The sequence below is a fragment of the Sphaeramia orbicularis genome, chromosome 8 (genome assembly GCF_902148855.1).
Source record: "Sphaeramia orbicularis chromosome 8, fSphaOr1.1, whole genome shotgun sequence".
In the NCBI taxonomy this organism is placed as follows: Eukaryota; Metazoa; Chordata; class Actinopteri; order Kurtiformes; family Apogonidae; genus Sphaeramia; species Sphaeramia orbicularis.
The window spans coordinates 32,112,898-32,257,076 of record NC_043964.1 but is presented as its reverse complement, the minus strand read 5'-3'; the positions used below and the strand labels follow the sequence as shown (position 1 = coordinate 32,257,076).

Below are 144,179 nucleotides of genomic sequence, written 5' to 3'. Positions count from 1 at the left end.
TCTTGTAATGTGGCATTCTTGTAGCCCCTTGCCTGAAACCGTGCAAACATCTCCCCTGATTTACTTACAAAATCTGCATCTTGGTCGCACCCTCTGAAACTGGCCATAAGGGATGTTTTCTTTAAGCCATTTGGGATGAAAGCTATTGGCATGTAGAACAGTGTTTCTGTCAGTGGGTTTTCTGAAAATGGATGTGTGTAACATCACTAAATTGTCTTCATAAATAGTGAGGTCCAGAAAATGAATGCTATCTTTACTGTAGTCCAATGACAACTAAATGTTTGGGTTAATGTTATTAAGGAAGCCATGGAAAGCTTTAAGTTCTGCCTCTGACCCTGACCAAAACAAGCGTACATCATCAATGTAACATCCCCACCAGACAATGTGCTTTAAAAAGCTGTTCTTTTCCTGATTAAACAAAATCTTCTTCCCATTTACCTAGGCAGAGTCCTGCATAAGATGGGGAATAGCAAGCACCCATTGCACATCCTTTTGTCTGTCTGAAAACCTTATCCATAAAAATGAATATATTATTGTTCAAAGTCCATTCTGTAAGAGTTAAAAGAAAATCATTAGGTGGCATTTCAGACTCAGGGGTTTTTCAACTAAACCTTTGTGACCGCCAATAAAAAACAAACAGATCTTGACAAGTGTAGTCTGATCGAGTTCAAAGGAGTGGCTTGAAGTTCTGTATATCAAGAAAAATAATTAGGGCTGAAAGGACTAACTGACAATAACATAAATAATCAAAATTAATATGTCTATCGACAGGTCTCTAGTGACGTTATCACTTTTGTATAAAGGAAAGTTATGTAACTCTTGAGTATTTAGTTGTGTGTTTAAACTTTGTCAGACTCTGTAAGTACTATAAGAATGAACATGCAGTACTTTGAGTTGGCGCCAGAGGGCAGCATAATGCGTTTCGTATTTCACATGAAGTTTGTCTTTTTCGGCTTGCTGTAGTTGCCGGGTACTTGAGGTCAGGCATGCTCCTAGAACATCCACTGAGAAATCTTGTGCAAACGCCGAAAAGATTGTAATTTAATATGAAATACAGAAATAGCTCTGCTAATGACTTTTTAGATCTGAGCTGTGAAGTCGTATGCACAGAGGAGCGGCGTAAAAAAGCAAAAAGGACAACGAAACCTGGCCGTCCGTTTTGTCCTACAAAGGCGCCCAGAGTTTGACAGCGGCAGGATTCCAGTGCGCAGGCCTGACGTTAGGTAAAGTGTTGGAGGAGGACGGCATTCAGAGGACTACATGAAACAATAAAGGCTCTCCTCCCGGTGGAAACACGCACACTTAAACATGAGAAAAGACGTGAGGATACTACTTGTGGGGGAACGTAAGTAGCAGTTGTATTTAACCCCAGTCCGATATAATGCTTTAACAGCTAGCATGCTAGTGCTAGCAGTGGATCTAATCATGTAACACCAGCGTTATTGTTTCCATGAGGAAGATGGTTTGTTTCGTAGGTAATTCTGCAAGTTATTAAATCTACACACCGATCGCCCGTATGTTAAGTAAAACACTGATGGGGGTGGTTTTCTTTACTTTGTCACTGGTTTCTTCTTTATTTGGCTTTAAATAATGTTTTTAGGTTTGATTTCTATGATGTTGGTGCTATGCATCATGTCTTTACCCAGATCCAAACTGCCAGTTCCTATGATAAATATAGTAAATATAGCATATAAATGTAAAATATGAATATAATGAGTATAACACATCAGTATTGAAGGACACCTTTAGTTGCAGAGCTGCAGACTTACTTAATATTTTGTAACTGTTTAACAGACTGTTTTACTTGTCTTTATTGACTGACATGTAAAACTAACTGATAACCACTTTTACCTTGTGTTGCCTTATAAAATAGAACTATTTGGCTGCTCACACACACCTGACACTTATTTAGATTTGGTTGCATACACCAGTGTTAAGCAAACAATGCATCATAGGTACTAAACAGGACTGTGGAATAAGGGGGAACTTAATGTCACAGTGTCTTTGCTTCTTTACTGTATTCACCTGGTTTGTTTGTTCTTTTCAAAGCTCATGTGTTGTCAAGGAGGGCTATTTATATTGCAGTTGTGGCCTACATTACCACATTAGGCGTCTTGGCTGTTATAGAGAGGTGCAGCCAAATGCTACGTGCCTACTTCAGTGTTGTGGAGTTCATTAGTGTACAGCTTGTAGGGTTACACTGCAACCCTACGGATACAGTGAAAGACAAGAAGTGCTTAGGAAGTGTAGTAGCAGCGCTGGATGGAGGAGTGGAGTTGCTGGTTTTAGTATTGGTTTCAGGCCTTTTCATGTTTTTCTTGTATGACTAATGCCGATTGGAATTTCTTACTGGTACGCACTACACCAGGTGAGCCACTGAGGCACCTGAAATCTGTTGTTTTCCTCATAAGTCATGTGAAAATACGATTTTGCAATAACGGCGAAAACTTTTGACAACTTTATCATTAGTTAGTGCCCGTTTGAGAACCATAGTGCTCAACTGCAACTTGTCACCCTCTTCAAGTGTGTTATCTTTGTCCTGTGGCTCAACACATAACGCCACCCTCTCAAAGTGAATTTCAGAGGTCACATTATCTGTGAAAGGCATCCCCTACTCAAGATAATAATAACAAATATTTCTCTTGCACCCATGCAGCCAAGGTGGGGAAGACGTCACTGATTATGTCTCTGGTCAGTGAGGAGTTCCCAGATGAGGTTTGTATCACACTTTGCGCTCACATATTCACATATTGAGGTAGGAGAGTGAATACTGTAGATTTAGCTCCTTGCTTTTGTTAAATATTTCTTATCACTAGGCAGCAGTTAAGCATTAATCTCTTGCCCACTGCTTGCTTTTCTTAATATCTGCGATCATTCAGGTTCCCCTACGTGCTGAGGAGATCACCATTCCGGCTGATGTCACTCCAGAGAGGGTGCCCACACACATTGTGGACTACTCGGGTAACCCCCACAGTGTTATTTTCACCCGATTAGTACAGTTCTTATTAAGATTTAAAACACCGCTCTAATGCATCTTATTTTCCTCCTGTAGAAGCAGAACAGTCTGACGAACAGCTGTATCAAGAGATATCCAAGGTCATGTTGATTCTTTGTTTCGTCTATGCGGTCATTCCTGTCCATTATATTTCTTATACTCACAGCAATCTAATATTTTTTCTCTTCAAAGGCAAATGTAATATGCATAGTTTATTCTGTCAACAACAAGAAGTCAATTGAAAAGGTGAGCCTGGTCCCTTTCTGCTTAATCAGTGAAAATGAGTATCAGTTTGTAGTGATTGTTTTTCTGGCTCCGGTGTTTGATGTTGTGCATTTGCCCCCAAGGTGACAAGCCACTGGATTCCCCTCATAAATGACAGAACGGATAAGGATAGCAGGTGTGTTTATGTGTGTGTTGGTCCCGATCCAAAGTCCCACCCCTTTTGGCTACACTCCTCTGTTCTGCATGCTCCTGTGTCAGGTCCAGTGTTGTACAGTGTCCTGTTGCTTTCAGGGATTGAGGAGTAGCTTCGAAATGATCCTCCATATGCAACATTTTCAGATGCAGAATCTAAACAGTGTAGTTGAATAGTTTCCAGAGCGTTTTAGAGCAATGGCAACTTGTGTGGGGAGAGAAGTTGATAAAGGCCTGGCCAAGCAAGTAATGGAGTGAGAAAGGGTTGTGTAGCACTACTAATCATTCCATGTATGTTTTTAAAAATAAATTTAGCAGCAACCATAATAGCTCAAATTGTAGGTCTAAGCAAGTACTTTAACATGCCATTAAAGAATAATAACCAAATATTTAATAAAAACTTGAATTTATCATTGACAAAGTAACGGAGTGAGGAAAAATATACAGCAGTTATTCAAGGTTTGGAAAAAAAATGCCAAAAAGTCCTGTTCCTCAAGGAAAGTGCAAATATTTAGCATACCACACTTTTCTTAATATTTGAGAGTACATTACATTCAAAAATTAAATTGATGTCATTTTTATTTTACTTTTAGAAGGCATTACTTCATGGTAACAGAGTGAGGTGTTTGTTCAGTGTGATGCACCGTAATAATAATCAAAGGTTTTATTAAGATACTGAAAATTATCAGTCTTGGGCCACATATGTTTCATTACTATATTTAATACACATCTTTCTGCAGTTTTTTAGAATAAATTACATTCAAAATCATATTGTATTGATTATTATGCAATATAAGTTTAGACACAGGCATATATTTTGAACATATTTATACACATTGCTATTTACATCTGAATTTATGTTGTATTCATTTACAATCTTTACGTCTTAATTTACACTGTATTCTCATATATTTTCTTATATATTCAGTGTAATTCAGGTACAAATTAAATAAACACAGTTTTAGAAACTAGAGATATGTCTTTCATGCTGAGTAATCCAAAATATTGTTTTACAGAAAAAAGAAATTGACCCTGATGTTCACTTTCACTTGGCCAGGCCCAAATGTTTTATACCGTTGCTAATAAACATGTTAATGTTAAAATCTGGGAATGTTACTTTGAGGTTTTATACAAAAGTACAAGCTTTTTGAAGAAAACTTTACAGTGTTAACAGAACTTTACGTAAATAAAAAGTTTTTTTACACAAGTTGGCAGTACAGTAATTTAGATTTTCTGTGTACAAACTGACAGTCCAGCAAAAAATGTTGGTGTGGTCTTTTCTAAGGACTGGGCTACAATGAAATAGTTGATGTTTAAACAGGCTCTCAGTCTTAGTCAATAGAGGAATCTGTTATGTCTTGTAAAGTTGGTCAGATTTGGTACCATATAATGGTAGTAAGCAGCAGTCTTGGATGTAAGATATATGTGCTACAGTATGATCATGCTGTAACTTTCCAACACGTGGCGTCACAAGATTTTCAATCCAGCTCCTTGTAGCTCAGGTCTAAGGGTCAACTAACAAAGCTGAAGGCAGTCCAAAACTTGGGGTGCTTTAGTTTACATGTATCTACAATGTATTGAATAAGTTTAAGTGCTTGATATATTTAGTAAGGCTTTAATTTTACTTGACATATTCCCTAACAGCAAGTTTCATCAACATCTGTGTGTTATTACAGTGTCATCATGTAGTAATATTGTGACATTGCTGCTTGCAGGGTACCATTAATCCTTGTAGGGAACAAGTCTGACTTGGTAGAACACAGCAGTATGGAGACCATCCTGCCAATCATGAACCAATACCAGGATATTGAGACATGTGTGGAGGTAAGAGATTAATGCAAAGGTATGTGCACTTTTACAAGCACCTTCCAATTCCAGTTTGCGTTTAAACATATCTAGAAATAAACTGGTCCCTTTAGACTTCACACTCTCTCACATGTCAGAGTAAACTTGTTAAACTTCTGTGAGACCTGTTAATTGGTTTGCTTGATTAATCTAATTCGATCATCCACAGAATTTGGCTCTGAAAGTGGCTAAAATTTGCTGTCAGTTCTGAATAATCAACTATTCTAATCATCTAACACATCAATTAACCAGGTGGCTTACAACATTGCTGGACACGTAACACACACATTGCAAGACTTTCAGCTCGCCTTCTGTGTATCTATATCATAATACTGGAACGTCTGAATGTGTGTGTGTGTATGTGTGTATCTCCACGATTCTGACAAATTGACACATTTTACCTGGCCAAACATGCTACCTGTAGTTGAGGAATAGTTCCATCTCCACATTAAATATCTCGGCAAGTTGATAGGACAATATTTTTGGAGATATTAGCATTTTTGGAACTTCTTTATTGTGGACATGGCCTCAGTTTAATGTTTTGTGATTGTTATTAATCAGTCTTTCAAAATCCATTATCACCAGACATGTACTTCAGAGCTTTGAAACCACAGATGAAATATTTCCTCTGTAATGTTCATAGCAGGGGCTGCCACAGTGAGGCAGACCTGTGCTGGGCAGACAGGCCTCTCTCAGGCTGCGGTCCAACTCCTGACTTCACTTACACAGTCATTAATAGAGTTATGTTACTGAACCCAGCACCCTGAGGCCCGAGCCTGCAGTGACAGACTGTGAGTGTGTTGACAGACACAGTCGTCATGGAGGAAGCTGGCCTCTGTGGGCATTACTGCTTAATTTGAATATGCCTCTGTCGCATGAGACGCCTCACATGCCCTCCGTAGCTGGATTAATTACAGGGCTAAAAGAGGGGGATGTGGAGGACGTGAGGGAAGGCACATGCAGTGGGAAAGTAGGCACAGTTTTGGGGGCAGTAGCACAGCCGGGGGGCAAAGTAGATGAAAGACATGTGAACCAGATTCATGAGCCAGCTGTGCTCAACCAGGCCCAGAGTTTGATGTATGTCCTGTGTCTCTGTAGGTTTTACAGAACTTTTCCAGGTTCATATTAACTTAATTTTAGTCGAGTCATTGAAATTTTAGTTGATGATTATGGGATTAACAATTTTATTGTCTTCTCTGTTCTTTTATTCCCCTAATATAATATAGGCCCTACAATAGTTTATTATACACATACACTTATTAGAAAAAAGAAGTGTCATTTACTGGTACTGAACACTGTTGCCAAGTCCACACTAATGCAGATATTTTTGCAAAATGGATATTTTTCTCAACATTTGGGCCTCTCATTCCAACACAAATGGTGTTTTAGGTTGCAAAAGCAGAATTAAAATAAAAATCTGGTTTGTGTGTATCTAGGTGGACAGGGAAAATGATGATGTCACGTCGCCTTTTGCTCATGTCTGTTATGCTTGTAATTATTATGAACACACACCTGAAGCATCAGATCCTGGTGTATAAATCGGTTTATGAGCTGCAGCAGATCGAGGTCAGCACAGATCCTATGGGAGACAGACCAGGCTGGTGTAATTCACATAATATGAAGAATACACTTCAGAAACCTGAATAAACACTTAAGGGAACTTGAGTTTATAACTTATATTGTTGTTGCTCTCACCTTTATGACAGATTAAAGCCTCTGCATCTGCTACATCCAGTATTATCCATGATATTTATGGTTTAAGTTCCACAGAAACAATGCTTTGACCAAGTGTTCGCACCAGTTTGAAGTTGTTTTTGCTTTAGTGGCGTGGAAAGAATTACATGAAAAATGAAATATTCGTACAGATAAAAATCCATGTCAGTGTGGACAGAGCCTGGACAAAATACGTAAAATTGCATTTTCTCTGGTGTTTTGGCTCGTAAAGGAAATTGTATATAATGAAGATTTGATTTAAAGTAAAAGTCCAAAGCCTGTTTGTGATTTGATGACAGATATCAATAGAAGTTAACTACCTCGAGATTAAAGAAAGAGAATGCAACATGATGAGAAAAATATGGATGTAGTCATGAAATGAAAAGATTTCTCTTAGTTTCATCACATTGTTTTCATCAGAGTTGAAAGGAGACAATGTTCACGGTTATGCAAAATGATGTAAGTGTCACAATAATGTAATGCGATAGCCGTGTTCATTATATATGATATTTTGATATAAAGTTGCTCTCAGTCTCATCCACGTGTCCCCTGTTTTCTCAGTGCTCTGCCAAAAACCTGAAGAACATCTCTGAGCTGTTTTATTATGCCCAGAAGGCCGTGCTTCACCCGACAGGGCCCCTGTACTGCCCAGAGGAAAAGGAGGTGAGGCCACTTTAAAAGGTCTTATCCTAACGCAGGCAACCATGATGAAGAGTGATCTCAACCTCTCTGTGTTTTAACGACCATTTATTCTGTTTTACAGCTGAAGCCTTCCTGCATTAAGTCTTTAACCAGAATCTTTAAAGTGTCTGATCTGGACAATGATGGCGTCTTAAACGACAATGAACTCAACTTCTTCCAGGTGATGAACCAGTTTAAACGTTTTTTTTTATTATTTTAAGGTTTCTTCAGCATTTTTCTTATTAAAAGTGTTGAATACTGGTTATTGAGGGCAGATTAGATGTGAAGCAAACATGAAAATTAAGACCTTTTTCTTTGCCAATTATTTATTAAACATCTTTCCTCCAAACAAATTACAGAGAACATGTTTCAATACTCCACTGGCGCCACAGGCCTTAGAGGATGTAAAGAATGTTGTCAAGAGGAACATGTCAGATGGCGTCAAGGACAATGGACTCACACTTAAAGGTCAGACACATGATACTTTTAACACCCTGGTTCTTTATGTATTTAGCAACCCCTTTCTTCTTTTATTCTTGGTGTTATATTTGAGTTTAGTGTCACTGGCTGTTGACCTCACCTGTCTCTTCATCGCAGGCTTCCTGTTCCTCCACACCCTGTTCATACAGCGGGGTCGGCATGAGACCACCTGGACTGTCCTGAGGAGGTTTGGCTATGATGATGACCTGGAGCTCACACAGGAATACCTGTTTCCTCTGTGAGTCGAATTAAACAACATAAGAGCATGTTTTGAGACTATGGTTCAAAGTTTTAAAGTAATGTTTGTGTCCATCCTAATCCAGGCTGAAGATCCCTCCAGACTGCACCACAGAGCTTAACCACAACGCTTACCTCTTCCTTCAGAGTGTCTTTGACAAACATGACAAAGTGAGTGGTCAGATGTTCAGTGATTCTGTTGAGCATATTATTATTATTATTATTATGTTTTTATTGTCATATTTTTGCTTAAAGGAGTGATATTTTGCTTTTGTAAAAATGAAATTATGCATTTTAAAACATTTCTCTGTGGTCTACATAAACTGTAAATGCTATGCTTGGGTCTGAATTCTTCATTAATTAAACTCCACAGGCCCATCGTCAACCTTATTTTTGAGTACTGATACCGGAAAGGTCGTTTTGAGCACCGGCCCTTTAAATGCACATGAGCCACTTCATGCCTCACCCCCTCCAGGTTGTTGGCTGTGCAGCTCTGTCCCGTTCAATGAACAGTCGAACATTTTAGGTAATCGGCTCGAAGTTTGGACATATTTTCAGTCTGGACTACAACCACTGCTGCTGATAACAATTATGGCATAATCAGAGAAATGTTCATCGGAAGTCTTGACCTTATATGTGCAAATGTCGTGACTTAAGTAGCTATAGACGTAACAAATTAAGAAGGAATTAAAACGGTTGTTGAAATCCACTCGATTTTTGCTGAAATGAATATAAAGATAGCTTTACCACACCTGGAGGGTTCAAATTCAAACTTTTTGAACTATTAGGGTCCAAATACACTAATAAATATACCAAAGACTAATAAAGTGGGTTTAGCAAAATATGACCCCTTTAATCAAAAATTGTGAGTTAGTCGGTGATATAATTTAAGCATCACATTAAGGTATGTGATGCAGGAATATAAATAATGAACTGTGTGTCTAAATGTGGACTCGACCTGATGCAGGACAGAGATTGTGCACTGTCACCAGAAGAGGTCAAGGACTTGTTCAAAGTCTTTCCCTACATGCCCTGGGGTCCGGACGTCAACAACACAGTCTGCACTAACGATCAGGGATGGATCAACGTATCAGGGGTACCTCTCCCAGTGGACGTGAGTGTGACACGTCTGCTACAAGCACAGTCATTTATTTTAGGTTTAGACTACGTGTGTACTTTCATAGAACCTCTGTAATCATGCTGTCTTGTGTCCTGTGGCAGGTTAACAACATATCTAGATGTACAGCGTAGTCTGGAGTATTTAGGTTACCTCGGCTACTCGATCATCTGCGAACAAGAGTCCCAAGCAGCTGCCATTACAGGTAGAGGAATTCATTTCTGCCTTCAGCTGTTGTTTTGGTGTTTTGGTCTCACCAACCCTGATGATGGTTAATTAACTAAATCTAAAGCTGTACTTGTGTTATTCTGTTTTATTATTTGCACTTCATTGTATATTTTTATATTTATATTCTTTAAAAGGCTTTTAGGTTTGGTTTTAATGAAAATGACAAAGAAGTGAATATTACTGCATGTTACTATTAATCATATATATTTTTTTCCATGGAAAAAACATGCACTTTCTCCTCTTTTTAGTAACACGTAACAAGCGCATTGACCTGCAGAAGAAACAAACCCAGCGCAGTGTCTTCCGCTGTAATGTCTTGGGGGCTCGAGGCAGTGGGGAAGAGTGGGTTCCTCCAGGCCTTCCTGGGCAGGAACCTTCAGGTCAGTGGAAAGTGGAAAGATTGTTTGTCAACTTAATTTTGTGTTTTTAGCTTCATTAATTTTTAATCTTGGGTAGATATGCAACTAGCATATCTGCTGATCTTCATTTTGTTTAGGGAACATGACTTTAACCAAACATGATACCTTTTTTTTGTTATGTGTTTGTGTCTGTCATCTGTCCATGTTATCCATCATTCAGTTTGTCAGTGTACCATTTCCCCCCCAATTTTCCCAGTAAACTACTTAGACAGATGTGACAGTACAGATATTATAGATTTACAGTTAAATAGTAAGAATAATAATAAGAAGCATATGGTTTTTTCATTAGTTATTGAGTGCTTTGTAGGTGATGAGAACATCTACAAGTGGAAGTAGCAAAACATCATGTTAACTGGTATCATAAGAAATCTGAATTAGGAATTTGGGGGAAGCGCAGAGATGCCTAAAAATAAACTTTTTTTTTTTTTTTTAACTTATCTGTGAAGGTCAAATCAGAGTCTACATCTTGAGGTTCATTTGACCTGGCTTTGACCAGAGATGACAAACTAATCTGCAGGTTTCTTAAACTCTGTTATATTCAAGGTGCAATGCTAACATGTGAGCTGTCCCATAGGTTGTTTGTTCCTGATGTTTATTTGTTCCTTTAACACAGCAACAGAGGCGGATTAGGGAAGACCACAAGTCCTTCTATGCCATTAGCACGACCTACGTTTATGGTCAGGAGAAGTACCTGCTGGTAAGGATTGATTATTTCAATCATTTTATCTTTGGCGTTGGATTACTGTTCCTAATCTGAGTGAATATCAGTGTGGGTACATGTCACAATGTTAAATCTTTTATCTGCACACATCTTTATCTGCTCTTTTATCTATTTCTATCTTTGTTCTCTGTCTTGTCAACTCACTATAAGCTCCACGAGGTGATGCCAGGATTTCGACTTCCTCTCGGAGGCGGACCTCGCCTGTGGATGTTGTTTGCCTTGTGTATGATGTCAACAATCCACGTTCCTTTGAATACGCCGCCAAAGTGTACAAGGTGTGTACACCTCAGTGTGTTCCTCTTGTTTTTTTCCAGGAAGAAACCAATGCTTTCAGTGCTTTGTACAGTTTAATGACTCTTTACTCTAACTGGATGTGTTCATTGCAGCAATACTTCATAGACAGCAAGACGCCATGTGTGGTTATTGCCGCCAAGTCAGACCTGCACGAAGTACGGCAGCACTACAGCCTCTCGCCACATGAGTTCTGCCGTAAACACAAGCTCCACCCACCTCAGCCGTTCACATGCAACACAACCGAAGCACCCAGCAAAGACATCTACACTAGACTCACCACCATGGCCATGTATCCGTGAGTATTAAACATTTTGTGTTGTCATCAAGTTTAACCTTAACAGCCTAGATCGACTGTTATTCTTGTCCGTTCCTATTTGTTTTGCATGTATATATATATATATATATAATAAACCTTAGTCAGTTGATTTGCAAGTTGGCTGTGTAGTTATGCACGTCTTTAATGCCTTGAGGTCAATTGACTTGTTTGGGGTGTTTAAAGTCCTCAAGATCTTTGATCCATGTAGATTAATCCATGTGGATCACCAGCTAAATCCCATTTTAACAGGACTGAAATCCAATTGTGTACATTCAAAGCTGCACTTTAGCACAAGAGTCTTACGTAACAACGTACTATTTTAAATATGATGCTCAGTGAGATAAATGATTGTCTCTGAAATACGCTTCTGTGTCTGTTGTTTGGGTGCTTTTTAAATATTACATTTTGGTTTTTGTAATGACTGTAATTATGGTTGTTTTGGCCACCTTTTTTTTTGCTGTTTCTATTCTTTTAATTTTTTTCCACCTCTGTAGTTTGTTGTACTAAATTTATTTTAAGCGTCACAAGTTAATTTTAAATGTTTGCTTGTCTATAATTTATAACTTTTATTGAAGTATGAGTCTGGGATTTGGTGGTTATTGGCAAACACTGCACATATTTTTTTCCACTTAATGTCTTTTTGTCTCACATAATCTTTGATGGAGTCAATTGGTTAACACTTTCAGTGCCATGGGCCGATTAAATCGGCTTTACGAAAACACCTGTAAAGTGCCACGGCCGATCAGATCAGCTTTGGGAGACACGCCATATTTGTGTACAAACAAACCATCCACCCCCATTTCTTTCTCACATTTCGATGACGTTCTTTCTGTGTCCCCCTTTTGAGACCAAGCAGACGGAATTTGAGGTCACGCGACCGAATAATATTTTTATATCTTGTTAATGTTTCTTATTCTCCGGTGTTTCATCAGAGGGGAGCCCTCCATGCCGGGGGGCGGCTGTGGACTCCAGGGCTGTGGCGCCTTCTCTCATTGGGTCCGCTCCTTTCTGGTGGGTGGGGGTCCCAGTTGGCCCTCTCCCACTAGTTGGGATGCGGGGCTGTGTTGCTGGTGCCTGGTCGCCGGGGTCGCGGCTGCATCCTGGTGCGGATGGCTCCCTGAGACAGCGCCTCCTAAACTGATGTTTTACTTTTACTTGACATTTTTGTTCTGGTCTACCCGTGCTCAGTCAGTCTTCTTAAGTATGTGTGAGCTTGTGGGTTTGCAATGTATATGTGTGTGTGCGGGTGAGTGGTGGGTGTGGGTGGGGGGCGGTACTGATTTTTAAACTGATATGTAAAGCACTTTGTGCTACAGTTTTTAATGTATGAAAAGTGCTATATAAATAAAGATTATTATTATTATTATTATTATAAATTATGCAAATTACGATCAATAATGAATCGGCTGCGTCCGGTGCGTTTTGGATCTAATCAGCAATCGGTCGGATGTTACCGAGCGGTTTCCTGCAGGATTCTTCAAATATTATAAAAACGACGCGAAATACTGAAAAACGGCCAAATTCTGTGGCACTTTTAAGGCTTATTATCCCCTTAACTGTCTGGCACTTAAAGAGTTAAACAACGCTGACGTGTTAATTGACCTTTTTATGTCTCTGTTTGGTGAGTGTGTTGTCTTTGTAATGTGGTGAATACACACATTTTTGTGTGTCTTTTCGCAGTCATACCCGTCTCCGCTGCATGTGTGCCTGCAACAGGTGCACCTATTGCCTGTGTCAGAACCTCCTCAAGTTGGAGCTGCTGCGCAGCATTAAGGCCCAGCTCCGCAGGGTCGTTTTCAACAGGTTCATACATAGAATAAGTTCTAGTGTTTAACATAGATTCAGTCCTCCTTCTTTGCCTCCTTCCCTTTGTTTGGACTTCCGGGTGGTCACAGAGGGACTCTGTTTCACCCAAGCTCTCTAACACTGGTGATGATGATGGCTCCTCTTCCTCCCTTTAGTGCTCACTGGTGGTCAGGGTTACAGTGCACCTCCACTGCAGGAAAAAGGGAATATTAACTAATAAAAGTGAGGCTTGGCTCCAAAACTAAATTATGCTCAAATCAACTTGTTCTTATTATATGAAATCATTTGTATCCTTTCATAATTTTCTTTTGGAAATGATGTGTTTGCCTTCTCCTGTTCGAAATACAGCTAGGTCATCTGCTTTAGGATGTTCTGTCCTGTTGGTAAAGAAGAACAGAACATATTTATGTGCAGCACTCACTCAGCCTTTCAGCAACATGGATACTAGTCAGGAAAAACAGTTTTTTTTGTTACAGATGCAGCACATGTTTCTTCTGTGACAGCCCCTGTCCATCATGTATAGCAATATATAGTCTTAGTAAGTTCAGTAAGGGCAGAGAAAACATGTTTTTATTTTGTTCTACATGTAACAACACTGCACTACACCGTAAATTCACACATCCACACTTACACTACTGATGCTACTGACTAACTCACACCACTCCTTTAAGTATTTGTATGTTATTTCAGTCTAGTTAATAAATGCAAATTTCGGTGGCATTCATGTGGTGTGTTTCTTTGCCGCTTTTGTCAAGGCCTTTAGTGGGTTGTGACACTCCACACTGGAATTAGAAGTGAACAGAGTTTTCTCTGTAGATATATTGTCATATTCCATCAGTCATGTTAGGTGTCTTGGTCTCTGCTCCAGCTCCAGCCGCCCTGCCAGCTCTCTGTACACTCTGACACAGCGAAGTGTGACCGTGCTGTGCCAGCTAACACCCAGACTGTTTGCCAGGGAGGTAACAGTGTGTCAGGATTTGTGTGGAAAAAGGAATGACTGCATTCGCTCAGAAGGTTCTCACAAAGGCCTAATACTGCTGTGATTTATTCAAACCGTGCATCAATTTGAGGACTTACAAAATAATTCAAGTGTGCAAAACTAAAGCATGTTTTCCTGTTCTGACACATTTCGTTCTATGAATGAATTGCTGATTCTTTCATATCGACCTATGACTCCCCCCTTGTGTCCTGCAGTGGATTTGCATACTGTAAATCTGACTAACTAGCTTCTATGTGCAAAAGAAATGAGACACTGCCATTCCTTAGGTTTGTGCTTGAGTCAAACTGAAAACCTCATTGAATCTGCATGTTTGGCATGGGATTTCCTCTCAGTTTGTTTATAGCAAACTTAATCAATTATCAAACAATGCTTGATTGATTATGTGTGATGTTTTCAGTATTGTCTTCATTTCTATGTTTGCTCTGTCGTCCACACCTACAGGAGACACTTTAGCGTCCAAGTGCCTATCCCTCTTTGAAAACCTCTTTAGTTCTCCTGGGGTCTAAACTTACACTTTTAATCAGACTAATAATAAATTAAACATGTTTTTCTTTTGATGATTAATTTTGATTGTTCTGTTCATTGTACCAATCATTGTTATTTCATTCTGTTTTTTCCTATCTTGTATTTCCTGTCTTTGTGTTTTTTTCGTTCCGATCTATAGGTGTTCATACCCACGTTTTTGGCTGCCTCTCTTCCTCTTCCTCTTGCATGTGTTCACCCTATGCTAATGTGCCTGCTGCTATGTCGCATGCCTCACCTCCTCTTCATCGCTCTTTACAGACCAGAGCCATGTCTTGGTCCTCAGGAGCATATCTCCATCTACTGACAGTGGGGAATGTGCTTTTTATCTCAGTTAGAAACTGTAAAGAGAGCTTGGTGTGTTGAGATTTACTCAGCTCAGTTTGGGAATTAAAGGGCTTTTATGGTGATGGATTTGGCAGCGTTATGTTTATGGTTTAGATTAGTGGCTGGACTGCAGGACCTGTGGGTGGACAGATGCAGACTCAGCTGAGCTATACAGTGTCGTATAGTGTTGTACTCGGTACTAACATTTCACATTGATGCCTTTTAATCTCTAAGAGTTGTCATTACTAATAATAGCATGGCACTAGCCAACACACCACACTGGAAGCCATTATCACTGTAGTATATTATGTTTAGCAGTTATCCTCCATTACATGAAATACTGAAATGACTAAAGACACAGATTTAGAAGCAACAATAGGTCAGTAGTAAAAAGCCAGCTGTTAAAGGTTTAGGGTTTGATGAAAATAATTAAGCAGGCGCTGTTTGTTGTTTTTTTTTCTTTTTTCATGTCAAGACAACTGAGGATCTAATTTCAAATGTAAAGCCAGTCTAGAGTCACCAAAACAAAGACCAGTAATTAGATAATGTTTTGATGTGTAAGATTTCAGAGGATCGAATTACAGACATTATTTAGGTTTTTATTAGTGTATAGTCACCTGTAAATAAGAATCCCATTTTAGTTAACTTACAATGAAGCATTTACATTACAATGGACTAGAGTTAACTTCTCCTTAACTGAAATGACCAGAGATATCAGGAGAGAGTTTTGTTTTCATATTTTAGAGCAGTGAAGGCGCCTCACCTTATAAGGGAGAGTGAGGCAGCGTCACTACTTCATGTTACTAAATATTACACACTGACCATTTAATGTCTTTAAATGAGACTTGTAGATGCTTGGTGGGGATGTGACATTTGCAGCTCCCAGCACAAAACAGACCAACATAAACTTTACATAAACACAAGCATGCACAAGTCCACTATAGTGAACCTTTAATTAGAGATTTGACAAGTGACACATTATGTATCAACAATGCAGACTATGATTGTGTCATAAACATATTCTTGTGTAATTTATCTGAAACAAAGTGGTTAAAATTAAAGTGAAAGGATACAAACCAATTGCGCAACATTTTCAAAGAGATTTTCAAGAAAACAACTGTTGATACTAATTTTACCTGACAGAAATTACCCAAAATTCGTAGTATTCACATCTGGCTGCCATGTGGTGTGTATTGGTGTGTATTGGCTGTATGTGTGTAGTGTCTGTCCTTAATGTATTGTTTCTTAGAAGTCTGATGTGGTATTTGATCAGGTGTGGTTGTGGTCAGTGGTTGGAACTTTATTTAGGTTTGGGTGAAAGTAGAACTTAATGCAAGGTAGAGCTGGGTCATAATCATCATCTGTTATAATTATTATTATTAATATCATTATTATCACACTTTCAAAAAGTAGCTCTGCCTTTAACATTTGAATGTCAAATGGTTTAATTTTACATTACATCACATATTTTTTATAAGACACTGCTTTATCAAAAACTCCAACTCAAAACCAAATGGACAATATTCTTACTTGAGTTTAGCTGATTTATTTATTTTTTTGTGTAGTTCAAATGTAATCAGACTTCCATAGGTCATTTCAACAGCTAAATCATTTCACTATATAAAAACAATTAAGGGCTGTTGACTTCCTACATGGCACGTGGCTGTTTGTAATTTACCCATTAAATCCAGCTCTACCTGTTGAGTATTGACTATGTGTGATGACTTCCCGGGCCACTGTGACGGGGTGTGTGTATGTGTGTGTGTGGAAGGGTGCTGGGCTGGGTGGAGGCTGTGGGAGGCTGCCTGCTGTCAGAGGAGGATGTCAGCCTGAGGCAGCAGGTTTCAGCAGTCCCCAACGTGGAGGGGTCCATCTATATGGAGGCCTCTGCCGAGCAGCTTATCCCTCAGCAAAGGTAAAGGCCGAAGCCACATCCACGAGAAGGATGTATGTATTTATACGAGTGGCTGGACGGGCAAGTATGGGTTATTATAACCACCAAGGATTTGTGTGTTTGAAGTGTTGAAAGTTGAAGTCGGGTCTCTCTTTTACCGGAGAAGGAGCTTGAATGAGCTGAATGAAAGTTGCTGGTTTCTCTGCTGATTCTGGATCAGTATTAGCCGCTCATTTAGAAGATTTGGTGAAGCTTCATATCCACATCAAACACTTTCTCACTCGCTCTACTTTGCTTTCTTTGTATTTTTCATGAAGTTGCCTCCTGTTCATAGTTTCCCAAGTGTTTATTTTCTGACAGATTGACTGGATTCGTCTTTATCCCTGTGGTTTATCCCTAGTGACATTATCCATTTTGTATTTGGATCTTGAACCTCCCTGTGCTATTTTAGCAGCTGCTTTATTAGTTTTTCGCCCACTGGCTCAGCTGTTTTACTCCTGTTCCTTAAACCAACACAAATGTCAAGAGAAAGCATGTGTTCCTGTTTCAAACTGGCATCACAAAACCTGTATTATCGCTCCTGATTAGGAAGTCTCCTCTCAACAGAGCACATGACTTCATCTGCCATTTGGTCACTCACCCTTCTGTGGATGTACCAGTGGAGAATACTGTCCCTAGGGGCTGGGCAACATATCGCAAATCCATTTGACTCATTGAGTTTCTGTTTCTGACAATGTGGTACAAGGCCTAAATCATGGAATGAGGATTACTGCTCCCTCTGTAGAACCTGTTTGTTGGAATATATTCATTATAAATATGTTTTCCAATCATTAGTTGTACAATATTAAAGTTTAAAGTAGTTTGAATCATGTTTTTGTAGACAGAAAAAATCTTAAATTGTACTTTGCACAGATGTCATTTTCTGGTGATATTGCCCAGCCCATCTGTGCTTATCCCCTGTGCTTATCCTGTGAAGTGCAGCTCCCTACATTAATCCCCTCATCCAACCTATGTGTCTTTCTTCCTCTAACTTGTCTTGCAGGCACATGGCTCAGGCGGACCTTAAGAACTCCACCTTCTGGCTGAGGGCTAGCGTCGGCGCCACAGTGTTCGCCGTGCTGGGCTTCGCCATGTACAGAGCACTTCTTAAACAGCGGTGATCAGACAGCACGAGACGCCTCCTCCACCCCATCCCTCTGTTGACTCTGCCCCTTGCCTCCTACCTGAAAGACTCAAAAAAAAAAAAAAAAAAAAAAAGACTGGCTGACCAATCGAACAATGAACCAAACTCAGCCCAAACTGCACCTCATCCTCCTTCCCGACGCATTATGAACAAGAAACAAATAAGCCAAGTTATAGATACATTTTATATGCATTTAAACTGGAGTGTATTCCTTTTGTAGTTTATGTTGAGGGAAAAAGGTCAATTACTTTTGATAATTCACTAGCCCATCAGTCAGTTTGTAAATGCTGACATTCTGTGGTCTATTGGTGTAGTGTAGCTCAGATCACACACCGCTAGACACTGGATGTTTTCAGCTGATGGTTGTATTCCTGTCATTTTTCTCCTTTTTTTCCCCTCAGGTCAGTATTATTAGTTAATGGTTGGAGAGCAGAGACAAGCAGCCATACACAGAAACACCACAAAGGGACTGCTGTGTGTTAATAGATGTGTATATGCAGTATATTACTATGTATTCCTCAATGATTTTAGGACTGGGCAGCACCATGAGCTGGAAGGAGAGCTCCCTGTATAGCTCTTCACACCTCACCCACAGCAGGTGGAAGGGAAAACAATGCTACATCTAACACTAGAAAGGTCATGGATGTCAAGAACTTGTTTATTTCGTGTGTTAATTTATTAACCGTTTTGTTTGTTTTCTTGTCTGTTTTAAGCAGTGATCGCTGCACCATGTGAAACAGACAGAGGGATTTACATTTTCATGTATTTTTGTATTTAGTATCAAAGCTGTGTTCATGGTCTATGACGACTGTCCGCTTTGGTTTTTATTTTTCTGATTTTTCGATAGAGCTTTGTCCCTTATTCTATATTTTTATGACATTAGAGCCACTATAGAGCAAGAGATTACGCAATTAACAGCAGCAACTCCGTGCACCTCTCCCACCTTAAAACTGTCAGTACTGTTTCTTCTCATTCTTTTTTCCAACATTTTCAATAAAGAATTGTATGATCTGGCACAGCCACATGTGTGTTATTGGGTCAGGTGATGGCTATTTAATAGCAACAAAGAAAATATTGTTTTAAATAACTCTAATAAATAATATTTACACCCATTGATGTTACTGTGTATGAGTGTCCTTCAGTGGAGGAATGCAAGTATGTACATGTACTGTAGTTAGTATTTCCACCTTGTGCTGTCTTGTATTTCCCAGTTGGGGTCAGGACATAAAATGAAGTGCATCTGTAAAGTATTTGCAGTGCTGCACCCTTTTTTTTTTTTTTCTAATGTTTTCTTATGTTACAGACTTATTCCAAAGTAGATTCAATTCATGTTTTACCCCCTGATTCTATACACAATATTTCATAAAGACAAAGTGACAAATTTAATTCTAAACTTTTGCAAATTTATTAAAAATAGAGGGAAAAGTATTCACAGCGTTTGCCATGGCACTCAAAATGGAGCTTGGGTTCATCTTGTTTCCACTCATCTTGCTTCAGATGTTTCCACCTGTCTAATTCAGTTGATTGGATAGGATTTGGAAAAGCACATGCCTGTCTGTATTAGGTCTGATAGGTGACATTACATGTCAGAGCACAAACTAAGTCATGGAGTCAAAGGAATTTTTCTGTCGACCTTAGAGACAGGATTATATTGAAACCACATCACTTGGCTCATCAGGCTATGGGGATGTTTTTAATAGCAGGACCTGGGAGACTAGTCAGAGATGAGGGAAAGATGAATGCAGTGATGTACAGAGACATCCTGGACAATAACCTGCTCTGGACTTCAGACTGGGCTTAAGATTCATATATTTCAACAGGACAACTATCCTAAACACACAAGTCAAGATAACAAAGTCAGTGTCCTTGAGTGGCCCAGACCTGGACCCCATGGAACATCTGTGGACAGATCTGAAAATATCTGCACAGATGATCCCCATCTACCCTGATGAAGAATGAGAGAAACTGCCCAAAAATAAGAGTAATTACTGCCAAAGGTGCGTCAACAAAGTATTGAGCAAAAGTTTTGAACTTTCTTTCACTTTATCATTTTGAAGTATTGTGTGAAAATTTTGATACAAAAATCAATTTAGTCTATTTTGGAATAAGGCCGTAACACAAAGTGGGAAAAGAAAGTGCAGCATTGTGAATACTTTCCAGATGCACTATATATAACATATTAAAAGTATATACACAATACTATATAAAATAGAAATGGCAAAATTAAAGCAAGATTAAATATATTAAAAAGCATTTTACCCTAGTGAAATACAGGGGTTGGACAAAATAATGGAAACACCTTAAAAAATCAACAAAATATAATTTAATATGGTGTAGGTCCGCCTTTTGCGGCAATTACAGCCTCAATTCTCCGAGGTATTGATTCATACAACTTGTGAATTGTTTCCAAAGGAATTTTAAGCCATTCTTCAGTTAGAATACCCTCCAACTCTTTTAGAGACGATGGCGGTGGAAATCGACGTCTTAGTTGAATCTCTAAAATTGACCATAAATGCTCAATAATGTTGAGGTCTGGGGACTGTGCCGGCCATACGAGATGCTCAACTTCATTAGAATGTTCCTCATGCCATTCTTTAACAATTCTAGCTGTATGGATTGGGGCATTATCATCTTGAGGTGAAGGTGTTTCCATTATTTTGTCCAACCCCTGTATACTTTTTAAACCACATTATGACATTCATATTTACTTGTTACGTTTTACAAAAAATCTCCAGTATAATTTATCATACACTATAAAGACAAAAATGTTGTGACACATTCGGGATGTCTCTATAATATTTTCATAATAAAAACATCAGTTGTAAATCATCACAATAAATGTCCAATATTTAATATTTAAGTTTACAGGCTTTTTCTTCAGGTTACTTGTGGTTTCAAATAATTGCTTATAGAATAGAATCTTTATTTTGTCAGTAAGGATTCACACACGCAGACATGCACCACACACTGAAATTTGTCGTCTGCCTTTAACCCATCACTAGATCATACATCACACACACTACATGCTAGGAGCAGTGTGCTCACCATATCAGGCACCTGAGTAGCAAATGGGGGGGGTTAAGTGCCTTGCTCAAGGGCACATCAGCAAACAACTCTGCCAGTCCAGGGAATCGAACCAGCGACCCTTCAGCCATCTAGGCCACGGATACCTAAGAATGGTTTGAATGCAACAAATATTTCATAAATTTAGAGACAGAACATATCATTTGAATTCTAAAAATAAAAAATTTAAAGAAGTTGATGCATTTTAGCAACAAAATTAACCATAACGACAAAATAGAAATATTTATTGCAATAAAATTACAGACATTTGTCATTATTGTACCGTAGTCACTGTTAGCGATGAAACACCAGAATCCAATGTGTCCCAATATTTTTGTCCATATAGTCAATCAATCAATCAAAGTTTATTTATATAGCACTTTACAACAACATGAAGAAGACCAAAGTCCTTTCCATCTAAAAACATGATTAAATTGTAAGATAGAGACACTTTAGTCAAATACCATAAATAAATAGTGAAATAACAAATATAGTGAAAATAGTGAAGGTAAAACTGGCAACAAAGTGATAAACTACGCTGAAATGCTACTAATTGTATTTGTTACTACTAAAAACAGAATAATATGATAAAGACACACTTTAAAAGTTATCATTATGCATGGTAATGACCATTCTGACTCTTAAGGTCTTTTATTTCTGCTAAAACAAAGGATCAGGGTACAGAACAGTAGTAGAGTCTGTCATTTCTAAAGTAGATGTGATCAGGTTAACTTGTTTGCATTTAGCTGGGACAAGAATAGAGAAGTGAGCAAGTGACGGGGCTGCCAGTGACACTACTTTCAGTATATGTGAGGAGGAAGTCACACACACACACACACACACACACACACACACACACACACACACACATACAGGTAAACAACGTGAAACAACTGAAAGCCACAGTGTAAAATCACCAACTAGTGAAGGTCAACATGGCAGGGAATGGGACTAAATTACTGTTTGAGGGTTTCTACAGAAAAGAAAAGATACTTTGGTAAGTTACTATCTTGATATTCAAAGTAATTTTAAAATGAATAAGTAAAAGCATTTGCTGTTTATCTCTGTAGAAAATAAGGTGGGTGACGTATTGGTTCAGGCTTCAAAACACAACTTTGTTCTTCTATACCAAGAAAAATGGAAGTGCTGTAAGTAAACACCGCGCTTATTAATACTGTTATCACTGTTTAGAATGTACTGATTTAAAAGCTCTAGGTCAGGGGTGTCAAACTCATTTTAGTTCAGGGCCACATTCAGCTAAATTTGATCTGAAGTGGGCCGAACCAGTAAAATAATAATATAATAATAAATAAATAATGTCAACTCCAAACTTTTCTCTGTTTTAGAGCAAAAAAAGTACATTTACATTATGAAAAGGTTTACATCTACAAAGTATCCTTTCAAAAAGATGTGAATAACATGAACAAACTGAAAAAATAAGTGTAATTTTAACATTATTCTGCCTCAATTTGTCATTTCCACATGTACATTATAACGTACAGATCACAGTGGATCTACAAACACACAAAACATTTAGTAACAGACAGAAAATTGTTAAAATTGTATTTACCTCACTTAATATATTTCAGGTTGTTCATATTTGCTCAGGTTATTCACATTTTTTTGTGAAATTATACACATTAAACACATGAAAATTTTTACATTTACGGGGAAACATTTGGAGTTGTCATTATTTCTATGTTATTATGATAGTATTTTACTGAATCCCGCCCACTTGAGATTGAATTGGTCTGAATGTGGAAACTGAACTAAGGATTGTTAATATCTCAGTGTAATTTTTGCATTTCACAAATTCATCCCAAGGGCCAGACTGGACCCTTTGGCGGGCCGGATTTGGCCCCGGGGATGCATGTTTGACACCTGTGCTCTAGAATAAGCAGATTTCTCAGCTTTGTTTCTGGAAGTGTTAACTGTCCTAATAATGAACATCCCCCCTTTTACAGTCCCACTTAAGAGGCTACTACTACATTTACACAGTAAGTCCTTCACTGTTTATTCCAGCAGATACTTTATAAATGGTTGTGTGATAAGAGGACTGATGATGTATTTTTGTTGGTTCAGGTGCAATCGGTACGGGAGATGGAGAGAGTTGACAGTAAACGTTATATGTTTGAGATCATCATGACCAACGGAAAGAGAAAAGTGTTGGTGAGTCATTAATGGGGGTTGAATGTGGAAAGTGTGGTTTCAAGGTGTCATTTTAGACCAAATCCTATGTAACTGTTTCAACCGACTGTGTGTGTGTGTGTGTGTGTGTGTGTGTGTGTGTGTGTGTGTGTGTGTGTGTGTGTGTGTGTGTGTGTGTGTGTGTGTGTGTGTGTGTGTGTGTGTGTGTAGGCAGCAGAGACGGCTGAACTCAGAAAGGAGTGGGTCGGATACCTATGGCAGGCCATGCATCTGTCTAGTTCTGGGTTGTTTGGATTAAGGAACACATGGTCAGTCGTCGATCTTAATCTCATGTTACACATGTTAATTCAGCATCACATGATCAAATCTGGTCAGTCAGTCTCCTTTACACAAGCTAAGGATCATCACGTGTTACTCGTTCTTCATTTTTTACCATAACTAATGTTTTGATATTTGATCTCTTGTTTTATATTCATAGTGTTTAATCTTAATTTATATTGCCTTATATTCTATGTTTATGAGCATTTAAACCAGATAAACTGAACTGAATATATATATACATATGTATATATATATACATATATATATATATATATATATATATATAATTTTATTTTATTTTTTTTAAGTTATTTGCACATACAGTATGAAATAAGACAAATACATGTACACATCCCAAAAGGCTTCTAGAATGACCTCACCTTGACTTAATGGTACTTTAAACAAAATAAAAGAAAGTAATTTGCATACCTTCCATGAAGTAGAGGGATAAATAAAAATGACAAAAAAGTAAAAGAAATGCTGGTTATATATCTTTAAATATCATTTCTTTCAATAAGATAAAAATTAAAAAGAAATGAATAATAATGGCAAGGCAATAATACTAGTTGTAATAGACATACTAACTATATAGATAAATAAATAAATAGATGAATGGGAAAAAGTGAGATTCTAAAGGGAAAAGAACCCTAATACAGCTAAATTAAGTTCAAATAACACTAAAAAGGGAAATCGAAACAAAACGTGTGGCACTTCAGAGATAAAAATTGAACAGTCAAACCAATTTTTGCTGTTCTGTTATTTTATATATAGATGTGGAAATTATCATTAGATTACCTGTGGTTTTTCTGTAGAGATACAATATAATAACCCTTTAAAACTGACTGAATATTAACAAGTAAAAAAAAAAAAAATGCAATCAATATATTAGAAATAAAGCATTCAAGTACTGAAATAATAATATTTCCACATTTACACTAGAAGACCATTTCTGAAATACCATTATTGTGTGTGACAGCTACAAATACTGATCATCACAAAGTAGTATTAATGTTGATTATCTTATTACAATAGGACCTGTCAGTGGGTGGATATATTAGACAGCGACAGAGCATTCATCCCTCGAAGCTGATATGTTAGAAACAGTAAAAATGGGCAATAGGGAAATGAGCAACTTTGACACAAACTATGATGGTTACATCACTGAGTCAGAGCAGCTCCAGATCTTGTTGTTCACTCTGTGTAAAGTGGTTAGAACCTACCAAAAGTATCTGAAGAACAACAGCTGAATCTCAACCAATCAGAATCTATGGGACCAGAACATTATTACTACCGGTCCATATTGTGTAGGTTTTTCCACAAAACCAGCTCTGACCCAAAGCCTGGACTCCACCAGACCTCTGAAGGTCTGCTGTGGTATCTGGACCAAGACCTTATCAGCAGATCCCTGAAGTCCTGGGAGAAGAGAGGTGGACCTATATGGATATTTATTTGTCCAACACCTCCCACAGACAATCACCAGTCCTGAGATTGGGATGTCCTTCTGTAGTCCATTATTGATCGGTACTAACCACTTGCAGACCAGGAACACCCAACAAGACCTGCAGTTGTGAAGATTCTCTGAGTCAGTCATCACCGTTACAATATGGACCTGGTCAAAGTCACTCAGTTCCTTAGGTTCATTCATTCATTCATTCATTCATTGTTTGTTTATTTTGAGCATTTACAGAAAACATGCAAATTCCAAATTCCAAAAAAATCATTCATCTATACTCAAAAAGGAGTGGGAAGAAGAAAAAACTTATTTAATCCCACCCCCATTCTCATCATCAAATAACTTAACATAATAACATTTTAACCCTTTCATGCACAGTGGTCACTACAGTGGACAGTTCTTCTACAGCTGTTCTCTTGTTTATTCATGGATTTTGTTGTTTTAGTTTCATATCAGCCAACACAGTGGACACTTATGCACCATCCTATAAACTGACATTTATACCATTACTGTCACTTTACTGTTGTTGATAAACCTGATCTGCACTAACATGTTTGAGTGTAAATCAATTGCTAATAAAAATTGGGAATATGATAAAATGCGGAAAAAAAAACATCAGATTAGTTGCATTAAAAATGTTTTGATTTTGTATATGACTTTCTGATATTAAAAAATTAAACACATGGTGTCCAGCGGAGTGGACATTTTTGGAACTCCACAAAAAATGATGAAGGTAGATTTGTTTCTTTATTGCTTTAACCAAAAAAATATTGTCATTAAAAATAAATAAATAAATAAATCACTTCAATTGAGGAAAAAAGTGTTCAAATGCAATTTTTTGGATCGTATTTTTTGTTTTTTCATTCAAACACCTTTTTTATTCATTTTTTTTTTTTTAGTTAACGCAACAAAGAAACAAATCTACCTTCATGAAAAAACAGGTTTATTAAAAAAAATCAGTTGCATTGTTTTTTCATGCCGAAAGAGGAATAAAAACACTCAGGAAAAAAATCTTAACTAAGGTTCTCATAATTCATGCATGAAAGGGTTAAATACTCACTCCTGTCCTTTGACTTCAAGCCAGAATAATGAACAAAATAGGCCTATACCAAATTACAACAAACTCATTTGACAGTATTTACACTGTATAGCCAAAATGTGTGTAAAAAATAGAAACAAAGTACATTCCTGGTGGTGTTACCACAAGTAACAGTTAACCGTCAACTTACATGATAATAATTACATACCAACAATGGTAAAAACAACAAACTACAACAAACTACAATACCATAAGTGGTAAAGAACAGCAATAATTACAATACAATACAATGGTAAGGAAAAAAAACAAAAAGCTACAATAGCACTAATGGTAATGGGCATCACATACCAGCAATGGTAAGAACAATACCAGACGGTAATGGACAACACAGACCAACTAGATGAGGAACAACAAGCACACATTGACATTTAAGACAGAATATTGATGGAACGTCAGTCTTAAGACCCTCCATCTTTATACTGGGACCAGACCATATGTTTATAGAACAGTTTAAATCGGTAGATATTTTGGCATTGCTTGTGTTGGATGTCCAGACTGTTCCAAAGTTTCACTCCACACACAGACAAACAGGAACGTGATCATTTTGCTGCTTCCAAAACATCAGCTTCGAGGACTAAATGTTCACTTACTGTCTAATATATCCAACTCAGTGAAAGGTGTCAATGTAATGACATAATCAGTATTAATACCACTTCTTCTTTCAGTGGTCAGAATGTTGATGATGATGATAATGGCTGACTGTCTATATAATATTTACAATTTAAAGAATATTAACTATTAAGAGATTTGGAAACAGCTGTTTACTACTGTTTCTGGAGGTAAATGTGGTCTGACTCCACCAAGATGCACAAAAAAAAAAGGTAGAAAACACACTGCGATACCACATCACAAAGCTCTATATATCCAGCGTAGATCCTCAAACACTGAACCTTTATTTAACTCAGCTGCAGGGACAACAATTTAGAAACGTGTCTTTATTTCTAATTTTCACTTCTTAATGTATTTTCTCTTTTCTAAGCTTTTCATTTAACCCATAAAGACCCGGTGCGACTTTTCTGGCAGTTCACAAATGAATTTTTCTCTATATTTGCCCTTTCTTAAGTGATTTATCACCGTTTATTGTAAGATTATCCTCTTTATTTGGCATTTTTTCCAGTAAAAATCAGGTGTTTTTCTATATTTGATTTACTCATCATATAGATGTTTATAAAATCTCAGAGTAAAGTGACTTTTTCAGCAAAATATATCATTAACTGAACAAAAACCAAGTGTTTCCATCCTCTGTCATTGATCCAACTCCATGGGTTTTACTGGTGAATCAATGTTGTAGAAGATGACGGTGTTTCCATGTTCACCACGGAGCCTCTGAATGTCCAAATGGGTCATATCTGATGACCATGAAAAGGTGACAAACTGTACTTTAAACCAATTATTTTCATGTATTGATAGGATTAGTGGATTAAAAGGTATTAAACATTTTAGATCAGTACATAGTTCTGGACGATCATGGACGTTTGGGTCTTTGTGGGTTAAGACTGGAATAGGGTTATTGTCAGAAAACAGTAAAAAATTGCTGCTGTTACTGTCATTTCTGACACTGTTCTGATCCATTATTCACCTCATAACCATTGCTGTTTTGCACCAACGCTGCTATTGTAAATATACACTTCATATTCTATTATAGTTAATTCTTTATACCACCTTTTTCACCTTGTAAACTGAAAAAACCCATGCAATTAAAAAAAAAAAAAAAAGAGGTCAAAATAGAATAAGAATAGAGTAGTAATATCTCAATTCTCTGTATGCCCTGTGCATTTAGTGAGTTGACAAAATAAAACTCTTTGAATCTTTTGAATCTTTGAACCTTTGATCCAACCCATAATTATGTCCTCAAAGCTACTCAGTTTTCTGTCATGAGGAAATAAACCAGAAAAAATTAATATTTACAAAGCTGGAGAGAAAAAAAGAGATTAAAGTGTGATTTGATACGTATAAAAATAGGTGAAATGAGTTGAATAAGTGGCAACTAGTCGATTAAAATGTTTTGTGTAAAAAAACCACATCATTAATTTACAATGTGATCCATTGTTATGTCTGTCAGAGTGCTCATAAATGTTACATCCACTTTTTTAGATTGTATTTCAACATACAAATTACATGGAGTTAAATTAAGTACTTTCTCTAATACCATTATTTTGTGGTTTTACATATGAAGGATTTGTAATTAGATACTTCTGGTGTATTTGTGCCCATCTGTGTTCTTTTTTTTTATTTATAAAAAAAAAAAATAAAAAAATAATAATAAATAAATAAATAAATAAATAAAAAATAAAATAAAATAAAAAGCCCATCTGTGTTCTTATGTCTCCCCTCCTCAGCCCTCATGTATCTGAGCAGCGGGACAGAGTAAACAGCAGTGCACTCATCTGCTCGGACGCCGACAGTGTGATGGAGACGCTTCCTCCTCGGCCCGTCTCCGTCCCTGGACCCCAGAGTCTCATCCAACCAGAGACGAGCATCGCCTCCTCCATCTGCACATCTGAGCAACCAGAGTATGAGGAGCCCACTTACCAAAACATAGAGCTCAAACGCAAACCTCAGCAGTGCAATGGTAAAAAAAAAAAAAAAAAAAAAAAAAAATATATATATATATATATATATGTATATACTGTTTACTCATTACAGATTTTAAGTTTAGTCATGAAGTCCTGGTTTTTACAGATGGATGTTTGACAGATCCTCAGCAGCCCAGTGGAGTCAGCAATGTAGAGGACGGACAAGAAGGAGACTATGATGTTCTACCATTGAGAAAAAGTATCTAACGATCAGCGTCCTTCATAATATAATGGTTGTTAAATGTCCAAACTACTCTACAATGTACTTTATTTCCTCAGATGTATGTGAGTCCAACCCTGCAACAGAGATGCATGAGGGTGTGTACGACTTTCCCATTTCATACAGAGTGGCTGCCGACGTTCAGGGTGAGATTATTTCTTCTGACGTGGCTTTTAAATACACTGTTACCCAGAAAGCTGGAATAAAATAATTGTACGTATTCTCATGAAATGATTGCCAGTGTGACATATTGTTAGCTTCAAAGCATAATTGCCTAAGTTACACACAATATGGACAAAAGTATTGGGACATGTTGAATTCAGGTGTTTTTTTTCTACCAGGGGTCTGGGATATAAAACAATAATAACAAATGTCATAATATAGTTTTATATTTGGATGAATATCATTGCATTGGTTAGTTTTGTTTAGATTGTTATCTTTGCTTCCAAAATGACTCAGAGATGGTGTTTACTTAATTCCTTTCAACAGTGATTTTTTTGTTTTTTTTTTAATCTATGACTATGATTTTAAATGTTCTACCTCTAAATTTCCTAAATATTTTTCATGCTCTGACTGTAAATAATAATTTTCTACCACAACTAACCATATATTTTCTCCACATCTCACTTAGGAAGAAATATCTCCCATTAAACTTGAAGGAAATATTAATGTTTATAAACTACACTACGGGTCAAAAGTTTTAGAACACCCCAGTTTTTCCAGTTTTGTCTTGAAATTCAAGCAGTTCAAGTCCAATGAACAACTGTAAATGGTACAAAGGTAAGCGGTGAACTGCCAGAGGTAAAAAAAAAAAAAAAAAAAAAAAAGTATGGTTAAACAAAACTGAAAAATAATGTACATTTCAGAATTATACAAAAAGGCGAACAAGAAATGGGTTAACAACTTAAAGCAGTTCTGCAGCAATGGAGGTTGATCAAGCCTTGAAAGTTGGTGCTACCAATTCCTACAGGTGTCCCAACGTACCTTTGTACCATTTCAAGCTGTTCATTGGACTTGAACTGCTTGAATTTCAATACAAAACTGGAAAAACTGGGGTGTTCTAAAACTTTTGACCGGTAGTGTATATGGACAAAAATATTGGGATGCATCATGGATACAGCTGTAAGATGTTCTGTTCATGCTGATTTGAGCTATAAACATCAATATTTTCGATATATATCACAATATAAAATTATATTATGACATTTGTCATTATTGTTTTGTAGCCCAGACCCCTGTTAACAAAGAAACACCTGAATTCAATGTGTCCCAATACTTTTGTCTATATAGTGTATGACTATGAGGCTAACAATATTCTTGACAGATAAGTGTAACCTGGACTCAGGGTGTAATCATTGTACTTGGCCAAAGGTGATTACTAATGAGTATAAATGGGAATAAAAAGATGAATGTGTCCCAAAACCAAATTATTCCAACTTGTACCTGGTTTCACCAAAAAGACAAATATTTTGCTGTTTGTTAAGGTTTCTTTTTAAAATTTCAGAACCCACAGAAAGCATCTATGATGTACCAAGTGCTCTTGTGAGGATGCCAGATGATACTACAGGTAATTGATCCCATTTAACTGTTCTGACTTCTACAGTACACTGTAAGACAGCTACAGTAGCTGTAATTTACACACAATGTATTATGTGGTAAAATAATATGTGCAACATTGTCTGTTCTGTGTTACAAATTAGTTTCTTCTTGCAGAAGAGTGTCCAGAGGAGGGAGCCTATTGGAGGATATGAACTCTAATTAAAATCAGCAGGAGGCTAAAATAAAGGGGAAAAAAGCCCTCCTTCTGCAGCTTTCTCCTCTTGGTCCAATAACTACTATAAAGACAGACGACCTGGTGCTGTTTCACACCACTGTGGGAAAATGAAACGAAAATGTAGGACAGCTGCCATGTTGTTTCAGAGATGAGACATGGAGCAGAGGAGTACAGTCGCATTTCAGACTTAACAGCGATCTGTATTTAAAACCTTTCTATACTATTAAAAAAAAACATTTTAAATGCACCACCTAATTTTTTTTTTTTTTTTTTGAGAATTTTTGGACAGAAATCTTGGAGAGGAGTATGAACTGGGTTACTGCGATCATGTCCGGAAAGAAACAAATAAGAGTTAAGAGTTAAGATTACATGTCCTCAAATTTTAATGCAAAGCATGACATTTTTTAGAATCAAAAACTACTTGAATGTTTCTGCTTATGGACAGATGGTAGTACTGACTGACTGACTCCTTGACCCACCTTAGTCTATCAGCGACAGCTCCAGATGCATCGAATTGTTCAAAATGGTGGAATGACCATCATTCAGTCTTCTGGATCCAGCTTTGGTGCTCTGACCAGACTGAACTAGACCAACAGCCAGGTACCGCATTGCTGCAGGGTCTCTCCAAATGGACACATGGATCTGATTTTGTGATGTTTTTAAACAAAGGGACCAGGCACTGCTCAAAGATGGTCAGAAGGATTGTCAGCTAAGAGCAGTGGTTCCCAAGCTTTTTTAGCTCATGACCCCATTTTAACATCACAAATTTCTGGCAACCCCAGACATTCAAAATGGAGATATTTTTCTCTTGGAGATGTTTTAGCGGGGCCAGGTGGGCGAAGAAATCTTTCCATTTTCTGACTGGTCTGGTTTTCTGACTGTGACTGTGTCTGGGCAGGTTGAAGCATAGTAATGCACGTGGTCACATGACTGAGTTAATCAGGATAAAACCCTCTCAGATACTATATCCTGCATTTTATTTGAACTTGATTTTTATTGGGAAAAGTGTGTGGTGTTTTAATTATAATGAAATATATATTGAACCATTACAAAAAAATGAATAGCAATTTTTTTTATCAATTACTAGAAATTTCAGGCAACCCCGTTTGAATTCAAGGTGACCCCAAGGTTGAAAAACACTGGCTTAGAGGATGAGTTAAAGATTCAGATCAGACGTCAAACTGTATTTTGCCATAATGACAACGATCATTTGCCATTTTGCACATTTTCATCTAGGCTAATGAGCTGATGATGACCTGATCCCCAATTTGAACACATTTGGTCAGAGTGATGTGTGCTCAAAGAATCTAAAAATACAAGTCCTGTTCCCTCTCAGACCACTTAACAATTATGAATCTTTTTTTTCCCAATGACCCCCAACACTATCACATCTTGACGCTTAAAGGACACCAGTGACTGACTGACAGTATTGTTGTTCTGTTTGACATTGCCTAATATACTATCTGCAGCGTTGTGTCTCAGCTTCAACTCTCAAAATAAATTTATAGGAAAGGCGTCAACTTTAAAAAGTTACACAAGATGCCAAACCACAACAGACATTCAACCTTTGTATTTATTTTTCCTCTCGATACAAGGTTGAGAACCACGTAGTCATTTATATCTAGACAGAACACGCTGTACAGAAATGTCTACAGCTACATGTCGTGGGTCAGACACACCATGATTCACGAAAGACAAAATTACTCATTTACATTGTCACTTGGTTCACAGTTTAAAAGTTTACACCATCAACATTGATATTGCTGTTATACACACTTTGGACCGGTTTGACTGGAAATGATATGAGCCTCATTTAAAAGTTGATATTTTAGTTGATTTGAGAACAGTAAAGGAATGGAAACTAAAAGGCATGCCTACAATAACTGTGAGTTCTTCATTTCTTTAATTCCACATTTTCATTTCTATTTATAAGGGTTTTTTTCAGCAGGCATCAATGTAGCAGAACCTTCAGACTACACAAATAATTCGTAAATGTAATGGCCACTTAATGCTTGTAAATCCTGATTTAGTTTTAAGCTGGTGACAGCCTTTAACATCCTGTTTGTAAACAGAAAAACATTCGCACTTCTCTACAAATGATATCCAAGAATCACAGTATATCTACAACATGTCAGTCCTGGAGCAGAATTAAATGTAACTAATTTACAGATGTACATTTACATAAAATAATACAGTAGTGCAGTTATTGGGCTGACACACAAGCAAAACAAGGACAATGTAACAAGCAATGCATAAAAGTGATTTGTGCATTCTCAATTTGTACAATCAAATAAAATACAAAGGAATGATAAAATATTTTTTTACATCAGATATGCAATAGATAATTCCACTCCAAAGAGCAGAAGCTCTGTTTGGATTAAATGTCATCATTGTCAGTTAGCAATATCATAGTATTCTACTATTTGAGTTTCCCCCATGGGGGATCAATAAAGTATATCTTATCTTATTTGGTTGGTAGTACTATACAACTATTCATTTACAACACACTCAGACTACACAAGCAACAAATCAAATATTGCAACAGACTAAAATTTGGGAAGGTGCCACTCTATATAATCTAAACAGATTTTTTTTTTTTATGAAGAAAGTGTTTTACATGGAGGCAGCTGCTTTACAATGGGTTTCAATGTCATTTTCAATTAGACATTATTGTCAAGACCAGCATAGTGATATTACTGAATTAATAAACTGTAAAAGTTATTAAAGATACTTGTGTTTAAGAAAGTTGAGTTCTGAGTGTAAGGTATTAGGGTTTTACAGTACAACTTTCAAATCTCACCACCAGAGGCAGCAGGAAATTTGTGTTTTATAGCCAAGCATCGGGCAAATTCAAAATGTCCTGCTTCTGAAATATATTTCAGGTGAATTGATGTTGAATACATAATGAACAGTAGCGTTGCAGATTGTTTAGAGTCATTGTTTATCTGCATTGGGGTTAAACCAGGCCATCTTGGTATCCAGGCTCCTACCTGGTTGGGAGTGGTCAGACTCAGGCCTGGGCCTGGGCCTGTTCTCTGAGGAACTCCTCCAGGACAGTGATGATGCTGCAGGCTTCAGGCAGGTCACTGTGCTCTGCTCTGGCATTCTGCAGGAGCACATCCCCATTTCCACAGCCCTGCAGGAACTGGCAGCAGCGAAACAGGGCGTAGTGACTCATCTCTGCTTGTCGCACGTATCGCTTTAGACTGTTCATGTCCTGGATGGCCTGCAGAGAGTGAGTGGAAGAGGATGACACATGTTAAAAAGGAGAAGAGATCTGGAGGAAAAACAGGAACAAAGGATGGGGCAACTAAGACATATGACAGAAATTGTCAAACTTGTGGGAAAAGACAGAGTCTAATGACTTACAATTGAAGTAAACAGAAATATTTGTTGTTTACATTTACAGTAAGATTGTTTCATTTGTCTTTGTCGATAAGATGCCACGATCAGATAAATATTAAATACATAATGAGCTTAAAAATGACCCACATGCATAGTATAATACAATTCATATGACACTCCTGAGACCACAGTCACCTTAGGGACCCGAAAACAGAGTGCAGAGCTCTGAGTAATCTCTCTCTCCATATATGTATGTTTTCTTACCTTAAGCTTGAAGTTCTCCAGAATCTGCCTAAGAAGGAATGGATTACACCGCTCTGCAGCATTTAGAAAGGCCTGAATCCAGTCGTCGCAGAAACGATTACTTACTGGAGAAGGGAGATATCTTTATTAAACAGTACTCTCCTTAATTGTACAAACTTTACAGCCAAATGTTTTATTCTCGGTTGAGTGTATGTCACAAGGCAGGATTTACCAGGGTTAGTGATGGTGGGCGGGCTGGTGGCACAGTCTATGACCAAATCTGAATGTGTGTCCTCTGTAATGGCCTTACACAGAGAAGCTGCTGTAGTGTCTTGTTGGGACAAACCCTGCAAACTGGCAGCTTTGATGAACCTGGTAAACAACATATATGATTACACACCACTACTGCTACTAGTATTCTATTACCACATGGACATACACTGCTGTGGAGTGTAGTCTAACTCACCTAGACACATCAGCTTTTGTTTTTTCATCTGAATTGATGACCTCCACAGGTGTATGACTCAAAGCCTGCAAACACAAAGTTTGCAAACTGAAATGCAATGTCCTTTGAAAGGTTTAGGTCTTGTGCACAAGTAGAATTTTGACTGATAAATCTATGAATGACAGTATTTTATTCCATTGGATAAATGAACCTTTTCAGGAAATGTAAACACAAGAACACGCATATATCAAACAGGAAGAAAACTCCCAGGCACTTTCTTTAGGCATGCTTTTATTCTCACGGTGTGGTCATGTGCAGACCTAAAGGGTATTTTAATGCAATTTAGGCATTTTAATGCTTAAAGAGAGCACCTTGGAGTTTTCTTCCTGTTTGTTATCTACTTTATGAATCCCTTTTCCAAAGAGCACCTCTAACAAACTCTTTTTTTGGGTCCTAGCAGCATTCCTTCCCATGATCTTTTTCTTTTTACAAGAACACGTATGTTGTCGTAAGTGGTACATGCAATGATATTTAAATCAGAAACACTTCATTGTAAAGTTTAAGTGTCCATTTCACTCTAAGGAACATGTATAGATCCTGTACTAAAATAAATAAAAGGTGAGTTCATCAAATCTTATTAACTATGCATACACAAACAAAAAAACTGCATTCCTCCATTATATGACTACTGTTACTGTGTCGACAAGTAGTCTCTATATAGAGGATATATTTAATTCTGCAGGTGAAAAATAACTCACAGCATGCAGCAAGAAGCTGATGTTTCCCTGAACCAGCTGCACCACGCGATGGATATGCATCACACTCTCCTCATACCAACGACTCAGGTAGGGACGCACCTCTGTCTCAAGGTTCTGCAGCTGATACACACAGAGGAAAAAATCAATTTTGTTTGCAAATGTAATAAAAATACCATTATTAAACTTTTCTGACATTTCCTAACCTCTGGAGTTTGCAGGCTGCTATGTAAGCCTTGGACGTATTTATCGAGCTCCAGACGAAATGTGCATGAGGTCAAGGAATCTTCACTACCTACTTGCATCAAGTGGAAATCACACAACAAAACAAGACCATTCTGTAATCCAAAGAACTGAGTACACAGTTCATCCTAGTGGACCTTACAAATCAGGCTGAATTCACAAGAACACCATGCAAAAAATTAAAGCTACTTGCAAAGGATATAGATTTAGTCCTTTTTCAGAGCCCCCCATAAAGCAGATGACATATCCATTGCCATCAGCATCAGGCTGTTCAGGAGACCTTTCCTGCTCCAGTAGACAACAGTAGCAGCCAACTGCCTGTTCAGGGATACTGGGAGGAGGAAATGATGTGTATATGTATTAACCAACTCATTCACGCCTTCAATTGTTTTTTGATTTGAGATATTAAAAAAAAATACACAGCAGTCATGAAAGTAAAAGGAAATTCAATAAAATAATAAAACCTTAATGATAATAATAATAATAATAATAATAATAATAATTGTAGTCAGTAAAACAAAACAAATGAATGAACTACAATAACACCAATTACTGTGAAAGAAATAAATATTTCCATTGCATGAAACAGAAAAACGAACTGAGTTAAAAATCTTTTTGCAATTTTGTTAGTACCAACTCAATGATTTAATTTGCCTCTGAGATTTTATCTCTGTAGATTAATATTATTGCTGCATAAAAAGGTATTTCTTCACTATGATATTATGTAGTCACAATAAGCCAGCATGAGCTACATCAGTCCAAGAAATATGAGGTCAAACATTAGTTTTGTCACAAACTCTAATTTGATATTAATGACTGTTGGTTTAAATCACTGAAGATGCAATATGACATAAGAGAATATCTACTAAATTTACCTGAGCTCCACCATGGCAATGTTGCCCATCCCTCCAAGCAATGCTCCTTTGCTCAGCCTCCTTGAAATGTAGGTCCTCAGCTCGGGTTCAGCCTCCGTTGGCAGGCTGCTGTCGATAAGAGTCAAGCTGTGGACCAGGACAGAGAGTCAGTACAGAATCAGACCCCCAGTACAGGTGATGAGGAGCTGGGAAGCCACTTAAGTCAATGAAGAGGAGATGAAGAAAGCCGATGACCAAATGCCACATCCAACACAACACACAACTGAGTCACAGAGCTTTAACTACACCATATCCCTTGGGTGTCAAAAAATGACACAGTCACAGAATATGTATTTAGACCGGTTCAGCTTGGGAGGAAAGGATCGGCCATGTAACTCAGCCACACAGCAATGACAAATCAGAACAAAATCACGAATGAAAAGAGCGCTGTTTCCGTGTTGATTTCCGGTGGCAGCTTGTGGATACACCAATGCACAACAGTGAAAGCCAAAGAGAAACGACCACTGAAAGCAAGGAGAAGGTAGGTGGATGGCTCCTTTGTTACCTAAAGTCATCATGACTGGTTGTTGAGTCTGCTCTCCTCTGGTTCCATGTCACATTATCCCCAGTAGCTTCAGATCTAAGACAATTGACAGTTTACTCATCATCTGGTTAGTTTTTAATGGACACATGTGGTTTTACTTGTATGTCACTGTCATCGGGTTCAGGAACAAAGGGTGACATTTATTACAGTACTTTGGACTCAAAAATCAAATCACTATTATAACAGCAACTGCAAAACAGAAAATCTCACTACACACCAAACTGCTGGTGATCAGGACAAAAAGAACAGAGAATGTATGATGTCCTTCAGGAAAAGAGTGGTCACTGTCAGCCAAATATGATAAGTCATAAATCACATATTCTACCAGTAAGTTTAATTAATTATATTAAAATAAATATTGCATGATAATACTTTATCCTATGTAACACCTTTGACACTTCTTAGCCTATGTATTCATTGTAGTGCGATGAGTTGCACATCAGCATTGTACACTGGTTATATTACCTTGTGCCTTGATAAAGATAGATGGTGTAGTAACAGTTCAACTGGATTTTCTGACTGTATCCAGCTATTTCTTCGCTGTCAAAGTCATCTCTCTCTTCCACGTCAATTGAATCCTGGAAGGACGACGTTTGGGAGGTAAACATGACTCTACTGCTGCACGGAGCAAGCTAACAGCCCAAAAAATACAGGATAACTTCGGAGAAATTGTTGCTGTGTTGGTAGATAAATGTAAATCACGTTTAAATCTTTAACTGGTGTGCAGTTTGTAAAAACGCCCAAGAAAGTGCTGCGGCGTTATCCAGAGTATTCCAGTTTGTTTGTGTGAAAGCCTTCGGCGCATGCGCAACCTCTGTGTACACTGCACGGTCCGTTTCCAAAAATGTTCGACTATGATTTTAATTCCATATGATAGTTCCGGAACCAAATGTTTAATCGAAAAATGTATATAATCGTTAAATGGATGCAAATTGAGTATTTAAAGATGATTTTAAATTTGTTTGATGTAGTATAAACTATAATAACTATGCAGAAGTTGCAGTAAAGTCTGGTGGATATGTTATGTGTTTTAAAAAGTCGTTTTTTGTTTTTGCTTTTGTTTTTTATTGTTGTTGGCACAAAGCAAATTTGCATATCAAGAATGGGAAAATGTTACAGAAGAGTAAAACAGAAATATAATAGGAGACATGGTGGAATGATGAAACAGAACCATTGTAACTATCTGAAACAAAAAGATTAAGACATTTGAAGTGTAATGGAAATAGAGAAACAGAAATAAAAATAAATCTGACTAGACAATACAGCAAAAAGGACCAAGGCAAAAAAAAAAAAAAAAAAAAGTTATGTGTAGATGTGGATGTCAATGTCAGTAAGTAAAGGCAAATACACTGGATAATTCAACAATACGTTTATGGTTGAGCTGAAAATGTGCATGCACAAAACCTGCTATATAATCATTATATGTCAATATTCTTTCCTGTTTTTTTCCTGCATGTTCCTCCTAAACCACTTCAGCTCTGCTAAACACTAGCAAATGCTCAATAATTGTCAGGATTTTAACACTTTAAATACCAGTTTGGATACCACGATGTCAATATTATGTACGAAAAACAAATATATCAGTAGTGGTGGGTAGGGCGTTACTTGGATATATCACAAAGTAGCAACAAGATTGATTTCACTGCATTAGTATTTATTTATTTTTTCTAAATATCAGATTAAAAATTGTGGTTTCAATTCAATGAGACATTTTTTTTGGCACTGAACAAAAACTGCTAATGCAATGAAATCAGTGTTATTGCCAATCTTTCACATATCCAAGTCTCTGGTGTAAAACTACCAACACCACATCCCTCCACAATGTATTATATGGAAAATATTCACGTATTCAGAGGGTTAAAATCCTGAAACTTATTGAACATTTGGTAGTTCTGAGCAGGACTGAAGTGGTTAAAGACATTTATAACAGAAAAAAAAAATATGATGAAATTATAGGAGAGGGTGTAAAAAGTGTCTGAAGTGTAATAGACCTGTATGAGTAAATGACATTACATGAAAAATATATGTCAATAAAGAAACGTTCTTGCATAAATATAAACCATATTCTGTAAGACTGACATAAAAGAAAAATCATAAATATGTTGTGTGTAATAATGGCCTGAGGGGTCACTACGGGTTAAATTACATTTCTATTTTTTTATTTTTTTTTATTAAGCAAATGAACTAAGAACTATGTCCACCAGGGGGCGCATTAAGGCCGTAACACCCATTGACGTAAACACTAACGCCATCTTCAGTTTCTTCCGCTTCAGTCGGGCTGTTAGCTAACTAGCTTGCTGTCTGTTTTTAAAGAACTGGATTAGCTGGCAGTAAACTGACAACAAATAAACCATGGGAAGAAAGAAGAAAAAGCAAATGAAGCCTTGGTGCTGGTATCCTTTTCGTGTCTTGTATTTAGTTTTATAATATGTTTTACTCTGAATTATTCCTACGGTAGATAACGTCCTATTTTCCTTCAAGCTAACGGTAAATAAACCGGAGCGTCTAAAAATAACAATTAAATGTCTTGCAGGGTTTTGATATATGACTTAGCTGACCTTTATATCATTTGTGTTAGATGGATAATTCAATAGAAAGTGCAAGAAAGATAGATGTTGCAGTATGTGTTTTAAATAAATATAGAAAACGTTCGGATTAAGATGGATTTTATTATTCGTTGGTTACATTTGTATGGACTGAAGTTGTTTCCTTAACCACGAACACAGGTATTGCAACAGGGATTTTGATGATGAAAAGATTCTTATTCAACATCAGAAGGCCAAACATTTTAAATGCCACATTTGTCATAAAAAGTTGTACACTGGACCTGGGCTTGCAATCCACTGCATGCAGGTAAGGAAGCAGGAATGCAAACCACTAATGTAAGTAATACAATTACCAAGCGTTTCAGTGAGCTAAGTTTTTGACTGTGCTTTCATTTTAGGTACACAAAGAAACCATTGATGGAGTTCCCAATGCAATACCTGGAAGAACTGATATTGAACTGGAAATATATGGCATGGAGGGTATTCCAGAGAAAGATATGGAAGAGAGAAGAAGAGTGTTAGAACAAAAAAACCAAGGTATCATCATCAGCATGATCTCATATCTAGTGTATGTGTTTAACAGTTGTGGTATATTAAGGTACTAATTCAGCTTTGGGTCTCTATTTTCAGAGACTCAGAAGAAAAAGCAGAATCAGGATGACTCTGATGAGTATGATGAAGATGATGAGGCCGGACCCTCCTTCCAGCAGTCTTCTGCAGGCCAGACCCAGCCAGGCTTTATCCCCCCTATGACACAGCCTGGCATGCCTCCTGGTTCTGGTGCTCCAGGATTACCCCCAGGGGGCTACTCAGGTGGGATTGTGTGACTTCCTTTAAAATGTCTTTACTTAACTATTAACCTGGGGCAGATAAGGCTATTACTATAGTATCAAATGAGAATGACAGGAATATTGATATCCATTGAAGTATAACGCATATTTTAGGGCAGTGACATCCAAACATTTTTTTTTCTTGGGGATATATTTTTTTAAGTAACAGACCAGACCATTGCAGTAAATTTTTGAGAAGAGCAAATTCATTCATAAAAATAAAATAAGTGAAATTCTTACAATAATTTTCAATTCAAAAAATGTTATTGGTCCCCAGGAGGTATTTTAAAGGCTTGTATGAGCAGCATGATTACACAACACTTTTACACAACCAATGAAACCTCAAAAAAAAATTAAAAAGGAAAAATGTTATATAAATACAGCATTGGAAAAATAAAGAACTGTCCACAGAGGATGTAAACGTGACCATATGGATATGGTGGATAAAGTGCAGACAGGATATGTCAGAATGCAAACGATTTGTGGATTGGAGGGAATTTTATATTTACAATTGAATTTACAATAAATGTTTGTATCACCTATTAATGTTATGTTAAATAGATAAACTAGTTATGTTAACGAATTGTACATGTTTGACGCATCACAACTTCAATTCATAGAAAACACAATACCCTTTCATACTATGGTTAGTGATAATCAGGACAATATACACATTCAGTGGTATCAGAAACATGTACCAAGCTAATGATGGTTATAATTTTCTTGAAATACTTTAATTGTTACTTTTTGAGACAACCCTGTTAAAATGTTCTGTGCTACTTGTGGGTCATGGTCCAGGCCTTGGGAATGGATGGTTTAAAGTGTATAATTAATAACTTATGTGTGACACATTGAAGTTTATAAAAATTCATTTGTGTTTTAGGAATTCCTCCGATGATGCCAGGTGTGCCGCCCATGATTCCAGGAATGCCTCCTGTAATCCCAGGGATGCCCCCAGGGTAAGTGCTTTTCTGTCCTTCTTATACTTGACTGTTGTTTTTGTTTGTTTGTTTTTTTATTAATACCATATTCACTATATATTTTATTCTAAACACAAGCATTTATCCTGATGTATTTAGGATGATACCAATGGGTGGGATGATGCCTCCAGGGGCAGGGATTCCTCCAATGATTCCAGGTGTGCCACCAGGTAATGCCCTGTCAGCAGATGGTTCTAGAAACTTCTCACTTGCATTTATTTTCAAGTCATTACCTCTGTTTGAATTATTTTCTCCAGATTTCTGAGATTTGATCCAGAATGTTGTTGTGACTTTTATAATGAATTTGTTGTGTTGTTTTTAGGTATGCCCCCTGCAGTGGGCCACCGTCCCGGCATGGCACACATGGCTCAGGTGCCTCCTGCTGTAAATGTGCTGACTAGACCTGCTGTTTCTGCTGCCACTGCCCCTTCAACCCAGCCTGATGTCACAAAGCCTCTTTTCCCCAGTGCTGGACAGGTAACATCAACCTCCCTCTGCAGAGTCTTCTCCTCGTGCATTCTGAAAGGGCCAAACGAAGCCTCCGTCTCCTCTTGAATAAAGGCTGCTCCCTGTGCCGTCAAACAGAAATTCTTTGAACTGAAGGATTATTTTATTTACGTTTGCTATCTTTACTCTTTTCCTGTGCTACAGATGGGCAGTCGGGTTGCAAGTACAAGTGCAGGCTCGTCAAGTGCAGACTCTCAGTCCAACTCCCCTAACGCTCTGTTTCCTATCACTACACAAGTACGCAGCTGTCTGTCTGCACCAGTCTGATAACCTACAGTATTTCAATTGGCATGCACACAAGTGTATGTAGTTTGCTTGTGGTGTATTTGAGCATATTGCCCAAATTCATTTGATTTTATTTGCCAAAGGATTTAGAAACCACATCAAATGGTTTGTAATTTCGAGCTATATACTTTTCTTTGCTTTTGTTTTCATTTAAATCTGCAGCATTAGAAAAATGCTAAAAAAACTGCCTTCATCACTTCAGCAAAATCAAAAAGTAAAACATGCAGGTTTCTTTCTTTTTGTCTTAAGCGCTGTAGGATAAGCAGCATGCTCTGTTCGATTTGTTATGTTGGAGGTTTAAGAAATTAGGATTCATTTAGTCATACTTTAAAGGTTACTCTACTATGTGTGTAAGAACAATAGTAAGGTGAAATAGTGACTAATAACACCACTTGTTTAATAGACATGCCATCTTTTGTGATTGATATGATTGCCAGACGTTAAACACAAAATCGTTGTAATGTGGATCTAAATGCAACTTGGACGTTCCATCAAAACATTCCATCCAACCTGAGCAGTCTGCTGTGTTCATCTCTTTCATTAACCATATACGACTGCATTTTGCTTTCATCCTTTGCTCTCTTAATTAATATAAAATTGTTTAGCCAACAAAACCAGTGCAGTGGGAGTACAGATTGGCATGGCACAGTTCATTCTTGTGGCATCTAAAAAGTAATTTTCTGCAGTTTTTGTCTTGAATTTAACTGAAATTAAAATGAAGAGGGGTATGTGGTTACGGGCATTAACGTCTATAAAACGTCTGACAGCACTGAATCATGGGAGTAATCTTAAGGAATGACTAAAATGTACTGTGTGAAACTCAAATGTCTTACAGCTGAGTCTCTCTAATGTGTTTTCCTCTCCCTCCCCCTTCAGAGTCAGCAGACAGTGTTAGGGTCCTCCCACCCTCCCCCCTCTACCTCATCTGACCCCTCAAAGCCCACGTTCCCAGCTTACACTCAGGCCAGTGCAGCTGTGTCCAGCCCCAACGGTGGCAGCAGCACAGTCTCCAAACCTCCCTCTACCGTGACCAGTAAGCCTGCCACCCTTACCACATCCAGTGCAACCAGTAAGTTGATCCACCCTGATGAGGATATCTCACTGGTAAGTAGTCCAGCTTGAACTGTCTCTCTATTTACTTTTCTTTTTTACAGTAAGTAGTAACACTTTTTTGATGAAAACCAGTCTGTTAAACAAAGTAATAATTAAATTTTCTGACAGCAGCATTAAAACAAATGACTTTTCCTTGATTTTTTTATTGTAGTTGAGCTTCATAAATTCATGTCCACCTCTGCTTTTTGTTTTCTCTGTCCTGTAGGAGGAATTGCGAGCTCAGTTGCCCAGATATCAGTGCAGTATAGCTCACCAAGGCCAGGCCTCTGCTTCTGGCTCATCAGTGGGATCCCTGGGAGGCATGATGGGAACTCAGCAACCTGGCATGAGGCATCCCATACCTGGTATACACCATGTGATCAAATATGTTAATTAGAGTAAATGTTGACGGTCGGTTCAGGTCAAACTCATCACTGTTCTTTAACCGAACTTTTAAATTGTGCTCATCTTTAAGTCTCACAGTTTGATAATAAGACTGTGGTAGATAACGATAGATACAGATATGCAGTCTGTTTTGAGATAAATACCCAGTAGCTCCCACTTGAAATTACAAGTTGCACAGGGTTTTTTCACTCAGCTGCTTCTACAAAGGAAATGACATGAATGCAGCATCAGCCTGATTTTGGCCTCCTTCTGCAGTTCTTTAAACACAAGTCTTTATGGAAACTACTATTTTTGATGTTTTTAAATAAGAGAAAATGATTTTAAAGTGCACACAACGCCATCCTCAGGCATGAAAGACCCACAATGAACAAAAGTAAGAAGACCAATTCACTACTACAAGGAAACTATGCTAACAGCATTTGTATAGGCATGGTTCTGTCCCTGGATTTTTTTCTTTAATCTTTTTTTGATCTTTAAGATTGAAAAGCAGAATAATGGATATGTAAATGTAAAATCACATAATTGTAGGCAAACACAAATGAAGCAAAATTCAAATACAATAGTGTGCTTTTAGTTCTCTCCTGTCAAATATACATTTCTGTACAAATCAAGTCATCAAAACTGTCAGCATTGAAGTTATTTTTCTGTATTTGCGGAAATAAGAATAACCCCCCCAAACTTAAATGGTAAAGTGCAATTTGATAAAGCCCACCAAGGCCATTGAGTTACTTATCCACATTGTAGGAAATCATTTCTGATATACACTCTCATTAATGATGATTAATAAAAAAAAAATGTTGCAAACAAGTGCTAGTTGACAAAAGAACAAGGAAAGATACAAAGATTGAATCTTTTCGTACATCATAGAAACAAGGTGTTGGCATCCCATAATCATCCTTCGTTTTATTTCCAGCAGCAGGGCATCTTGAACACATGACTGTACAAGCTGAGTAATTAAAGAGCTTTGCTGCAGATAAGCTGTGATTCAGAAAGTGATGGTTGTTATATTTCTGAGACCTAAATGTCCGATCCCACTATCCCAGTTTATCACTCAAGTATCAGCATGTAAACATTTTCCTACAGTAAAACCAGTACGGTTCTTGCTGTGGATTGTTGTTTTAAAAGCCAATAAACCTGTGTTCCTGCAGGCCAGTATGGCGGCCCACCCCATGGGATGCCAGGCTACATGCCAGGAGGTCTGCCCTCATTTGGACAGGCCCCTCCTGTGGTTCCCCCGGGGTACCAAGGAGCCCCCCCACGACCATCCATGGGTATGAGACCCCCAGTCATGTCTCCTGGAGGCCGCTACTGAAGCCTGCTCTCCTCTCTTCTATAGGTTTGGACACTCAACCCTTTTCTAATGTCCTCAGCTTCTAGTAGACAAACCAGTGTTGGTATTTTAGTACCACGACGTACTGTTTATTCTACTACAGCTATGAGGAAGAGACACTGAATAAACAGCAAAAAAAAAAAGAGCTATAAATACATCACAGAGCGCATGGGAAATATTTACACTGTACCTAACCAAGACTATGAACTGTTGTTTCCAACCATCTCTGTTCTGTGGCTTTTTTCCTTCTCATGTTTCATTTAGGTGTATAGAAGTGTAGTAGATATGGTTCGTAGTGTTGTGAAGGCGCTGGAGTTACATGGGCAGTACCCACCCTGTACCAAGGCAAGTTTTATGTAAATACATTTCTGTTCTCAGCTAAACAGTGAGGCCTTCACAGCACGCAGGTGCTGTTGGACTTTGTGTCCCCAACTTTGTTTGGTGAGGGCTTCAACTAACTGTTTATATGTTCATTGTGTTTCATAGTCATACTTTATTCATCTAAATAGGAAGGTACCCCCTTAAAGGTAAATAGATGGAGTAAAGTGATTATTACATGAAATGATATGTACTGCTGTAACACTGTACTGTAATAAAATTTGGCAAAAATTTAAGACTCTTCTTTGCGGGACGTGAATGGGGAAAAAGACGTCACAGCAGGTTTGTACTTTTGTGTGTCTTCAAAATGAACAATTAAAACAGATGTGAGCTGAAATGTGAACGTCTACTTTAAAATGTTTGTTGAGTTAAAAAGACAGATAAATGTTGGATATGTTTAAGGTAATGTTTTCTTTTTACTACTGTATAAGAGGTGTATTGTGTTATCATACTGATGCTCTGTACATGGCACTGGTAGACTGGACTTTGACACACTGAGTGCATTGTACAGCTGCATATCCGGGTTGCTAGTGGCCATAGTGCTAAAACCCAAATTTCTCTTCTCCCTGTAGCAATGCCATGGGGGACTGGCTGAGGCCCTGTCTCAGTGTAGCCCTGTTTCAGCCTGAGGCAAGTCTCACCATTTTTTGTCTTCTCATTCATTACCAGGGGCCCTCACAGCTTCAACGCTGTTGGATCTCAAAGTCCCCAAACTTGCAGCAAGTTTGGTGAAGGCCCTTGTTTGTGTTGTTGCATTTAGGAACCATTTTCTTCAGGCATGTTGGCTCATGTAAATGATATTCTGCTCTTCTATGCCATTCAACTTGTTTTTCCATTGACCGGTGAGAACTTCAGGAAGCTCTGTTTTGATGTAATAGCTCTATACTTAAGTATTAGAGCTGTTAATTAAACTTTACTCCCATTGAAGCTTTGGTTATTAACCAGTCCACAGTGATTCATTGTTCAGATATTAATGGTTTGGTCAAAAGTCAAATCAGCTGTTTGATGCCCACATAAATACCATCAGCAGTCTGTCAGCTATATATGTATACGTTCACTTTTTGCTGGTAAGAGGTATTTGAGATTACAAAATGGTTTTTCCACTTAATCCTGTTTGTTTCATTCAGCTTTCCTCACTTGAGCATTTGCATTTAACTACTTACATGAAGGAGAATCTACCAGTCACAGGTTAGTTAAAACTGTAAGTACCACTGCTATGATTTCCTTCAACTTTATTTTGTGTCCACAAATAGTGACATCTTTATTTCTAACATGGGGGTATTTTTGAAAAGAAATTAATAAACCCACAACAATATTTGTTTTCGGGGCCAAAATGTCCTCATACATTTTGGGCTTGAATATTTTGGTTTTAATTAATGCCATCAGCACCTTAACATAGTGATTGTAATTAATAACTTATGTGAAAGTCAGCAACCAAGTTCTGCATGAGTAAATACAGTCGTCTTCGGTAAGTATGGGTTCACTTACACCTTGGTCAAATATTTTTCCAGCTCATCTTGAAGAATGCATAATGACTTCATTGTGTAAAATGTCAAATTGACATTAAAATGTTATGGAAGTTACAAAAAAGAAACAGCAATAGCTTCCAACTCTACTTAATGACATTTTCTTTTTAAGAGTTTAATTGTATTGGGGTGTCTTGGATGTGTTGGAGGATTTAAGTGGTGGGATGTTATGTCAGATTACATAAAAACATCGCAGGTCAGTCTTGAATATTTTACTCAAAAGACTCGTTAGGGATTGGTTGGATTATTTTACCAGTTTCTGTGTATTTGCTGTTTTTATCTGAATAAAACCTGTTCATAAACCTTGAAATGTCTCATGTTTCCCATCATTTTCCCATTTTTAAATGTAGTATTCCACTCGGCTGATCTTTCAGTCAGCAGAAACTAATATTTATCCTTTGGTTGGAATAAAACATAGCTGTGTATGAACTGACATAAAGCATCTACATGGATCTGTTACTGTGACTTTCATTCTGCATTTGGTAATGAGTAACTTATAAATGATAAACTCCAAATTTTTCTCAATATTTTAATACAAAACAGTAAAATTACATTATGAACATGTTTATAATTACAAGCTATCATGTCACAAAACAATAGATAAACTTGGTTATGAGTTACAGAAACTCTTCTTTGACAGGCTCATATAAAAAACACTAAAGACAAACATTAAAAAGAAAAGTGTTAACATTATTCAAGTGCAATCATGCTAAAATATGTGATACAGCAACCATGATTTAACCTGACATTTCTGAAGATCAATATTATGCCTCATTTACACATGTGCATTGCAACTTACAGGTCACAGTGGCATTTGCCTCATAGCGTAATAATAGAAAAGTCATAATTTTGGCCAAATTGTGAGATGTACATAACTTAACTCTCACAACACTGCTGCTTCATTTTGCATCATTGGCTATGACCTGACAATTATGCTATGAGGCTAACAATATTTAACACTATGTACATACATACATTCATATATGAACCCACACATGCACTTCTACATATACACTTTTATATATTTTTATTAAACTACTATGATTCCCTTGAGCATAAAGTATGGTCAACAGCTAAATGTCGAATTAGTAATTGCATCGTAATGCTTTTTATTTTACATACATCAGGGACATTTTGACCTTTGGCCATTCTATATTTGTCAGATCATTAAATAGAGTTCAAATAATATAAATTCAAAGATGCATTACTTCTGTTGTGTTTTCATCTGTATCCATTTGCTAGTTGGTTTGTCAGCAGAATTACATAAAAACTAATGCACTACACTCTTTCACTTTTTGGAACATTGTAAATGAAATGAACCAGTCAGAAGGTAGACATGGAACTTAAATATTTAACATGTAAACAAAGTCCTTAAGGAACAATTAAAGCTCTACTTGTATTTGCAGATGTTAAGAGTTGCCACTGGAAGTTACTTCTTTACTTGGATGTCAAAAGCAAACACTCCACCAAATGAAAAGCCCACATAGAAAGTTACATTTTCATTTCCATGTGGTAGAGTGTTAGAAATTTGAGGAAATATCCTAATCCTGCTGTCTCTGGTTCCACCTTGGATGAATAGTTGTCCTTTTTCTGACCGTCCATCAACGCGTTTCAGTAACTGGACGACCTCGCTTGTTTTCCAAACCTCCCCTTTAAGCCATTTCAGTTTTCTGTCACTCAGGGTGTCCTTAATCTGCTTCCCAAAAACACTTTTGTGGACTATCTTGTCGAGACCCTTTCCCTTTCCTAGAAAGAAGTGGAAAACAATTCTGCTTTTCCTTTGTGATGCATTTTGGCATTTTTTCTCACTGAGTCTTTTAAGTGCATCAGTGGCTGATGAGAGGATCTGGCTGCAGGAAGGACTCAGTTCATCACTTGTCTCAGGCCAAAACAGAAGAGAGACAAGGAAGAGGGCACTTGCTGATGACATGTTTCTGCCTTGTGTAGTAAATCTCTTACTCAGATCTTGAAGTTTTAGAAGGGAGAGAAGCTTTGAGGACTTAAGCTGAGTACAGTTAAGAGCAATTTGGCAAAAGATGAAGTTTACAAGTTCTGTTTCATCAAGTTCATTCCATGTTTGGGTTTTTGGATGCATGCTGATGATTGTCTCAAGTTTGTCTCTTGCGCTCTCTGGTTCTGTGTCATGAATTAAAGACAGGATTGATGTGACGTTTCCTCCACCCAGCTGGTATCTCTTCATCTGTCTTTGGAATGGAGAAAGTGGTTCAGTTGGACAGGCCATGTCAGTGCTGTTACTTTCTGGGATGGTGTCAACTTGTCTTGTGCAAAAAAATTCAGTGTACACTGTACCCTTCCTCGTCAGCCATTCTCTGGGACTCGGTACTTGTTCTGGATCTCTTGCATCAACCTCTGCTTCCTTTACATGAATATCAGTTTGAAAGTAGCAGAGATCTTCAGAAATAAACTCAAATGCATGATGCAACCTCTTCTGTAATTGTTTCAACTGCCAATGGAATTCCTGCCAAGGTTTTTTAACGTCTTCTGGTATGTACTCTGTTAACAAGTACTTCACCAACTCAGATTTTCCAGTGCTACTTGAGAAGATATCTAATCCAGATAAGAATTTTAACAGTCTACAACCGACATCTACTGCATGGTATGAACTGTTTATACTGACGATCTCTGTCAATGTCTTTTCAGATGCCTGAAAGGCAGACATTCCTTTGAGTGCAGTGCTTATGATTTCAATTCCTGTTTCAGTTGAAGGTTGTTTTTCCTCAAGTGTGTCATGCAAGTGGTAAAACCACCTCTTGTACACTTGGCCCAGAGTGTCAAGGACAGAAGTATGACAAGGAAGAAGACATTTTGCTTTCTCTGCCCATTCAGCAGCCTCTTTAAGTCTCAGGTTTGTGCAAAGGAACTGGGCAAGCTGTTGTGCCACATATCCATCTTTCCCCAAAGCAGAGTAAGCAGCTCTCATGAGATCAACAGCTTTCTGTATACCATCTTCTTCAGTGGTGACATGCTCAATAAGAGGTGAAAAAGCTGTGTCTTCAGGGTCTCCTCTGCTCTTTTTGTTGTGTCTAATGAAGAGAGCCCTAATGAACTGCTGAAACACGTCTCTGCCAAACCTGTGATTGACAAGTACTTTATCTGTAATGAGATCCATGGCAATAACACTCTGAGGCACATTTACACACATCTGCCTCAGAATTTCCTTTGCCACCAGTGGATGAATGATCCGTACAGATGATATGTGCGTTGAATCATCCCTGAAGTGGATGAAAATATGCCTGGCCTCATCACTGAGATAGTTTTTTCCATGGTTGGCTATGCCAAGATATGCTTCACAGTGTGACACAGAAATGAATGAGTTGTCAACATAGCAGTTCAGGAGAGCCACAAATCTGATGAGGCGTGTTATAGGTGATGAATGCTCCATTTTTTCCAGAAGGTTTTTAACAAAATCCTCAATGTATTTTGACTGAATCCACTCAAGTGGTAGAATGATGTCTTCCTGAAACTGGGACCTAAATTGCTCAGCCTTTTTTGAAAACAAAGACCTTTCTGTACTTGACAACCTGTGTGTGATTGCGACTGTTTGGGATGGTGATGCTCTGCACATTCTTTCTGGATCACCTGACCTGTTGCAAATAAGCAGGATAAAGCACAACACAGAAGGACTTATTTTTTTGGTTGCAAGGTTCTTTATGAGCTCCTGTCTGAGATCGTGCACGTACTCTGAACTTTGGTCCTCCAAGAGCAAAAGCACAGGCAAACAGTTGTTTTTGTCTCTCTCATCATGATCTCTTAATCTTGTAGCATGTTCACACACAGTTGAAATGACTTTATCTTGATTAACAACTGCACATCGTACTTTCATCCTCCAGGTCCAGATGATCTGCCGTGCCACTGTACTTCCACCACTGCCAGGATGATGATATATGTTCACACTCTCAATTGTATGTACAGCTTTGCTACGATGTACAATCTCTGTTAGGATTGTGTTTACTTCTTCATAAGCATCCCTCTTTATAATTTCCCCACACTTGTGTTTGTCAGCTAGCCAGAAGTTCATCCACTCTATCTTTCCACCACGATAGAAGTATCTTTCCCTTTGTTGGATTTGGTCCCTTCTCAGAATCTTCACATTTATTTCATCACATTGGTCAATACTGATGACTTCTAAAGAGTCAAGCTCATCTTCGTCAACTGACTTCAAGAAGCACACACCTCCATTAAAGACTGGTAATGTCCTGGTAGGCTGACTCTTTGAGAGCTGAATGCTTTGAACAGTGGCATCTATGTGACTCAGTGGCATTTCAGCGATGCTGATGTCTTTAAGAGTAGACATCTCACAAGACACCTGGGCAAGACTTGACCACTTTTTATAGTATTCCCTTGAATCTGATATGACAGTCAAAAAGTCATGCCCATTCATTTCTGCGTAGAATTCATGGAATGTCTCAACGAGTGGCTGCTCAACATCAGACATGAGCAGAAAGACAACCACAAATGACCGCCTGTCAAGGATTTCATTGCAGATTAATGACACTGCCTTTTTCAGTTTCTTTTTGCGAGTTCTGATCCAGATATTTTCATCACAGGGTTCTTCTTCAGGGAAATTGCCTCTGCCATTGCAGAAAATCCAGCTTGTTTTCCTAAAGAGCTGCAAATGATTTTTAAGCTTGGTAATTCCCAATCTGGTGTCATTTACATAGTTGTCAAGTGAGTGAAAGTTTACAGCTTTGTGCTCCATATATTTTCCACAAAGGCCACATGTCTCTGAATCAGGGTCAAAATCAAAAACACAAATAAGGTTCATGTGAATCAAGAAGTTGATGCTCTGAAGCTGCTGTGGTTGAATTTTGTTTGTCACAATGATATAAAACAGAGAGTTGTCCATGTATGTTTTGCCACATGTTAAGAGGATGGAGAGTTTTCGTTTTTGGTTCTCCTTAAAGTCAACAGTTCTTTGATCTTCTGAAGATTCGGCCTCCTCTCTTTGCTGGTCTTTCTCTCTCAGTCCTTGAATGAAATCATCAAGATCATCATCAGGAATGCGGGGTGTGTTCGCCCCTACCCTCCAATAGGGAATCCTGTCTTCAAGTTTGACTTTTTTGTCATTTTCAGAGAATTTGGGGATGCCAACACGATAAAGTTTTCCTTTTACAATGCTGGCTTTTGGCACAACATCATATTCAATGACAAATGTTTTCTCTGTGGTTTGCTTGTCCAGAACTTCAATAAATCTTGGCTGTCTTATGCACTTCCTTGCATCATATTGTCGCATTGAATCTCTGAAGGATCTCTCGATATATTCTAATGCATCCACAAAGTCTTCCTTATTTTTAACAGGAATCCCAATGATTTCTCCATGTTTGTACGTGCCTTTAACTTTATCCATGACACCAAAATGAATTGTCCCATTGGATCGCATGTTCATGCAGGCACATGCAAATCTTAACACCTCACTTGCTACTTTTGCTTGTAGCCTTTTTGAGTCGAGTGTGTGTGCAGTCTCCAGTGACTTGTATTCATGACATGGGACAATCAGGTTTTCAATTCCTGTCTCTGGAGGAAGCACACTGTGTTTTACATACCTACAGTGTTTCTCATCCTCATCAAATTTACGGTATTCACATGAGGACAGTGTTACTCCAACAAAAGCAGAGTTGTCACTGCATTCTATAGGACTTTTTTCCTGCTCTGTTTTGTCGTCAGGTTTTTGTGAAGGAAGGTGTAATTCCTGCCTTGGGGGTCTTTCTTTTTGACCATCTGCACTTTTACCACATGAATCACTTCCAGTTTTTAGTTGCTGCAGTTCTGACTTTATCAGCTCATCTCTTTTCTTAAGTAGGTGTTCAGTTTGACCAGATTTCATTCCAATTGTACTGCTCAAATATTGTCTTGAGAGACTTGAGAGAACAGGTCCTGTTACCTCCTCTACCTCCAGTTTTTTTATGTAGCACTCTTTTATTCCGATGTGCCTCAACCATGAGCTCACATGAGCCTCTGTCCATTTGTCATGGGTCAGTTCTTCCTTCCATCCTATGGAATAAAATATCAGGTGGAACAATAAATTGACAATGTCTCAGACTTTTAACATCTCTGGTATATTTTTAAGCCGGCACAGAGTTTAGCAATATTATTTAAAAACAGATTAGATGATTAGACACATTACTACTGTGTGAAATGCTAAAATATTTCACTTACCCATCACTGATGAACTCCTTTCCATTTTTAGGGTGTCTAAGGAAATAAATAAGTGTTAGTATTTGTAGGATGATAACTTTTTACAATTTAGTTAATTTATTTTAGGAGGACCTTGTGCAATATACGAGGGGTGATTGAAAAGTTTTGAGCCTAACATGGAAAGGGTTAAGATATGAAGACCACATTTGGTCCATAAAATCTTTCAGATATCTTAATCCTATCCACTAAATTTCTTGGTCATAGTAATCTTTTTCCCTGTTTTACAGGTCCCTGAACTTTTTTTATTAAGTGTTTCCTGAAAAATGGACAAACTTGAGTATTGGGCTGATTTGCGACTATGGATGAGACTTGGGTCCATCACTATCAGCCTGAGACCAAGGAGCAGTCAAAACAATGGGAACATCCCATGTCACCGACCCCAAAGAAGGCAAAGGTCGTACACGTACTTGATGACAGCCCAATACTCAGGTTTGTCCATGTTTCAGGAAACACGTGATACAGAAAGTTCAGGGACCTGTAAAACAGGGAAAAAGATTGTTATGACCAAGAAATTTAGTGGATAGGATTAAGATATGTGAAAGATTTCATGGACCAAATTTGGTCTTCATATCTTAATCCTTTCCATGTTAGGCTCAAAACTTTTCAGTCACCCCTCGTACATTGATCTCAAGAAATAGAAAAAAATGCACTACACCAGATTTAGCCAAATGACTAGATTTCACCTGCTGTCCCTTCATAGACAAAGAGCAACACAGTGTACAATATATAATCAACATCACAATAGAAGAATAAGTACCTAGAAATTTATGTAGTATAAAAGCAGCATCAGATTGCAAACAATAAAAAACAATGTCAAACTTCCAATTAAAAGCCATTGCCAGTCCACCCACACAAGCACATACACCCACACACAGCAGCTTCTTAGTGTTAGTACATTGTAAAATAAAATCCCCAACCCTAAAACACCTGATTTAAAGTGACCAATGATCAGAGTTACAGTGCATATTGAAGTGCATTTAGGGTTAGCGTTTGATTATCTTGTGAACCAAACACATGTTTGATAATCTGTCTAATCAGATTGTTGAAACCGAACATATCTGTTCAGAATGCTGGGACCAGGCTGTGAACAGGACCTCACCAACAGGATCACATCACCCCAATTTTGTCTGCTTTACACTGGCTACCAGTCAAACATTTTAGTTTTGACAGGAATACATGGACAAGCCCCACAATGCATCTGTGATCTTTTAACCTCATACTCTTTTGTTAGCACTGTAAAGCATTTTGTGATTTTATCTGTGAAAACTGCAAGAGAAATAAAGTTTACTTACTTACCTAGACTCATCCAGAGTCTAAAAATTGGAGGTTATGGTATTACATGTATGTGCTCCTTAGAGAAATCCTCCCACACATTACAGTAACATACCTCTGCAAAGATCTGACCGTTTGTTGTCACTTCACTTACCAAGAATCTTGACTTGAACAGAAACATCCAGTTGATTTAGGTCATTTAATTCCTCCCATTTCTCTTCAAATCACTCCACTCTTCAACACGAGTTACCGATAAGAGCTTAATCTTCTGCAAACCTAATCAGTTAACAAAGAGAAAGAAAATATATTTTTACATTTACAGTCTAAAACAATCAAGAAGGAGTTTTTACTTCTCTAGTTAACCTTTCTTAAGTGATTTATCACCATTTATTATAATATTATCCCCTGCATTTCATGTTTTTCAGTAAAATAATATATTTTCCTGTATTTGATTTACTGATCATGTAGATGTTCATAAAAGCTGAGATTAAAGTTAAAGGTTAATGTATGAAAAACAGAGAAAACTGAAGAAAAAGTGGCTTTTTTAGTAAAAATCTATCATTAACTGAACATAAGCCCAGTGTCTCCATCCACTGTCATTGATCCAACTGGATGGGTTTTACTGGTGAATCAATGATGTAGAAGATAATGGTGTTTCCACATTTACTACGGAGTCTCTGAACGTCCAAATGGGTCATATCTGATGACCATGAAAAGATGACAAACTGTATTTTACAGCAATTATTTACATATATTGATTGTGGATCAACAGGTATTAAACAGTTTAGATCAGTAGATGGCTTAGGTTAAAGGTGGATGTTTGGGTCTTTATAGGTTAAATTTCAGGCAGCGATATTTTTTCAATACAGACAATATAGGTTTTGTGATTTTTTAAGTCGTAGTAAACTGTAGTTGATGGATGTCATGAATTGCCTCTGAAAAAAGTTAATGTATTGTTACACAAATGAACAAATTATTGCACTTATTTAGGCTTTTTAATGGATGTAGAATTAAATACAAAACATACAAACTAGTAGTAGTACATCTGCTGTGTTTAGGTGACAAAGAAGCCTCAAAAATACACTGGAATTTGTTGTAACTTAATGTGATCTTTTATAGGTGTGGCTCATAGAGAGAAAACATGGGTAGTTCATTCTTATAGGCAGATAATACATTGTATTTTGCAGTTAGGATAAAAAAAAAAAAATCCTGCTTTTTTTCCCACTTGAATGAAACAAGGAAAGACATGGACAGGATTGATGGGGAGGATTTAAAAAAGAAATAACTGAGAGAAAACAGAGTAGGAAAGTCAAGATATGAAGCCAGGACCTACAACACAAGTACTGAGAGAAAAACATTTACTATGAGAGGGTAAACTCACACCAGCTGCTGAAAAAAATGTCTTAATGTACCTTGAATGCATCCACTCTGTATCCTACAGTGCGTTTAGATGAAGTAGAATTCATAAGCCTACATGTACATCCAGAGATCAAATAAAAATTGCACTTACTGTAGACTGAATTTCACTATCCAACTAGTCCAACGTCCCCCTGGACTGGTCTGCTGCTCTGAACCAAACCTTTGCACCTGGGTGTGTCTCTTCCTGGTTTATGTCTGAGATTTACTGCCTCCAGTGACACTGAGTCAATATTAGTTTATTTTATGTCACAAATACAAAAGAACTTTTCATTCTTCATGAGAAACTCCAGTGCAGACCTCCTGGGAAGTCTTTCACTTATCGGCTTAAACCAGCCTCAACAAAATATTATTGGGTTCTGCCTGGGGTAGCACATATTGATGGGTCTTTAAACTGTGAAAACGCTTGGGGGTCATACACTTGCGTGCACATGCTCGGTAGTGCTAGGTAGCTCAAATTGACAAGTAGGGTGTCTCGACAGGACACCTATTCAAATTTTTGAAAGCATACATTACACTGAGATTTAACTGAATAGTCAAGGGTGTCAAAGTCTCAAGTGGGCCGGACCAGTAAAATACTATTAAAACTTCACATTTTTCTCGTTCATTTTAGTGTAAAAAAAAAAAAAAAAAAAAAAAAATACATGAAAATGTTTACATTTAAAAATTATCCTCGCAAAAAATGTGAATAACCTATGAACGACCTGAAATTTAAGAAAAATCAGCGCAATTTTAGCAATGTTATGCTTGTTATTAAATGTTTTGTGTCTGTAGATCCACTCTGATCTGTGAGTTCTAATGTACCTATGAATGTAGGAATGAAGACCAATAGACTGCTGCTACAGAGTAAGCAGTTAAAAGAGTGATATTTTGCATTTTTAAACGGAATTATGCATTTTAAAACATTTCCCTGTGGTCTACATAAACGGTAAATGCAATGCTTGGGTTTGAATTCTTCATTAATTCAGCTCCACAGGTCCATCTTCAACCCTATTTCTGAGTAATGACACCAGAAAGGTTGTTTTGAGCATTGGCCCTTTAAATGCAAATGAGCTACTTCACACCCCACCCACTTCAAGGTTGTTGGCTGTGCTGCTCTGTCCTGTTCAACCAACTGAACATTTTAGGTAATCGGCTTAAAGTCTGGACATATTTTCAGTATGGACTACAACCGCTGCTGCTACTAAATTATGTCGTACTCCGAGAAATGTTTGTCAGAAGTCTTGACCTTATATGTGCAAATGTTGTAATGTAATTAGTTATAGACGTAACAAATTAGCAGGAATTAAAACAGGTTGTAGAAATCCACTTGATTTTTGCCAAAATTAATACAAAGACAGCTTTGCAGCACCTGGAGGGTTCAAATTCAAACTTTTTGAACTATTAGGGTCCAAATACACAAATAAATGAACCAAAGACTAATAAAAGTGGGTTTAGCAAAATATGACCCCTTTAAGTGGTTAAATACTAATAACTAATTAATTTCCTGTTCAGACACAAACAGTTTCTGTTCATTTTTATATCAGAGGTGTCAAACTGACTTTGGTTCACAGCTCACATAACAGCCCATATGATCAACAGAGAAACTGCTTTTTCCCTCAGTAACACTGATGAGAAACACATCAAAGTAATCAAGTATATTAGTAATCATTTATTATCTCTTTGGGCCATTTGTCTCTGAAAAGCCAGAGTTGGCATCAGTTTCGTTCAACCGTGTCGTCATGTCCAAGTTGGTGCTGCTGCTGGTTTTGTTCGTGGCTGCTGTGGCGTTATGCTCCACTGATGGTTGTGTTTTAAATGAGACTTCAGGGCCTGCCTTTTCGAGAGGTATAACAGCTTCATTTTCTAAAGTATCACCTGAAAGAAAGAGGGAAAGAGTTATACAATTGTTAAACAGTGTCAGTAAAGCTTCAGTTTATTTTACCTGTCATAGTGGTTTCATTTCTGTTCAGTTCCACATTTTCTGTAGATGAACCTGGAAGCAGTCCTTTCTCCAAGTCTGAAATGAAAATTCCATTTAGTATCAGCAGATATGTGGCGAGGAAGACGTAGTGCTCAATGTTTACAACCTTTCAGAGCTGACAGTTCTTCAGGGCTCAGATCTGCAGTACCGTCATCATCCTCCTCCTCTTCTTCTTCTTCTTTGTCGTCTTTGTCAAGGCCTTGAAAAAAAAGTTAGTAAAGCCATACATCAGATTTCATATTTCCATTATGCACTCAATTGATATGCATCCACCTCCATCTTATTGAAAAATGACATGTAATTTTACACATTACAGTTTATTTTTGCACCTTACCATTTGATCCCGTTTGTCCAGATTTTCTACAGTTCTTTTTTATTCTTCTAATTTATTATGTATAGTGTGTTCGCTCTTGTTTTGCATTTTTATTTTCTATTTTTACAGTTGCTGCACTACAGTTTCCCAGTTTGGGATCAATTCCATCTATCCATCATCATGTGAGTCTCACCTGTGTCCATGTCTATTCCAGTCCTCCAGGAGCTGCCGTACAGAGAGCTTTTGGTGATTTTATGGAGAAGGGGGGGCAGTTCCATCTCAGGTAAAGCCCCACTCTTCCTCTGTGCTGGCAACACCAACAATGGACCCACTTTTGTCTCCTTCTCCCACACTAAACAAACATTCACAGTAGTGTGAGTGTGTAAATCCTGACATCTAGAGGTGAAAACATGTACTGAACTGAGGAGAATAAAATTGATCCGAAAACCTCTAGTTCAGGGGTCTCAAACTCATGTTCTTTCAGGGGCCACATTCAGTTTGATTTGATCTCCAGCGGGCCAGACCAGTAAAATACTAGCATAATAACCTATAAATAATGACAACTCCAGTTATTTGTCTTTGTTATTAAATTATGAAAATACTTACTTTTATAAACTATCCAAACAAAAAAGATGTGAATAACCTGAAAAAACTGAAATTTCTTAAGAAAAATAAGTGCAATTTTAATGATATGCCTCAACTTATTTCTACATGTGCATTATGGATCGGATCTACAAAGACACTTAACACTTAGTAATGGGCAGAAAATGGTTAAAATTGTGCGTAATTTTCTTTAGATGTTTCAGGTTGTTCATATTTGTTCAGGTTATTCACATTTTATTGTTACAGGATAGTTTGTAAATGTAAATATTTTCATAGTTTAATGTTATTTTTTGCACTAAATTAAAGAAAAAATTTGAAGTTGTCATTATTTATAGGCACAGTGTAATATTTTTTCACATCAAACTGAGAAGAAAATATGGAGTCATTATTTTTTGTAGGTTATTATGCTGTTATTATTTTACTGTAGATCATATTGGTCCGTATGTGGAACCTGGACTAAAAATGAGTTTGACAGCCTAGACTGTGGAATTTTTGCATTTTGCAAATTCATCCCACGGGCCACATTGGAACCTTTTGGCCCCTGGACTGCATGTTTGAGACCCCTGCTCTAGTTTCTGTAGATGTCGTACCTTCATTACTCCTCAGTCTGGTCCTCCAGGAGGTTTCGACTGGCTTCCTGAACCCTCGAGGACTAAACGTGCCAGAGATGCCAGATTTACCCTGAATTTTGACTCCTTCATTTTGGCTCTGACAATACCCACATAAGTAGTCATTGCCATCAGCTGACCGCCATCTGAAAAAGACAGCAGTTCAGCACCTTTTTTACTGAAGCGTCAAACGTATGAACACATAGGACTTACCTTCCGTTTATAAATGTACACGCTTTATTCGGTGCCTCTGCATCATTTGCTGGTACAGCTGTCATGTGACATGTGATGTAGAGCTGTGAAGAGAAAATCACAATGTCTACTTTTATATGCAACTACAGTCCTAATTTCAACTGCTATACTGATATCATCCACATCTCCTTCAAATATAAGCCACTCTAAGACACTGCCTCTATGTTATTAAATGGATGCACACCAACTTTTTGAAACTTAACTGCGACAAATCTGAAATAATCATGATTGATCCAAATGCAGTTATAATTCAACTATCGAGTTTCATCTCTCCATCAATAACTCTACTCCTTGGAATCACCTTTGACAACCACCTCTCCTTCAAACCAAGGTTATAATAGTTTTGGATTTTTCATTAAAGTTTAGTTTTATTTAGTTTTGACTTTTTTTTCTCCAATTCAGTTAGTTTTAATTAGTTTTTAGAGCAGATTTACTAGTTTTTATTAGTTTTCTTTTTTTTCTAAATGCTTTGTTTTTTCATATCTTTTATCTTCTTCCCTGTCGTATTAAATAAATTACCAGACAGGACTCTGGTGCTTTCTCCCAACTTTAGTCTCCATGTTTCCAGGTAGAGTGGGGACCAGAAGACGAATGTAAACAAGTGACGAGAAGGGACGGACTGTTAACTGTCATATGGTGCCAGCAGCTAAAATTGCTCAAGGGAAATAAAATCAATTTCATATCAATCTGACATTGACAAAGACGAAAACGAAGGGAATTTTATCCATGATTTTTATAAGTTTTAGTTAGTTTTATAAGCACACAATACAGTTTCAGTTAGTTATCGTTTTCTTCTTTTAATTATAGTTTTTATTTATTTTAGTTAACGAAAATGTTTTTACAATTCTAGTTTTCGTCATTTCATTAGTTTTCGTTAACCATAATAACCTTGCTTCAAACAGACAAACCAAAGCTCCAAAATGGCCTTTTAGCACTTAAAAAATAAATTAAAAAGTCCTCCTCCGCCCATCACTCTCCTTCACTGATGCGTAAACCCTTATCCATGCTTTCATTAGTTTATTTAACAGGGACATTGCACTTTAATCCACATTACTGCACCAGAGTTAGCCCAGTGGCTTTTTTCATATGGTAATTATCACCCTAAAAAGGTGGCACAAGGTTGTAAACAAGCTATTTTAAAAAATATAAATGTAAAATACCTAAACATAGGTTAGATGAGTACAAGATGAGTGTTGAAATACAAAAAATTACAGTTACACATTAGACTTAGAAAGTACAAAATAGTTAAACAATAAGCCTGGCTTCTTCCTACTTCTTTTCAGACAAAGTATTGTTAAAGAGCCACAGTCAAATAATTATACATTGTGGTTTTCTTTTTTGGTGGATTTATTTCCATATATTGGATTGTCCTGTTTAAATTGGTAATGTCTTTTTTTCCTACTTATGTTTGAAATTCTATCCATCCATCCTGTAACAGCATTCTCTATGATGAATCATAAGTCCTCAGTAAGCTCTTGAGGCTCACAGATCTTGCACTTAAAAAATTCTTTTTGACCTAAACTAGACTGCACTTTAAAATTCTGTCAAACTGTTATTTTGTGACATTCCTAAATGAGCCGTCTTTCATCGTGGTGTGCTGCTTGACCTCTTGGCCAGGTCGCCCTTGTAAAAGATCTCAATGGGATTTTATCTGGTGAAATAAAAAATAAAACAGCTACAGTACATCTAAAACTCTACTGGTTACCGTGTGAATCTGCTACTTCAACCTCCTCTTCAGCCTACTGGTGAGAATTTTGTTGGAAAAATTACACCAAAACAACAGTTTTGTAGAAACTTAAATGCTTCTTCATGCTGGAGGTGGACACAGAGGCAAACCACACGCACATTTTTTTTGGTCCTGGATGAAAATTACAACTTTTTGGAAAGATGTTTGAATAAAAATAGAACAGACTTTGGGTTTTAAATTACAGCAACCCACTTTATCACTTTTTTAGGAGATCTTCATGATGATTTGACAATAAGTAATAAATACCTTTTAAAAATCTTTGGTGCTGCAGAAAAAAAAAAAAAAAATCTCTCGTAAATGGCTTCAACTTGATCCACCAGTGCTGGAGGACTGGTTTAAAATTGTTGATGAAATTAAAAAAAAAAAAAAAGCATTTTTCAGCTTGCAGCCTCAGCATTTATGCTGAGGCTGAACTTTACATAATAAGATGGGGCAAATGGATTAGTTTCTTTAAATACAATTAATGGGTGGTTTGTCTCATAGTCCTGTGAAATGTTCCATAAATTGCTGCTCTAAAAATTAAATTAATTTGGTAACTTGATTGCCATTTCATAACTGTAACCTAAATCACCATTACTATTAGATTGTGACTATTATCTGTTGCTGTTTGTTATGTTCTATATGACAAAATGATAAATAACTAATAAAAACTAAGTGTCAAAAAAAAATAAAAATACTGGTTATATGTTAACCTGCATCCATCTCCATGATCACGTCACTCCTGTCTTCTAGAAACTCCACTTTCTTCCCAGACCTGTGGAAATAAAGCCTCACCTCTCCTCGGTCCTCATTATTGAACCTGAAAGCATCAATGACCAACTGCAGCTTGTCATCTCGCATCCTTGGCAAGAAGTGGGACTTGGAATCTGGAACCTGAGAGTCAATCAGACATCTAGAGAAAGAAGAAGAGTCAAAGCCACTTTACACCCACGCTTCATCCACATGAACACGCAGCAGATGGTTTTAAGTGCTTACCCATTTTTGATAAAGACATATCTGGGAACAGAGTGTATGTCAGGGGTAAGTGTAGCCGCACAGCTGTTCAGAAACACTCGGAGCCCCATGTGATGGCCGACTCGGACAGAGGCCTCGATGCCAACGGGGTCACCGAGGTAAAACATGTTGGAGCCCCTTTCGTGGATCCAGTCAGCTGCACAGAATCAGACAGCAGTAAGCACTTCTTCATAATGGAATCCAACACACTGCAGAGGCGGTCTACACTCACGTCTCATAAGCCTCAAGTCAAAGTCCAACATTTCCACTGCAGCTTGGGTTGAAATGAATGGGATCCATGTAGGTGTGAGCGAAGAACTGGACAAACTGTACTTTCTAAAAAAACAAAACATACACTCAGTTTTCCATTGTTTTGTACTGTCATTTTGCAAAAAGTCCTGTTGTAGCCCACTGCAAAGGCAACACATTTACTGAACTGATAAATTGTGCAGAATTTGGATTTTAGAGCTTTACATTCCATACAAATTAGTGTTTTTTCCTGCTTTCACCTCATTTATTTAGCTTTGATACCTTGTATCAATATTAAATGTAACAGAAGATGGAAGGCGTCTTTCCATTTAAAAGACTGTATATATTCAAGCTTCCACAGTTTTCTCTGATAGTTAAAACCACTGTTAAGCCTTATTCTGATAATACTTTAAAGTGACATATCTGACTTGCTTTTCAATGAAATACATACATTAACCCTTAAAGACATGAGATAATCTGTGGCAACCTCCTCCTCTGTACATTTAACATTTATTAAGTGATTTATCACCATTTATTACCCCGCCTCAGTTTGTTTATTTTTAACACTCTAGCAGCAAAACTATTGGTTGAATTCATACCAAATTGGGTTTATACATTGACAGTGACTCAGAATAGATCTGATTACATTTTGGGAAAAGTAGGTCAAAGTTACAATTTTTAATGAATTTTTAACCCCCCCCCCCCCCCCCCCATTTACTTATAATGGGCAAAATTTCACATGTCCGTATCAGCAAAACTATTGCTTGAATTCATACCAAAATAGGTGTATAGATTGCCAGTGACCCAGAATAGATGAAGTTACATTTTGGGAAACACAGATCAAATTACAAATTTTTTTTATGAATTTTTACATTTTTTTTTTTCCCTCTCCCATTTACTTATAATGGGCAAAATTTCAAATGTCTGTAAAAACATCAATTTCGTTTCAATTTACTTCAACCTTGGCAAATATACAGAGGCAATTGATATGCTGACATCAGCACATGCATAGACATGACGACATCAGCTGGACTGATGCCAAAATAAGCTACAATACATGCGAGGGGCGGGGTTTGTTGTGCCTGGCACCACTTGTTATTTTATACATTCCTTAAGTGAAAAAAATATTTTCTTATTTAACTTCCTGATCATGCAGATGTTCATAAAAGCTCAGTAAATTAAAAACAGAACACTGAGGGAAGAGTGACATTTTCGGCAAAATATAACTTAACAGAAAAACAAGGGTCTAGAACCAGTGTCATTGGTCAAACTATGAGGGTTTTACTGGTGAACGAAGTGTTTCCATGTTCACTGTGGAGCCTCTGAATGTCCAAAAAGGTCAAATCTTATGCTGCTGAATAGCTGTGAAACTCTTTTACCCAAATTATTTCAATATATTAATAAGATTAGTGATTGAAAGGTTATTAATTAAACATTTTAAATCCGTAGATGGTTTTGGTCAGTAGCAGCTTTTTCAGTGTTTAAGGGTTAAAGTAATATGTAAATGTTTATGTTTGCTGGATTAACATTTACCCCTTGTTAGAACATGTTCACTTCTGTTTAACCCATTGCTACCCAGTGAGTCTACACATGTGCTCTTTAGTCACAGACCTGTCATAATGACACTCAATTGGAATCACTGCCTCTTCCATTCTGATAACACCATCTGGAGAGTGTGCAGGAGAGTATATGAGGAGGTTTGTGTAGATCAGAGCATTTTCAGTCATCTGTGGATAAAACACATGATTAGAACCAGGGCTTCAAATGTTCACAAGATGCAAAACAGATTGTGTTTTTTTTACCCAGTGTTTGTGTCCACAGTCCAGCAGTCCAACAAGGATCCTGAACTCATCTGGTGAAGACGCTGTAGCTCTGCAGTTGTCTTTGTCCTCCACCCCTAGGCGTAGATCACCAGCATTCACAGGAGCTCCAACTCCAAACAGGTCTGCTTTGATAACAATGTCCAGCGAGTCTGGATGGCAGGTGACTCTGACTGTATTGACCTGCTCTCGCTCCTCGACAGGGACATTCTGTTGGCCGTGCACAGTGTGTTTAGGACCATAAAGCCCTGAGAGCTGAGTTTGTACATGTGGTCTGTAACCTGTGGCTTCGAGGTGACGAGCAAAAGATGGTGTGACGGAGATCTCAGACCACAAAAGCCCAGCAAGAAGGCTAAACCAGAGGAACAAGGGCTCCATAAAGGTAATATAAAAGAGCAGACTGGTTCAGGAAGCAGCTGAGTGTGACAGGGGCTGCACTTAAAACTTCATGCAGGCAGTCAGGCTCATTAGAGCACAATGAACACCTGAATCCACTTATCTGCAAATGACATCACACACACACACACACACACACACACACACCTAAACAGACACACACACACCTAAACAGACACACATACACTGCATTTCCCGAAGTCACTACAAAAACTAGATTTACATGGAGTTGCACAAGATTTTACTTAATATGTACAAATGTCAGCTCCTTTCTGTTAAAAGTACTTAACTCTTGGTTCCCAGGAAACACACATATATTCAGTGTAAAATTAATACTCTCTTCAAAATACTGATAAATTACGTCATTTTTAATCTATAAAGACCCAAATATCCACTGATGACCAAAACCATCCACTGATCTAAAATGTTTAAATACTTTAAAACCATTAATCCTATTTACATGTTGAAATAATTGGTGTAAAATACAGTTTGTCATCTTTTCATGGTCATCAGATATGACCCATTCGGACGTTCAGAGGCTCCGTAGGGAACGTGGAAACACCGTCATCTTCTACAACATTGATTCACCAGTAAAACCCATGGAGTTGGATCAATGACAGTGGATGGAGACACTTGGTTTATGTTCAGATTTTACTGAAAACGTCACTTTTTTTCTCCGTTTTTGATATAATAACACTTAAATGCAACCTCATCATGATGATTAAAGTATATGATCAGTAAATTAAATACAGGAAAATACCTAATTTTCACTGACAAAATGAAAAATATAGAAGATAATATTAAGATATATGGTGATTAATCACTTAATCACTTAAGAAATATTAAAAAGGGAGAGGAATTTATTTGGGAACTGCCACAAAAGTAGCACTGGGTCTTTATGGGTTACAGTAGGTTGTATATCTTCAAATTTTGTGCCCAAACAGTTAACAGTTCAATTTAATTTATTTATACAGCTCAATATCACAGATCAGAATCAGAAATTTACCTTAAAATGCTTTGCAATCTGTGAAAAATAGAGCGCCTTCTGCCCTCTGATAACTTGAATTTCCCTCAGGATTTATAAAGTATCTATCTATCTATCTATCTATCTATCTATCTATCTATCTATCTATCTATCTATCTATCTATCTATCTATCTATCTATCTATCTATCTATCTATCTATCTATCTATCTATCTATCTATCTATCTATCTATCTATCTATCTATCTATCTATCTATCTATCTATCTATCTATCTATCTATCTATCTATCTAATACCTCACCAAAAAAAAAAAAAAAAAGAGGAGCAAAAGGGTAAAAAAAAATCCACAAGGAAAAGAAGAGGACAGCGCAATGGGCAGATAATGAACGTAGACAGAAAATTTACACGAGTAAACAAAAGGAATGTATACAATATAAGTCAATTTCTTTAGTATTTTTAATATACTAATAAGTAGTGGTGAAAGAAATACTCACATCATAGTAAAACTACCAAAACAGCTACAAACAAACACAAAGTCTTGTATGTACAGCAACAAAATGTAGCTGCAGTGTTTGAGCAGAAATACTGGTTGGAACTGATTTATATTATTAGATATGACATAAGATCATTAATGCTGAAACATCAGTGTACTAGCAGTGTGTTACTGTTGTTTCTGCTGGAGGTGGAGCTGCTTTATTCCCAAGGACGCCGGGTAAATCACATTAAATTAGGAGGATGATGAATGAATCCATGCAAATCTGTTTTCACGTCCCAGACTCTGACTTGTTTCCTTATCTTTAGTCATTTTTGAGATATTGGATGTGTTTAAGAGTCTGAAATGAAAATGTTAGAACTATTTGATAAAGCTGTTGATGACTCAGACATCTGAAACATCAAACTAAACACTGTCTTATAGGACAAAAAAGCCTGAAAAAGTTTGGAAACTACTGTTTAATCTTTAAAAATGCCCTATATTTTTAAGCGTTGTTATATTAACTATTGTAGTCCTGTGATGAACTGGTGACATGCCCAGGGTGTACCCCGCCTTCGCCCATAAGTAGCTGGGATAGGCTCCAGCGACCCCCGTGACCCTAGTGAGGATAAAGTGGGTTTTGAAAATGAATGAATGAATATATTATCTATTGCACAGGTGTCAAACATACAGCCTGTCGACCAAAACTGGCTCACCAAAGGGTCCAATCCAGCTCATGGGATGAATTTATGAAATGCAAAAATTACACTGACGATATTAACAATTAAAGGTTTCAGAATCAGTTTAGTTCAGTTTTCACATACAGGCCAATTCAATCTCAAGTGGATCAGAGAAGTAAAACAGGATCATAATACTGGAAGGTCTGAGAGCGTCTGTGTGTGTGTGTGTGTATCTGCACAGTTCTGACAACTTGAGACGTTTTTACCTGGCCAGTTTGGTACCTACAGTTGAGGAATAGTCCTGTCTCCACATTAAATATCTCAGCAAGTTGATAGGACTAATATTTTGGGAGATATTTGTAATTTTGGAATATAATAGCCTTACAATCACGTTGCTATGCCCATGACTGTTGATGGGAAGTGCAGTACCATGCTGCATGATGGGAAATGAAGTTAAAAACAGGAACGATGCATTTACTAACTTCAGTCCCTAGATATCGGTGTTAATATGACCGGTGGTTCCCCATGGGTCAATGCGCTAGTACTATCATAACCTATAAATAGTGACAACTCCACTATTTATTTCTTTGTTTGAGTGTAAAAAAATTGAATTACATTAAATTAAATGGTTAATCAGTTAATCTAAATTGCCCATAGGTGTGAATGTGAGAGTGATTGTTTGTCTCTATATGTCAGCCCTGTGATGAACTGGTGACATGCCCAGGGTGTACCCCATGTTCACCCATAAGTAGCTGGGATAGGCTCCAGCGACCCCTGTGACCCTAGTGAGGATAAAGTGGGTTCAGAAAATGAATGAATGAAATTAACATTTACAAAATGTTTTTTCCACAAAAAAACATGAGTAACCTGGAAAAATGTGAAAAACCTGAAATGTCTTAAGAGAAGTAAGTGCAATTTTACCAATATTCTGCCTGTTAGTAAATGTTTTGTGTATTTGTACATGGTAATGCACATGTGTAAATGATCAACTGAGGCATAATATTGTTAAAATTGCACTTATTTTTCTTTAGACCAGGGGTGTCAAACTCATTTGAGTTCAGGGGCTAAACACAGCCTAATAAGATCTAAAGTGGGCCGGACCAGTAAAATAATATAAATAATAGGATAAGAACTTAGAAATAATGTCAACTCTAAAGTTTTCTCTATGTTTTTGAGTGAAAAAAAGTCAAATTCCATTATGAAAATGTTTATATATACGAACCGTAACATGAACAAAAATGAACAACCTGAAAATTATTTTTAAAAAATATGTGTAATTTTAAAAATATTGCACCTAGTTTATCATTTATACATCACAACTTACAGATCCCAGTGGATCTACAAATACACAAAACATTTAATAACAGGCAGAATATTGGTACAATTAGACATACAACTCTTAAGACATTTCAGGATGTTCATATTTGTTCAGATTATTCACATTTTTTCTGAAAGGCTAGTCTGTAAATGTAAACATTTTTGTGTAATCTTACTTTTTTTTTTATAACTAAAACAAAGACAAAAATGTGCAGTTTTCATTGTTTATAGGTTATTATGATAGTATTGTACTGGTCTGACACACTTTGGATTAAACTGACCTAAAATTATTTTAACATCCTGGATTGTTAATATCTTCAGTGTAATTTTTGCATTTCACAAATTCATCCCACGGGCCAGATTGGACACTTTGGCCCCCGGGCCACATGTTTGACACCTGTGCTTTAGACATTTCACTTTGTTCATGTTATTCACATTTCTAAGGAAACTTTTGTACACATTTCAATAATGAAATTTGACTTTTTTCACTCAACTAAAATGAGTTTGACACCCCTGATCTATGGTGTACTATCAAATTAAATATAAACAATTAATTGAGTAAAAGTAATATTTATATTGTATTTTGGTTTAGTTAGAAGCAGCCACATTTAACTGCACTGGTGAACTGAATAAACTGATGCAACTACACGCATATGCATCATTACACAATAAGTTACTGAACCGTTTCTGCTATAAAAAGCAACAGTGAGGTGTTCCACTTGATATAAAGCTATTAAAACTGCAGATGCTTAAAATCCCCCTGTTGCACCACCTTGAATTTCAGACAGACATGACGCAGCTTTAAAGTGATAATTAACAATACCACGAACAACTGTGGAAATTTTTACTGCTCATCCTATATTTATATCAATGACAAACCCCGTTGAATTCAGTTGTGTGAGTCCAACGGCTGGGGGCTGTAAAGTGACATCCTGAATTTGAGAATAAACTCTCAGTCTCAGTGTGTGTCTGAGATCAGCCTCTGTATTTTAACGGCAGTTGCTGCTTTGAAGTCATCTTCCTGCTCTGAGGTGAAGAACACACGCTGAGGCTGTCCACAAACCCTACAAAGAAAACAGAGGAAATAGGAGGAGTACGTTATGACTGAGCTTTGTTATATCTCAGTAGTTTACACCTGAAAAGGCCATGAGGATGATTTTACCATGTCTTCTGTTTTTCATCCAACTCTTTGAAGGTAAGAGAATCAGATTTTACATTGAAAATCAGTTATTAAACAGACGTTATTCTAGTCAGAGGCAGGAGTTTGCTGAACGCTTTGTCTTGAGTACATCCTCACACAGTATTGTTTGAGTTTACTTATTGTGACAAAAATCAGACTATGTGAGTGGCTTTAGTCTAGATAGATAGATAGATAGATAGATAGATACTTTATTAATCCTGAGGGAAATTCAAGTTATCAGAGGGCAGAAGGCACTCTATTTTTCACAGATTGCAAAGCGTTTTAAGGTAAATTTCTGATTCTGATCTGTGATATTGAGCTGTATAAATAAATTAAACTGAACTGTTAACTGTTTGGGCACAAAATTTGAAGATATACAACCTACTTTAACCCATAAAGACCCAGTGCTACTTTTGTGGCAGTTCCCAAATAAATTCTTCTCCCTTTTTAATATTTCTTAAGTGATTTATCATCATATATCATAATATTATCTTCTATATTTTGCATTTTGTCAGTAAAAATCAGGTATTTTCCTATATTTAATTTACTGATCATGTACTTTAATCATCATGATGAGGTTGCATTTAAGTGTTATCATATCAAAAACAGAGAAAAAAAGTGACGTTTTCAGTAAAATCTGAACATAAACCAAGTGTGTCCATCTACTGTCATTGATCCAACTCCATGGGTTTTACCGGTGAATCAATGTTGTAGAAGATGACGGTGTTTCCATGCTTACTACGGAGCCTCTGAACATCCAAATGGGTCATATCTGATGACCATGAAAAGATGACAAACTGCATTTTACACCAATTATTTCAACATGTAAATAAGATTAATGGTTTTAAAGTATTTAAACATTTTAGATCAGTAGATGGTTTTGGTCACCAGTGGATATTTGGGTCTTTACGGGTAAAAAAATGACGTAATTTATCAGTATTTTGAAGACAGACACTCCAGTATATGGAAATAAATCAACCAAAAAAGAAAAACAAATGTCACACAACATATATAGTTCAGGGGTAAATCATGGTACAGCGTAAAAAACAACACAGACATCGACATTTCCAACATCATCATCACACATACTGTCAGTGTGAGCAGGTTAACCCTTTATTCGGCAAGTGAGAATTTTTTTGTTATTTCCAAATATATTACAAGACAGTGACAGCAATAGTTACAGTGAGTCAGCAATCTCAGGTCCAATGTGGTCTACAGGGTCTGTAAGGTCCACCTCTGCATGAACAGTGAGTGTACCTGCTTTGTTAGGTACCATGAAGTAATGGTACTAATGTAAGGAATGATGTTCAAAGGGATAATGTGGATGTGGACAGGAGTCTGGACCAGCACTTATGTTGGTCTAATGTCATTTTTGTTACTTTGTCTTTCCACCGGTGTTTCCTCCAGTCTACACAGAGGTGATCTTTCAGCGTCTGACTCAGAGCCAGTCACTGGAGCTCTCCTGTTCACCCCCGCTGCATCATGGGAACCCGTCAGGCCTCCACCTGTACCACCGCAGCGCCCAGAGCCAGACCACTCTGCTGTCCATGGAGGACGGGGGGGAGCTGAGGGTGGGAGCAAAGCACAGGAGCCGTCTGCGTCTGTGTGGAGGACTGGACTCCCTGCAGATCAACGCGACCATAACGCACTTAGAGTGCAGTGACACAGGGCTCTACATGTGGGAGCTGAGTTACACTGAGGAAGACCACTCCCACCAGACCCTTGTCTGTGACCGAAAACTATTTTTACTGGTTGAAGGGACAGGTATGTAAATAAAACCAGACTTAAGCGGCTCGGATCAGTAAAATAATAGCCATAATAATCTATAAATAATTACAACGCCAAAGTTTTCCTATTGCTTTAGTGTGAAAAAGAAAAATTACATCCTAAAAATGTGAATAACCTAAACAACTATGTACAATCTGAAATTTCTTAAGAAAAATAAGTACAATTTCAACAATACTATGTCTCAGCTTATTATTAACACACAAATACACGAAACATAGTAAGAGGCAGAATATTGTTAAAGTTGCACTTATGTTTTCTTAGAAAATTGTGATTATTCTTTTTGTTCAGAAGAATATTTGGAGTTTATATTTATAAGTCGTTATGCTGTTATTTTACTTGATATCATATTGTGTGTGGCCCCTCAACTAAAATGACACCATTGACTGTTGCTATCTTCAGTGTAATTTTTTCATTTTTCACATTCATCCCGTTGGCCGATTTGGACCCTCTGGGGGGCTGGTTTTGGCCCACAGGCCCTATGTTTGACACCCCTGCTTTAGAGTATCTAATGTGTGTTTCTGTTGTGCAGGGACATGTCAGTGTTCTCATCTTTACCCTCCACTGCTCTGGACCATCTTTATTGCCGTGGGGCTTCTTCTGCTACTGCTGATCTGGTTGGCCGTCGATAAATGTGTGAGTGTTCACACCTCTACTACTTATACTACCACTACTACCACTACTACTACTACTACTACTACTACTACTACTACTACTGCTACTGCCACTACTACTACACAGCTTTTTATGACAGTCTGACTTAAACCTGCCAAAAATGACTCAAATATCTGAAAGGAAAACCAGTAAGAATATGACAAATTGCAGCTTTAAAAACAATAGCATGTGAATTTCAGTCTAAAAAAGCTCATACAGTAAAGTTAAGCAAATCAGTGCGTGACATAAAGACCTACCTTTCCAAATATTATTTTGTTCAATACTTTTTTAGTGTATTTTGTTGTTTTAATACAGCCTCCACAACTGATACTTCAGTGTTTACTGTTTTTACCAGAGCTGCTGTTTAATGGACTGAATATTTAATGTAATATTTCTGTTTCCACTGACAGCGTTCACGGTGTTTCATCAAACACATCTGTCTTTAACAGTATGTTCCTAGTTCCTTGTGTATAGTTTTCATACCTCAACTGCAGAATTCATAATTTCTTAATTATGTTATCTTTTCTTGTACAGTGTTTTGAGTACTTTCTATTTAAGACTAAGGTGTTTTTTTGTTTGGCTTTTTACTTCTACCTAACTTCAAGGGAGCAATGCAAAAGAATTTTTTTGTGCCTGGAAAGTCTGTGCACAAATAACAAAAAACATCTTGAGTAGAGTTTGTACACCTTTGCATACTTCTACATCAGCTTTTCAGACCATATTTAAGAAAAGACAAGGTTCATCCTACTATGGAGAAATTACACAGTTGATTGATATTTGGCATCTAAGAACAAATAGTTGTATGTTCATTACTAAAATAAATGCTTATAAATTCTAAGTAGCTGACATGTACAATATAATGTCATAATGTTGCAAAAAAAATGGCCCAGATGATTATCCTGACAGCACTACCTGCCTAAAATATCATGAAAAATGCTACCTGTGCAATGAATTCAGAGTTAGAACTTACACATTTATATTTTAAAAAGAATAAGGAAATTGATTTTATCCAAACTTATCCAAAGCTAGAATCAAGTTCTATTCTCCTCCATACTGTTTTATACGTAGTTACATTTAGAGAAGTATAGTGTTTGCGTATTCCAAACTCCAAAACAAAAACCAAAAGTGAACACTGGTGCTTGAGGACTAATAAACAATCATAAAAATAAAGTGTAAAGCTGTGTTAATGTGACATAAACCTATATCAGTTGTATTCAATGCTGTGTGTCGTCTGCTGTAGGTGAAGGTGAAAGACAATCATAAACCACAGCCTCCTGTTCCGATCTATGAGGAAATGACCAGGAAGCAGCAGAGTACCGGGATCTCCCAAAATACCCTGGAGGCCCCCTCACACCCACAGGAACCTGACTTCCCTGTGTACGCCAACCCTAACTTTAGACAACCCCAGGACAACTACTACGCCTGTCCAAGACAGCTGGCCCTCCGAGCCACTTGACATCTGGCAGTGAACCAACGGTGGCAGCAAACAGGAAGTCACACCAGATTGACTGTAAAAAACATCTGAGGTGACTTCAGAGTTCAGTTTGGTAAAATAAAATGGACAAAAAGACAAACAACACATAACAAAACGACAGATTTTTAACAGCCAAGAAAAAAAATGCTATTTTATTAATATTTGAAAGAAGCTCCATAGTTCATGAAAACATTTGTTTCGGTGCATGTCATTTAACAATCACATTCTATGAGGAGAAAGAGATATACAGAGAGAAAAAAATAAAACATTACAAGCCACTGACTTTTCATTAAATCTCAGTACTGACATTTTACTTAATATTTCAAAAACAAAAAAAAAAAAGGCAAAAAAAACAAACAAAAAAAAAAACAAGCAGCCCTAGTCCCATATACCCCACCCTCCGATATCCCCACAAAAACCAAAAAAAAAAAAAAAAAAAAAAAAAAAGAGAAAAAACCCTTGAGGGTGACAGGCTAGAATCCCACAGTGCTAAAGAGTGAGACGCTCATTGGTTTTAGGAATACACAGCATGGCGATGTAGCGCTAGGTCGATCTGAATCAGGGGAAGGAAGCTGGAGGCGGAGGGCTCGGCTCAGCTCTCCAACTCCCTCCACCCCCGTATCAAAACAAAACAAAAAAAAAACAAACAAAAAACAGAACACAACATTGGATCCCAAAACCCCTGCAATAGATCAGCCACTTCGAAGTAGCCCATAAAATCCCCGTCATCTCCCCCCGCCCCCTCCCCCCAACACTTGTGCATAGTTTCATGATCCTTTACAACCAGCTCATGTTTTACAAACATCCTCCAAATGTGAACAATGTTCCACAAAAAAAGTCTGATTCATCATTTCATAATAATAATAATCATAATCATAATAATAATAATACCCGCTGTGGGAGAATGAGAGAGAAAGAGAGAAAGAGGAAAGAAAGAGTAATGCACAATGTTCCTGATTCAGTCAGGACGGGACCTCATTAAGAAAACACAATAAAGGTTCAAACATACAGCATTTTGCATGTTATTCACTGTCTTTTTTTTTAAACAATCAAAATCATTGACCATTTTGTTTTAAATGTAAAGCAATTTTAATATATAGATTTATATATAAAGCACTCCATTTTTATTTAAAGTCCATTATTTGGTTATTATGTAACTGCTACGGATTTAGAAACAAAGGTATTTTCTCTTCTGAAATCCATAACTTTCAGTGCTTAGAATTGTTTCTTTTAAATCATCCATTTTTTTTTTTTTTACTCATCATAAAAATGTACATTAAAATGGCGTGGAGTTGGTACTCTGGAACCCTGGCCTTCCTGAGACAAGATCCACTTTTTCGTGTGTGTGCAAGATAGTGAGCAATTATTTTCTTTTTTTCTTGTCTTTTTTTTTTATATATAAAGGAAAAAAAATATATATATAATCAACATAAAACATACAGGCTTCAGATAGTCCATGAAATCAACATTAACACAGAACAAAGAAGGTTTTAACAGAACAAGACAACACTGTTCGATCCCAGAGTTCTGAAAGTAGCACAATAAATCTTCATTATGTGAAGTGTTGTGTTGCACTTTTTTTTCTGAAATGGAAGCATTTGTCCTTTTTTTTTTCTTTTTCCAACATTCCCATGGTTTAGTTCCTTTGTTTTGCTGTTTTTTTTTTAATCTTTTTTTTTTTTTTTTTTTTTTTTTTTAATTTTTGAACTCCAGAAAAAAACTAAGTGTTTGTGTAAACTGTCAGTGGCTTTGCAGGAAAACAAAATGACGACATGAGTCAACTGAACGTAAGTGAAACAGAACAAAAGCTAACAAACCAAAAAGGTAGGCACCTCTGAAATGAGCCTCAGAAGAAAAGGCTCAGTCTGATGTCTTGTCCTTCACTCTCTCCGTTGCTCAGATTTGGGAGAGCTGAAGTCCTTCTACCCCAATCTATGGCCACAGGTCTGCAAAATACTTTTTTTGCTGCATTTTTTTATACATAGTATGTGATTTTTTTTTTTTTTTTTTTCATTTTTTTCTTTTTTTTCTGTAGGTTTATAGTCCGAAAAAATGGTGCAATACTCAAATATGATCCATACTTTCTTGGATTATTCCACAATGAAAGCCACTAAGGTAGATAAACATAACATTTTAAAAACACACTTATTTTTAGTCCTTGAGTAAACATTTACACGTGAACTGTCCCCATCTCCCCCTCAGTACTTGTATCATGTTGTTTGTTTAGCTGGATGAGGGGTGAGGCTGACACTCAGTGCAACGCTAGAGGCTAGTAACAATTAACATCAGAATATATTTTTGACAAGCAAAAAGAAAAAAAACAAAAAACAAAATCAACAATAAAAGTATACTGAATTGAAAAGAAACACGAGGCGGAGATTTTCCCCCGCTGTAATCACTCTCATACAGATTTTCATGTCACGCATAAACATTCATTCACAACTACATACAGTACAAGCAGCCTTGTGCAAACACTCAGATACAACAGATGTAAATTTGCCTTTATATCGATCTTTGTTTTCAACAACACTCGTATTTCAAATTTGATTCACGCTGACCGATGCTATCAAAAATCTCTGAAGTTTATGAATGAGACAAAAAACCACTACAAAAAGTGTTCACATTACATTATTGGCGCTTCTTTTGATTCAAGTATTTGTTTTCATTATTTTGTATTACTCTGATATGTTTATGATCTTGTCTTCTGGGAAATATAATGTTGAGGAGGATAAACAGGGTAAGGGCTGAAGCCAGGGCAGGGGGGAGGGGCTTAGGCTAAGTGGAAAACAGAGAGATCTAGTCATATACACACATACAGCCTTTACATACTCTTGGTTGTATACTGTATATGAACTAGCATGTGCATATTCAACCCAGGCCTTTGTTTTTAAAGAGAGATTTGCTAATTCAAATCCTGCCCTGGACCCTTGTCCGATCCATGATTGAGAAGCATCGTTTGCTTGAGCTCCAGTTGCCTTTCAGTCCATGTGACTTTGAAAAAAAAAAAATATAAGGAGCATCTGATTTCCAACACTAGACAGGTAGGTAAGAGTGCGGGCGAGGGGTGTGGGAGGAGGGTGGGCTCTCAGTGCTGGTGCTGCGCCGAGAAATCCGGGGCACATCTGAGACTCGCCCTCTGTCCCAGTCACCCGTCCTCCCACTCTGTTCAACACTCCGCTTCAACATCAGTTCCTTGATTCAAGTCCAGTGTGGAGTAAAATGCAGGTTCTCAGGAACAAACGCACACACAAACAGGCAATAGTGATTGTTTTGTTGACTTGACACGAGTCTGAAGTGACTCTGGAAGAGGGAAAATCCCCTAAGTTTTAAGACTTGGTACCGAACTTGAGGTGTGTCCGTTTCTGCTGATACGCTGGGGTCCGTGCTTGGACCCCGACCCCCCCCAAAGCCAGATGTGCAGAAGTGACCTGCTGTATATTGGCTGGCGTGACCTTCAGGTTTGGAGGCCCCAAAAGAACGCCCTCTAGACACAGATTCCCCTGACGTGGCTCGCACAGAACGAGCCCAGACGGGGTGTGAAGGCGCGAGCTTGCACAGAAACATCTTAACCTTGGAGTGCACAGCTGAAACTAAATTTTTTTTTTTTTTTTTTTGTAGTTTCTAGTTTTTGCGAAAACCTTGATGATAAAGAAAAAGATGTTTTTGGTTTTTAAAGAGATGTACCCGATGTGACCAATAAACAGTGCACAGACACATACAGGGACCAACCCCCCCCCCCTTTTTTTTTTTTTTTGCCCCTCCTGCAGCCCAGTCCCTTGTTGGTGAAAGACCCGCACCATTCATCTGTCCTGCCCATCTAACTCCTCAGGCCTCCTACAGCTGGAGCTTGTGGTTTGTGCCCCTGCAGCATTAAAAGAAGCTTAAGTCTCATCACGTGAAAGATAAATTAGGATACAGCGAGGTGGAAGTACATAGTGGAAAATCAGTTGGCACAAGACTTCAAAAAGTGACTCTGTTTGCCAACCACTAGTGCCTCCAGAAGGTCATTTAGTGTCATCTAGTAGCTGTCCACACAGTGGGAGACTAAAGCCTTGAGGCTCTTTCAGTGTCCCCTACACTTGATTTCAGGGGTTTCAGGGAAGCTGCCTGGTAGTAAAGGTTGAGACAAAAGTGAACATTGGCAGATATGGGTGGGAGTGGCTGTGATTTCTAGATGGCTGTGAATGAACCCCTCCTTGTGTTTGCATAGAAATGGAAGGCTGCTATCAGTTGAGGTGGTTATAAGTGTAACTGAGTGCTTCCAGAGTTAAACATAAAGCACCAGTGTGAGCGAGGCCCATCAACACTGAAGAATGTGCGTTATGATTCAACATGGAGTGGAGGTCGGGTGCACCGGGAGCAAGAAGACTTACCTACCCCGTGACCTTTGACCCTCGCATTCTGATTCTTGTACCCCACATAAAGAACTCCTCCGACTCCTTTTCTACTGACATCTGCAGTGTTTGTATGGCCTTGCCTTTGTCTCCACATCTTGCTGCACAGATGAGGCGTACCTCTGAACTACACACTGGTTCTGCCTGGGAGGAGGCAGTGGGAGGGGCAGGAGAGAAGCTGAACACTGCATAAAGACCAATATTAAAAATCCATGAAATCATTATCAGTAAACAATCATTAACTATATCATCGATCAACAGCAAATATATCAGCAAACTTCATGACAACAATAAAATAAAAATGCACACTGGCAATTCCATGTGAAACCAAGAAAAAAAAAAAAAAAAACACACATCAAGCGCCTCTATCTCAGGCTAAAGTGATCATTGCAGGAGAGAGACAGAGAGTGGAAGTGGAGGTTGCTGAAGACAGACTCTGGCGCAGTAGTAGTAGTAAATTTAATACAGGTGGGCCAGTTCTGAAAGAGCTGCTCTTGGCCTGGAGGCCCGGGGGAATATGAGGAGGAGGAAAGCCAGTCTGTAGGATCCGCAGGGAGGCAGCGAGCAATGGAAAAGGAGGGAGGGGGGAAGGGGGAGGGGGTGAGGGCTGCAGCAGAGCACTGCACTCTGCAGCAGGCAGGCACTCAGTGGCCACACTATCACACAGGTTGGCAGGGCCTTCAATAGAAAGAAGACGAAAAAAAGGACAGAAGAGATAGCGAGCCTCCCTGCAGGACCGAGTAGAACATAAACACGTTTTCCAGACACCAAGGCTAAAGATTTTAAAGTATGTCATGTAACAGTGATATTTACTTTGATAAAGAGGGTGAGTGCTTTGGGGTCTTTTCCCTGCTGCACCCATCGTCAGTTGAGTCAGTTCTTTCTTTGTATATTTCCCTTCACTTTGCTACCATGTTTGACATCCTTCCTGGTCCCACCAACTCGCGGGAAGAAGGACAGAAAAAAAAAAAAACAACAAAAAAAAAAAAAAGAAAAATCTTCACATCCATGTTACGTTAAAAAATAAGTATATAGAGAAATAGAGAAGCCACTAAGCAGATTGCTTTTTTGTCTTTGTTTTTTTTTTTCAGTTTTTATTTGCCAGTGTTGCTTCTTCTTTCTTCGTTGGCCTTGAGGGTGTGTCGAGCTGCGACGCTCCAGCTAAGTGCTATGATTGACCACGTATTCACAAACCAGTATCTTTGTTTCATACTTTTCTACCAATTTGGGCAAAAAAAAAAAAGGTCATCTGGTCTTCTGGGTAAAAAGGAAACAGGCTCCTCTCAATTTGGTTTGATGCCTTCTCCCTATACACACACACTCACACACACACACACAAACACACACACCTGTCCCTCCTTCTCCCCCAAAACTAGTCACTGGCATAAGTGTGGAGAGCAGGCTGGCTGAAGAAGTGCTTTGTGTGTATGTCCTTGTACGTCGGACATAAGATGGTTGGAGACCAGCTTGCTACTCTCTCGAGCTCACACACTCATGCTCATGGGGGTAGGGGTGAAGGGTAGTAGTGGCAGTTTTAGGATGGGGGAGGGGAGGGGGTTCAGCAAGAGTTTTTGCAGTTCAATCATTCCTCATAGTCTCCTCTCATTCCGTGAGAGGTCGTGGTATGATGCATGGACGGTAGAGTCTGTGGCTTATATTGCACGTCACTTGAAATTTTGTAGGTGGAGTTGGGGGGGAAGTTAGGGGTATAGGGATAGGGAGGGAAAGGGTGGGGTCATTCACTACAGATTGTTGGGAAACATTTACAACTTGAGGTTTTCCACAACATCAGTGAGAGGGTCAGAGACTGAGACCAAACTGCAGCTTTCCTGCAGATGAGCTGAGGTGCATTAAAGTGTTTGTCTTTACAGTTCCATAGTAATAGCAGTGGTTCATTTAGTTGTCCATCACATCCACAACCGGATATGCGATGACCCCAAACCCCCCCCCTCCCCACCATGTAAGATTGACAGACACATTTGAATAATATCATTTCTTAGCTTTGTTTGCAATGCTTCAAAAAGAAAAATAAATGGCTTGAACAAGGCGAACAGAGTTGCATCATTCCCTTTGAGCATTATGTGGGGAACTCAATCTGCTTGCAAAATGCACTGAAGTTGGGAGCTGTGGTTGCTTAGGTTAAGCCGCAGCAGCATTTACTCTCCACTCAGGTTTCACTGGCTCAGAAATAAGGGTGTGCAAGTGTCTGTATGCTTTCTTCACCAAGTACAGAGTGAGTGAGGATAGCAGGGCAGGAAAGAGGTTAAGGCTAATATTAGTGCTGAGAGAAACAAATGTTGAGTCTGGACCAGCTGAAAGTTTTTTTTACAACCACTCTGATTGAAGGGTTTTCCTTTGGGAATGATGCCTTTTCATGGATCTCTGAGGTGCAGTATGATTGCCTCAAAAGGCAGAGAGGGATTACGCAAGTTTTAAAGATGGCAGCTCGTCACTGTGTCAGTTTGACTAAAGTACATGTTTCACACTGCGAGTTCGCAAAAGTTCATTGCTGTAAAAAGTTCTCTTTCTTTGTTGAATGAAAGACTTCCTCCTGTGTCTCCAAAAGTAAAAGCTGAACACTGTGACTACAAATCTCTCGCTGAGATTCACAAATTAAGAAAAAAAAAAAAACAAAAACTGCAACTGAGATGTCATCAAAAACAAAAAGGAGTAGAGGAGGTTGACGAGGGTGAGCAGCTAGGAAGTAGTCTCGTCCTCTTCTCGTCTCTCCCGTTACCGTCACACCCACACTGATTATCTCCACATTGATTTGCAAAGTTTTTGCTCCTGTTGGTGTTTGTTCAGCCAGGCCTTTCCTGGCCTACATGGACTCCCCACTCAGCAGGTCACCAGGAAGCAGCGTATTGATTGGGGTGGGGCTCCCCATGACCCGTCCTTCCTCTCCACTCGGGGGTCCCCACAGGCTAGAATACTGCTGCACGCCGCCCCACAGCAGCTCTCCGCCCGTCTTCGCTCCACCTGCTCCCAGGCTACTGCTACTGCTGCTGCCGCTGCTGTTGTTGTTATTCCAGTGGGGTGAGTGACCAATGGGATGAGATGCTCCGGACGCGGTCCCACCCATCCTCGTCTGATTGGTGCCTGGAGTCGCCTGCCAGCTGGTTGTTCCACCCAGCGACTGGCCCTGTGCAAAGAATCGATTCACCTCCTCTTCCCCGGCGAACTCTGCCAGAATGGTGGTGTTCCCGAGCACACACCTGGATGGAGACGGAACAAAACATATAACATTGAGGATTCGACTCTTTAAAAATCACCAAATAAATCAACCAAACAAGTGGAATCATTAGGAGTCGTACATGTGCAGGGACTTCTGAGCTTTGGCAGCTTCGTCCTTGGAGCTGTAGCGCACCACAGCGTTGCCCTGCGTCAGGTTGAGGTGGAATGTGATGAGTGGGCCATGCTGCATGCACAGTGTACGCAGAGTCGAACCATCAATCTGAGACACAAACAAGACCACAGAAAGAGTGAGTCCATTAGATATTATCAGTAATAAAAAGGAACAAAAGTTAAGAGAAGCTGGATGGGACTTTACCTGTGGAGTAAGGTTCCTAAGGACCAGCCAGCTACTCGTCCTGGTGGAACTGTCTGTACTCCATGTGGTACCTGCTGAGTACGGCACATGCACAAACATTATGTCTTCGTACCGACACACCTAACTTATCTCAAAGCCTAAATCAAAACTGAAAGCGTGGTGTCAGTTACTTCTGCGAGAAAAGGAAAAACCGCCCAATGTCAGTTGATACTTTTTCAACCACAAGATCTTCTTCAGGTGTTGTCGATCCTGCCTATTCTGCACCTTCAAATGTGGCCTGTGCACATTCATCACCTCAGTCTACAAAGGTCACAGTCCACACCTACATAGCTTAATTTGAGCATGTGAAATAACTGATATGCTTCGTCTCGCACTTTGATGATGATGTTTGATTAAGATGGGTTGAGAAGTTTTATCTTGAAGAATTTATCAGTTTTAATTTTGTTTCAGTTTTTCAGTCGTTTTTTTTAAGGAAAGTCTCGATTCAGTGATTTTTAAATGGATTTTTCTCTACATTTACCTTTACCTAAGTGATTTATCATCATTTATTACAATGTTATTCTCTGCATTTTACAGTGCCAATCAGGTATTTTCTTATATTTAATGTACTCATCATGTAGATAAAAGCTCAGAGTAAATTCAATGGTTACTTTTTCAGTAAAATATATTATTAGCTCAACATAGAGTGTCTACAGTCACTGTCATTTGTGAAACTACATGGGTTTTATTGGTGAACCAATGTTGCAGAAGATAATGGTGTTTCCACATTCACTACGGAGCCTCTGAACATCCAGAATAAGATGCATATGATGTGGCTGAACAGCTGAAAAATTGCAGAACTTAAACTATTTAAATGGTTTTGTAGTTAAAAATACTGATGTATCATTTTAGGATCAGTGGTTCAAAGGTTATTAAACATTTTAGATGAGTAGATACTTTTAAATCCTGGCAGCTGTTGAGGATTTTGTGTGGTAAAGTTCATATATTGTGGAAAGACATTTTTAATCTTATACACCATGAAATATCAATAATGGAGGAAAACAAAGCTGAATTTTCCTGCAAATCTCTTTTGTGTTGAAATAATCACTGTAATTTTTGTTTAGTTTTAATGCTTTTGAAAATGAATATATTTTATTAGTATTTTATTTCAGCCATCAAAAATATTGTGTCATTACTAGCTCTTGAGTAATTTATTAAGGCCTGAGGGACAATACAATCAAGAATATTTATATTTAACTAGACTTAAATGCACTGCAATGAACTGACAACATGTCCAGGGTGAACCCGGCCTTTGCCCAAAAAATAGCTGGGATAGGCTCCCTGCGACCCTTTCCAGGATAAAGTGGTTCAGAAGAAGAATGAATGAACTTAAATGTGCTCCTTGAACTACAAAATTTGACTATAGTATCAAAAAGTAAATATGCCTTCGGGAAAACTACCTGTGGTATAAGAGCTGCTCCAGCCTTGAGCCAGGCCCAGGGAAGTGCCCCCCCAGGTTGAGGAAGGCTTGCTGTTGGTGAGGCCAGGTGGGGGGCGGGAAGGGGCTGTGGTGCTGCTCCTGGGCCCCTGTGGGACCTTCCACAGCTCATGTGACAGGGAGGCCTGGCTGTGGGAAATGGGGCCAGGAGACCAAGTAGATTTCATCTCGGACAGTTTACCTGGAGGGAACGAGAGGAAGAAAAAGGTTTACCTGCAGAACCAGGAGGGTAAAAGACACCTGTTCCTACCAGAGGGAGCCCCACAGAGCAAAATAAAGGAAAGAATAGACTTTTCAGTGTCACTAAGAAACATACATCTATTTAAACATCTTTGCTGCACAGCATGTTGCATTATCCTGACCCAAGGAAACATTTTAATACATATATGACTCACTACCATCCATGCACAGGTGTTGTGGCATCAGCTGACACAATCCCCTCCCCACAAATTTTGCAAGCATGTGTGGTATGTGAGGAAAACAACAATAATTTACTTCATTCAAACAGATCAGCAGGTTAGTTTGGTGGGTGTTCAGTCTACACCCAGAAGTCACAATAAAAACAGAAAAACAACAACAAACCCTCCACTGTTTCCCACTTCCCATGCCACACACAGGGAGGAGAGAGAAACACCACTACCACAGGGGAAATATGCATGAGAGGCAAACTTGATAGGGAGAGAGCTCAAATGACGGTCATATTGAATCAGGCGCAGTGACTTGAATGGAGATGCAGTTGCCCAGTTAATGGTTTAGGCTCCGGGGTGTGGTAACAGGAAGGAAAGTGTAATGTCCATTTTCAGTGAAGTGTCCACTGTAATGTGTGAGGGGAGGGGAGGGTTATACATAAACTGTGTACCTGCATCGTCCGTCTCCGGGGACGACAGACTGAACGAGCTAGTGTAGGCACTGACTGGCCAATCAGTGGAGGGAGGCAGAGCCTGAGATGAGGTGGGAGAGGAGCCTAAGCCGATGCCAGCAAAACAAAAACAAAACAAAAATAGACAGAAAAGTAATAAGGAAAAATAGCAGAGAGAGAAAATGGAGTAAAGGAAAAATGCACTACAAATGACAAAAGTGAGATCATTAAGAAGAGAAGAATTACAGGTAGAGTATAAACTGTGGTAATGACAATGATTATGCAAAAGCAGTTAAAAGTAGAAAAATGAAGAAGAAAAGAATAAGAAGCAGGCTCTTTCTGATGGCAGCAGCTGTTTGACTCACACTATTTTAGTGCAAAACGCGGTGACAAAGCTAAAACTATAAACTTTCCAGAGAAAAACATGTCCAAATTTTCTGCTTGTACTCTGGTAGAGTTTCATACTGTCTTCCACATACAATTATTGTAGATAACTCATTTATTAAGACAGGGGTAGATGTTTGTTTACCTGCTTTACTAGTTTCAGCTACTTCCTGTAGCCTTCATCAGAAGCGTCACAATGATGTTGCTGTGACGTGTCTTATAGGCTGCTCAGGAGGGTTGGCCAGACAGGAGGGAGCATCATTGTGATGCTTTCAACCAAGGCTACAGGAAGTAGCTGAAACTAGTAAAGCAGGTAAACAAACAACTACCCCTGTCTTGATAAATGAATTATCTATAATAATTTCTACTTGTATTTACTGTATTTTGCTAGTTCTGTGCAAGGCAGCCTGACTCAGAGGCCTGGACCACCTCTGTCCCTGTGTTCTCACCTCCACTCCTGTCCCGGAGCAGGTAGCGGTTGACATCCTGGATATTGGTATTGATGGTGGGCCCACTGGGGACACTGCCAGGGGTCACATTAGGGTCAGTTTCAGGGTCAATGTTCTGAAGGCCTTTCCAGGGCACACCAGGGCAAAACTCTGAAAACCAAATTCAAATGTTTCACATTTTTATTAGAAGAATTCGCTATGAGAAATACAATAACTGAAGAATGGTACGCTAACAAAGATTAAAAAACCACTGACAATATGAGTTCTGACAGTAGCTAAACATCTGCAAAACATAACATGCCTTTTTTTTTCATGCTCTTTAGTGTTTGTCTGACACGGATGCACTGGAAATAAGGGAAGAGGAGATTCAGTAATGTATCTCCTGTCTTTCCTGGCTATTAAGATCTACACTCTGGTGTTGTGTTAGCAAAACTATTGATCAGAGCTGAAGCTGATAAACAACACCATAAACATTAGGCCAGGATTGTACAATTTCACACAGAACCCAGATTTTAGTGTGCCTTTTGTCCACGGTGAAATAATGTGACAGTAAATATCAGTGGGGAGTATATTAAGTGGTCCTGACCTGGTGGCCAGTTGATATTGGTCCCATTAGCCATCTTGTCACTGCTACTCTTGCCCTGGCCCCAACTGTCTGGGGGGACCAGAGGGCTGGTGGGAGACTCTGAGCTGGACATCAGGTTATAGGGGCTGTATGAATCCTCCAGCTGAGGGGGCTTACCAGGGGGGCCCAGGTTGGCACCTATGGGAGAGAAGTTAAACAACATATGTTCAGTGAGATTTAGAGGTTAATAGTATGATGCGTAAAAAACAGAAAAGGATTTAGAGCTTTTGTTCCAATAAGGTAAACAAATGACTACATATCTTTGCTTTATTTGTTCACACCACTTTTTTTTTTTTTAAATCTAAAAGCACTTAAATGCTGGAATGAAAATGTCGTTGGGAGTCCAGTAATATGAGAGATTCAAGTCTGACTCTAGTAAACTAACACGGGTAGGATAAGCAATAGTGTGGCTGATGAAGTACACCTGAAATATTCCAGTAATCACTCAGCTAAAATGTTGCACTAGAAAAAGCAATGTGAAAATTAATTTGCTTTCAGAATCATATCAGAGTTACTTTAGAGTATGACTTCAGTCTAATTAACTATTAATGTTTACAGTACATAAACTTTGGATATAATATGCAAAATTCACCTATAATTAGTCATAAATGTCTTTCTTTCTCACCATGTTTGCCCAGGTTGGGCTCTAAAGGAGAGGTGCTTCCAGAGAGGCTTTCAATGGAGTTGGGATGCGTCCACTGTGATAGGCGCGATTGAGGTTGGGGGGGTTCCTTCATAGACAGACTTCCCACCTCCATGCAGTTTACATTCATGTTTGAATTCAGTCCAGCTGAACAAAGGGGTGGAGCAGAGAGATGTCACTACACAGGCCCACAGAGACCAGCACATAATTTAAGGGATGAATAGTTAATATTGCTCACAGAGAGAGTAGGGGCTGTAGGTGTTGGGAGATGACTGCGGCTCTTTGGTCTGCAGGTCAGGGAGGCCTGGAGCCTGGGGGTGACCTGGAAATGAATCCAGGGTGGATTTGGCCCCACCAGGATGCAGGCCAGAGTGGGAGGGGGGTGGCTGCTGTTGCTGCTGCTGCTTCATTAGCAGAGCCTGGGCCAGCTGACGCTGGTGCTGTTGGATCTGTTGCTGCATGTTATTGATTGTACGGGCAACCTGGGAAGACACCACAAAGTAAACATTTTCAAGATTTATACTGTGGAGGTGTTACATTTAACAACGGAAACAGATAATAAACCATTTTAACACTTTATTTCCAATATTCAGATTCATATGCTTATATAATTTCTACTATTAAATATATTTGTCAGCGATCACAGATGAGTATGAAGAAAATGGGAAAATGAGAAACTTGAGGGTTGAGAGTAAACTTACTTGCTGCTCTTGTTGTCTAATGGGGCCAGAAACATTGCGCTGCGCCTGCAACATCTGCTGCTGAATTTGTAAACGCTGGTATGCCTGTGTGTTGGGTATAGACATGGGCTCAGAGTCAGTCTGTGTCAGTGCGTCTGTAGATATGGCAATAACTTATACGTGGCAAAATATAACACAATGGATTTTGTAAATGTATTGAAAGACATGAGAAGAACACAGTATATTGATGAAACTGCAAAAACCCACAATACATTTTGTGTACAGTACAGGCCAAAAGTTTGGACACACCTTCTTATTCTTTGCATTTTCTTTATTTTCATGACTATTTACATTGTAGATTCTCACTGAAGGCATCAAAACTATGAATGAACACATGTGGAATTATGTACTTAACAAAAAAGTGTGAAATAACTGAAAACATCTCTTATATTCTAGTTTCTTCAAAGTAGCCACCCTTAGCTCTGATGACTGCCTTGCACACCCTTGGCATTCTCTTGATGAGCATCAAGAGGTAGTCACCTGAAATGGTTTTCACTTCATAGCTGTGCCTTGTCAGGGTTACTTAGTGGAATTTCTTGCCTTATTGATGGGGTTGGGACCATCAGTTGTGTTGTGCAGAAGTCAGGTTGATGCACAGCTGACAGCCCTATTGGACAACTGTTAGAATGCATATTATGGCGAGAACCAATCAGCTAAGTAAAGACAAACGAGTGGCCATCATTACTTTAAGAAATGAAGGTCAGTCAGTCTAGAAAATTTCGAAAACTTTGAATGTGTCCCCAAGTGCAGTCGCAAAAACCATCAAGCGCTCCAACGAAACTGGCTCACATGAGGACCGCCCCAGGAAAGGAAGACCAAGAGTCACCTCTGATGCTGAAGATAAGTTCATCTGAGTCACCAGCCTCAGAAATCGCAAATTAACAGCAGCTCAGATTAGAGACCAGATGAATACCACACAGAGCTCTAGCAGCAGACACATCTCTACAACAACTGTTAAGAGGAGACTGCGTGAATCAGGCCTTCATGGTCAAATAGCTGCTAGGAAACCACTGCTCAGGAGAGGCAACAAACAGAAGAGATTTATTTGGGCCAAGAAACCCAAGGAATGGACATTAGACCAGTGGAAATCTGTGCTTTGGTCTGATGAGTCCAAATTTCAGATCTTTGGATCCAACCGCCGTGTCTCTGTGCGACGCAGAAAAGGTGAACGGATGGATGCTACATGCCTGGTTCCCACCGTGAAGCATGGAGGGGGAGGTGTGATGGTGTGGGGGTGCTTTGCTGGTGACGCTGTTGGGGATTTATTCAAGATTGAAGGCAACCTGAATCAGCATGGCTACCACAGCATCCTGAAGTGACATGCCCTTCCATCCGGTTTGCATTTAGTTGGACCATCATTTATGTTTCAACAGGACAATGACCCCAAACACACCTCCAGGCTGTGTGAGGGATATCTGACCAAGAAGGAGAGTGATGGAGTGCTGCGCCAGATGACCTGACCTCCACAGTCACCGGACCTGAACCCAGTCGAGATGGTTTGGGGTGAGCTGGACCGCAGAGTGAAGGCAAAAGGGCCAACAAGTGCTAAGCATCTCTGGGAACTTCTTCAAGACTGTTGGGAAACCATTTCAGGTGACTACCTCTTGAAGCTCATCAAGAGAATGCCAAGAGTGTGCAAAGCAGTCATCAGAGCTAAGGGTGGCTACTTTGAAGAAACTAGAATATAAGATATGTTTTCAGTTATTTCACACTTTTTTGTTAAGTACATAATTCCACATGTGTTCATTCATAGTTTTGATGCCTTCAGTGAGAATCTACAATGTAAATAGTCATGAAAATAAAGAAAATGCAAAGAATGAGAAGGTGTGTCCAAACTTTTGGCCTGTACTGTATGTATTACATGAAACAAAAACTCACCAGTTGCAGCTGGTAAAGTTGATTCAGGAGGGTCATATGTTGAGGGTTTATTGGTGAGGTTAAAAGTGCAGGATTCAGACCAATGTTTTTTGCTGCAAACTGTAAGAGCTGTGCTTGAACCTGTGGATCAAGTTTCAGCACATTAAAAATACATTTTTTACTTAAAATGTACAAGAGTGTGTACGTTTACCTGGTCGATGTTTACATTGTACATGTAAAAATCTAAAAACTTCTACTAAATGTATTTTTCAGTGACCAAATAAAAAGCATCTGTTCCACATCTAAATACTTCTAAGTATGCTCCACCGAAGAAAGAAACATGCTGTTAAACACTGGAATCTTAATATGAAGCATTAACAATTACATATAATTAATCTTCTTTTCCTTTTCATCTCTTACTCATTTCTTAATTTGTGTCCATGTGCATACCTGAGGGGAGAGAAACGGAGGCACTTGAGCACGTAGACTAGGCTGGGAGGAGCTGAGAGGCGGCACTGGCGGCTGAGGAGGCGGCTGCGGCTGCTGCATGGCCCGAGCTTGTGCTGCTCCACCACCGCCAAACATTCCACTCTGCATCTGCTGGACAAAGCATGGGTTGAGAGAGAGAAATTGTCAATCATTAACCTCATAGGGTGGAGGGAGTTAGTTGAAAATAACAAAATACAAATATTAATTTGTATAAAAGATAAAATGAAGTGCCATTTCAAACATATTGATGAAATACTACTTATCATAAGTTGCTATTTGGAAGGTATATGTTATATGGATATGTGAATGCTTGGCAAACCTTGTCCATGAAGGGCAGGCGGGGGTCTGCCGTAGGGTCTTTGGAAAGAAGTGGAGGCCGAGGGCAGCTCATGGGCTTGTTGATGAGCCCGTTGTTGTAATCATGGCCGGCTATCCCCATTCCTCGCTTGTCCAACTCGGTCTTCTTTTCTAGCAGGGCACTCATAGCCTGGTCCAGGTTCATGTTGTTGCTCTTCAGAGCCTCCTCTGCTGGATCTCTCTGAGGATTGAACCACAATGCATCAATAATGTACGCTCAAAGGGTAGCAAAATGAGATACCAAAAGTGAAAATAATGTAAATAGATACAGGTTAAAATATTTATTTGTGCTACTAAACAGTAGGGTAACTTCAACTCACAGGGAAGCCCATGTCTGTCAGCTGTTTGATGAGACGGTTCATGATCCAGGCATCTTCCTGCTTCCCTGGAACCTTCCCCTGGGGATCATTGTGAAAATGTTATTAGAACCTGAATGCTGGATTGTGCCATGAGGACTTGGAGGCTTTTGAATATTATCTTTTCCCACCTTCTGGGGGCCTTTTTTGGATGCGTTGCCCCATGAGTTACAGGAGGAGTTGCTCTCCTGAGAGGCAGTACTGTTCCACATGTCCCCCTCCTCAGCATCCCACTGTCCTCCTGACAGGCTCAGCTCTTCTCCTCCACCTCCCCATCCGTCTTGCATAGGTTTGGGGGCTAGAAAACAAGTCACATAAGAAGACGTTAACCAAGCATTGATTAACAGTTAAAAAAATGAAATGGCCAGTAGGGGTCAGTGTAGATTTATCTGTAGCACATTCAGTGCTCTCAACTTCCCCAGTACCATTATTGATGTCCTTGACGTGACACATCAGGAGAAAATTATTTAACGTCTTTAGCAGAGCAAATATCTGGTATGTTACTGCAATCTAGTAAAAGTCATACAGGATGAGGTGTCTTACCAGGTTTGCAAGATGCAGATGTCATAGTTGGGTTGCCCCTGCTGTAACTGTCCGAGTTGCTGTCTCCCCAGCCACCACAGCCACCAGTAGGTTTTCCCCAGGCAGATGTCCCATTGTCCACGCTGACCGGAGAGGGTGCAGGCTCCCCCCAGGAGCTCTCTGATTTTGTGTGGGAGCTGGGTAACTCTCCCCAACCTGGAGGACACACAAGGACAAGGGTTTGCATAAAAAATACTACACTGCACAAGTCAAATATATGAATGATAATTTACAGATGACTTCAAATTTTTTTAAGCATTTAAATCCTAGAATTAATATTTTCTAAAATTGAAAAATACTGCCATCAAAGTTTTGCAGCATTATAACAGACTGCTTGAACTTGCTGATATTAGCATAAATTAGGTTCTTGTGCTTCATACAGGAGTTTGTAACAAAATGCTCCAATATGGAATTGAATACCAAAACAGCTTTATTCATTGCAAAATTTTTTCAAACACTAATTTAACTGCACTCATCATAGCACATTTTCAAAGAAAGGTAGCTATATCTTTTTATATGTCTATTGTTGCACAAATCTCTCTCTTTTCTAACAATTCAATGGAGACATTTCTCATGTTCAACACTGAACTGAACTTATTTCATATTAGTTTAGTGCTTAGTACATTTAACTCATACATAAAACCCTACTATGATATATTTTGCAACTCTTCTGACTCAGTTTGTTGGGGTTTAAAGTAAAGCTTTGGCACATACAATCACCAAACCTAGGCTTGGCTTAGCGGTATAGCTAACAGAGAGGAGCTACCCATTTAAGTTTTGGCACAGCCTGGTCTCTTTTGGCATGAGACACAGTACTGTCCCTAGGCCTGTTGCAGTGCCAGGCTCAGCTTAGCTCTCTCCAGGGAGAGGTCAACTCCTAAAGGCTGCTCCAAAATTATAGTTTACAGTTAACCTTCTAGTGTTACTGGCCCAACAGTTCACTGACCTAGACACGATGTACTGAAAGAGGCAACCCTTATAAATGTTACTCTCCCACTGTGATGCAGAATATTGTGGAGTAATCCCTAAAGTGTAACCTCATTTTATGCTAAACAGCCATTATGCCGGCATAAGGGACTATCAGGTTTTACTAGGAGGCAAATGAATGTGAATTGTGCACAACAGGTCAAGTGAAGGACAGCAGGGGGCGTCTGCCCCCTCTCAGCTTATGAGAGCTTGCTCCACCTCCTCCCGTCAACAACTGACAGATGGTGGTTTCCATATAATCACACACTTCCGATGCATCTCAAACAGTTTGTGGTGAATCTCTTATTTTCATGAGGCAGTTTGTAAACAGCATTCTTGTTCTTCCTCTGGGTACCCATGTGAGGTTACCATGGTTACCCACACAGACGTGCTCAGTGTTGTGAAATGTGAAGAGCCTCACGGAGGGGCAGGGCTGGCACTGCTTAACTCATTTGGATAGTCGATTAGATGTAAATCCCAAAAGGGCAAACTAGGTCAAGATTTTTCCCTTAAGTGGATCAACAACTTGGAGCTTAACAGTTTACTGTGCTCACTACCTAACCAGCTTTTATGTTTAACACCTTTACTTTGAGCAGAGAAATAGAGGAAATGCAAATATTTTATATTTTCATTTTCCTAAAGTTGTATTTATGAGTATTTCTACAATAATCACTTTTATAGTTTGAATGTTGACCATGTAGTATACTATAGGTTTTATACACTTTCTACAATAGTCTTATAAATTGTGATAAAATTAAATTATTCTGCCTTACCTTGAGCTATCAGGGGACCTCTGTTGTGAGGTGGCCCAGACTGATGTGGAACTACAGGATCCATGGGGCCACTGGTGAGGCCTGGGTTTTGGGAGTTTTGGCTGTGGTTCTGTAAAGGCGCAGGTGGCCCGTGATAGGGATGATTGTGAGACTGAGGATGGTTGTTGTTAGGGCCTGGGGGATTATTGCCTGCAGTGGTAACTTTAGCCTGGGACATTCCTGGATTGTTCCTGTCCCACAAGTTGACTGCTTTGTTGTAGGCACCAGGGTCACCCCAAGCCGAGGTCCCATCGTCTATCTCCATTTTACGCCGAATTGATGGTGGGGAGGGCTCTTCCCAGCCTGTAGGCTCAGCTGATGACTCCTTCTTACTGCCACTCCAGCCTCCACCCTGCTTCACTGAGCCTGAGGCACCCCAAGAGCCCATGCCCCCGCCTCCACTGCTACTACTACTACTACTACTAGGCCCATCCTGAGGTTTGCCACCCCAACCTTGAGGAGGACCACTGGGACGCTGACAAACTGGCTCTCCCCAGCCCCCATTTCCTCCACTTCCAGATACTCCAGGTCCTGAAGCAGGCATTCCCCAGTTTCGTGGGTTTTCCTTCCAACCTCCTGCTTCTCCCTCCCATCCAGGGTTTGCAGGACTCTTTTTGTTCTCTTCTGGTTCTCTCCAGTCCCCTGTGTTATTGCTCCCTCCACTGCTGCCCCAGCTATGGGATGGTTTGGGTTGTTCTCCCCAGCCCTGGGATGTGGTCTTGGCATGAGAGTCATCCCACCCGGTGGACTTCTCCTCTCCCCAGGACTGACTACCGTTCTTGGGCATACTGGTGTTGGGGCCTCCTGTTGCAGGGCTTCCCCAGCCACCAGGGCCAGCTGGGGGCTTAACATTGCTGGGTGAATCTCCCCAACCAGAGCTGGTCTGGTTGGTAGCAGCTATGCTTCCACCCCAGCCTGAAGTTCCCTGAGAAGCAGGCACATCATTTTTGCTCCCAGAGTCAGTTCTTTGAGGGGGACCCATGTTAGTGTTGGAGGGCCCCTGGGTGTCACTTGGAGTGGTTGGGCCAGAGCCCCATGAATCAGTGCCTGCATCATTCTTGCGTTTAGTATCTTCCATGTCCCAGGAGGTGTGTTGGCGAACAGGCGTTTGTCCCCAGCCAGTGTTACATAGCACCCTAGGATCCAGATCCTGAGCAGGCAACAGAGGAGCCGGATTATCTCTGGATGAGCGGTCTCTGTGCCGAGGATGTCCTTCCATGCTGTCACTGCTCCCTTCACTGGCACCAGCTGTGCTAACAGCTCTGCTCCAAGGACTAGCCTGTTGATCCTGGGGAGGAGAACCAGGAGTATCCCAACCTCCTGGGGCTTCTTCACTGTGCTGCTTACCCCATTCTCCCCTGGACTGGTCACCCCAGCCTCCAGAATTTCCTGATCCACCTCCTCCACCTCCTCCATGGCCCCAGCCAGAGTCCCAGCCAGGTGCCTCCTTAGATGAAGGTGCCTTTGAGTCACCACTGTTACCCCATACTGAGCTACCATCTTCTCCATTGACCTGTGGGCCCCCTGGTGGAGACTGGCCCATTGAACCCAAGCCAACAGGTGTACCACCCCAGCCAGGCAAGTTGCGAATTGGGCTGGGGGGTTCCTGCTTATTAGTGTGATTTGGTCCATCAGTTTTAAGGTTCTGAGGTTCTGAACTGAAAGACACATTCGTGGACGGGGTGGGGTGTGGCTCTGAGGTGTCAGAGGCCATCATGCTACCCCAGGCGCTGCCAATCCCCGTGGAGTTACTGTTAGTGTTGGCTCCGGTACAGGTGCTGGTCTGAGCTGATGGGGGGCCAGGTGGATTACAGAGGTTGGGAGTAGGTTGAGGAGGTGAAATTGTGTTAGCTCCCCCTGAGCTGCCTCCCCCTGTGCCACTTCCATCATGCCCCAACATGGGCCAGGCTGATGGGTTGGCATTAGGGTTTAGGTTCAAGTTAAAGTTAGTAGTGGAAGATGATGAAGAGGAGCCCCAGCCCCTGCTGCCTCCTGCCACTGGGCTGTCACTCTTCCTTTCACTCCCCACTGAGGGCTGAGAGGGGCAGTGGGAGGGTCCAGGCCCAGAGCCCCAGCTGCGATTGGCTGCAACCTGGCTAGAAAGCATGCTGGTTCCAGTATGATTGGCAGGGCTGGGCCCACTATTAGCCTTGCTGCTAAGGTGGTTGGCAGGGAAGTGGCCAGTCTGGCTATTGGCCCCTGTGGCCATACTCACTGTACTACAACTACTACTGCTGCTGCTGCTGCTGCTGGTCAGGTGACCAGGATCAGTGTCCAAAGGGCATCCTCCTGGAGGGGCCTGGCTCTGGCTGAGGGTAATAGAGGGCCAAGCCTCTGTGTCCTTCTGGTCAATGATCAGTTGATCCCAGCCACTGAGGTTGGAGGAAGTTGCAGCACTTGTGGCACTCCTGTTGGCTGGCAGGGGACCCCAGAGGGGATTATCATACTGGGCTCCTTGGCCGTTCTGTGGGGGCAGTTCTGTGTGGAAGATGAGAGATGAGAGGTATAAGTTATATACGTCATCACGCCCACATCATCTTAGTAAGGTTGAAATACCATGGCAACATGTCTACTTATGTGTACACAGACTTCACAAGATGCTTTATGAATGAAAATAAATACCACCCACACTGAAAATGCTAAAAGAGTGAAGAGAATGACTAATATGGTAGCAAAGAGCATTAATTAAAAGATAAATACAACATTTCTCCACTCAATTCAAATACATTTATAGTGGCCATTCACACATGCAGTTTAATACAATAATACATAGTCTGGACACCATGTCTCCTCTTGTAACCATTTAAACATGTCTCTGTATATATCATCTTCTAAATTCCATGACTTTCCCAAAATGTTATCCAAGTCTGGAAAAAAGATTTTTAATTCTATCTCTTTTCATTAAATATAATGACTGTTCAATAGGCATACACAGTTATTGAAGAATTTAAAGTTCATAAATATAACATATGTGTATATAAAAAATACTTTTACACACACACACACACACACACACACACACACACATATATATATATATATAAACATACATATATATACACACACACACTTTTTTTTTTTTTTTTTTTTTTTTACTATTTCTAGCTAGAACTGTTACTATAGCTGTTTAACTATAACTGTTTTAACTATAATTTTTTTCCAATTAAATTTAGTAAATGTGGTTATACAAATCAATAACCCCTGTAAGGACAAGTAATTCCAGCACATTACAGAACATAGTCAAAACACCAGCTATGCAGCTGAGTCATTGTCAAGTTCAGATCACCACATTCATGACCTTTTGCTTGTGCTTGACATGAAGAAAGACTACTAGACCACTAGCTTTGGGCAGTCAGTCTCCTCACTACCTCTCCATATGCCTGTACAGCTTCTCCGGCAAATGCACAAGTTTGTTTGGGCTTCTTTCAGAGACCTGAGGACTGAGCTGACTGAGCTCCCTGGAGGTCCCATATGTATATGGATAATGCTGGTATAAAATTAGCCCAGCTGCAGATCTTGATGGTAGCACTGATCAACCTGGCACAACTTCATTGCTCATTTCTACTGCCCCTCTAGCTGCAGCTGCTGTTGTTTACATGTGCCTTTCACATGCATGCTTTACATGCTAAGGCTCTGGCTCATAGCTAATGGGGGAAGTGGCAGCATTTGTGTTCCACCCCATTTTCAAGCTTGCTTTTAGGTTTGCAACCTGAATGACTGCAATAGCAGGCAGTGAGAGAGAGAGAGGGGGAAAAAGAGGGCACTGTGTTTCTGATACACAGCTCTGTCGGTCTGTAGCGTCACTACTGAGAAGTGCAGGACCGCCATTTTCTCAGTCCTGAACTAAAGCCAAAAAGGCTCCGAGCTGAGCTGCACAATCGCTGCTTTTACAGCACTCATGTCTCACTCTGAAAAACACAAAGCATAACAACGCAATGCGTGTATGCAATTCACTATTGCTGAAGCTTTAATGTGTAAATACACTTGTGAATACAATCTACCACAACAATGCAGAAGAGACAGAGAAAAGGAGAAAAGGGGAGACAGACAGACAGAAGGGGAGATGTGCAACACAGCAGCAAAATACCTGAGGAGAGGTGCCTCCCAACCATCCTGTAAAGAGTTAGGTTTTGTGCGACACAGCAACCATCCTCGTCTCAATATGTCTGCTCGGCTCACCAAGCTTCTGAGGCTCATTTCTGAAATGCTGCCAAGAAGTTGCACAGCTCTTGCACGGCATGAGACTACCCCTCCTCCCTTCCTTCCTCACCCCTCATGCTCTGTCCCTCCCACCAACACAGCTTTGGCTGGGTCTCTCCTCTTCTATCTTTTGCCTCCCTCTGGCTTTATTTATATCATGCTCTGACGGAGGATATTCACTCGCACTGGAAAGGCACTGAAAGAAGACCGGCTGGGGGGAGGGGATGGGTGAAATGGGGGCAGTATTGGCGTTGGTAGTGAATGGGATTGGTGTGTGTGTGTGTGTGTGCGTGTGTGCGTGTGTGTGCGTGGAGGGATAGTATGATGTTTAACAGCTGAACGATAAAGCCTACATTCAGGAAGCATGAGTGGGGGGCTCTACTAGCCTCCCCACTCACATCTTTCAACCTTTCAAAACTGTCACTAAATATTTAACCAAGACCACTCCATCTGCAATCAGCACTACTGCCCACATAGGAAACCCTCTTGAATAGCGATTGCAGGTGAGTCAGAGCAAGAGAAACCTGACAAAAGGCTGCAGCACCCCTTCTGCTACTGGAATGGGGGCAAGTATATCCATAGATAACATATGAAGATTAATAAAAGACTTGGTAATTCTATGATTATTAGTAGTAGCATCATGTATCCTCAGGAGGAACTTTCACAAACCAGGATCTCTGTACTAGCAGTAAAGCTACAGGAGTAAAGAGATTACAAAGAGAGGAAAATCCTGAGATGCTGAACAACAGAGTATGACATGCATTAGACTTTGAGCATTTGAAGAAAGCAGATAGCATGGGCTGAAAGCTCAGTAGAAAAAAAAAAAGCATTCACTTGGATCAAGGCTGGTATTGTTTACAAATGATCCCAGCACCCACGCAACAACACAATAAGTCAATGTTTGGTGGAGAACAGAGTCCCTTTATGACTGAGGTTCAGCCCCCTGTGCCTCTACACTGTAAGGGCTGAACATGTAGTGAGGTCACATAATGCTACTCCATGGCCACTCACTCTTTTGTGTGTACATATACGCAGTACAGACACTGCATCTTCTGTAACGAAACATACACATTGACAAACACGCACCGCTTCCTGAAATCTCAGATCAGTGGCAGAACTTCAACTTTATATTTACAGAACAAAAAAGTTTGGACATGTACTGAACATGCAGGAATGATGGGAAAGGGACTTTATGCTTTGGGGTGGGGTACACTACAGGCAGGTAAAGAAGGATTGAGAGGAATGAAAATACAAAGAAAGAGGACAGAAATAGATGGTGAGAGATGGAAAGAGGAAGTAATCTAGGAGGGCTGTGTGGGCCTCAGCTGGACTGATCCCGGCTTAATGAAGTCCCCCAGGGGCAGAAAGACTGGATGGTACAGAGCTGACAATGCACGCTGCCAGTTAGATGAACGAGCACTCTGACTGACTCTCACACACACACATACATACACCTCCCAGGAATGTGCTACCTCTGTGTTTAGTGCTCACAATCACCACATCTCGACTGATTTCAGTCGGAACACTGAAACCTTACTATTTGCGTATTGTTGTACAAGAATAGTAAACATGGTGGTGTAGACAGAGGACATGACGCTGGATCATAATCATTCATTCACCATTAAGGTATGTAAAAATATCACAGCTTTTGCCCAATAGACATTGGATTTTTTCCATCTAATTTCCTGCCTAGGATGCCAACGTGACAAGAGAATAGGAATCAGTGCCAGTCACCATCAACCATGGTGAGAACAAGGAGAGTTCTTGTAGGCCAAGCATATGCATAACCCCTGTCACATTGTTCTGCTATGTTGTGAGAATATGGAAGAGAAGCGCAAATTATTAGTTGAGCTGTGTTCAACATGGAATGAATAACAGCAGCTAAATGACAGTGATTGTACTAATACACGTGCAAGAAATCCACTTAAAAAGTGCAAATGTAAGACATTTGGACATCAGGTTTGCCTCTCAATATCCTCTTTCTCCTCCTCTTTGAAAGGATAAACCAGGTCAAGGGCTTTCTCCAGCATGCCAGTCTTAAAATAGATGGCTCTCTCATGCCTGCTTTACATGAAATGGCCTTGGGAAACAGATTGTTAACCATGCAAAAAGCAACATTGGGAGAAGGCGATAATAGTGGGAAGACTGACAGACATATGTACATATAGTGTGTGCAGCCTGACTAATCCAATGATGGCATGTGTGAGCTGCAGTGTTTGCACAGAGGAGGTGAAAACATGCATCACAGAACAGTTGTGAGAGAGAGAGCAACAGGGGCATGGAGCAAGCAAGACAAGATAGAGAGAGAGGGAAAAAAGAGCAAGCAGTGAACATTTGTGGTTAGCAGAGAGCTGATGTTTAATCACATTACAAGACGTCCCAGCCCTCTTTGAGGGGATTCCCAAAGCTCTTTTACAGCATCATCAGCAGACTTAAAGAGCACATCAAGTCTAGCCTGCATATACAATCTCGAGACAAGCTATTAGCACATTAGCTGCTCTCTTTGTCTTGACAAGGCCTTTTTTATATTATGCTGTTTTTTGTTGGTGTCAGGCTCTGTTGTGCAAAGTACAATGCCTTTATGGGTATCGTAAAAGACTGATGATTATTTTACTGACTCTAACAAGGCGGTGCTAAAGGCAAAAGGTAGTAACTATAAATCAAATGCTATAATTCATGAATATTAACTAAACATTTGATTATTTAGCATGCATATGTATACAGTGCATTGCCACACAATGGCTGCTAAAAGCACTTAATCTGAGAAAACAGTAATCTTAAAAACAAATCTCCTTGCATCATATAATTAAACATCCTTGATGAAAATAATCATGAATGGTTATTCAAGACAATTTAAAGGCAACAGGAGTCACTGTTAGGTGCCTTTAGAAACAGAGTAATAATGGTTCTGTCAAGACAAGGAGAGACTGTTTGTGTTCACATAAATCCAAACATGCAAATTTATACATATGACCACATTAACCAGTTTTCAGGCCTACGGGATAGGGTAATGATGGGTTAAGATGAAGTGAGATGAGTTGGTGTTGGAGGAATGAAGCTAGTGTGCTTCTAGAGTAAGCTATCAGCAAGAAATTAAAGCAGTGAGAGGGCAATTCTCCTGAGCAGAATGATGGAAGTGGGATTACTTGAGGTGCTTTGTATGCTTGTTTAATAACATTGCTGCATACTGAATAAAAGAAAAGCTGAGGTTTGTTGAGTGAGAAATGATTAGTGAGACATGCAGAAATGTAGAAGGTGGCAGAGCACGTGTCATGTTTGTACATGTTTTACCTTGAGTTTTACATTTAGCATCTGTGCAAAAATCTTGTGAACTATGCTGAACCCCTACCCATTGCTTCAGTCTGGAAGGTTCCTCTGTTGGTCTGTCTGTCTGTCTGTCTGAAAGTAATCAGTCAGTTCAAAGACGCACAGTGAGCAAAAGCAGAGGAAAGCATGCCTGCCAGAGAGGGGCGGAGAGAAGCAGCAGCTTTTACCGTAAGCCATGAGTCACTTCAGCCCACAGTATTGGACCTCTGCCATGCTTGCTCTCTCCTACTTTCTTTCGTTCCTTCTCGCTCAGTCTTTCTATCCATGCCAGGTCAGGCCCACTAAGGCGACCAGCCAACTAGCTAGCTCCATATTTCTCCCCTTCCAAAAACAGGAAATAGAGCTGGTCAGCAAAGCTCAAATGAAGAGTATGGCGTTGACGATGACAATTGGGAAGAAGAAGACAAGACATGAAGACAGGATAAACATCTCATCACCATGGAGACCAAACTAGTTTCAAAGGAGAGCTGTTGGATGATGCTCAGACACACCTCTGGTAATAAAAAAAAAAAAGTTTTTCTTCCCAGACAATGGAAGGTACCAGGTGCCTTAAGAATCTGTGGCATCAGCTTCAAAGACCAGATGATACTTTATTAACAAAAGAAACCTTTAGCATTTGGAAATACATGAGAAAGTGGTTTACTGAAACATGCTGTGCCCCAGAAAGAAAAATACACACACATACAGTGATAGCCAGCTGTGTTTACTCTCCATCCTGAACCCCTGTATTCCACTATCCCCATTTCAAATTCCCAGCCAGACAGAGGCAGAGTGAAAATAAACATTCAGTCAGCAGCACCTGTGATGCAAGTGCCAAGAGTGCTACACCACACTGTTGCGATCACATTATAAAATAAAACAAGATTAAAAAAAGTATGAGTGTGCGTCTCTTAGGAATACCAACACTCCATTCCTACACGCCAATATAGGAAAAACACAACTACAATGCCCAACTCTCTGTATGAAGTATGTACAAATATGCTGTAAGGGACACTGATATTTTGGCATTTTTTCATCCTGTGAATGCCCAAAACTGACCTTTCACAACTGCTTACCGGTCATGCTTTATGTATTGACTACAATTTACATCAATCACAAATGTTAAATGTAAAAAATACACAAAAAAGATTTTGCAACATGAAATACTTGCATTAATATGCTGAAAACAATGTGCGTAGGCGTAATTAGGGAAGCACCAAATCCTACATTTTGGCTGACATCAGATTTTTTACTGAGTTGTTTACTTTGTAGTCATGTTGTTTGTGTTTTTTAATGCCATCACCTCAGCTGATAGAAGGCTAAGCTTGGTTACATCAATAAATTTGACTCAAATTAACTATCATTCCGTGTCAACACTTCATCATCAGAGACGCTGACATGAGCGACTGGTGATTCAAGGAAGACACTTCAACAAACTTGGTAGTTTATAGAACTTATCTTGGCAGTTTTTGCAACAGAACTGAATGGAGAGCAGCTGCACTCAAACGCTGTGGCTGAGCTGTTGTGTCATCAGATGGGGAGGTTTTTGGACAACAAACACACATTTCCCACTGCCATCTGTCCAAGTCATTTTTGGTGTTATCTTATCATTTTAAGGTGAATTGGCCAATACAGACATTAGGGACCCAACAGTCTACCTGCCAAAGAGAGAAAGCCATAAGTGTCTGTGCTGACCTGTAGGCAGGTTGGCTGTAGAGGAAGAGGAGCAGGCGGGAGAGGAGTTTATGGCTACTGCTGCTGCAGGTTCAGTAGTTGTGGGACGTCCTGTTGCACTGAGAGCCAAAGTCCCAGAAGGCAGAGGCTGGCCCCTCTTTAACAGCTGCTTGTGCTCCTGCTGGCGAAAGCGTGGGGGCACCTCTCTGGGTGGGTAACGCTGCTGGAGCAGATTCTGGGACTGCTGTGCTGTCTGCGACTGGCCTCCGGAGGGGGCACGCTTGCCATTGCCACTGCTTGGGGGTAAAGATGGGACGGCACTGGGGTTGGCAGGGGGAAGAGGAGGGGTGGAATCGAGCTTGGCAGAGTCTGGCACTGTGGAAGTGGGAGGGTGGTGGGGGACAGGTGACAAGGAAACAGAAATGGGGGATGAGGAGGGTACAGGAGCATTAGGCTAAAGCACAGTGGTTGAGAGCACACTTTTTAAGAAAGTGGTGACAGAAAAGTCAGTTTGCAAAAAGTTAAGTTATAGGCCTAAGTAAAATTGTGTTTGAGCAGTTATATTTTTTGCATACATCCTGTTGCATAAACATAAACATAAACACACACACACACACACACAGAGAAATGACCATCTCTGGTACAGCTTCAATCTCTTTTGGAAATTTGCTATGGCAAGCATTTCCTCCAATTTGTCTCTTTTGAAAGCCTAGTTACTTTTGGAAAGGCAAAATGAGGAGATGTCTATAAATGCACAAGATTCTCTTGCCGTCGTTGCTGTCTGAAGCTCAATTCTCAGCAGTGGTCAGTTTAAACACATGGCTGCTCTTTGGAGAACCAGAGGACTGTAATAATCTCAGGGTGGTACTGTAATAAAAGCTCTCTGCCTTTAAGAAAGGCCAAAACACACAACTCTCAAAGTCTGAGAACTGCCATGGTGCCTGGTCACACAGTACAAGTGATGAGGAGGTCAAGTACCACATAATGGACTTCAGCCTGCCTGCTGCATTATTGTCTGCAATTGCGTCCATCAGGACAGCACTGTAAAGAATGTTCTGCTCAATCAATATAAGATACTCATGGTTTGTGGCAGATTATAGCCCCTGCAACAATCACCTCTCAGCGCTCTATCAGAGCTGATAGTTATTAACTGCTAATATGGCTGCTGAAGCATTTATATCCCACTAGTGTTAGTTACCCTTGGCAACAGAGTGTGATTTTCTCTCTGCACATTAAAAGAGAAATTACGTCTGTCAAACATACATAACTTGGTTCTGGCCAATCATTTCTCATGGTCTGTACAAGGTTAGTGTGTGAGCCGTTTGCAGCAATTAAGCCAAGCAGAGACTGGAAGCAGTAATATTCACTATAATTTTCCACGCTCTTTTACCTTTGACCATATATACCATGTGACGGTAGAAATGTGTCCTCTGAAAGAGATTTGACAATACTGTTTCCACCACAGAGACAATCCTTTTAGCGATATAATTTTGGGGGATGTAGAGTATGTAGCAGCTCAGGGCTGGATTCTTGTGTGATCTCATGATCTCACAAATCCAGCTGCATCACAAGGTAATGTGATTTGGACAACAGGGCTGCTAAGTATGTTCAAACCAGAAAAATTGAAGATATTGGTATTAGATGGTACTGGTCTGGAATTACTTGATTACCAAACATTTTACACACAGCGTTAATGTTCTCATTTGGAGCTTCCACTCTGGAATAATGTGGCTAAAACCCAATACTATGCACTATGTACTAATTATGGACACTAATGAGTATGTTCATATGGAATTGTGGAAGCGGCTTTAGTATTACTCAAGTGTTTTGCAATTACTTGTTTTTGTTTTTTCTTGTATGGATGTTCCAAGTAAAAAAATAAATATGATGAAGCATAGCACAGTTATTTTACATTTGTTAACTGAATTTACAGAATAGTTATTCTATCATAGTATACTACTGTTATGAAGTAAAATTACATATATGTTATGAAAGAAGGTTATGGCCTCCTGTGCTCATCTGCCTGAAAGCCAAGGTGCAAGAAGCATCACTCCGTGATTCACAGATTTACCAGAGTGAGCTGTAGTCGCTTTGAAAAAAGAATCTGACTGCAATGAGACAATTTCAACAGCCTAAATGTAGCCATTAATGCCGAACTCATATGAATAAATTATGTGAATCAGGTTTCAGTTATGAATCTGAACCTGCTGTAAACATTGCTAATAGCGACACTATTAATTTGACGTGGAAACACATTCAATCCACAATTCCTATTGTTGGCGGATGTGGTGTGTTTATTAATACATTCATTAACTAAGCACACTGCATTCCTGCTTTCCATATGTATTATACATTCTTTAATGTGAACTCTTTAATGTTTAATAAAGAGACATTAATACCATTTGCTTAAGAATCTGTACCCTTCAATATTTTATTTGTGAAGATATAAGAATACATTTAAACATGCAGGCATATACAACCTCAGCAGGCTAATACACTGCAGCAGAATGAGGAAGTGCAAGTTACAGGTCACTGCCACCACTAAGTCAAACAGGATGATCAGCTCAGGGTCACAGAGCCACTGCTGGCTGAGATGCATTATGGGACACAAAGCACACTGGATAATCGCCTCAGTACATTGCATTGCATAATGAAATAAGCTGTTATAAAATGTAAACAGGATTCAAGCATGTGCTTAAACCCTACAAAAAATGTATAAGAAAACCCCAAACATCAGCTGATTGGGTTTAAGTGCACTGAGCCAAAATGGTATGTGAATTCTTTCTAGAAATAAATATAGAGGGGAGGAGAGATGCAGTCTTGTAAAGCCACCAACTGAAAGAGAAAGAAAATCTTTGTGTGGCCTAAATGAGTTACAAAGAGCAGTGCTTTGCCACTGGCCGCCATCCCGAGTGTGTGCAGTGAAGCAATGAATAACTGGCACACATGCGGCCAGCCCAACACACAAAGAGTTATGTAATGCTGAGGCCCACACTGAGGGGAGAGGACGGGACGGTGGTGGGGAACATACATTCACACTGTCTAGTGGATACTGACAGACATGTTCGCTCGCATATCGTAACCAGCTGCTTTTCTGTCTCATTTTTTATGCGACTGTTTGTTGTGTGTGTCTGGGGGATTAGAGGTGGGGTGAGGGGTTTCCTATGCAATTTGTGTCGCGTGTATGCTACCCATACTGTGTAGTTCCATCCACTTTCCCTCATATGTGTCTCAGGATTCAAGGGAAGCTCTAAAGCTCAAACTCCCCTCTCATCAGATTTCTCTACATCTGCCCCATTTCCTTCCCGCTCTTTAGCTTCATCTCTCGACTGGTATTTTTTTATACTCGATTCCTCCATCTCCTTCGAAATGTGCCATTTTCCTCTGTCATTATTATGATATCATAAGTAGCAGATGGACACAGTAATTCCCCTGCAATTCTCTCTGCTGATTTAAAAAGGTGATTTCCTCTTAAAAACACAGTTCTTTGTGGTTATGTCACTATGTGTAATAACAGTTATAGAGGCAATCGTTATACAGTTGGGACTCTGATGTGTGACGTAGATTCTTCTGGAAGCATGGGGGAAGGGGGACACTGGCTAGCTCTGTCAACCAATCAGCGGACAGAGACGCCGAGGAGGGTGAGGGAAAGAGAGAGAGAGAGAGACGGCGTAGGGGAGGAAGGGAAGGAGGTAGAGCAGGCAGAGTAAGTGATGAAGAGAATGGTGTGTGTGTGTGTGTGTGTGTGTGTGCGCGCGCACGTGTGTGCGTGTTAAGTCTCCACCCCCATGCGCGCTCCACTGTGAGCCCGAGCCTCACTGCCTGAAACCAGCTTGGGTCTAAATCCGCTTACAATTAGAACGCTATTTGCCTGTAGTACACCACGCTGCTATGGAATCTTCTTTACAAAAGAAAGACATGGCCGCTGCATTATGCCTTGTCAATAACACTGAATTGAAAGACAATTCCCATTATAGCTAAGAACTGTGCATGTGCATTTATGCTGATGAGGGGGAAGAAAAATCAATGATTCATTCTGGAATCTCTGGGCAAAAACAAAAAGCACGAGTAAATGTCATCAGAAAAGTTGATGCATGACATTTACATTACAGTGTACCGAAGAGGAGAATAAGAAGAGATCAGTCGCTCTCTTTCTAACAGCCTATTTGCTAAAACACAGTCCTCAGCTACGCGGGAACACAGGAGAATTCCCACTTCATCAAAGATGCACATCAAACAGCAGCCTTGGGGCTGTGTGTGCTTCACGCAGTGAAAGACAACCAATTTTCCACCTTAAAAGGGCTCTTAATTTTCTGAGAGAAAAAGATGATAGCATGCTCTCCTGACTGTTTAAGACCTAGAGGTTTGGGGGAAAGGGATGGGGGTGTGGGGAGTCTGGGGAGATATCGGAGAGCTGAAGGTAGGTGTAGGAGGAGGAGAGGGTGGGGAGCAGTGACAGCGCTCTCCCTCAGTTTCCTCTTGGGTAAATGCAGAAAAACAGGCCACATGACCTTGAAGATAAAAGATCCTTCTGTGTGCGTTGTTAGTCAAGGTGTACAGAGAGCAACAACTCAAGCCCCACAGGAGAGCTGTATTATTTCAACAATAAACTGCACTGTGCTGTATCATTTAAACAAACTGCAAAATACAATACCTGTGATTACCTCTGATTATTAAATACATAAAAGAAAATGTAGAGCGAGTTGATCACTATCGCTAAATAAACCCAGACAGGATGACACTCTACATCATCCCACTTATTATACAGCTATTTCCTGATGAAAACAATGATTTAATAATAAAAATGTATAGAAAACGATATGACTGATCTGCCATTGATTTTATTCCATCCACTAAAATTGTTCATTAGATTCTATAGCTGGAGCTGAATGTAGCATAGCAACAGACTATTATTCATAGTACAGAAATAACATGCTATCATTGACCAATCAGAATAGAGTCTGTGACAAAGCCAAGTAATAAATTTGTTTAAAATACACAAGTCATTGCACATACAATATGTATTCAAATGTAGACTGTGGGGTCAGACATTAAACTGAAGCCAAACCCCTTATAGATACATAAAGTATAATTATACTTCTAAATGAACTACACAAGAAAATTAATGGCACTATTTCGACATTTCCACATCCAGTGATTTTTTCCGCTCTTGCTGGGAAAATTTAGTACTGTGCAAAGAACCATGTCATTTACTAATTGATACTGGCACAGTTTCAAATATGGACCTGGGTAAAACTGCTTCGGAGACTGACCACTGCAGATTCCAATACTATCAGTGTTCATTTACCTAGAGGTTTAATAATAGCAACGTGCTGACTGTGCTTTCCATTCATCAATGTGGGTTGCCTTGCTTTCAGCTGGAGTTCTACACAGACAGGCATGCATAGGTTCAGTTTGTGAGTGATTATAAGCTTTCGGTAACTGAGCCTTTAAGCAGCCGAGTTAATGCCCAAATGAAGCAGTCTTGTTGCTCAAAACGGAGACGGTGCTGCTGAAGTTCTTCGGGATACGTGTCTTTTCTTTAAGAGCGGTGGGCCTTTACAAGAACTGACAGCACCATCACAAATTCTGTATTAACGGGGCTAGAGAAAGAAGTTCAGTGGTGAAATAAAATTAGGAGGAATGTGCAGGATGCAAATGTAGTTACCCTAACTGAATCAAACCCTGAAAACTGACACAAATGTACTGAGTAAAACCAGCCTTCTCATCTTTGTGGTTTTATGTTGAAGTTTTTCTAAAATGCAAACTATCATGTGTGGGAGGGCGACAAAGCTCACTACTGCAACTGGAGTGAAAAAGGAAACATGGAAATTATTAGATCCTTGTCAAATGTCTATTAAGAAGAGGAAGCTGATAGAGACTTGGCGAATAATGAGCAAGAAAGGGAAGCATGTCTTTACTGTTCTCCATCTCTTTCCTCCTGTGGGCTTTCATATGTGAGCAGCAGGCCTCGCAAGAGAGAAGATTAAAGGGCTTAATTAGAAGAGAATAAATATGACACTGTAGTTAAGAGGGAAAACCCTCCCCTGATGTATCACATTCAGCTCACACAAAAATGCTATTTAAGTGCACTTAATATCCGACAGCACGGTGTGAAGAGCACAAGGCTACACAGGTCCGAGAATTTATCAAATGACAACTTGATGTCTGAATAGTGAAAAAGAATCCCACATCACAGAGCTTTAGCACACTGTAAATCAGGTAGTCTTGTCACCTTTACTTCAATAAGTGTTTCTGGATGAGACTTAATCAGCACAAGAGTCTCCATCAAAGCTTGTTGACAGTGGAGAAGGTCTATCTGCATTGTAAAGCCGTACATTCAGAAGGCAGGTGGATGGATTTGACAGACAGCTTCCCTGAACTCCTCACTCTGCTGTCCTTGGCCCCTTGTGCCAGCAGCTGCAGGCAGACGAGACTCCACTGTCTGTTATGATTTAGAGGAAGTGATGTGTGTGTGTGTGTGTGTGTGAGAGGAATGTCCTGTCAACCTCACGAAGCAGCATTCACCACGTCAACACAATTCACTGGAGAGTGGACAATACATCACAGGATTCCATCTGCAATTTCTCCTTCTTGGGCTTTGATCTACACCAGATCAATCCACATTAGGGCTGAAACTACATTGTCAGTTAGTGTGTCAATTACATTCTCGATTAATTGATTAGTTGTTTGGTCTATAAAAGTGTTTCCCAAAGCCCACGATTACATCCTAAAATGTCTTGATTTGGCTACAACTCAGGCTAATGTCGAAGTGGAAGAAAGAAAACATTCTAATTTAAGAGGCTGGAATAAGAGAAGTAATTTTAAAAAATGATCAAAATAGATGACAATTTGTCCTCCACTAATTCTTGGACATGGAGGGAAAAACCCGATCTGTTTTTTTTATTACTCCAAAACAGAAGGTCAAACAAACCAACACTAAACAGTACTGCAGGAGAGAATGTGGGGGAACCATGGTGGATCACACCCATGTGTTCTGGTCCAGCTCCTCTATCCAGATTTACTGGAAGGAAGTATCTAAAATCATCTCTAAAGTTTTGGGTTTTAAAATCAGCACATCATTCACTTCCCTCTTTCTTGGCCTTGAACCTGATGGTCTTAGTAAGAATGACGCTTACCTCCTCTAGGTCTTGCTGGCAACGAGTAAAAAGACCATTACAAAATACTGGCTTAAGAGAAATGTCCACCGATGACTCTTTACCAATATTATAAAACATCTCCATTTACTACAACAGATGACCTACACAATACGACTGCAGAAAGAATTAGGTGAAGGACGTTGAGAAAAATGGCATGTCTATATAACCTGTGAGACAAATTTGTAAATCATTAAGTTTATAAATCTTGTTATTTGCCTAAACAATGCAATCTTTGTAACCCCTTGACCTCATGACCTGTTTGTTCTGTTTTTTGTTTTTGTATCTGTTAAAAAAAAAAAAACATAAATAAAGAGTTTAAAAAATTGTTGACAATTCATTCAGCAGCAGAAAACTAATCAAATGATCAAGCATACCCTTTTAAAAACATATAATCTGATATAAACACACTTCTCTCCGAGCCCTGAAAGCTAATTTTTGTTACACTACATCCAGTTTCAAAATGACATTCACCTCACAGTTGGATTTTTCATTTTGTTATTTTTATTTTTTTCAATAATTTCCCCCAGGGATCAATAAAATATTGTGATTCTGATTAATGAGAAATTACGTATCTGACCTGACCACGCATCAAATAACAACAGGCTCGTGTGCCCAATTGATAGCGTAACACCCTTAACAACAGAATGCGGTCATTAAAATGTGTTTCATCATCACTGCCATTTAAACTGTGCTCTTTACAATAAGACATGTACAAGAGGCACACTGGTATAAAGCACCCCCTGGTCACACTGCAATTTATGACTCTCCAACACAAAGTGCCGGGAGTAATTAAGTGAATGTGAAACGGCAAATTAATCTGTTATGAAATTACTGCCGCGGCACTACTTTATAATAATATTATCTTTTACTGCACTGTGTAAATGTGTGCTCTGATGTGTATATATGTCGAGACACTATCTTTCATGGGTATGAAAATACACAGCGTGAACAGAAACACAATAGCTTTATATCACAAGTTGTTGATGAAAGAGCAAGTCTGCATTTTCACCACAATGGGGCTCGTGCTTATTTCATTTGCACCAGTTTCTCCTGTACCTTCTCAGCTACTGTTTCAACAAACTTCCTGCAGACATTTACAATTTGGGGTTCGGTTACAGGTGTTCTTACTGTTGGTGGTTCAAGGCATGGATGAAGGATTACTACAGTGATGCTGAAATGGAGACAGGCAGCGTCTACACTAAATTAAAATAGTACCAACAGTGAGAAAGGGAGTGCAATAAGCACAATACAGTACTGATGGATGCATGAGTATGACAACACAGTGGAACTTTATCAGATCACTAATTCCCAAGTAAACTGTGAATGTTATCTCTCTTAATGCTACTAAATTGTAAGTAGAACATTATTCCTTGAAAATTGAGAAAACACATGTATGTATAGCACTTACAAGTATAGCACTCTACATTGGCTCAGGGCTGCTACAAACTGATTGCACTTAATGTATTTATCGCATTTTAATTGCATTTTAAATTGTATTCTGGACTGTAAAGCACCATCCCTGTCTGTGAAAAGTGCTCTATAAATAAACTTTAATTACTTACACTTGTTATTTTAAAGGTCCAGTTTTTCCAGACTTAAAAGGTTTTTCAAGGGTCGAACAGCAAAATAGAATATGATATTCATAATTATGTTTTTAGTAAGTGTATCATTACACAGGTCCATCATGTTTCTACAGCAGCCCAAAACAGACTCACTCTTCACTCATTTTCCATTTTATAGCAGTGACATTCAGTATTTATGGCTCTAAATCTTTAGTAGCCACCAAAAGGAAAGAAGAGTGGGGTATTCAGTACGTGGCAATCTGCATCTTCACACTACAGGTCAGTAAATATCACACAATGAACCTTTATATTTACATACAGTGGGAAACTTAAGTATTCAATACATCATTTTTATTTTTTATTATTAAACGCAACTCCAATGCAGCAGTTCACTTGACATTGTAAATATATATTGGTACTCTAGAAATCAAAACATTACATTCTATGAGTAAGGGGCAACTTACCCTTCAGGGTGAGAAAGACCTCTCGACTTGATGTGTTTTACGTTTTAATAATCACCATAATAATAATAATCAACATCTAGCTGTTCATTGTGCCACTTACTTTATGGCTATTTACTAAAGAAATCAACTGATGTTTTTTTTTTATTCATCTGAAAATGATTTTATTGCTTCCACTAAATAAAAAGTCCATTAGACACTATAGATAGCATAGGAATGACCTGTTATTCACAGCTGTGGGGTATTATATATAAATAACAGACTGCAAAATCCAACCATTGACCAATCTGAACAAAGCCAAGCAATAATTAAAGTTATGTTTAATAAAGTGGAATGACACAGGAACAAAGTGTGAGCCCGAGTACTTATTTCTGCCACTGTAAACTGTCAGTTAGTGAGGCATGGACGTCTGTGCAGTATTTGGCTGCACTACATGAGTAAGACTATGTTTGTGTGCACAGGCGCAGAGTCCTCATATGCTGCAGGTGTTTGCCTGTAACATTAGGGGACTGGCTGTGTTAGTGTGTGTATGTGTCACAGAAATGGGCCAGTAGAAATATCCTACAAAGGGCCCCCTCAGCTGCGTCTGCAAACAGGAAACTGGAGCGCATTCTCACAGTTTCACATGGCTCCATCTGTTTCTGTTGCCTCGCGTATGATCCTTTTTAAGTTCTCTCGATTCAGACCAAATACGCTGTGTTTCAGCAGCCACCTCCCTACGCTTTGCAAAGAAACAACAACAGTTAATTCTATCTCTTGCTCTAAAGCCCACCTTCTTTTGCTTCTTTTTCCCTCTCTGCTCCTTCCTCCTGCTGGTCCCAGGGTGGGCCTCTCTGCCTAGACCAGACAGGAGGTGGTGTAGTGTTACTATGGTGCTTGGGGTCTTCCTGAGATCTCTTGAGTAAGGATGCCTGTTTATTCAGCCTACACCCCAGCCCTGTGCTCTTAATTAGCTCCCAGTATACCCTGCATTAGTATCACAGGCAATCTGCCTTTCATGGATGATTAGTCAACTTAACAGTCATTACAAGGACAGAAAGTTTAGTCATATTTGTTGTGTTTCTGGAATGTTAGCTCTTAGTCAGTGAACTAGATTTCAAGAGATTCTTATGAACTAAAGCAATGGAAAAAATACATCACAATGTGCTGCTCTAAGTGCAGTGAATTAGAACAACTTTATTTAAACACACCATGCATTCACACTCAACATGTGAACATATGACCAATCAGATGGAGCCGTGGACACATGGGCTATGCATTCACACCATCAGGCTAATCAGATAAAACTCCATCTAGCCACAGATTCATTGGTGTCAATTCGGCTGAAACTGTCAGGTTTGTTTATTGCAATATCACAATACTAAACAAAGTTCCACACATTTCAGAACCTCCTCAAATCATGTAAGCCTAACCTAAAGTAGAATCCTGTGAAGTGATCTCTACATACTGTCTTGTTTACAACAAACCAAAGCATGAGCGAGCTGAACTATAGCCCTATGTGGATGAGCCAAAAACTCAAATGTGACATTTAAGAGGCTGAAGATCCGAGTAAAATGGGGCCATGACACACTGCTGTTAACAGCAGCTGCCAAGAAAATAACTGTGCATATCACAGCTTAGTTTGTAGACTGGGTAAAAGGCATGTTATACAGGCCAATTTGCAGACACCACACAGTACATGAGAGACAGAAAATACTAACAAAGCTCACCCAGATCACATTCATTAGTGCAACAAACTGTGAGGAGCTGAGGGTGAGTCAGTCAAAGGGAAGAAAGGGTGGGAGGGGGGACCTCTGTGACATTACAGTCTCATTAACTCATCCTTCAGGGAGAGAGGGGGAGGTCAGAGCACTGACCCTTGACGATATAAAGTTCACACTTCACAACCACAAGAGAACACTACAAGATGAGATCTAAACAAAATTAGGCCTCAAACAGCATACAGATTTGTCTGGACATAGTTTTAGGCATAGAAAACAAAGCATACTCTCTTATAATTACATGTCCATTCTCTTGTTGCCATGTAACAGCAAAAAGACCACGCTGCCAACATCTAGCAGAACTTCTAATCAGATTTGGCCTGGTCTATCCCCTGCGAGACATTAAGTCCCTCTCCCATCTGCCTCCTCATCTCGACTAGGAGATCTGCTCCTGGGTTAACTGACTGTCCATCACTCCCCACTCGCCTCGCCATTGTTATTAAGATCACCCGCTTGTGGAGACAAAGTGAAGAATAGGTTATTCAGCTACCACAGAGCAGGAGTTTAAAACCTGCAAGCTAAGCACACTACTCCCTACAGATGCTACCTTTAAATTCACCTCTGTTTTTTCATGTTTGTTTGGTGCGTCTTCCACAATGACTTCTTCTCTTTGGAGAATCTGCCACACCTCTACCCTCCTAGTTATGGTCTGACTAGCCCTTGGGGAGGCCTGTGGAGCAGCTGCACCATCCCCATCCACCCTATTAGTTTACTACATCTCAGGTACAAAGTAACTGCTGCCAGTGTTTTCAGTTAAAGATGTTCTGCCAGATCTAAAGCCAAATCTAAATCAACAGAGACAAAAAATGAAATCCTGAATAGTCCTAATGAGCTATTAGAATTATACAAAATGTACACATCCTCACAATAACAACATGATGGCAAACTCAGAGCAGGTTGCATAACAGAAAAACCTGGCGAAGTATAATTTTACCTGCAAAAGACAGACCAGTGAGCAAGAGGTGGGTGATTCAGCATTGCAGTAACAACACTGAAATTCTGAAAAAATGTTTTCATGGTTGGCAGAAAAAATATTAATTAAGCTTTAATACAAGGAGCCAGCACTCACCTTTGGTTATCTGTTCTGTGGCCTGAAAAACAAAAGAAAAGAATACTTAAGTGGCAAAACAAAGACTGAGAATAAAACACAACATGCACTTTCCAGGAATAAGGGATTGGAAACTGTGGATCTATATGCCAATGCACCGTCAACATCCCAGACTTTCCTTTCTCTTGAGCAGTGAAAAGCTAAATGACTTTTCATCTTTACTCCTCGGAGGGTGAGAAGCTTTAAAGGATTTGCAGCTTGTGAGGGAGTCATGTAGATAACACAAATGCTCCTCTTACACATTAGGAAGATAGTACACAAAAGACCATTCACAGTCGCAGACAAGATAGATCAAGGATGAACACCTGGGCAAGAGATGAATGTTGAACTGTGTGAATTTTTGTTTAGCGGATAGATATCCAGTTGTAAATTTTGATATCTATATATTTGCCTTTTCTTAATCATTTACAGAGCAGCAGCCAAAAATGTTTTAACTGAAGGTGGGAGGATTAGGTTGTGCACAGAAACTGGATTCACTCATGCTGTCAAAGTATTGCTATGCTGAACATACCACAGATTGTGTATATAGGGTTGAACCATGGGTTGCTAGCATTACTTTAGCTAGGTTTGCTATATTATATGTCTGCAAAAAGTACACTAAACCTCTAAAAGTGTTCAGTTAGTTCACTTTAACCTGCAGAACTTTTTTTTACTGCCGCTGTGATGTTATCATGTCATGCTTCAAACACATTTGGATTGTGTTCAGCTGCAGATGAACCATGTGGGGAGTCTGAGTCCCTGAGTGGGTGTATTGGAGAAGTCCCAGTTTATTAGATGCCAAATCAAATGCTACTGTCTGTCCATGTGGAGAAGAATTGTGGCAGTATTTGATGCTAAAGGGGGCCACACTCTTTACTGAGCCAGCTCAGAAGTTTGCCTCAGATGTCTGAGAAAACATAAACTGAACTCAGTTGTCTCCCACATGATTAGTGGAATAAAATATGCTGTATATATGTTACTGAGACTTGTCTGTGTTTTGAAGTATTGCAGTAACACAATGTATAGTCCTTTACAGTTTCCAAATTTACTGTCCAAATCAAAAAGGGGCGCACATATTCAGATTAGGTTAAATCTGTTTGCATGATATGGATCATTGAAGCTTTGACAATGTGAGTGAGTGTTGGGATGAATGCAAGCGTATGAGCTGACAAAGATAGGCGTAAAAGAAAGAGAGTGATGCTCCACATGGCTTGTAAATAAGCTCTGTGTGAAAAGGTATTCATGTCTTACCATGAGTACTGTTAACAGTTAAGTTATTCTCTGCTGCCCCCGCAAAGCTTCAAATATTCTCTGTTGACTAGTGGCAAGGTTCCAGAGCCCAAAAAAAGGCACCGAGTCCAGCCCTAGCGTATACTAAGAAAAACAGCTGGCTAAACAGGTGACCCACTGAAGAAACGATTGAAGTCAGGGGTTAGAGGCGGGGGCTGCAGGGTAAGGATGGAGATGACAACACAAACACAGGAACATATTGGAAAGCTGTGCTTGGTTGTGCACCAGCTAAAATTTTAAATAGTGCAGATGGCTTTTCAGCAGCTTCGTCTAAGACTGGCTGAGTTAAAAAGGAAGTGGGGGTAGTGACTGATTTTGAATGGTGTTTCTTTTCATTGCTGGGGGATGTTGGCCGTGCATGGACCGAGATTTAACGAGTCCTGGTATTTTCTAATGCTGTCGGTCCAGATGAAACAAGAGGCAGAGGCAATTAAAGCAAAACTTTACCTTTTTCTGAGCAGCTTCTTTCTTTTTCTTCTCGTCTTGCTTCTTCTTTTTCTTATCTTCCATCAAATGGTTCTCTTCTTATAATTTTTTTTTTTTGCTTTTTCTCACAGCTGCAATTAAAAATAGAGACAGAGAGAGGTGGAAATGCCATTAACTCAGAAGAAGTGCTACTGTGTTTCAGAATTCTTAACATTTACTTCGTGCATTGTTGAATTCTTGCTGTCAAGTTATAATCAATGCTATTATTTCTGCTGCTACAACACATGAGATCACTATATAGTTTTAATACACGCACTGTGCCTGTGCAAACATTAAGCAGAGCATTTCTTGACAAAATGTAATGTTTTTACTCTGCAAACTGTGCATGTGTGTGTTTTCATCTGGTGGTATGTGGGGTTGCTTCTGGAAACCATTAGGGAGGTCCTACAGATGGAGAATAGTGGGGGCCAATGACATGAGGCCCCCATTATTTTGGCAGAACCTGCCAACACAACTAATGCCTGTGCAAATCACAGAAAAATAATAGTAATCTGGGTTGAAGAAGACTTTAGGTGCACCTGGTGGTACAGAACACCTTCAGTGCCAAATCCTGAGAGGAAAAGTGTTTACAACAGACACACATCCGAACCCTTGCCGTAAACCATGTGACTATTCCCCACTGTTTCAAAATGCAAGTTCAGAGCTGGTCTATATCAAGACTAATCCTCCACAGGAAAAAAAACAAACAAATAAATAAATAATAGTCAAGCAGCTGGGTTTTTTAAGGACACAGAAGAGGATCTACCCTGGAAAAATACACAAATTGGATACAAGTTTCTTGAACTAAAAATGTGAAATTGTACATAAACCCCTCAGCCTTTTCTGCTGCCAAGCCTTTGCTGCTGCAGGCGACAGCGGTGTGTGCCATTGCTTGGCAACAAGCGCTCCCCGAGGCCCTGGTGAGCATTCAGGTGGAAACAGACAGCACCCTTAAGCACTGCTCTGAAGTCAGTCTGGCTGAGGTGGTTCAAGATTGGAATTGGTGAAATGAGAAGAAAAAATAAACCTGGACAAGCATCTTACGTTTAAACATATACCTGAGCTTTCAATTATGCTGTTACCTCAGGGCTTAGAGCAGGCTATGGGAACACTGTATCAACAAGATGCTCTAAATAGCCCAAAAAGTGCAGGGTCCATCTCTTTTCATAGATCTGACCCAGTATTTAATAAGCCTGTCCTTGGCCTATGCCCTACCCTTCCACCAAGTTTCAAGAAAAATGTTACAGAAGTTTCTGCATGATCCAACTCACAGACAAACAAATATGGATGACTCGATCCCTCCTTATAATAATAGCAAAAAATAAGCAATAGTGAAATAAGAAACTATGAAAAAGCTTCCAAATCCAATTAGTTAATCTGTAGCCTACATGATGTTTGAAGATCTACTGTAGGGAGCATCCATTATTGACAACAAATATTTTAACATATTTCTAGAAAATAATGGTTTAGATATTACCAAAACAGCACCAAATACTATTACATTAATGAAATAACTGACTGGTCTGAATCAAATAAACGACCACAAGTTTATTAAAGTTCATTTTACTTTCACCTTCATCTTGTAAAATACCTTTAAAGTAAGAATCTAGTGAAAGGAGGCAAAGATGCGGTACTACTTTAGTGACTATCGGAGTTGAAAAGTATGATAATTTAATCCAGTAAGAGAGTGAAGGTACAGTATTGACAAGTAACTGTGCAGCAAATACAGAAGCTGTATGACCTCACTGTAGACAAGTTTAATAGAAAAAAACATATTTTTACATCTAGAAGGTTGGATATGGAACCTGCCATGCTAAATATAGCCAGTGTTGCTCCTTTCAAAGGCATCAGTTGGGGCTTGTGTCATGTACGATCAGAGAAGTGCTCCAGTTACTGCACTACCATCAGCCTGTGACCCGGACGAAGAGAGTCACTGCTGAATTAAGTGTCAAAATGATTTCAGTTCAGCCCCTAAGCAGGACAGAGAGACTTCCTCTCAATGAGAACTGTCATTTTATTCCCAAGCATGTGCCTAGCTTGGACAGATGTGTGTCCTTTGGACTCTAGAGTACTGAATGATAGTGAGATGGGGAGGATGCAGTAACAGTACCCCCTGGCCACTAGAAATACTATGATAATTTGTGGTCATGCTTTAGATCATCATACAAATGTAAGTCATAGCTGCAGGTTATTGAGAGTAAAGGCATTTTTGGATAACATTTCTGAAAAGTACATGTCCTGTTTAATAAATAAAAAATATAATAATAATAATAATAATAATAGCAAAAAATGCATTTTTACCTTGACATTTACATGTAGTAGCATATGAACTACATCATATACAGTAGCTTGGGGTGGGGAAGCACAGACTGTGTCGATATGAAGGACGCAGGTCAATAAGCTCAGCGCTGTTGCGGAATTACATGCTCCTGTCAGAACAACAGGATTAGAGCTTTGTGTCCCTCTTAAAAACAAACCCTCACACTGCTGACAAAGGAAGGCAAAAGTAACAAAAAACAATTCTCTTAGAGGCAGGGATGAAGAAATGTTTACACATGTGGTGTGAACTGTCATATCTACCCATACCTCTGTGTAAAAACCAATCTGCCCCATACTGGAGCAATGAAGAGGGGAATACAATTGATGATTAGGCTCCGCGGCTGGTTTGTGTGTATGTGTGAGAGATGGGGGAAGGGGTGCTAGACAGCAGTCGCTGGGCACAGAGCCAGGAATGCCATCGCTGCAAGCCAAACAAGAGCACGGCGAGCCCTTGGGAGAATGCTCGCTAGCAACCACAGCAGCAGCCGCCACAGCGATGGCAAAATGTGCAGCCCCTCTGCTAGTCTGTACAATCCCACACTGGGCCAACGCAGCTTTTATAAATGTGCTCTGCTCTGAGAAAATATTTTATGCACCTCAGTGTTCAGCAGGTTTTCTAAGGCATAACAAAACAAAACAAAACAAAAAAAAACATACCAAAAGCAATCACTTCACTAGTAAATTTAAATTTGTGCTGAGGTTTAAAATTGCCAGGTAAGCACTGACAAAGTCCTTGTGCTCTGCAAAGAGGATTGCACTCACTAAAGTACTTGAAGCTATTCTCAGTGCGGTCATGTTAATGCTTTCTGACCCTCGCTAACGACAAGGAAAAGAGAAACTTATGCTGCACTCCTGGCACTCGGAACAAGCCCTAAAATAACTTGCATGGACACACTCCAAAAGCACTGCCTCCAGTCCCAATGTCAGTTGTCTGCTAACATAAAGGAAACACTTTAACAAGCCTGGTAGACAATTTACAGGCCCAATAGATCAAAGACTATCCTAAACAAATGGCTTATTACGCTAAAATTATAGAGAACCCTCGCTTTTTCCACATTTGTCTTCATAAATCAACAAATTGATTGTATGGAGCATGAACACATATGGGACTAATTGATCTGAGGCAGATTTTTATGCTTAGAATGGAAGATTAATAAAAGGCTTTAAAGTAGCATTTATCTAAAACCATACTGCCGGAAGTCTAATGACACTCATTTATTTAATACAGCCAATCTGACAACCAAAACAAAGAGCTATACATTCTAACCACAACCACATTCAAAAGCCAAAACACAATGAAAAGAAATACCAGAGTGAAAATACATGTGTGCATTTTTTTTTTTTTTTAATTTTAAGATAAAGATCTATTACTTTGGCGCAAAACTTGTGACAGGATGCAAGCTCAACAGTTCCACTCAAGACTCCAGTTAAGAATCTGATCAGCGACACCAAACAACCTGCCAAACCAAATGACACAATCTGGCCACAGTTTTGAACTCAGAGTGAGGCTATGACCTAAGCTGTATAGTAATCACAGTATTTAGTGGCCTGTTTTTGTTATCAAGCCCCCTTTGGCGCCTCTCTGTGAACACACAATGCCTCTTTCAGAGGCTTGGGTGCTGACTGAGGCCCCTGACCCAGCAGCGACAGAAAAGACCCCCACCACCTTCCCTTTACCGCCAACAATGTCTTCATTCCTTGCCAGGCCTAAATTAGGGACTCCAACACATTAGTTAAACAAGCAGGCCTCCAGGCTTACGTCAGCCTGCACTCTACATGCATTAGGGTGCTGGCATTCCCAGTTTGCACTCACTGCCTTCCCCCTGGGGTATGTGTGCCACTGCAGGATGTCAAGCTGCAGCAGGATCTGGGCACCGATGGTTGTCGCCATGGTGAAGGGGATACAGGAAGCAATAATCAATGCTTCTTATCACCAGGTTTACACAGCACCAGACTATCCATGGACCAATGAACTGAATTTCCATCATATATAGTATTTAACATCAGGCAGTCTGGCTGCAATTTCAGTCTATCTGAAGGTTAATTCAGTCATGACCAGCATTGCTAAGCCAGTCTCTAAACACAGAATTTACTGCATGGTAAGACTTTCCAACACTTATTTTGCAGTTACTTCAAGCATTTACCAAATAGCGTTATGTACTTAGATGCTCAGAGGAAATATTGTCAACAATATAAAACAACAACATAAAGACATTTGCTTGAAAACTTCTTGGAAAATCAGTAGAAAACACCCGAAAAACCACCTAAACTGTGCATGGGTAATCTCAAGTGTACAAAAGCTTACTGCCTGTCAGGTGATGCATATCATATCTAAGCAGCTCTTGCTGCAGCATAGAACATTTTAGTCAGAATCAATTGCAACAATAACCATGTCAGGTCTCCGACACATAAATGCAACAACAAGCTCCAACCAGAGCTACGGCTAACCCTCAACTCTGCAAGCAATAACACAGGGTGCCCTTGAATCATCTGAACAGTGCCGCCGCTGTGCTGGTAGTCACAGATACCATGAAGCCAGCACTGAGAAAACCTGTAATATCCGTGCTAAGAAATGAATCCTACTTGAAATAAGGACAGATAGAATAATGTGCCACCGACGACGGCGAGAAAGAGCAGCCGAAGCGAAGACAACACTGATGTCAAAGTGGGCTGAACTGAAAACATTTTCATTCCGCATCCAGTTCACATCTTAAGCCTCAAAATATCGAGTGTTCTCCAAAATGGAAAGCGACATGGTGCAAATGTGTCGTGTTTTGCAGCCAAAACGGAGTAATAAATCCTACCATGAAGCGTTCAGTAGGTTCTCGTCGGCGGCGGAGCCTCTGCAGCCATTTTGTAGTAACTGACCGGAGCAGAAGCTCGAGACGGTTGAATCCGTGGTAACTGGGGGGAGGGGGGAGGAGTTTAGCCTGGCCACGTGACCTTCAATAACAAAACAAACTGGTCCCACTTCCCGGCGCTCCACCTCCGGCGTTTCCATGACAACTGCAGCCCCACCATCACTTCGCTCCTCTGCACTGATGCTCACAAGCCGCAGTCTGCGTCCCACTCTTCACAAGTTTTAGATAAGGAATAAAAAGCAGGTATACAACTGTACGAAAAACACATGAAAGGGCGAACAAGGATAAATATAGTAACATCTTACCCATATGTGCCAGTTCTGCAGGAATGAACGCGTAGTGTGTTTTTATACCAACAGAGGGCGCAATTTCTACTATAAACTAGGGCTGGTGCTTAATTTCGAGACTCTCCCTTTATTAGTTAAATTTTTAATCGTTTCATTTGCAAAGGTGATGCCACATGTTTGCACTGTGTACACTACAGTATAATGACCCAGTATAAAATTATTCTCAGAAGCCACTTCATCTGTCCAGGGTCATGGTGGACTGATGATTCTAAAACCCAGTAGTTACACATGTCAAATGCATATCACATGCCTTATAAGCATTTGAAATTTTCATACATAATCTGTATATCCTCCTGAAACATAGCAATGCATTTTGTCCTCTGTAGGGGACAAGAGTTTCAGAGCTTTGTAAAGAAAAAAAAAGTTAATTGTAAAGGACATTCCATAAAAAGAAAAAAAAAAAAATCTGAAAAAATTGTTGTGTTATTCTGTTTTCACCCAAAACAATCATTTAATGCAAAAAAGTAGAAACTTTTACTCCCTTGGGTCTCATGATGTGAAAGACTCTATATATAGAATGTGTGAGGAGAAAAAAACTAAGTTGAGAAATCCATGTGACGAAAGACAGGTAGAGAAGATGCAGAGTGCCTTAGAATCAATATTTAGAAAGAACCAGGACGTGGATTGCTTTATCAAATTTATGCTGCACTATTTATCTACTATTGCTGTACTCAGCACATACAACACAGTCTGTTATACACAAAACAAATGCACTAACAGCAATGGGAAACAAACACTTTTTTTCTGTGCAGGCTTGTATGAAAAGGTGGGAAATGTGAACAAACAGACAACAAATATGCTTCTTTTATTACATCTTTCATATTCAGCGTAAATCCTTTAAAATGGTTTGATTGTAAATTCCCTTTGTGCATGGCTCAGTGAAAACCTTATCCCTTCTGTCAAATAGAGGAGAAACAAATACGAAAGGAGTGGCTGCCAGGATAATATGTCACCACTCAATGAGGCAGATCAGGGGGCTGAATAAATTAGTTCATTACCCGATGCTGAAGTCCACTCTAACTAAAGACTCCAGCCGCATCTGATAGGGAAATGAATCTGGAAAGATCAAGTGGTGAGTGCCTACAAGAAAAAAAACTATAAATCTGATTACAAAGCACGGTGATCACCAGCATGTGCTCACAATTACAAAACCATCTGTAGTGGGTATCTCAGGCATATGGATTATAGTGTCACCCACATCTGGATAATCGCCGAGATGTGCATTACAGTAACGGTGGCAAAACACAATTATTCAGTCTACAAGATGATGGAGTGCAAGGCGAGAGGTGTGTGGAAAGAGGAGGAGGGAGACACTAATCATGCACCATGGTGATGAATCTTTGTGTCATGACAGTAGATATAAATAATCTATTGCCTGAGTCCTTTTCAGACTTACTGTGTTTTGTGTGTATGCATGCGTGATTTTCCACATTGTATACTGAAGATCTTATTCAACAGCTACCACAAGTCAAGTACAACTAAATCTCACAAGTTTCAAACTAAGCCTCATTCAACAATACTGACTTTGTTTTTTTTTTTTTGTTTTTTTTTTACATATATATTGATTGAAATGCTTAGGATGTGAATTGCTCATAAATAGTCATGAAAACAGTGAAGGGAAGTATGGCTCCTGGTGGAAAACTTAACTCTAAGTTTAGTTTTCCTGTCAGGGTTATTTGTTGTTTGATTCAACAGCATAAATACACAGTAGGTGTGTTGTTACTGGTGCTTTGACATGGATCTAATTTACTGTGCAAAATAAATACTAATGACCTTGGTTCAGCACACATTGAAAAGAAGTGCACCACTGTGACCAATGTGCTAATGACCACAACTGTCACAGGATAGGACAACATTGCATGTGCTGACTTTTGCTCCTCTTATCCTTTTGTCTAATTCTATTTGGCTAATTGTGTGTCTTCATGTGTGTATTTGCATGATAAGTAGAAGCAAAGACAAGAAAATCTGTCCTTTCTGTCTCCATAGTGGACGGTGGCAGCTTTGATCAGTGATCCATAGTCAGTCAATGCGCATTCAAGAAATTCACTTATGACCATGGCCGGCTGACCTGTCTGGTAGAGGTGAAAGTTCGCTGGTCAGAGTGTTACCATATCAACCCAGCCCTGTGGGAAATGCCATGGGGTCAATCAAAGTGCCATTTCTTACCAAGGAGGAGGCGAATCTCCAGGGAGGAGGATGACATTTATTGATTCAGTTAGAGGTATTAACTGGATTGAAAACTTATGATATATGTTAATAAATGCCGTATATGTGACAAATGATGATACTGATCAGGAAAAGAAATGTTACAGAACCCATAGATAGTGTTTTTACATTAAAATATTCAAATGTGACCTTAAAGTATCATTAGTGTGTTCAGAATACAGTGTTTTTAAGTAGTACCAAATATGCCAATGTGTTGGAATGTAGATGGGTGCTTCTATGAAAGTGGTCCCTAGAAACAGGGCATGGGGCAAAAAATTCAAACCAGATGTAGACTAATATTATGAAGCAAATTTGGAGGCACTTTGGGTCTATTTTAAAAATAAATACTTATTGAGATAAAAGAGAAATTATTTTTCAGAAAAAACACATTTTTATATTGTTTTACATTATATTTCATACAAAAATCTGCATGTAACACAGTCAAAAGGACACGAAAATTATGTGCTAATATTTTTTTGAATATCTTTTTATTCTCTAAGAGGTACATTTTGGGAATTGAACTAATTATACAAGGCAGAGTGTTTCACAAAAATGGCCACTGTTGCAAAATCATTTGCGATTTAAATGCGTCTAAATGGGCAGGTTTTTTATGTAATGCAAGTGGACACGATGGGTTACACAATGAAACCTGGAATGAGACTGCTGATTCATGAAAAACCTGCATGTCTGGATTAGAAAAAACAGTAGGATCATCCAATTTAACACAGTGTCTTTGTTTTTAGTGCCTATATAAGACCATTTCAAGCCATGCTTTCAAGACCAAATGCACTGACACCTAGGTGGCTTTTCATGTCCCAATTTTGGTCCTATTTTTGGTCCCAATATTTATTAAAAATTCATTAAATTTGGGATGGCTCAGATCAAGAGTATAATTTTTTTTTTGCATTTATCTGAGGTCATCATTAGGTACATCCTGGGGGGAAATAGGTCTAAATTTCTCTTTTATTACTGGGTCTAAAAAGCTGGCAAAGTGTCAAGTACCAAAATGTATCCAACTCCACAGAAGCACCCAGAAATATGAACTGAATATATTTACACTGATAGTCAGATTGATATGACCACTAGAGGGAGTAGTGAGTCACTCTACTGGTCTTCCAGGGTGAGGAAAACTGCCAAAGGAAGATACAAGATGGGATTAAAATCATTTTGAAAAAACTTTTCTAGTCAAAGATAGTGATAAAGGACAGAAGCACTGTTGTTGTATTCACTTCCAGAGATCAAATCAAATCAAATCAAATCAAATCAAATCAAATCATAGCGTTACATCAACACAGGTGATTTTGAATATGATGTTTATAAATGTCATGTTCAATAAGTTGATAATTTTCTCAGAATAAACTGTGACAGTTCTGACCTTGTTTAGATGATTCTTAACAGATCTTTAGTTCAGCTACTGATAACACAAACCGTACAGAAAACAGAGGAGATGTGTGGTTTTACTGTGGCTGCTTTCAGTCTAAAACAGAGCTAAGCTAACACAGCTATAATGTAAACGATCAGCTGATGTGGCACACAAGAATTATAAGACACTGTGTTGACTGACTGTACATGTTACTGGCTTTGAGTTTCAGTTTGAAGAAGAAAACTTGACCCTGCTTTTAAACAGACGTGTCCACACTGAATTTTACATTTTATGCAGCGAATGAAACAATCTGTGGATGCGTAGTGTTGATTCATTGGTGGTTTTGGTAGTGTTCTGTTGTGCACATTTCACCTACTGTTGATATCAATATCAAAACTACACATATCTCTCTTAAGAAAACAATAATGTGAGATTGAAATTATAATCCATTGATTAACCTCTCGTTTTGTCTGCGACACATAGACAATATATACGACTCTACGTTGATCGTGCATTTGAACAGTCAAGCAGCAGGTGACAGTCCAGTCGCCTGGAGGATGTCCATTAGAGTGGCAAATGATAGTGACAGCGCCAGTCATACTGTTAGTTGTCTGCAAACAACAGGGAGTCCATTGTGTCCACAGTGGGGGTTGGAAGTGCCGCAGAATCAGCATGTCAAAGAGCTTTAGCCCACAAAATTGGTGTCAAACTCCTCCATTTCTCTTTGTGTTGGCATTCCATCCTCTTCACTGAAAACCTTTTCGGCACATTTCTAACTAACTCATTTTAAGCTTCTCTTGTTTATGCACATAATTACCTCTGTCATCAAAGCAGTATTATTTTTACCATGGCACCTGGTATCCCCATAGTCTCAAAGAAAGTGTGTCAGGGATCTCATACAAGGTTACTCTCGCAAAGGATGCTCGGAAAAAGCAAGACATTGGGAGAACACAAATGGGCTGAGTCAGAAAAGGAATAAATAAAGAAAATGATGTTAAATGGATATTTTAGTAGAGGAGGGACAAAATATTGATACCAGAATATATCCTATTACTTCCTGTAGTGTTAAGTTATTGATGCACTGGCACCAACTACTGAAATTTTAATTAAAGCCCAGAGCACACATGGATGAAAGATGCAGTCTGTACATTTTCAAACATTATGTTAACGTCTTTTTGGTCATTAATACACACCTCAACTGTCAAAATCTGTGAAATTTACACCTCATTGTTTACGTATTGTCAATGCATTGTCACAGAATCTTGAGTAATGTATTGTGATAATTTTGCATTTTGAGTTACTGTGTTATTCCCAATCCTGGAATGTAGGTTGAATTATTTTCTCTCAGAGCCCAAAACAGCTTTAAACAAATTAACAGACAAAACATACTGTAAACTCCGTTCCCACAAAACCTCATTTGACCAAGCATGACGAATCCACCACTGACAGACTAAAGTTCTTTTTTTTAGTTTGGTTGTCAGCATTACTACGTCTGTCTGTGACTGATGTTTGCGTCCCAAATAAGAGAAGACGGCACAATTAATTTGTGGGATACATGATCATACTTCAGTTCACAGATTGTGTGGTAATAGAGAGAGAGATAAGTGATGTGGCTTTGCAGTTAATCAGACATGAGCAGTGTGGGTGGGCATTAGCCCCCCATACAGACTGTCTTACATTTGCAGAACTGCACTTTGCACTAATCAGATTTATGGCATACATAAACATAATTGTTTGGGTTTATGGATTCATATTATTAAATTGGACAATTAAGCTCCAGCAAACATTAATTTGCCTTTTGAATGTTTTTTTTTTCCTTTCTTTGCCTACCCTGTAATTCTCTGTATCCCTTTTGCCTGTTTTCACTATGTATTCCCCTTATAAACAATTTATATTTGGAAATATACTCAGTAGAGCACAAACACAGACATAAACACAAACAGAAAACCCAGAATATCTCCAACAGTGAGGAGACAGAAGAAAAAAGACACTATGCAGTGATACTCTATGAAAGCTTGTCAGTTTGACATCCTTCAAACGTCACCCCATCCCACTGCTGACCGCACCTGCCAAGGTCATGCTGCTGTTTGGTGCTGGGGGTGGGGGGTGACAAATACACTAGAGTGTGAAAACTGTTGCCTCACCAACAGCTTTGATTGTTTCTATTTCCATTTGAGATGAGATTAAAGTCCTTGGGGGCAGAGATATCAATCTGTTGTAACATAATGAGTCTTTTCTAGCAAGCAAATAGACACTTGGGCCAACAATGGCCATGGTCGATATTTGTCTGCCATCCGTGATTATATTCACAGAAAGGGGGACAATAAGGCGCTTTGCAGACAGAGAACAGGCTTGAAGGGAAGATGAGCTTTTCTCCAGAAAGTAATGTAACTATAAAATGGTCATATCATTATACAGAAGACAAAGCTGTTTAAACAACACAAGGAAACATTGAAGTATATACTGCGTATTTTTACTAGCAAAGCGAGTGCTTTAATCCCGCTGTGTGCACAGAGGAGATGCATGGAATCATACTGTAATAAGGAGGCAACTGTTTTCTACACATACACCATCTCCTCTTCTCCCCACAGCATCCATGTGTCAGTGTGATGAATGTCTCCTTCCTGTGGATGACCTCCAAGGTCAGTGGTAGTGGGGCAAATGCAGCCTAGCTGCCTCATTTCCCCAGCAGCTACAGCAAGGTAACGGCTCGGGCATAATTTACCGTCTCTTGGCCATAGCTCTAATCGCAAATGTAATCAAACTGGCTGGGGTGCTACAGGCTCTGCTGCGCCAGGCTGGACTAGAACAGGGTAGTGCGGGCTGAGACGTGAGGAGGGTGGTGTAGGGAGAGGATTTATTTCATTCTTTTTGAAGATTCAGCATGTTTACACATGCGCAATTGCACAATACAACACATGCATGCTAATCTGTATCCAAATGTGCACAAGGATGCCTCACAGACAATCGTACACAAGGTCTAAAACCTTTATATCGTACCATATTGTATTACTGAGTACTGAACTTAATATTACTAATTTCATTGCTAATTTAGTCAGATAATCTCAACAGATAGCTGGAATACATGAACTAAAGAAAACAGTCTTTGGAGAGAAAAGAGGGGAATAAAATGCAGTAAAAAATAAAATAAGCGAGGAATCAATCAGTGACAAGGTATGAAAACATACTGGAGCATTATAAAATAGAACTCCATATGCTTTATGCCAAAAACCCATTTGTTTCATTCCCACATGTATGCCACCTCTGCCTTGGGATGTGCCTGTAAATTATACATAAGTATGTCATTACGCACAGAAGCCAATGACAGTGGTCTAATGAATATGGGCAGCTTTGCAGTCGGCAGCATCCTCTCACTGGAGAGATCTTATCTAGGCCACAGCATCAATCTTCCTGTCAGCACCACAGCAAGTCCTGTCTAAGCCTCACTATCATAAACAGATATATTATTCATGAATTAGCATTATTGTCCACTTAATTATTCAGCAGGTCTTAATTATCCGGCAGATAATCTATTCCAGGTCATGGGAAATTAGATAAGAAACGATAACATTGTTTCAAAGGTTTCACCATCTTGGGTGATTGTGAAGTGCTTTCTGTGCGAGTGGATGTGAATTTTATGAGTGTGGTGAAGGGTATTTGAGTTGAATTATTTGAATTATAGGCAAAAAATTAATTTTAAGAGCAAGAAACACAAAGAACTTAACAAGTTTGAGATATATTTAGATTAATGGAACAATAAGAAGTGATTCTATGAGGGATGATGAATTGCAATAAGCACCCTGAGGACTGAGCTCCTCGAACATGTAATGAGAACATTAATTTCAGAAATCCTCTGCCTGTGAACTCTAATGTCCTTAAGGCAAAAACAGGATAAATATAATAGTAATACCATAACATTTCAGTCCTATTGTATGCATGTCATTGCATCACTTGTGTTACTCCAGTAATAAAAAGAATGGAGGAAAACGGGATAGAAAATCCTCCTGTGCTGTTTTGCCCAAAAACCTCATAATTTCTCTGTTATTTTCCTTTGTACTGCCTTCTGTTGTCCTCCACCTCTGGCTATGTTTTCTCTCTCCGCTGTCACCTCGTCTCCCCTCATCCTGGAACGATCTACCTTACTCTCTGGTTCACTCCTTGTTTTCTAGTCTAAGCACATACACCACAGAGGGCGTATGATGAATCATTCATAGCAGCACATAATGCCCTCAGCCTTCTCCCCCGAGAGAGAGGATAGAGAGACAGAAAGACTGGGGGACAGACAGAGGAAAGAGAAGGGCAGTGACAGAGAAAATATAATTAAAATGGCTTAAGACGCATTATTGTACGCGGTGCAACAGAATAAATACAACAGATTGCATTCATGAGAAGTGATACTGAATGGAATTTACAGTTTTGAGGTAATTTGTTGAAACTAAGTTATTGTGATTTTAATTTCTGAAAAGTCTTAATAATGCACAAATATTGAGATCAAAATACCAGTGCAGAGCTCTGAAGGCATCCAGCAGCAGCTCAGTTTGTACAGTAGCATTTACTAAGTGCAGTGTAATGATATGTGTTCCTGCAGCTCTGGTCAGCAGGCCTCTAAATCACACAGTTAATACCCTTATCACCCCCATTAGTGCATCAGGGGGAGTAAAGCAACCAACCAGGGCTACATTCACACTGCCAGCCTTCAGTGCTCAGATCCAATTCTTGGCCAATATGAAGTTTTTACGGTGGAGTGACCAGCACAAAATGACCCACAAAAACAAAGACAACACATGCAGAACACTGTCGTACTGAGGGGACGGACTGGTTGAGGAGAGACACACAAAATTTTAATTATGGCTTCTGGGGAGGAATAGCTTCTATTTTTGTACACTAGAGCATATTTCATGCAAAATTTCAGGACGTCAACAACAGAGTGGAATGAGTGTCCTAATAGAGTCATGCAAATACAACATGGATGTAAAGTTTATGAGTCAGACAGTGGCCACTTCATATAAAAATGTCTGACTGGTATTTGTAAAGGAAGCAGCCCATGTCAGAATTGAAAAGATCAGATCCCATGTGATTAGTTGTGTTCACACTGTCATGAAAAAAATCAGATCTGAGTCATATGTGAGTAAAAATCATAAATAAATAAATATTTGGCAACCTTTGCTGCAGTCTGAACATGCTAACACAGGGGAATGCTGGTTTCTATCTGAGATCAAATCAGTCTGTGTCAATAATATAATAAGATGTTAACAGAAAGTCCCCTCTTATGCTTATTTATGCTACTTATTTAACAAAATAATGATAATAAAAGTAAAATGATCTGTCTGGCTTGCACCATTACAGGAGCTATGCCAACTCACATCCCTAAGGGGGAAATTCATCAGCTGCTGCAGTGTTAGATTATAATAAAAAGATGAACACTCTTGATGGGACACTGTTAAAATCCACTATGCATCTATTTTGATAAAACAGAAAGCTGCAAAAATTGAGAGAACCAATGAAGAATGGCTGTGGAAGCTTTAGACTGGGAAAAAGGCATGTATTTATCACACTAACATGTTGCCTTTAGTGTATACTAGCAAATGCATCATTTGGTTTTATTGTCAAATTAGGTTGAGGAGGATCTTTCTTGCACATACCACATGACTGATCATATAATCACCAGGAAAAAAAACAGGAGGTAAGGTTAGGTTAGGTAACTGCTGGAAAGTACCAAGGAGTTACAAGGAAAAAGCTGTATTTTTTTTTTGCCTTACTAGTGACATTTGTGGTAATGATGATTTAGAGGAATGTGGTTGGTGTTTGTTTGTTTACTTCTCCTCGCATGACTGAAATACAGAGCGAGAGAGTGAGAGGAGGGTTTTTCATGCAATCTGTCCCGCTGTGAAAATGACAGAAAAGTGAAATCCACACTGACAAATGCGGCCATTACACCGTAAAGGCCACAGCAGTATGACAAGCCCTGCATATAAGGGAAAAGGAACAAGTGCTGGTAAGTCCTCCATTATCCTCCACCCTCTGCAACCTACAAAAGCTTATTTTTCCATCTCGAGAACCCTGAGTGTTTTTCTGTTAATGCATCCACTCAGAGACCTCCACCCCTTCCACTCCTGTCCTCCCCTCTCCCACATATGAATGTCTTTGATGTCTTTACTGTGAGTTGGAGGGCGCTGAGTGTGTGTGTGTTTTGTGTGTGTGTGCATTAGGTCCTCTGTTATCTTGACAAGCTCTTGAGGTCTTAATTGCTGCACTACAAACAGAACTGTAGGGACAGGGCTGGAAACTGTCACCCTGTTTTAACTCTTTTGAATGAAGGCTGGAAAAAGAGAGACTGGGACAATAACAAAAATATGATAAAAGGGTGGTGCAGTAAGTAAGACAGGTAATATTAAATTCACCGAAGACACAACTCTAAGCAAAATACTTGAGATAGCACACTAGTATCATATCCTATTTCATATCAGCCTGGAATAATTTTAATGCCGTTATTAATACTAATATCCAATTAACTGCATAAAAGAGTAAAATCATTATGAACTGGAGGGTTCATACAACACTTTCTGTACGCTAAGGGAAAACTTACAGAGCTAATCATCAAGATCAGTCTCCACAATATGAGCAGAATGATTTATCTCGTAATTCTCTGCAATAAGCTTGGCTTCTGTTAAGAGATTTGTTAGATTAGTACTACTCAAGTGGAAATGGAAGAGGAAATGAAAAAGAAATAATTTCATTAACCCCAGTAAAGATGATGTATGCAGGTGTTCCAGCTTAGTTAAAATATGCATTTTTGCACCAGTGAGTTTGCTAGTAGCAGCCTAAATAGAATTTGGTCTTATAACAGTGTCTATTTACTTTATTAAATGGGCAGTGAGAAAATCCCCGGCGCCCTCTTGTCAGCTTTTCGAAGCAGGCAACCGGCTGGATGCCTCGGCCCAAGGGGCACTGCTTACTCTCTCAGCTAAGGCCCCCACCGCTGGTTGCCATAGAAATAACAGGAAGGATACTGAGAACCTGCCAAATGGAAAATGTCAATTACTGTAGATATGTAGATATAGGCAGGGAGAGTAGGGTATCCGGATGAGGGCTGCCAGACAGAGGAGAGAGTGCCCACCTCATTCAGACACAGTTTCCCTGCATCCATCTACTTTTATGTCCACTGTCAAGTACAAAGTCTGTAAATTCATACATGTCTGTCTTCTTGTGTCTTTTCTCTTTTACACAGTAATGATCAGATGTTATAGAGCAGTGGGGGTTTCTGGGGCAGCTCTGAGGAGTTAACTCCCCTCTATAATCCACATATTGATCCCTCTACTCGGCCCGAGCCACAATCGATACGGGCAATAAAACCAAACCCAGCAGCCTCTCTGGGGAACAGTGACAGACCCGCAGGCGAGGTGTGTGTGAATGTACACGTAGATCTCTCCATGTGTCAGCAGCATAGTGGGTAAGGTGATAGTGTGTGTGGTGTGTGTCCCAACACAAATCAGTCATCCGGACAGGCCTCGGTGGCTGTCATGTGCACTTGCCACTCGGGGGGCTCTGAACACTCGACATGACAAAACAGTCAGTGTGCTGCATAAGTGATCAGACAGCCGCTGAGGTTCCAACTAGAGACACTGTATCACAGCATATGCAGTGATCGCTCATGCACATTCACACGCACGTTGTGCATGAGTGCACAATTGCACAGTCTCGGATATGTTTTACAAGAACGCAGAAGTGATCATGCACACATTCATTCAGACACACACATGCACACCCGGCCTGAGATACACTGCCATCTGCAGGGACATCCTACACAATCCCCTATATTCACATATCCATAAACCAGTGTTAATGCAAAGTTTGTTTTAGTGTCATTTAGCTTGAGTCATATTTTATCCAACTGGATCCTGTTAGTGTTAGTTGGTGATATTTAGTTGTATTATTATTTTTCTGCACTGAGGTACAATTATAATCACAATTTTGTACACAAACATCACAAACCATCCTAAAATTTTTTCTTGTTTTAAATCATTGTTGTATTTTTGGTTGTAATAAAATAGCTTTTATGTAGCTATTGTCTGTTACTGGAAAAAGCTATGATGAAAACTATAGGTCAAATAAATGAACACTGCTGTAAACATACATTATGTTGTGACTGTGGTGGCATTTCATATAACACACTTAATTTAACTCCCAGAAAATGTTCTGCCAGGTATAAATTGGACAAGAAGACATAACGGGATCATGGACATTTATGTTCGTACAATAAATAGATTTACTCATGCATACAGCAATATAAAAACAATCTTGCACACATAACCATCTTCAATAGGCACTGGGTTTATTTGCATACACACACACACGCACACATACACACACACACACACACACACACACACACACACACATATAAATATTTCTTATAGGTCTGCATTCAATGAGCCAATCTTCGAAACCCGGAAAATATATGAATTAACTACGAAATTACAACAGGGCGGATGTTTATAATTTACTATACATCACAGGGTTTGTTATTGTTACTACCCACATTGCCTCAGTAATCATCATTAGTTTTATGGCGTCTTCTAGCGCCTCATCATTAGCATACTGTATTGCAGTGGGTGAGGGGAGTCCTGAGGTGGATTGTTGCCGCTCATAATTTTGCCATCGTGGGTCAAAACTATTGTTAAACAGGCAACACAATTATGCAATTTCGCATCTTTTAATATCTATTGGAAATGACACTGTTCAGGATTCAATCAAATTCATGAGGTGTGTGAGTTGTAATGGACAGTGTAGATTATATTTATGGAAATCAGAGCGTGGAAATAACATCTGTGATTAGACATCCCCTGGGCCGTAGTTAATACTATTTGCAGTGAATATTACGCATCGTCTGTGTTTGGAATCCTGTACAGTAAAGTTCGTGTTGGAATAGGTTTGAAGAAATGTTTTGGTGAACTGAAAATGAAACCTGACCTGATGGGCTCCTGGCTGTTCACTCTGATAACAACCGAGTCCAACAACCAGCAGGATGAAAACTCAAAGATGGAAATAAATGAGAGAAGGGCACATACACGAATGTGATAATAACCATGTTAAAAACCAGACAGATGGGCAGACAGAATGAGACACTGTGTAATATTAAAGAGTAGCCGAGTGTTGAGCCAGGCAGACAAACCAAGCCTGTGATAACTTGACAAATCCCAGCGCCTGTGCTCTTGAGAGGATTGTGCTTCATTAACAGATAAAGAGTGGAAGAGACAGAGGAGAAGAAAGAGAGGGGCGAGGGGATGCGGCTCCTCTCTTTGTTCCTCATCCTTTTACTCATTTCACTGTTATCTTCTTCAGGGAGCTTTATTTGATGACATGACCTTTAAGTTGCACGAACATGAATTGACAATGAGCACAAGTTTCCAGCAGAACATGGATCTCCTGCTTGCATGCTCTCCTATCACTTCCCCTCCTTTAGTGCCAAGAACAAATAAAGGGAAAGATGATAACGCGACTGAGATAAAATGGAGACTCAATATAAAAGTAATATGTGCAGATTTAATAATCAGTTCAGGCTGTGTGAAACAAGCCTAATAGAAATATTGCCGGCTGTTCTGATGTCAATAATGACATTTTAATATACACATAAACTCTTTAATGTTCTGGTTTGTATTTACTGATTTGTGTCAAAATTGCTGAAGATTTTTTTAACCTCCTTAACCCAGTGTTTTTCAGCCTTGGGGTCGGGATCCCACGTGGGGTCGCCTGGAATTTCTAGTCATTGCTAAAAAAAAAAAAAGAAAAGAAAAACAACTTACTAATAAAAATATATGGTGAGTTGAATACATAAAAGACATGACAAACTGTGAAGCTGAAACTGAAGCACTGTGGCACTGTTTATCTTTCAAATGTTCATTGTGGTCGGTTTCAGATGCTGCAGCTCTTTCATAATTCATAGTTTGAGTTATTGTTTGTTCAGTATTAATTGTCAGCCTTGTAAATCCAAGCTGGACTGACTGTACATATCCTGACCAAGGAAAATAAAATTCTCACTTTGTGCAGTAATCTACACCTGACTTTTCTGCCTCCATCCATAATAATATACATTATATAAACTGAATGTCATCTAAAATTAATGTTTATTTGCAACATAGTATAGCAAACTATTACATGATCCAAAACAAATTAATTTTAACCAAAAAAAAAAAAAAATCTCCGTTTTGAATGTGTGGGGTCACCAGAAATTTGTGATGCTAAAATGGGGTCATGAGCCAAAAAAGGTTGGGAACCACTGCCTTAACCCTTAAAGACATATAAATATTTTGTGGCAACGTCCAAATGAATGTTTTCCACATTTAACCTTTCATAAGTGATTTATCACTATTTATTATCATATTGTTTTTTCTCAGTGAAAATCAGGTATTTTCCTACATTTCTTTCACTGATTATGTAGATGTTCATAAAAACTAATTCAAAGGTTATTATATCAAAATAGAAAACTGAAGAAAAAGTGACAGTGACATTAGACTCATCTACAACCACTGCCATTTGTCAAACTTCACGGATTTTCACGGCAGCATCTGAATGTCACTGAAAAGCATTTTACTTGAATTATTTCAATGTACTGATAGGGTTAATGTTTTAAAAGTTATTAAACATTTTAGATCAGTAGATCCTTTTGGTGTCTGTCGGTCTGTGTAGGTCTTTAAGGGTTAACAAAGACAAGTGTTCGCCTCAAACACTTCCAGCAGGATAATAATGTCATGACTGTAACGTTTCGAGAAAAAAAAAAAGGAAAACAGTAGGTCCCCATATGCCAACACGAGCCACTTCTCACCTCTTCCATCTTTGACTCCTGTGGGACTGCACGGAGAGGTTAGGGGTCACAGCTTCAGACAGACCACCCCAGACATGACCCTTGACCTTATAACCTTCACAAAAGCTGATCAATAACCAATATGGCTGCCAGACGAGCTGAAAACAGAGCTCATTCTTAAAATTTCTCATCCACATCACAGTACACACATAAAATTGTGGCTCTATTTGCTGTATTTTCATTGTTGGGGACCAGAGCTGCTCTGAAACTGAAAACCCAAATTCTACCTTAAAGCTGCACTGATGTGTGTATGTTAGGATTTTAGTCCAATTTGTGCATTTCTTTGATTATTTAACACTAAATTTTTTTGGCTCAGTTGGAAACCACCTGGGGCCACATTGAATTGGCCATCCAGATGTTCAACTCCTTATTTTATTTATTTATTTATTTATTTATTTATTTATTTATTTATTTATTTATTCCAAAGTAGAACAACTGAATACCCTTTTACTTTTAAGGCTTATTCCACCCATGAAAACAATCACTGCCAATGCACACACACACACATCATCTACCATAGTTCACATCTAAAAAAAATAAGAAAATATCATGCTTGATAAGGAAAATATAACATATTACATTATTTTGGACTAATTCAAGTAAATCACATCTTGATATAAGCAAATAAATAGACACAAATTGTGGTGTTGTCCACATTTTTTCAGTAAATTGTCTTATTTCAGACCCAAATCTTGATCATCTATAATTGAGTCATTGTCAGGTGTGTTTCAGTGGCACTGTTTCCTTATAGGACTGATACGTGAGTGTGTGTTCTAGCAGAAAAATAAGAGTTCTTTGATTTTATGCCAAAGAGCCAGACAATGAAAAGTAGCAGTGGTATATAAGGATGATAAACAAGGAGGTTATTTATAAACCACAGATCAATAGCCATTACAATTTTAATTTCATTGCAGCAGGGGTCGGTTCATGTGTGCGTCTGTGAGATGAGTGGGTGGGGGGTGGGGGGGAGTATTTGAAGCATTATTCCCTTTAGACGGTATTTGCACACACAGACACACAAACACACACTCGTGCCTACACCCATGTTATACTTGTGATAATTTTCAGGCCTTCATTCAGGTGATGAATGGAAGGCTGAGGTCTTGCTATTAAATCAGCGCTCTCTCAGGTGATTGAATAAGAGTTCCTAAGAGAGCTTTAGATTGATATCATGCCTCTTCTGTTAGAAAGGCAGGAGGAAAACACACTCAAGACAATATTACATGCACTGTTTCATTATGGCTCTGCCTTAAGAATAAAACATGTATCCACATTTATTCTGCAACAAAATGTCAGAGTTTTTTTTTTATCAGCCTTAAAAGTCCACTGATAAACTCAGCAAATGACACAAAATTAGTCATGACAAGCATCATATTGTGACACATCACATGTAAAAATAACCTGATTGTTCTCATGATAATTATGTTAATGTCAGTTGTTGTCAGTAACAAGGCTATTATTGTTAATGAAAACTAACGAAATGATGAAAACTAGAATTGTAAAAACATTTTCGTTAACTGAAATAAATAAAAACTATAATTAGAAGAAAAAAAATGATAACTAACTGAAACTATATTGTGTGCTTACAAAACTAACTAAAATGTATAAAAATTATGGATAAAATTCCTTTCGTTTTCATCTTTGTCAATGTCAGATTGATATGAAATCGATTTAGTTCCCTCATGAAATTTTAGCTAGCGGCACCATATGATATTTAACGGTCTGTCACTTCTCATCACTAGTCGTATAGTTGTCTTCTGGTCCCCAGTCTACCTGGAAACATGGAGACTAAAGTTGGGAGAAATCAGCAGAATCCTGTCTGGGATTTATGTGAATACGACAGCAAAGAAGATAAAAGATATTAAAAAAAAAAAAAAAAAAAAACTATAACTAAACTAAAACTAAGCATTTAGAAAATAACGAAGAGTAATAAAAACTAGCTAACCTGCTCTAAAAACAAATTAAAACTAACTGAATTACAGAAAAAAAGTCAAAACTAAATAAAACTAAACAATAATGAAAAATCCCAAACTATTATAATCTTGGTCAGTAGTTACCACAATGAAAACCACATGGTAAGTATTGGGTTGAAAGTATTATTTATGGTCAGAATATGACAAATTAAATTTAAGCACTGCCAACTTGGAGGCATAGATGACAATGAAAACAAAAGTAACCCAAAAGGTGAAATAAAAATGTTTGTTGCAATGATATTTATCAGAATATAAAATTAAATTATGACATTTAACATCATTATTTTGAAGAGTTAGCAATGAAACACCTGAATTCAATGTGTCCCAATACTTTTGTCCACATAGTATCCATTGTTACTAACTTTCGTCAGACACAAACAATGGTTTTTGCAATATCCCAGCAGAGAAATAAGATTGTTTTCCTTATTTTATGTGCACGACATCCATTTTTCTTTCTTTTTTTTTTTTTTGTTTAGTTTTGGTTCCACTTTAAAAAGAAAAAAAAAAAATCCAATTTAAAGAATCTAGCCAAGGAAAGTTATCCCTACAATGGAACACTGAATTTAAACACTGAATTATATTGATGTTATTAATTGCAAAAAAAGTGATTCTAGTGTCCTTTAACTGTTTTGCATCATTTTAAAGCAATTAACCTCATAACCGAAGTGAAAATTATCTTGATTGGGCTTCACCTGTTGTATACTAATAATACCGTACAGAAGTAGAATATATATACTGTTAACAGCTACAAAGCAAGGTTATTATCGTTAACGAAAAGTAATGAAATGACGAAAACAAGAATTGAAAGAATGTTTTCGTTAACTGAAATAAATAAAAACTATAATTAAAAGAAAAAAAAACGATAACTAACTGAAACTGTATTGTGTGCTTATAAAACTAACTAAAATGTATAAAAATTATGGATAAAATTCCCTTCGCTTTTGTCTTTATCAATGTCGGATTGATACGAAATTTCGCTCTAGCAATTTTAGCTAGCGGCACCATATGGCACTTCACAGTCCATCACTTCTCATCACTTGTGGTTCACAGTCGGTTTCTTGTCCCCACTCTACCTGGAAACATACAAACTAAAGTTGGGAGAAAGCAGCAGAGTCCTGTCTGGGATTTATTTGAATACGATGGCAAAGAAGATAAAAGATACGACAAAACTAAAATTAATACTAAAACTAAACTAAAACTAAGCATTTAGAAAAAAATGAAAACTAATAAAAACTAGCAAACCTGCTCTAAAAATGAATTAAAACTAACTGAATTAGAGAAAAAAAAATTAAAACTAAATAAAACTAAACTGTAATGAAAAATCCAAAACTATTATAACCTTACTACAAAGACATGACACTGTCTAAATAGTGATAATTTAAAATTGTAAATGATGCCCATCTTCTCCAAAAATCAGAGCTAATGTCTTATTGCTTTTGGCAAAAGGACTTACACACCACATCAGCTTCCACCAAACAAACCCCTTCTGCTGCTGCTTTTTCTGCATCTCCCATCCCCTGATCAGAGCCACGATTCTCCGACTCCGCCTAAACCTTATTGTACTGGGGCTTGGGTGAGCACCGAGTTAATTGCCATTTTGTTTGGTATCACGACGAGCAGTGCATGTTAAATAGAGCCGTTTCCCCAGTAGCCCACATTAAACACAACGCAGTTCATTTTAAGACATTCACCCAAGCTCTGTCTGAAAAATTGCAAATGTCTGATGGGCGATTGTGTTAGATGGGTGGATGTCGATTTCCCCAGCGAGCTCTGAAATGTCTGGAAAACACCTAGCAGTCGCAGCCACGCAATCTGATATCAACTAAGGAAATTTTGGTTTTTGGTCGCAGGCAGCTCTGCCTCCAGATGGAATGTAATCATGGTGAGTTATACTTCATCACTCGCTCTCGCCGTCTCTCCCTGATCAAACATTAACTCTACAGGGAGTGATAGACACACACTGAGCCCACCTGTTCTCCGCACTGCACACCTACTGCACCGTGTGTATTTGCAAGGAGGCTGAGCTCCAGTTTGCTTCTGCAATCAAGAGACTGAAAACAGCACACACACACACACACACACACACAAAGCAAACACAACAGCGAGGTCCGTCCACCAATCACAAAAGGCACGCTGAACCATACAGTCCAGTGACCTACTGGCAGGAATGAGTTCAGGCACAAACTGGGGATGGAAAGGGATTACCACATGGGCTATTCTTGTCTGTACAGCAGCCAGACAGGCAGACAGGCAGGCAGACGTACAGCCGGCGAGCCCAGATGAGCTCTATTCACCATTCCTATCTCGTAGCCGCAGCCTCGCGGGTTCATCCATCTCCATTTCCCACTCCGTGTCGTCATGTCTCCTGCACCAGCTCAGCCTTAATCAATCTAATTACCAACCGCAGAATAGACCCCAGACCCATCTACCTGCTGAACGCCTCCTGCTAAACCTTCCAGATCCTCAGCGCCTTTAATCTAAACATAACCGACACTGACAGAGCCGATCAAAAAGTACCTGATTACACAAGACAGAAGGAACGAGAAGATGAGCAGGAAGAAACAATGGCACTTCTTATTTTAAAGTGACAATCTGTTATTTTAATGTTTGCAAATTTCCTTAAATTATTTGCAATATTGTCCTTGTTAGTGAAGCAGTAGTAGAAATGAGGGCAGAAATGTATTGATTACAATGATCTACAACAGTGGTTCCCAACCTTTTTTGGCTCGTGACCCCATTTTAACATCACAAATTTCTGGCGACCCCAGACAGAGACTTTTTTTGCTAAAATTAATTTGTTTTTGATCATGTAATAGTTTGCTATACTATATTGTAAATAAATGTTAATTTTAGACAACGTTTAATCTATATAATGTATATTATTATGGACGGAGGCAGTAAAGCCAGGTGTAGATTACTGCACAAAGTGAGAATTTGATTTTCCTTGGTCAGGATATGTACAGTCAGTCCAGCTTGGATTTACAAGGCTGACAATTAATACTGAACAAACAATACTCAAACTATGAATTATGAAAGAGCTGCAGCATCTGAAACTGACCACAATGAACATTTGACACATAAACAGTACCACAGTGCTTCAATTTCAGCTTCACAGTTTGTCATGTCTTTTATGTATATGATTGTCTCTCTCAACTCACCATTTCTTTCTTTCTTAGTAAGTTGTGTTTTTTATTTTTATCAATTACTACAAATTTCAGGCGACCCCATTTTGAATTCCAGGCGACCCCATGTGGGGTCCCGACCCAAAGGTTGAAAAACACTGATCTACAAGTAAAATAGCTCCAGAATAAAAGTAATGACGCTATATCAAGTTTGAATCACTAACAAAGGAAAATGAAGTTAAAAATACTAGTTGGCTCCAGTGTCACAGATACAGTCTTGGGTCAAAATGTGAAAATCTGAGAATTAATGAGAGACTGAGTTTTACTCAAAAGGAACATTTGCCTCAGAGCTACTAGATCTACTTCAAAACACTGTCTGCACATTACAATACAATCACATTTCAGGTTATTTCTAGTTGAAGATTTAAAAATCTATTGTATAAATGTACATAAACCAGTATATATGTGTAATAACGGTTTATCATATACATTGAAAACACCAGCTAACCAGCACTTTTGTTTTCCAACTCATCTTATTAAAGTATGTAAGATTTAACACATATATATCTGATGTTATGATGTTTAATCTACATTTTAGTAGCTTTTCCACTGAACGTATGACATATACATATTTTTTAAAAACCATATTCAAAGAGGAACCATTTAACAAATATTAACATTCCCATTAAATACACAGAGAGCATATGTATTAAATGTCCTTTTTAGCAGCTTCCGTATTGTTCAAAAGGAGTCAAATCACATTCTTGCTAGACCTTTATAATATAAAGTGAGGCCAAGTAAGAGGAGAAAATGACTCTGATCTCAGTCTCTCCCTCACTGACAATAGCGAGCTAATTAAAATCTTGGCATTTCATATTCATGACTAATTAGCTAAACGAGATGGCAGCTCCAAAGTGGGCTGCTCTTAATTAAGCTGGAGAATTTGAGTTACACCTTAGTGAGGAGCCATGTCTCTGTGTACATTGTGTGTGTGTGTGTGTGTGTGTGTGTTTCCCTCTGCTAGCATCCAGCCAGTATTCATCTTGTCAGGTGCCCTGGTATTTTCTGAGAGGCTGACCCCTGTCTCGTCGAAAGCAGAGGTTAAAGGTCATTTAATGTGCCTCATATATACAGTGCGGTACACACCACCCGTGTTCCCGTACTCCCGTTGTTGCACCCGGCTAATTATCAAGGTGCCGCAGAGAACATGAGTCATTTATCAGCAGCTTAAGTGAAGTAACGCTTTAAAAAGTCATATGGAGAATGTATGTTTTCCTGTCTGAATCGTTTCAGTCCTTGATGGAGATATTTCTGCTATTTCATCTTTTTAGCCCTGTCACCTTATCAATAAACAAGTAAAATAAAATTATTATTTCAAAAAAATTAAATGAACTGTAAGAAATCTGTCAGAACAGGTGGAAATTGGGAACCAAATGTTGCCCATGTATAAAAAAAGTGTCCTGAACAAACAAACTGCAAGTCTGTTTAACAGCATAAACAGTGCCACAAATGAATGAATACAATATGCAAAACAAGATCAAACCCTAATAAGGCATTAAAATGATTCTAGTACAAATTTAGAAGCGGAGACAGAATAACTACAGTACTATAGGGCATATTTTTTTTACACAAAAGATGAAGATGCTTATATCCACTGTACATCTGAGGATATTTGTATTATAGATACCAACAGTTGTTTACTGTGAGGGCTCTGCTCATTTTTTATTTTTTTTTTTTTTGCTTTATTGCTCTTTCTACAGCAATGTAAAAGGATGTAATGCGATGTAAAATGTCCCACATTTGAGACTGATCTCATGAAATTGCGTTCTATGTCAGGCCAGTTCTTATGGTATTTGGTGTGCTATACATACACAATTTGTCCATTCGCGTGTTATTCAATGGCATCTGATTGCGTGTCAATTTACGCCAAGATCTCCAGGTCACATATTCCTAACCACTAACCCTAACCCTCAGCGCATGGTATTTGACGCGGCGTGAACATACAAGCGGAAAGCTTATTATGCGTACAGATAACACACCAATTAAAAGTGGCATGTATATTTATGCAATTTCATGATATCATGTTGCACATTTATATCATTTTCTTTCAGCTTGATGATTGTATAAAAAAAAAAGTAAAAATGTAATGTAAAAGTCACATTTTGTGACTATAGTTTGGTATCTTGGGTCGGGCATAACACAAAATAAACAAATCAACATAATCACTGTCATTAATTTCCTTTAACTGTGCTACTTAGGCTTTAGTCCTCTCAAGGTGAAGAGGTAAGTGAAGTGTGTAAATCATACTGATCATGGCTTTGTTCAGCAGCAGTCCTTATGTTTTTTTCTCCATTACAGCTGAAGTGCTTCAGATCATTGGGCAACAATTCCATGATTACCTTCCAGTATATTATAATTCAAGTAGAATGAGAGCAAACAAGAATTTTCCCCACTTCTCTGGACTCAGGTCATAGAAAATCTACTCTGTAATGCAAACTTTGTCTAATCACAGGTGTTTTAGTCCCATTGACACTAATGTTATTTTGCAAAATGAATATTTTTCTGTAGGTTTGTGCCTCTTATTTACACATAAATAACATTTTACATTTGTAAAAACATAGCTTTTTGTTGATAGTTGATATTTTTTTAACATCTCCGGTTTGTGTGTATCTGTGTGCTCAGGCAAAACTGAGGGATTGGAAAACGATGGTGTCACACTCCATTTTGCTCATGGTTGTTATTGGTTTGTGTATTGCAGCTGCACCTGAAACATCAAATCCAGTCGTATAAATCTATAAATGAGTCTATGACCTGCAGTAGATAAAGGTCAGCATGGATACCTTGGGGATAACGGTCCAGACTGGACTGGTGTTATTGACAAATAAACATCATGTAAAAAATACACCTCTACAACTCCAACCAAGACTTAAGTCAACTTTATTTTACAAACTTATCTTATTGTTGCTGCTAGATTAAACCCTCTGTCGTATGTCCAGTATTATCCATGTGTCCACAGTTTTAAATCCAATAGAAACAATGGTTTATCCAAGTGTTGGTACTATTTTGTATGTTTTTCATTATCATGTGAACCCATATTTTGTAAGATAAAGGTCATATGGACAGACTTTTTAATTTTTTTTTTTAAATGGAGAATATCCATATGGGTGCTTCTATGAAACTGGGTACATTTTGGTACCTGGCACTTTTCCTACTTTTTAGATCCAATAATAAAAGAGAAATTTAGACATGTTTCCCCCCAGGATGTACCTAATGATGACCTCAGATAAATGCAAAAAAAATTATACTCTTACTCTGAGCCATCCCAAAATGAATGAATTTTTAATAAAATATAGGGGCCAAAAATAGGACCCAAATTGGGACAGGAAAAGCTACCTAGGTGTCAGTGCATTTGATCTTGAAAACATGGCTGTAAATGGTCTTATATACCGCTATAAATAAAGACACTGTGTTAAATTTGATGATCCTAGTGGTTTTTCCAATCCAGACATGCAGGTTTTCATGAATCTCAGTCTCATTCCAGGTTTTGTATGTAACCCACCGTGTCCACTGGCGTTACATGCAGAACCTGCCCATTTAAACACAAATAAATCGCGAATGATTTTGCAACAGCGGTCATTTTTGTGAAACACTCTGCCTTGCATAATTAGTTCAATTCCCAAAATGCACCTGTGAGAGAATAAAAAGATATTTAAAAAAAACAAAAGTAGCGCATAATTTTCATGCCCTTTTGACCGTGTTACATGCAGATTTTTGTATTAAATATAGTGTAAAATAATATAAAAATGTGTTTTATTTGAAAAAGAGTTTCTCTTTTATCTCAGTAGGTATTTATTTTTAAAATAGACCCAAAGTGCTTCCAAACTTGCTTAGAATATTAGTCTACATCTGGTTTGAATTTTTAGCCCATCTGTCCTGTTTTTAGGGCCCAGTTTCATAGAAGCACCCATATAGAAAAACATCCATGTTTGTGATCAGATTCTGTGACATCTGG

General features: G+C 39.0%; 8 protein-coding genes across 21 annotated transcripts; 4 read left to right on the top strand and 4 right to left on the bottom strand.

Annotated features, from left to right (window-relative positions):
• Window positions 1–962: 962 nt before the first annotated feature.
• On the top strand, window positions 963–19,307 carry rhot1a (ras homolog family member T1a). The gene is given in 25 exon segments (XM_030140989.1): window positions 963–1,345; window positions 2,657–2,715; window positions 2,880–2,961; window positions 3,053–3,096; window positions 3,188–3,241; window positions 3,343–3,395; window positions 5,128–5,236; window positions 7,532–7,633; window positions 7,734–7,832; window positions 8,011–8,119; window positions 8,249–8,369; window positions 8,455–8,539; window positions 9,336–9,452; window positions 9,454–9,482; window positions 9,590–9,690; window positions 9,962–10,044; window positions 10,046–10,093; window positions 10,746–10,829; window positions 11,004–11,018; window positions 11,020–11,058; window positions 11,060–11,128; window positions 11,240–11,442; window positions 13,144–13,266; window positions 16,890–17,033; window positions 18,055–19,307. Coding segments are annotated over 25 exon segments (2,127 nt in total). The 5' UTR covers window positions 963–1,308; the 3' UTR covers window positions 18,173–19,307.
• A 2,863-nt stretch (window positions 19,308–22,170) lies between these two features.
• On the top strand, window positions 22,171–31,538 carry LOC115424598 (uncharacterized). The gene is made up of 10 exons (XM_030141955.1): window positions 22,171–22,255; window positions 22,329–22,406; window positions 23,223–23,255; window positions 23,341–23,427; window positions 23,617–23,714; window positions 28,619–28,851; window positions 28,962–29,054; window positions 29,135–29,221; window positions 30,580–30,642; window positions 30,789–31,538. Exons 4-10 carry the CDS (start codon window positions 23,359–23,361, stop codon window positions 30,824–30,826), a joined length of 681 nt encoding a protein of 226 aa, XP_029997815.1. The 5' UTR covers window positions 22,171–22,255; window positions 22,329–22,406; window positions 23,223–23,255; window positions 23,341–23,358; the 3' UTR covers window positions 30,827–31,538.
• Window positions 31,539–32,404: 866 nt separating this feature from the next.
• On the bottom strand, window positions 32,405–38,138 carry c8h17orf75 (chromosome 8 C17orf75 homolog). Of its 2 annotated transcripts, XM_030141752.1 has the most exons (10): window positions 37,804–38,138; window positions 37,300–37,374; window positions 36,756–36,881; window positions 36,083–36,211; window positions 35,844–35,904; window positions 35,641–35,760; window positions 34,904–34,968; window positions 34,670–34,809; window positions 34,459–34,562; window positions 32,405–34,075 (listed from the first exon to the last, which is right to left on the bottom strand). In XM_030141752.1, exons 1-10 carry the CDS (start codon window positions 37,944–37,946, stop codon window positions 33,860–33,862), a joined length of 1,179 nt encoding a protein of 392 aa, XP_029997612.1. In that variant the 5' UTR covers window positions 37,947–38,138; the 3' UTR covers window positions 32,405–33,859. The 2 variants fall into 2 exon arrangements, with proteins under 2 accessions (XP_029997612.1, XP_029997613.1); XM_030141753.1 differs by lacking the exon at window positions 37,300–37,374.
• Window positions 38,139–39,572: 1,434 nt separating this feature from the next.
• On the top strand, window positions 39,573–47,527 carry LOC115424173 (BUB3-interacting and GLEBS motif-containing protein ZNF207-like). 6 transcript variants are annotated; one of them, XR_003936061.1, is made up of 13 exons: window positions 39,574–39,731; window positions 40,065–40,191; window positions 40,283–40,421; window positions 40,515–40,697; window positions 41,598–41,673; window positions 41,794–41,864; window positions 42,017–42,171; window positions 42,346–42,438; window positions 43,363–43,590; window positions 43,805–43,943; window positions 45,132–45,319; window positions 45,578–45,658; window positions 46,264–47,527. XR_003936061.1 is itself a non-coding variant. In XM_030141277.1 (12 exons), exons 1-11 carry the CDS (start codon window positions 39,691–39,693, stop codon window positions 45,293–45,295), a joined length of 1,416 nt encoding a protein of 471 aa, XP_029997137.1. In that variant the 5' UTR covers window positions 39,574–39,690; the 3' UTR covers window positions 45,296–45,319; window positions 45,578–47,527. The 6 variants fall into 6 exon arrangements, 5 of the variants coding, with proteins under 5 accessions (XP_029997138.1, XP_029997137.1, XP_029997136.1 ...); XM_030141277.1 differs by having other exon boundaries at window positions 45,578–47,527; XM_030141278.1 differs by having other exon boundaries at window positions 39,573–39,731; window positions 41,794–41,852; window positions 45,132–47,527.
• Window positions 47,528–47,862: 335 nt separating this feature from the next.
• Window positions 47,863–53,424, bottom strand: LOC115424278 (sterile alpha motif domain-containing protein 9-like). The gene is made up of 2 exons (XM_030141436.1): window positions 53,395–53,424; window positions 47,863–53,229 (listed from the first exon to the last, which is right to left on the bottom strand). The coding sequence occupies exons 1-2, from the start codon at window positions 53,417–53,419 to the stop codon at window positions 48,647–48,649; spliced, it is 4,608 nt and encodes a 1,535-aa protein (XP_029997296.1). The 5' UTR covers window positions 53,420–53,424; the 3' UTR covers window positions 47,863–48,646.
• A 4,336-nt stretch (window positions 53,425–57,760) lies between these two features.
• On the bottom strand, window positions 57,761–65,142 carry LOC115424279 (zona pellucida sperm-binding protein 3-like). The gene is made up of 11 exons (XM_030141437.1): window positions 64,652–65,142; window positions 64,461–64,576; window positions 62,833–62,936; window positions 62,583–62,757; window positions 62,382–62,499; window positions 59,822–59,904; window positions 59,591–59,754; window positions 58,591–58,749; window positions 58,191–58,283; window positions 58,046–58,120; window positions 57,761–57,978 (listed from the first exon to the last, which is right to left on the bottom strand). The coding sequence occupies exons 1-11, from the start codon at window positions 65,045–65,047 to the stop codon at window positions 57,776–57,778; spliced, it is 1,686 nt and encodes a 561-aa protein (XP_029997297.1). The 5' UTR covers window positions 65,048–65,142; the 3' UTR covers window positions 57,761–57,775.
• Window positions 65,143–69,311: 4,169 nt separating this feature from the next.
• Window positions 69,312–74,252, top strand: LOC115424280 (uncharacterized). The gene is made up of 4 exons (XM_030141438.1): window positions 69,312–69,713; window positions 71,106–71,462; window positions 72,016–72,119; window positions 73,378–74,252. The coding sequence occupies exons 1-4, from the start codon at window positions 69,665–69,667 to the stop codon at window positions 73,591–73,593; spliced, it is 726 nt and encodes a 241-aa protein (XP_029997298.1). The 5' UTR covers window positions 69,312–69,664; the 3' UTR covers window positions 73,594–74,252.
• Window positions 74,253–75,310: 1,058 nt separating this feature from the next.
• On the bottom strand, window positions 75,311–120,343 carry tnrc6c1 (trinucleotide repeat containing adaptor 6C1). 8 transcript variants are annotated; one of them, XM_030141428.1, is made up of 21 exons: window positions 120,240–120,343; window positions 115,099–115,208; window positions 113,344–113,365; window positions 101,353–101,706; window positions 92,113–94,629; window positions 90,335–90,529; window positions 89,923–90,089; window positions 89,756–89,833; window positions 89,398–89,616; window positions 89,040–89,189; window positions 88,611–88,730; window positions 86,694–86,777; window positions 86,231–86,474; window positions 85,975–86,139; window positions 85,311–85,487; window positions 84,725–84,874; window positions 83,892–83,996; window positions 82,995–83,213; window positions 81,556–81,629; window positions 81,320–81,459; window positions 75,311–81,220 (listed from the first exon to the last, which is right to left on the bottom strand). In XM_030141428.1, the coding sequence occupies exons 2-21, from the start codon at window positions 115,159–115,161 to the stop codon at window positions 80,827–80,829; spliced, it is 5,637 nt and encodes a 1,878-aa protein (XP_029997288.1). In that variant the 5' UTR covers window positions 115,162–115,208; window positions 120,240–120,343; the 3' UTR covers window positions 75,311–80,826. The 8 variants fall into 8 exon arrangements, with proteins under 8 accessions (XP_029997288.1, XP_029997290.1, XP_029997289.1 ...); XM_030141430.1 differs by having other exon boundaries at window positions 81,556–81,626; XM_030141429.1 differs by having other exon boundaries at window positions 89,040–89,186.
• Between the last annotated feature and the right edge of the window lie 23,836 nt (window positions 120,344–144,179).

Excerpts from the sequence above, each read along its gene's own strand:
- LOC115424598 (XM_030141955.1), top strand. The coding sequence starts at position 23,359 with ATGGAGAGAGTTGACAGTAAACGTTATATGTTTGAGATCATCATGACC. Across the intron at positions 23,428-23,616 it reads ACGGAAAGAGAAAAGTGTTG|GCAGCAGAGACGGCTGAACT; the intron begins GTGAGTCATTAA and ends GTGTGTGTGTAG. Across the intron at positions 30,643-30,788 it reads GATGCCAGATGATACTACAG|AAGAGTGTCCAGAGGAGGGA; the intron begins GTAATTGATCCC and ends TTCTTCTTGCAG.
- c8h17orf75 (XM_030141752.1), bottom strand. The coding sequence starts at position 37,946 with ATGTTTACCTCCCAAACGTCGTCCTTCCAGGATTCAATTGACGTGGAA. Across the intron at positions 35,905-36,082 it reads TCTGAAAAAGGACTAAATCT|ATTTCGTCTGGAGCTCGATA; the intron begins ATATCCTTTGCA and ends GACCTCATGCAC. Across the intron at positions 35,761-35,843 it reads GCAGCCTGCAAACTCCAGAG|CTGCAGAACCTTGAGACAGA; the intron begins GTTAGGAAATGT and ends TGTGTGTATCAG.
- LOC115424173 (XM_030141277.1), top strand. The coding sequence starts at position 39,691 with ATGGGAAGAAAGAAGAAAAAGCAAATGAAGCCTTGGTGCTG. Across the intron at positions 41,674-41,793 it reads ATCCCAGGGATGCCCCCAGG|GATGATACCAATGGGTGGGA; the intron begins GTAAGTGCTTTT and ends TGATGTATTTAG. Across the intron at positions 42,439-43,362 it reads TGTTTCCTATCACTACACAA|AGTCAGCAGACAGTGTTAGG; the intron begins GTACGCAGCTGT and ends CTCCCCCTTCAG.
- LOC115424278 (XM_030141436.1), bottom strand. The coding sequence starts at position 53,419 with ATGGAAAGGAGTTCATCAGTGATGG. Across the intron at positions 53,230-53,394 it reads AAGGAGTTCATCAGTGATGG|GATGGAAGGAAGAACTGACC; the intron begins GTAAGTGAAATA and ends TTTATTCCATAG.
- LOC115424279 (XM_030141437.1), bottom strand. The coding sequence starts at position 65,047 with ATGGAGCCCTTGTTCCTCTGGTTTAGCCTTCTTGCTGGGCTTTTGTGG. Across the intron at positions 62,758-62,832 it reads TGACTTGAGGCTTATGAGAC|CTGACTGGATCCACGAAAGG; the intron begins GTGAGTGTAGAC and ends GATTCTGTGCAG. Across the intron at positions 58,284-58,590 it reads TGGAATAGACATGGACACAG|GCCTTGACAAAGACGACAAA; the intron begins GTGAGACTCACA and ends TTTTTTTTCAAG.
- LOC115424280 (XM_030141438.1), top strand. The coding sequence starts at position 69,665 with ATGAGGATGATTTTACCATGTCTTCTGTTTTTCATCCAACTCTTTGAA. Across the intron at positions 69,714-71,105 it reads TTTCATCCAACTCTTTGAAG|TCTACACAGAGGTGATCTTT; the intron begins GTAAGAGAATCA and ends TGTTTCCTCCAG. Across the intron at positions 71,463-72,015 it reads TTTACTGGTTGAAGGGACAG|GGACATGTCAGTGTTCTCAT; the intron begins GTATGTAAATAA and ends TCTGTTGTGCAG.
- tnrc6c1 (XM_030141428.1), bottom strand. The coding sequence starts at position 115,161 with ATGGAAGATAAGAAAAAGAAGAAGCAAGACGAGAAGAAAAAGAAAGAA. Across the intron at positions 94,630-101,352 it reads TACAGCCAACCTGCCTACAG|AACTGCCCCCACAGAACGGC; the intron begins GTCAGCACAGAC and ends TCTTCCACACAG. Across the intron at positions 84,875-85,310 it reads CAATATCAACTGGCCACCAG|AGTTTTGCCCTGGTGTGCCC; the intron begins GTCAGGACCACT and ends TTTGGTTTTCAG.